The sequence below is a fragment of the Patella vulgata genome, chromosome 3 (assembly GCF_932274485.2).
Source record: "Patella vulgata chromosome 3, xgPatVulg1.2, whole genome shotgun sequence".
Taxonomy (NCBI): Eukaryota; Metazoa; Mollusca; class Gastropoda; family Patellidae; genus Patella; species Patella vulgata.
Genome location: NC_065881.2, coordinates 6,297,626 through 6,441,804, shown reverse-complemented (window position 1 = coordinate 6,441,804; position 144,179 = coordinate 6,297,626). Strand labels below are relative to the sequence as shown.

General features: G+C 37.1%; 6 protein-coding genes across 7 annotated transcripts; 3 read left to right on the top strand and 3 right to left on the bottom strand.

Annotated features, from left to right (window-relative positions):
* Nucleotides 1–31,459: 31,459 nt before the first annotated feature.
* On the top strand, nucleotides 31,460–44,894 carry LOC126815919 (threonine synthase-like 2). Its single transcript, XM_050542021.1, has 10 exons — nucleotides 31,460–31,524; nucleotides 35,108–35,353; nucleotides 36,233–36,427; nucleotides 38,159–38,311; nucleotides 38,944–39,095; nucleotides 40,144–40,210; nucleotides 41,169–41,314; nucleotides 42,609–42,734; nucleotides 43,793–43,929; nucleotides 44,456–44,894. The coding sequence occupies exons 2-10, from the start codon at nucleotides 35,131–35,133 to the stop codon at nucleotides 44,682–44,684; spliced, it is 1,428 nt and encodes a 475-aa protein (XP_050397978.1). The 5' UTR covers nucleotides 31,460–31,524; nucleotides 35,108–35,130; the 3' UTR covers nucleotides 44,685–44,894.
* Nucleotides 44,895–48,585: 3,691 nt separating this feature from the next.
* On the bottom strand, nucleotides 48,586–63,570 carry LOC126815910 (telomeric repeat-binding factor 2). Its single transcript, XM_050542008.2, has 11 exons — nucleotides 63,446–63,570; nucleotides 61,910–62,175; nucleotides 60,569–60,661; nucleotides 59,833–59,982; nucleotides 59,016–59,068; nucleotides 58,328–58,415; nucleotides 56,533–56,611; nucleotides 55,057–55,165; nucleotides 54,101–54,163; nucleotides 52,983–53,086; nucleotides 48,586–52,460 (listed from the first exon to the last, which is right to left on the bottom strand). Exons 1-11 carry the CDS (start codon nucleotides 63,567–63,569, stop codon nucleotides 52,144–52,146), a joined length of 1,446 nt encoding a protein of 481 aa, XP_050397965.1. The 5' UTR covers nucleotide 63,570; the 3' UTR covers nucleotides 48,586–52,143.
* Nucleotides 63,571–65,561: 1,991 nt separating this feature from the next.
* Nucleotides 65,562–93,210, bottom strand: LOC126815891 (NEDD8-activating enzyme E1 regulatory subunit). Of its 2 annotated transcripts, XM_050541926.1 has the most exons (20): nucleotides 93,084–93,210; nucleotides 91,690–91,793; nucleotides 90,561–90,621; nucleotides 89,865–89,895; nucleotides 89,089–89,160; nucleotides 87,677–87,756; nucleotides 86,476–86,585; nucleotides 85,371–85,480; nucleotides 85,132–85,194; nucleotides 83,473–83,536; nucleotides 82,039–82,130; nucleotides 79,143–79,202; nucleotides 78,109–78,169; nucleotides 76,925–77,073; nucleotides 74,598–74,651; nucleotides 68,847–68,886; nucleotides 67,975–68,061; nucleotides 67,155–67,294; nucleotides 66,480–66,550; nucleotides 65,562–65,771 (listed from the first exon to the last, which is right to left on the bottom strand). In XM_050541926.1, exons 1-20 carry the CDS (start codon nucleotides 93,140–93,142, stop codon nucleotides 65,612–65,614), a joined length of 1,668 nt encoding a protein of 555 aa, XP_050397883.1. In that variant the 5' UTR covers nucleotides 93,143–93,210; the 3' UTR covers nucleotides 65,562–65,611. The 2 variants fall into 2 exon arrangements, with proteins under 2 accessions (XP_050397883.1, XP_050397884.1); XM_050541927.2 differs by lacking the exon at nucleotides 74,598–74,651.
* Nucleotides 93,211–94,115: 905 nt separating this feature from the next.
* On the bottom strand, nucleotides 94,116–99,656 carry LOC126815941 (uncharacterized). Its single transcript, XM_050542064.2, has 6 exons — nucleotides 99,541–99,656; nucleotides 98,718–98,904; nucleotides 98,096–98,267; nucleotides 97,590–97,713; nucleotides 96,675–96,806; nucleotides 94,116–96,202 (listed from the first exon to the last, which is right to left on the bottom strand). The coding sequence occupies exons 1-6, from the start codon at nucleotides 99,567–99,569 to the stop codon at nucleotides 95,860–95,862; spliced, it is 987 nt and encodes a 328-aa protein (XP_050398021.1). The 5' UTR covers nucleotides 99,570–99,656; the 3' UTR covers nucleotides 94,116–95,859.
* A 929-nt stretch (nucleotides 99,657–100,585) lies between these two features.
* On the top strand, nucleotides 100,586–124,665 carry LOC126815879 (mRNA (2'-O-methyladenosine-N(6)-)-methyltransferase). The gene is made up of 14 exons (XM_050541890.1): nucleotides 100,586–100,702; nucleotides 101,730–102,080; nucleotides 102,913–103,103; nucleotides 104,590–104,744; nucleotides 105,718–105,949; nucleotides 106,810–106,909; nucleotides 107,466–107,628; nucleotides 108,415–108,590; nucleotides 109,233–109,319; nucleotides 111,564–111,748; nucleotides 112,616–112,709; nucleotides 114,080–114,180; nucleotides 115,235–115,309; nucleotides 117,294–124,665. Exons 2-14 carry the CDS (start codon nucleotides 101,751–101,753, stop codon nucleotides 117,433–117,435), a joined length of 2,031 nt encoding a protein of 676 aa, XP_050397847.1. The 5' UTR covers nucleotides 100,586–100,702; nucleotides 101,730–101,750; the 3' UTR covers nucleotides 117,436–124,665.
* A 2,075-nt stretch (nucleotides 124,666–126,740) lies between these two features.
* Nucleotides 126,741–142,165, top strand: LOC126815933 (abnormal cell migration protein 13). Its single transcript, XM_050542055.1, has 5 exons — nucleotides 126,741–127,072; nucleotides 129,867–130,115; nucleotides 132,200–132,337; nucleotides 134,542–134,771; nucleotides 135,228–142,165. Exons 1-5 carry the CDS (start codon nucleotides 126,979–126,981, stop codon nucleotides 135,534–135,536), a joined length of 1,020 nt encoding a protein of 339 aa, XP_050398012.1. The 5' UTR covers nucleotides 126,741–126,978; the 3' UTR covers nucleotides 135,537–142,165.
* The last annotated feature ends 2,014 nt before the right edge of the window (nucleotides 142,166–144,179 follow it).

The window sequence follows — 144,179 nt, the reverse complement described above, 5'->3', positions numbered from 1 at the left end:
TGTCCTACACCACTGACAAGGGGGAACCACCCCGGAAAATCCAAAGAAATTGGAAGCACGATTTAAAAAGTTGCTCACGAAGAACGAGGGGTTGGATGGCCGAATGGTTAGCACGTGCGCGCTGTATCATAAGGTATGTCATTGAGTCAACTGGCGTGGCTTTGATTCCCCGGTTGTACGTGACAAGGAGTAGGGTCGCCTGTCCAACATAGTGGGTTTTCTCCGGGTCACTCGGTTTCCGCCTCCTACTAAAGACCCCTACGCGCTATCGAATTATTGAAATAAAATTGAACTGTATTTTAGTCCCGAAATGGCCTAGTTTGTGTCGAGTGGACGTTAACCTTCCCCTCCCCCTCTCCCTCTCTTTCTCTCTCTCTCCTCTCTCCTCTCTCTCTCTCTCTCTTTCTCTCTCTCTCTCTCTCCTCTCTTCCCTACGCCTCTACAATCACTGACAGGAATGACATCGGTGCGGGTAAATGAGCCCCCAATATGTCTCTTTTGATTAAATTTCCTATCTTGTACTATAATAAAGGCTTTTTAACTCTCAGACCGTCTTTATCAGCTCAGTCCGGGCCGACGTTAAACCCCAATCTTTTCATTTTAACACACTGTCGTAAAGGACGAATAAATCTAGTGTCAAGCGTCTGTGAGCGATTTCCAAACTTTCTGCAATCAGTTCGAAGAAAATCTGATCAAAGCATATTTCATAGCGGAGGATGGGGCCGACCGTGAAAGAAAAAATCAATTTAACTCCCACTATAAACTAGGTCATTTAGGGACTAAACATTCGGTACAATTTTATTTCAATAATTCGTAGGTGTCTTTAACACATGCAGGTAACCGGACGACCCGGATATTTTAAAAGGATATAAGGATTTTTTTCCCGGTGACTTTTTGGCCCTTATTAGCGAATATAATTACCCGGATATGTCTTTATTCGATGTCTATATCCCACGTATTATGAAACATTACACAAGATTGCAGTTACAACGATTTGTCCCTCAATTAAAAACTTTACACAATGTATATAAAATAAAAACAGGATTTGAATTTAACTTAAAACGCCTGCACGTAGTTTCGTATTTAATTGACTGAAGCGATCCATTCATTCATATTTCACTTGCGTAGTTTCGTATGTAATTGACAGAAACGATCCATGCATATCTGTTATTTCACTTTATAAACCTATAAAGGTAAATCTCTTTGATCTTTGGGGTACATTCTATGCCCGGGATGTACTTGCGATCTGAAAGTTGGGGGCGGCTTTGAATACATACAAGGGAATTTGGGGTTATTGTTCTGAAAGTTTTTCTTTAAACCTGTAACGGGTTATTCTTCCAGGATAGGTTTTTGTTTCCACAAGAGAGAGAGAGAGAGAGAGAGAGAGAGAGAGAAAGAGGGGTCATTTCGGACTAGGAATCTTACCACGTGATTCAATGAGAGACATGTTTTAAATCGCACGTGTCAGACAATTGAACCCCAGCCCACAATGTCATGAGGATATTTTGTGTACTTTCACGAACGTTCTTGGTGTCTTTAAATATACTTTTGAGTGGAGATTTTTTATTGCTTCAAATAACATGAAAATAATTCAAAATAATTAGGGTTAATCTGTAGAAATAATCATAATTTAGTTAACTATATTTCATCAAATGATGCAATTGTCGTGTAATAATGACGTCATTACTATCATTTTTCTTAAAGGTCATATGGAACAATATTAAACAGGGCTATTCAATATACTGCCCAAAGCGGCAAATAATACATTATGTCTCGTATTAATGATATTTTTTCTCAACCAGAACGTCTGAGGCGGTAAATTAAAAATCAGCTCTAAATATAAAGTTTACATGATTTACCTCCCTTGAAAAATGAAATGGGATGTGACGTCTTAACTTTTTGCACCGACTGGGAGAGAGAGAGAGAGAGAGAGAGAGAGAGAGAGAGAGAGAGAGAAAGGGGGTTTAAAGATCCCTTGACAGTTGCAATTCGATATAAGAGTAGGCCTGTCGGAGCAGAACAGTACGACGTTAAACCCCATTTCATTTCATTCATCTAAATCTTACATAGGGCTTCTTTAATTCAAAGGGCGTGTAGTCGTTGGATGGGACATGAAATGAGAGCGAGAGAGAGAGAGAGAGAGAGAGAGAGATTAACGTTCGCTCGACACATACTAGGTCATTTCGGGACTAACATATGGTTCAATTTTATTTCAATAATTCGTTTGCGCGTAGGGGTATTTAGCAGTGGGAGAAAACCGGAGGAACAGGAGAAAACCAACGAGGTTGGAGAGGCGACCCTACTCCTTGTCAGGTACAACCGGTGAATCGAAACTACGCCACTTGACTCAATGACTCAACTATACAACGCGCACGCGCTAATAATTCGATCAACCAACCCCTCCGCACCGATTGGGCATGTCATAGCTATGAGTATGGCGGAAATGAGGGAAAAAATCATTCGATATAGACTACACTAATATGAGGCAACTAGGATTCACACGTATACAACATGTCAATGATATCAGTCGCCTATGTGTGTTATACGGATGTACACCCATGCATGACGGGCAAAAAACGCATTCCTTGAAATATGAATGAGGAAGAGGTATCCACATTATTCGGAAAGGTCACTTCCTGTAACGTTCCATTAAGATGATCAGATAAACTACAACTCGGTCTAGGGGAGGGGGAGAGGGCGGGGGGCTAAATCTATTTGTTAAGGCCAGCTTAATTTTTGTCAAGGAAGCTGCTGAGATGTAAAATAAGGTTAGGGCACGTGATTGTTGGTGAAATTGTAGATTAGGGTAAGCATTGGGGCTAGGTCCAGAGTTAGGTTTAGGGTTGGGATTATCGCTGGCCCTGTTTAAATCTCGTACGGGGCCCGATTCGCCCTGTGTCTAAATTCGCCAGGGGCCCAATTCGCCGATTACCCAAATTCAACCTTGACCCAAATTTGCATGGGGCTCAAATTTGATGGGATAAAACATTCGAGGGGTGATGCTGGTTAATTTGATACCACGTGTGTGGGAATGGAGCGCAGCGACGAAGCGCTATTCGCCCGGGGCCCAAATTCCATGACCTGAAACAGTCACGATGTCATGATGGTGGGGGTGGAGCGCGGCGACGAAGCGTGATGGACGAACATACGCACACATACATTTCTGATTTAATTTATATACATTCCATTTTATTTATCTAACTTAATCTTTCATAATATATATATCTTTTATCAAATCAAAATATTGGAGGCGTAATGGCATGTTATTGTTATATGAATCGCGTCTAAAAATAGATTCAAGGCTATAAGCATAGCATTTCAGCAGATAAAGAAGATGGCGATTTAGGTCAAAGCAATTTAATATTTAGTTCTTTGGCGCATTGATAAAAAATGCCACTCCAGTCCCGTGAATGTTGTTTTGTTTAAAATTAAAAAAAAACTTTGAAATTTGATACTGAAACCTTTTAAGAAACCTTTTTGGGGCCTTTATGTTTTTTAATTATTGTTTCCGCAAAGAAAGATGAAATGAAATGAAATGGGGTTTAAAATTCTATTCTTCTGCTCCTTAACTGGGATAATGAAGACAGGCATACGACATACAGTGTGCAATGAGGGAGATTTTGCCCGGACAGCGGCGCTAATTTCTACTTTTATATCGAATTCCAACTGACAGGGGTTCTTTTACGTGCACGGCAATGTGTACACGGGACCTCAATTTTTCATCCCATCCGAACGACTAGACGTTGTCCCTTGCCAAACGTTTTGTCCTACACCACTGACAAGGGGGAACCACCCCGGAAAATCCAAAGAAATTGGAAGCACGATTTCAAGAGGTGCTCACGAAGAACGGGCTTTTGGATGGCTGAAATGTTAGCGCGTGCGCGTTGTATCATACGGCCTGTCATTGAGTCAACTGGCGTGGTTTCGATTCCCCGGTTGTACGTGACAAGGAGTAGGGTCACCTGTCCAACCTCCAGGGTTTTCTCCCGGTGACCCGATTTCCCCCCGCTGATAAAGACCCCTCAACACAAACGAATTATAGTCCCGAAATGGCCTAGTTTGTATCGAGTGGACGTTAATTTAAACTCTCTCTCTCTCGCTCTCTCTCTCTCTCTCTCTCTCTCAAAACAAACAAATTACATGTACACTGATGTGGCCTTACCGATAAATAAGAGAAGTTTACCTTCAATTCGAGATTTAATCCTACATAGGGATTAACATTCACTTTCATTTAGTTTTATGGCCAAACAAATTTGACAAATGAGTCCCCTGGGTAATCGAGTAGCTCAGCATGTCTCCCTATGGAACGCGAAAGTGACCATCTAATGAATGGCCACATTTTTACTACGGTCCATTATAGGATGGCGAGCGACTATGAATACTAAAACTACTAATGAAAAACACTATATAGTAATCCTTCCTTTTATAAACATATTTTATTAATATAATAAGCCGTTATATTGTGTTATAAATACAGAATATTAATAAACAAATTCCAAGTAAAGGGTTAATTACTATTTTACCCATTAAAGATACATTATGAGAGATTAGATAAAGAGCTGACAGTTCTCACTATAATAGTTAAAAACAAGATAATGTAAAGGGAATATGCTGAAAATTTCAGTCAAATTGATTCACACTGAACCGATAATTTAGCAGTACGATAAAAAACATAGTCTCGATTATCCATTTTTTTTTATTTAATCATCAATCAACGTTGAGCAGCAGATAGGATTCCAATCCAGTAAATATCGCAGACTAGCGATGCCATCGAGAGTTGATTATGGTCTGAATAAGTTAATTAATGTCTAGTTAATAATTTAGATAACATTTAAGGCCTAAAGAAAGACCTGCAATAGGCAGATTTAGCTCTTGCATAATGTATGTTTAATAAACAAATTCTTTTCTACTGCACATGGCCCCTAAAAAACTCGCACCTGTGGTGCGCGGCTCCTGACTGCGTCACTCGAACGGGGGGGTATGTGCATCAGTCGGTCGCATTTTGGCTACCCCCCCCCCCCCAACAGAATCGTTATGTACGCCCCTGCTAACATGTAGGTTTTTTTTTCTAAACAATATTTATTCACAGAAACTGGATTGGAGAACAGGCAGAAGCCTATAGACCTATATTTGAACCCACGAGGTAGGATAAGCGACATCACTCCTTGTCACGTACAAGTGGGGAATAGAATGGGGAATGGCAAACCTCATGATCTCAAGCGACCGCCCACCCCCTAAAGCCGTGGTTCTCAACCTTTTTTTGCAAACGGCACACCTTGGAACACGTGAAAAAATAGCGGCACACTTGTTAAATATATATGAAGAATATTTGAATTTTGCAAAATAAAAACATGGTAATTCAGATGGCATACAACCGTACATAGACTAGTCATAGAAACATAGAATGACTCAAACTAAATAAAGAAAAACACATCTATGAAGTTACCATCAGTAGACACCAGTGAATACTCATTTGGGATCACGTGGTTTTTCGCATTTTCTTAGTGTGCCGTTCAAAATTTCGCGGCACACTTAGGGAGATCGCGTTGCACACATGTGTGCCGCGGCACACTGGTTGAGAATTAGTGCCCTAAAGCAATGTGGTAAATAACCACGCCATGAATATTTTATACGAGCAAATATAGCATACCCTAAATAAGATGTGTGCTTGGATTTTTAATTATTAGTGGAGAGAGATAGAGAGAGAGAGAGAGAGAGAGATAGAGAGAGAGAGAGGGAGAGAGAGAGAGAGAGATGGGTTTAACGTCCACTCGACACAAACTAGGTCATTTCGAGACTAACATATGGTTTAATTTTATTTCAATAATTCGCTTGCGCATAGCAGTGGGAGGAAACCGGAGGACCACGAGGTTGGACAGGCGACCCTTCTCCTTGTCACGTACAACCGGGGATTTGAAACCACGCCAGTCGACTCAATGGCAGACTTTATGATAGAGCGCGCGCACGCTAACCATTCAACCCCCCTTAGTGGAATGGGAAGTGGTACCAGGTGTTTCTGGATCAGTAAGCATGCCCTGTCTCATCCTCGGTTACCCAGTGTACTCATTCCGTTCTGCTCCACTATACCCTGGTTTAATCTATGAGTACACTGGGTAACCAAGCATGGCCCTGTCTCTCTCTCTCACATCTTTTGAGGCCTGGATGTAAATAGTCGGGGCTACTTGGTTGGATGGTAAGTAATCTCAGGGTCAACTGCCACCAGCAGAATCACTAGTACAGCAGTTTACATTGCGGGAGCCACAGTTACTACGGAAACGAAATGAAATGAAATGGGGTTTAACGTCCAACTGTTTTGCTCTGACTGGGCTAATGAAGACGGGCATACGCCATACAGTGTGCTATGAGGGATCTTTTACGTGTACACCAATGTGAATGCGGGACCTCGGCTTTGTCCGGGCAGCGGCACTATGGCCTACTCTTATATCGAATTCAAACTGCCAGGATCTTTTACATGCACGCCAATGTGAATACGGGACCTCGGTTTTTCGTCCCATTCGAACGACTAGACAGCTGTCCTGCCGGTGACTACGGCGTTGGTGGTTCAGTGAATACGATATTGGCCGAGAAACCCCCTTCCATAGTAAGACATAAACCCCCATTTTATTTCATTTATAAAAGTACTGATACAAATAATAATGATTTCCTTAAACGACTATAGTAGGACTCACGTGGCAATTTACATCAACTGTCACGTATCTTGACACGTTTCGTGTGATCAAGTGTTAAATTCAACCCATGCTATGATGCCATTTAATAAAACATTTTTTGTTTCAAGTAGCAAGAAACAGCAAACTTTTAAAATCTCTGTCAACTGTCAGAGATTCTAGTACTTTCCGACTTTATTATTTTACTGTCGATATAAAAACTTCATAATAAATATATTAAGTGTTTGAGAGAGAGAGAGAGAGAGAGAGAGAGAGAGAGAGATGGGGTTTAACGTCCACTCGACATAAACTAGGTCATTTCGGGACTAACACACGGTTCAATTTTATTTCAATAATTCGCTTGCGCGTAGGGGTCTTTAGCAGTGGGAGGAAACCGGAGGACCCGGAGACAACCCATGAGGTTGGACAGGCGACCAAACTCCTTGTCGCGTACAACCGGGGAATCAAAACCACACCAGTTGACTCAATGACAGACCTTATGATACAGCGCGCACGTACTAACCATTCGGCCATCCAACCCACCTAAAATGATTACTCAATTCATTAAGTCATTACATTCAAATTAACAGAGCTTATCTCTGACTCGATTGAGAAATCGCCTAAAAGCTCCGCCTACTTATACAGTAAATTGAATTTCCACAGTCCAAACGTTAATACGAATTGAATGAAGGAACGGAATTCCATTAGTAGAGGGTAATGGTGATATGAGATATAACTAATTCCTGTCGTCACACTAGGAGATGCAATAGATGTGTTCTTGTTAAAAACATGGTACCGTTACTCGATCTTCTCCTGATCAGCATCCAATGAGTGGAATCACGCAGGATTTTTTTTTATATCCGCGGTGTTTATTCGCTTGTCAGACTCCACTGATTAATGACGTAACAATGTAGAAAATGATTTTAAGATGATTTAGTAGAATTGGATTCATTTATAATAACTTAGTTTTTTGATGGGGTTAAAAATAACAATATCTATGACAATAACACGTTTTTTGGGGTTTTGTTTTTGTGGGGGTTAAAAATAACAATATCTATGACAATAACACGTTTTTTTTTTTTGTTGGTTTTTTTTTTTGGGGGGGGGGGGGGGGTAAAAATAACAATATCTATGACATTAACACGTTTTTGGGGTTTTTTTTTTTGGGGGGGGGGGGGGGGGTAAATAACAATATCTATGTCAATAACACGTTTTTGGGTTTTTTTTTGTTTTTGTGGGGGTTAAAAATAACAATATTTATTTTATGATCAGTAGTGGAATACCGCGTTTTATCAGTGAAATAAAAGTGTTATTCCACTGGCTAAAGTAGTCCGTGTTGTTTTTACCTAAAATGATTGTAAAATCATAAAATAAATAGAACATTTGTCGGCATGAGTGAAAATATAAACGTTTTCTTGCTTCTCGATGAAATAAAATATGTTATTCACGACAAAACGACAAATATCCTCTATCTATGACAATAACACGGTTTTTGTTTTTTTTTCTTTTTGTTGGGTGTTAAAAATAACAATATCTATGACAATAACACGGTTTAGGTTTTTATTTTTGGTGGGGGTTAAATATCTATGACAATAACACGTTTGTTTTGTTTTTTGGGTTTTTTTTGCTTTTTTGTGGGGGTGGGGGGGTTAATAACAATATCTATGTTAATAACACGTTTTTGGGGGGTTTGTTTGTGGTGGGGATTAAAAAAACCCAATATCTATGACAATAACATGTTTTTAAAACTGATTAAGAACGTGTTTGTGAGAAAAGCATGCAAAATGTGACAAGGCCCTAAATCATGAATCCGGACCATACCACCACTGTTGGTTCCTTGCGGGCATATTGCGATCCAAATCCAACCAGTACCCACAGAAATTATTTTTCGTTATTTTCTTAAAAATAATGGCTAATTTTAATACATTTCTTAACTAAATTTTAAGTCTCACTCACGCAACGGATACTCACCTGAACGAAATTCTTTTTAGGATTTTGTAGGACTACTGTCCCTTGAAATTTTCCACAAAATTATTTTCACTTGAATCCAGCCATAGAGCCTGGGTTAGAGTTTCGATACATGAAGTCCATGGCATCAAATAAAATAGGCTATGTTTCGACACGTTTCTCTTCACTGCGGCGGGGGTGGGAGCGAGGGTGAATACATGTGCTTTTAGTACTTTATCTCCACTATATATATCAACAATAATATTGGATGCAGCTCGCCCCAGTTTTTCGGAGCGAGTGTTGAAAGTAGGCACACTCGGCAGATATTACGACACATTCGGATACGATGTAAGTTAAGTTATTGTCAACTTTTCTGCCATACATCAGGATGAAATTTCGAATGTAGCTTCCCACGGTAATACAAAGCCCAGAAGGGCACTTCCGGTATCAGTGACGTCACTTCCGGTTTCTTGGACTTGACACTAATATACCCATGTGACATATCGCTGAAAAGGTCATCACATGTACATTACGATTCTGTCATTACCACACATTACAGAGACGTCAAGGGAATATGGCCAAAAACATCGCCGCAAACTTGATCTGAGTATATGAGACGATGATAAAAAGAAATATACGAAATGTAAAGATATCATTAATTTGAATAGTATTCCATATATATTATGTACATATCATACATATACAGTTACTAGCAATATTATAACTCGTAATACATACAGGCCTGTATCTCATATCACCGATTTCACACCGTTTCGCTTTATACAGTGTACTCGTGAAAAAGGACGCTGGATTCAACACACTAAATGAAAATACATAGTATAATACGTTACAAATCGTGAATGCAAAAAGTGGCACAGCATACTGACAGTTCTCTTTTCACATCATTTTAAAAGAGACTGGATGTCAAAGAAATGAAGAGAGTCAGGATCATGAATGCTTAATTCAGAGTTGATGTCCTCAATATATGGTCATAAATGAATATACGGCACACACTGCAATGAATATGATGATATGATCCATAATAATAGTGAAGAGAATCGAATGAAGTATGAAACGAATGGACCGAGTGAATGTGATCTACGAGTATCTAATATAAAACATGCGCAATTTGTTGAATTTATGAGATGAGAGCGAGTAAATACCCAAAGTTCCCAGGGTTCCTGTGATTTGCATAGATCCGAGGGGATCACGTGGCTAAGTGGGTAAGACGCTAGCTCGCTAGCCTGGAGGTCGGGTGTTCGATCCCTGCATTGGCCGAGAAAGTTCATCCAGATTTTCCGGCGTGGTTCTCCCTTGTCAGTGATGCAGGACGGAGGGGCTGACAAGGAAAGCTGTCTAGTCGTTCGGATGGGACGAAAAACCGAGGTCCCGTGTACACATTGGCGTGCACGTAAAAGATCCCTTGGCAGTTGGAATTCGATATAAGAGTAGGCCGTAGTGCCGCTGTCCGGGCAAAATTTCCCTCATAGCACACTGTATGGCGTATGCCCGTCTTCATTAGCCCAGGTTAGGAGCAGAACAGTAGGACGTTAAACTCCATTTCATTTCATTTCATTGCATAGATCCGATGCAGTGAAACTTTTTTCAGATAAATTATGTGTCACTAATATACTTCAGCCCTCAAGGTCCATGTCGACCATGCACCCCGCCGCAGTCGAGAAAAACGCGTTTTAAAATGGGTCTAATTTCAGTGTTTTGGATACCTAGGTTTTTCAAACTAGTCTCATTTCTACACTCCAACTTGAACTTCGTTGATATTGGGCATATATTGAGGGGAACCCAAGGTGGTTCATACTTCATTATGAACAGTCTCGAAAAATAAAATGTGTACCGGAGCCGCAGTTGCCGTCAAAAGTATGGTATTTTTCTCACTGAAAATAGCGTCGTTTAAACCCAAAAAATCGGGGCAACCAAGCTCCGCAATCAGGCGGAGCAGAGACCTACTTTATTTTCTGTGGGGTCTGGGGGCCCCCGGGGTACCAACCGCCAAGTTTGATCAAAATCGGTTTCCTGCTGCCTTATCACTTTTTGCAGAATTTGCATGGTCTTCTCACGGACTCATTCTTAAACATTGTTGGGGGGTTGGATGGCCGAATGGTTAGCACGTTCGTGCTGTATCATACAGCCGGTCATTGAGTCAACTGGCGTGGTTTCGAATCCCCGGCTGTACGTGACAAGGAGTAGGGTCGCCTGTCCAACCTCGTGGGTTTTCTCCGGGTCCTCCGGTTTCCTCCCACTGCTAAAGACCCATACGCGCATGCGAATTATTGAAATAAAATTAAACCATATGTTAGTCCCGAAATGACCTAGTTTGTGTCGAGTGGACGTTCAACCCTTGGGGTATAAGGGATATTTTGCCCGAACAGCGGCCCACTGTAGTATTGAATTCCAGCTGTCATGGGCTGTGTTACGTGTCTGCTAACGCGTGTACGGGACCTCGGATTTTCGTACCACCCGAACGACTAGGCGCTGTCTTTGCCAGGGATCCAGTCATGCAACACTGACAAGGGGAAAGCAGGGAACTTTCTCGGCCAACACCGGGATCGAACCCTGGACCTCTTGGTTAGTGAGCCAGCGTCTTACTTACTGAGTCACCACAGGTCATTTCGGGACTAACATATGGTTCAATTTTATTTCAATAATTTGCTTGCACGTAGGGGTCTTTTAGCAGTGGGAGGAAACCGGAGGAACCGGAGAAAACACACGAAATTCTATACTCTAATTTAGTTATTCATCGAACAACCCATTCTCAATACAATGCCGGCGTCAATGTTTTCTCCGGGTCCTCCGGTTTTCCACAACTACTTGCGTATTTTTGAAATAAAATTGAACCATATGTTAGTCCCAAGACGACCTAGTTTGTGCCGAGTGGACGTTAAACCCCATTTCTCTCCCAACCTAGAATTATTTTGCTTGTATCTTAATCAGTTTATACATCGAACTAAATACCGGTACTGGAGCAGAACAGTAGGACGTTAAACCACATTTCATTTCAAATACTGGTACATGCAGATTATGCTTGAATTAAAGGAGCTAAATCGCTAAAATTTTGGACCTAGAAATTGACACAAATGGGTCGCAACGCATATGATAATGTAATATGAATGTATATAAACTGATTTACATTCAATCATTTCTATTTTTATTGTAATTTCTAATCAGTTATGTTCGGCGAATACGATAGAAGTCTCAATCGAATGGCAATCTCTATAGCGTCTGGTTATTCGAGTCTACGCTGATAGTATTTATTACGCATGCTCTCCAGATAAGAATATAGCTTCACCGTTTGACATGGAATATGTCTAGCCTCGTTCTTCGAGTCCCTTGTTACAAATGGCGTTGAAACGCAGTATGGTACAGATTTTGGCTGATATTGAGTAAGAGACTTAGCTACTTTAAATTTATCCCTCAAAATTTGTAAAAAATATATTGTGATTAAATGTCTTTCCTCGGTAATTTGTAAAAAAACCGTGGTTATTTTTAAATTAAGTGTCTTTCCTTCATAGTTTGCCAAATTTTAATTATGCTTGAATTAAATTTCTTTCCTTGCAAATTTAACAAATTTATTGACTTTCCTATACCAAGCTTTGACTTTAAACCATATTCATGATCATTTCATATGTAAATCTTAATTACAGGCCTGACAAGGAAAGCTGTCTAGTCGTTCGGATGGGACGAAAAACTGGGATCCCCTGTACACATTGGCGTGTACGTAAAATATCCATTGGCAGTTGGAATTCGATATAAGAGTGGGCCTAAGCTCCGCTGTCCGGGCAAAATTTCTCCCATAGCTAATAAAAACGGGCATACGCCATACAGTGTGCTATGAGGGAAATTTACCTGGGAAGTGGTGCTATCGCCTACTCTTATATCGAATTCCATCCGAACGACTAGACAGCTGTCCTTGTCAGACCCTCCGTCCTGTATCACTGACAAGAGGAAACCACGTCGGAAAATCCTGATACTGCAGGGATCGAACACGCGACCTCCAGGCAAGTGAGCCAGCGTCTTACCCACTTAGCCACCTTGGCTCCCCATATAAATGGTCTTTGTGTATGATTGCATTCCATATAAATGGTCTTTGTGTGTGATTGTATTCCATATAATGGTCGTTGTGTTCCCCATGTGGGTTTGACAATGACTCGAGAGTACTTGTTTGAATCTACTGTGTTATTACAATGTTTAATATGAACCCGGGATATCGTCTGTGACATCATGTTAATTGAATAGACAATTGATAATTCTATAATCTAAAACTATTCTGTCAATATCATTTAAAGGCTCATTATGGAAGATTAGATAAAGAGCTGACAGTTCCCACTATAATAGTTAAAAAAATCGATAACGTAAAAAGAATATGCTTAAAATTTCAGTCAAATTGCTTCACTCTGAAGCGAGATATTAGCGATTGAATTTTAGGTCTAGCATCGATCATCATTACTATAGTCGGTACGATAAAAAATTAAATGAAATGAAATGGGGTTTAACGTCCTACTCTTCTGCACCTAACCTGGGCTAATTGAAGACGGGCATACGCCATACAGTGTGCTATGAGGGAAATTTTGCCCGGGCAGCGGCGCTACGGCCTACTCTTATATCGAATTCCAACTGCCAAAGGTTCTTTTACGTGCACGCCAAAGTGTACACGGGTCCTCGGTTTTTCGTCCCATCCGAACGACTAGGCAGCTGTCCTTGTCAGGCCCTCTGTTCTGCATCACTGACAAGGGGAAACCACGCCGGAAAATCGAGATGAACTTTCTCGGCCAATGCAAGGATCGAACACCCGACCCCCAGGCTAGCGAGCCAGCGCCTTACCCACTTAGCCACGTGATCCCCGGTACGATAAAAAACAAAGTCTCTATTATCCATTTTGACGTTAAATCATCCATCACAAAATGATTGTATTCAAATCCAGTAAATATGGCACCGAGAGTTGATTATGGTCTGGATAACTTAATAAATGTTTAATTAAAAATTTATATAACATTTCAGGCCTAAAGAAAGACCTGCAATAGGCAGATTTAGCCTATAATACTAGATTTTGTCGTGAATATCTGTACACTGTTGTTGTTGTCTGGGCTTGTGTTGTAGTATGCGTTTCTGTTGTCTGGGATTGTGTTGTAGTATGAGTTTCTGTTGTTGTTAGTTGTCTGGGATTGTGTTGTGGTATGAATTTCTGTTGTTGTTGTCTGGGATTGTGTTGTAGAATGTATTTATGTTGTTGTTGTCAGGGATTGTGTTGTAGCATGAGTTTATATTCAATTTTATTTCAATAATTCGCTTGCGCGTAGAGGTCTTTAGCAGTAGGAGGAAACCGGAGGACCCGGAGAAAACCCACGAGGTTGGACAGGCGATCCTACTCCTTGTCACGTAGAACCGCGGAATCGAAACCCCGCCAGTTGACTCAATGACAGACCGTATGATAGAGCGCGCACGTGCTAACCATTCGACCATCCTACCCCGCCTGTACTAATAAGAGCCCAGTGTTATTGGCAAGTTTCTGCAACAACTTAGTCTGGGTTTTGTGAAATCTGCACTTTTTTAGCTGTGGTGTTTACTATGTAAAATTAGAAATCTGATTAAAATATAGATCTATATTTCGTTTCGTTTTTTTTTATACTTTCGATGGTCTACACTACCTAAAGATCTGACCAGTTGTAGTGGAAGGTCGAGTCAGAGGTCATACGAACGACTTTTGAACCTATGACGTCAGACATTTGGTTAACCAATCAGCGTTGATGTTTCTAGTGGGTTACCCACAGTTCCGTGCAACTTACGCCAAAACTTCGTGGTAACAGACCGTTTCATTGGCTAATCCCTCACATCACCCAGAACGCGGGTTATATAACAACTCTTCCAGATCATAGTATAGTAAAGACAAGTAAAACGAAATTTTGAACTATATAAAACGAAACGAAATAGGATCTGTGTTTTAATCAGATTGAATTAAAAGCTGGTCTTATAATGTTCTTGTAGCTACACTGGGTATCCACAGGTCTTCTGAATGGAATAAGACAACCACGCATGACGTCAAGTACGCGATGGTACCCATATCAATATAAATGATTCTATCCTGTCTTGTAGATTAGGTCTTCTCCCCAGCGGATACCACTGTTTAACAAATCCTGTTTAGTATGTCTGATGCACGTCATATTGTATTTAATATACTTATAGTGTTGTTGTACGGATAATAGATTTAGATGCATCTGACATAATATCTTTATTAATACTCTGTAAACTCCTTAACTCTTAATGCTAGTTTAGTATACATGTTTTAGGTTACAACATACATGAAATGTACGGGGTTTAGCAGAGAGAGAGAGAGAGGCAGAGAGAGAGAGAGAGAGAGAGAGAGAGAGAGAGAGAGAGGAGGGGGGTTATTAACGTCCACTCGACACCAACTAGGTATTTCGGGACTAACATATGGTTCAATTTTATTTCAATAATTAGCTTGCGCATAGGGGTCTTTAGTGGTGGGAGGAATCCGGAGGACCCGGTGAAAACTCACGAGGTTGAACAAGAGATCCTGCTCCTTGTCACGTCAACCGGGGATCGAAACCACGCCAGTTGACTCAATGACAGACCTCCCGAAATAAGAGTAGGACATGGCGTCGTTCTCCGGGCAAAGTTTCATCAGGTTACGTGAATGAAATGGAGTTTACCGTTCCATGGTTCTGCATAAACCGGGCTAAGAAAGATGCGCATACGCCCGAACCGCAGACCTTCGGTCTGTTGCATGTTACCGCGCTATCCAAATTTAGGGAAAGCATCATACGAAACGCTTCGTCAACGTCTAACTTATCCTCCGATTTCACACGTGCAACCTCGGTGGGTTTTCTCCGGGTCCACCCCCTCTACTTAAAAACCATACGCACAAGAGAATTATTGAAAGATATGTTAATTTCGAAATGACCTATTTTGGTCCTGAGTGGACACCTCCTCCAATTTTTTTTACAGTAGTTAATATCTTTTAAAAATACAACTGTTTGCGTATTCTTTGACGTACTGGGAGATCACGTGGCTAAGTGGGTAAGACGCTGGCTCGCTAGCCTGGAGGTCGGGTGTTCGATCCCTGCATTGGCCGAGAAAATTCATCAAGATTTTCCGGCGTGGTTTCCCCTTGTCAGTGATGCAGTACGGAGGGCCTGACAAGGACAGCTGTCTAGTCGTTCGGATCGCACAAAAAACCGAGGTCCCGTGTACATATTGGCGTGCACGTAAAAGATCCCTTGGCAGTTGTAATTCGATTTAAGAGTAGGCCGTAGCGCCGCTGCCCGGGCAAAATTTCCCTCATAGCACACTGTATGCCAGTTTAGGAGCAGAACAGTAGCACGTTAAACCCCATTTCATTTCATTACTTTGACTTACTTTTGGATTAGGGAATTAGGGAAATTGACACCGACAATCAACCCTGACACACTAGTCTACTATGATGTCGTTTAGGCGCTTATATTTAAGCTTGTTTAAAAATGTAGACGTTCGTAAAGCAAGCAGCATGCAAAGGTAAAACCTACTATAAGTCAAGTCAGCTTAATGGACAATATTGGTAATCTTTTAGAGGCATTTAGTAACTGGATAGAGCAATACACAAAAACACATACTTATGGAATAACAGCTACTTAATTTATTTGGGCGAAGTACTCTTCGAAACCTCGAACAAATAAATAAGTAGCTGGTATTCCATAGTATGTGTTTTTGTGTATTGACATTATTGGTGTCAGTCATTATCACATGTTATAGAACTGGTTAATAGAAATATCCCGTATATTACTTTTTTGAATTAACAGATATCCTCGGAAATAACCACTTTTAGTCTTGGAATGAATTATTAGTGAGCAGAAATTCGCCCGTGTATCTGTTATCAAAATGAAATGAAATGAAATGGGGTTTAACGTCCTACTGTTCTGCTCCTATACTGGGCTAATGAAGACGGGCATACGCCATACAGTGTGTTATGAGGGAAGTTTTGCCCGGGCAGCGGCACTATCGCCTTATATCGAATTCCAACTGCCAAGGGATCTTTTACGTGCATTCCAATGTATACACGGGACCTTGGTTTTTCGTCTCATCCGAAGGACTAGAGAGCTGTCCTTGTCAGGCCCTCCGTTCTGCACCACTGACAAGGGGAAACCACGTCTGAAAACCCGATGAACTTTCTCGGCCAATGCAGGGATCGAACACCCGACCTCCAGGCTAGCGAGCCAGCGTCTTAACCACCTAGCCATTGTAGCTCAAGTATCTGTTATCACTCGTCACTTCAGTCAGTTATATAGAGGGATAACTCGTGTTTTCCTTTTGCTTTCGTCACTTCCCTTTCTTGAAAACTTCATAATGCATCTATCGTAGCAATGATCTCTAAAATTATATTTGGAGCGTGTTTAACCAGTTCTATTACATATGTGATAATGACTGACACCAATATTGTCATTTAATCAGTTTAGCCTCGTTAGTTATGGGAGTCATGGTGACTAAGTGCGTTAGACGCAGGCTCGCTAGCCTGGAAGTCGCGGGATCGATTCCGGTGTTGGCCGAGAAAGTTCATTGGGATTTTCTGGCGTGGTTTCTCCTTGTCAGTTGTTCAGAACGGAGGGCCTGACAAGGACAGCTGTCTAGTCTTTCGGGTGGCACGAAAAACCGACGATCCGTGTATACATTGGCGTGCTAGTAAAAGATCCATTGACAGTTGGGATTCGATATAAGAGTAGGTCATGGTGCCGCTGCCCGGGCAAAATTTACCTCATAGCACACTGTATGACGTATGTTCGTCTTCATTATCCCAGTAGGAGCAGAACAGTAGGACGTTAAACCCCATTTCATTTTACACCCCATCAAGTGACGTTCAGCCACTTGTATTTAACGTCTCGGTGAGTTTTGTTATACTTATGAATCCCGTGCCACGGATGATTAACCAAGCCCGGCAAAAAATCTTTAAAATTCATACTATACATAGTTTAATATTCTCTGTTCCATTATCAGGGGCGGATCCAGGAATTGTTACAGGAGGGGGTTTGCCAGGAAATTTGACAGTTGACAATGCATGATGCTATCATCGTCTCCAAATTGCGTAGGCATACATACACACTGAACTTTTTAAAGAGAGAAATCCAACATCCCGTTTGATGTCAATTTTTATAATGAATTTATAGGATCACATTGTGATTCAATTTCATTGATGCAAAACATTAATTGTGATATCACATATGTCTATATCATTATCTCGCGCTTTGAATGCCCATCCCATCCCACCATCTGATGATAATGGATACAGCACACGATCGTTACACTAGTCTCATAAAATAGCTGAGCAGGGGGAACCCCCCTCCCCCAATCCGCCCCTGATTACCTTATTTGTAAATGTATTTATCTTGTCAGGTGCATATTTGATCTTCTTTCATGTCAAGTGATGGCCACCACGCTTTACTTGTGATGAAATTCTGCTTATTGGTTCGGCTTGTGTGTTTAACCCCCACGTTTTCTTGTTAAACACTTCCCACATAATCTGTTTACCCCTTTCTGCGATGTTGTTGATAATTTATTTTGGGAAGAGAAGAATGCGGTTGTTGATTACCAGGTAGATTGGACTTATGAAAGAGGGGCGCAGTGTTCTGGTTGGTGTACATAGCTAATAATTGCATTTCCCCCTATTCAACGAATAAGAGTAGGTCGTAGTGTCATTTTCCTGGCAAAATTGCCCTCATAGCACACTGTATGGCGTATGCCCGTCTACATTAGCCCAGTATAGGAGCAGAACAGTAGGACGTTAAACCCCATTTCATTTCATTTCGGGGGGGGGGGGGGGCGAATGGTTAGCACGTGCGCGCTGTATCATAAAGTCTGTCATTGAGTCAACTGGCGTGGTTTCGATTCCCCGGTTGTACGTGACAAGGAGTAGGGTCGCCTGTCCAACCGGTTTCCTCCCACTGCTAAAGCGAATTATTGAAATAAAATTGAACCATATGTTAGTCCCGAAATGACCTAGTTTGTGTCGAGCGAACGTTAATCTCTCTCTTTCTCTCTCTCTCTCTCTCATTTCATGTCCCATCCAACGACTACACGCCCTTTGAATTAAAGAAGCCCTATGTAAGATTTAGATGAATGAAATGAAATGAAATGGGGTTTAACGTCGTACTGTTCTGCTCCGACAGGCCTACTCTTATATCGAATTGCAACTGTCAAGGGATCTTTTACGTACACGCCAATGTGTACACGAGACCTCGGGTTTTCGTTCCATCCGAACGACTATGCAACTGTCCTTGTCAGGCCCTCCGTCCTGCATCACTGACAAGGAGGAATCACGCCGGAAAATCTGGATGAACTTTCTCGGCCAATGCAGGGGTCAAACACCCGACCTCCAGGCTAGCGAGCCAGTGTCTTACCCACTTAGCCACCGTGACTCCCGATAAAGGAAATGAAATGGGGTTTAACGTCTTACTGTTTTGTTCTGACTGGGCTAATGTAGACGAAATATTTAGATAAGAGCTTCTTGCTATAATACATGCAGTTCAAAAATAGATAATGCAAAATGAATACATTTGTTATGTATATTGAAAATTGCATTCAAATCGCTTTAATAATAGATATAAGATATAAAATGAAAATGAAATAAAATGGGGTTTAACGTCCTACTGTTCTGCTCCTAACCTGGGCTAATGAAGACGGGCATACGCCATACAGTGTGCTATGAGGGAAATTTTGTCCGGGCAGCGGCTCTACGGCCTACTCTTATATCGATTCCAACTGTCAAGGGATCTTTTACGTGCACGCAAATGTGTACACGGGACCTAGGTTTTTCGTCCCATCCGAACAATTAGAAAGCTGTCCTTGTCAGGCCCTTCTCGGCCAATGCAGAGATCGAACACCTGACCTCCAGGCTAGCGAGCCAGCGTCATATAAGATATAAAGCCTAAAGAAAGATCCGCAATAGGCAGATTTAGCTCTTGCATAATTCCTGTTTAAGTTGACGTTCCTGGCAAAAGATCAGTGCTGTTGGGTGATATCTGCAGAAACTGTAGAAACCGTAATCTTGTCCGTAGCCTAATAAATGTTGACGTGCCTTTTCAAAACAAAAATTCATGTTAATTTTCAATATCAATAATTATTGCTTTATTAATAAATGTTTATGTCAGTTCGTGCACCTTTATTATAACATATTAGTCATTGATAAAGAATGTGTAACTGTATTTTAACTTGTCATCACATCAATTACTGCCTTAATTACTTCTATAAGTACATGCTTTTAACATTCATCAAAATATAAATGAAACGAAATGGGGTTTAACGTCCAACTGTTCTGCTCCTAACCTGGGCTAATGAAGACGGGCATACGCCAAACAGTGTGGTATGGGGGAAATCTTGCCCGGGCAGCAGTGCTACGGTCTACTCTTATATCGAATTCCAACTGCCAAGGGATGTTTTACGTGCACGCCAATTTGTACACGGGACCTCGGTTTTTCGTCCCATCCGAACGACTAGACAGATGTCCTTGAGGCCCTCCGTCCTGCATCACTGACAAGGGGAAACCACGCCGGAAAATCTGGATGAACAGGGAAATTTAGAATAAGAATTGATTGATTTTACACGAATCGGAATTGACATGTTTTAGGGTTATAATTATTTGATTTTACGCGATTATTTTATATATGAAATTTAAACCAGGATTTCAAAGTACACTCTTTTTTAAAAAAATATTTTTCAGTTGCACTATATCAATGTTTTTATATCCATTCTAGGATAAATGATACCCTCAAGAATATGATATGACCGTGTAACATCCTCTTCTTTTGTGTCAGATCACTCAGTCATAATATCAGGTTTACCACCGAAATAACCACAACATTTGGGGGGATTTTTTTTTATTCTACGCCAAAATTAAAAAAAAAAATATATATATATACTTGTGTTTACCGATCCTAATTTTTTTTTAGGCCGGTTGCAAGGTTCGGGTGTTTCCGGATCCAAAATGGCTGCTTTATATAAATGAGAATTTTGGGGAACACTTAGGCCCAACCCTAACCCTTTTTAGAAGACTGAACTTTGATTAAATTTACCTTTTACCCATCTTAAAAGGATAAGGGTTAGGGTTAGTATGAGGTATTACTTTTCAGAACCTTACTCAGTAATTTAGCTAGAAATGTAAGGATAATAGAAACTCGACGAAAAAAGGTTATAAAAATCACAGTCTGATTAAAGGAGCTAAATCGCTAATATTTGGGACCTAGAAATTGATAAAAATAGGTCGCAACGCATATAATAATGTAATATGAATGTACATGTATATAAACTGATTGACATTCAATCGTTTCTGTTTTTACTCTACGCCAGAAGGCTCATGTGAATGGCAATCTTTAGCGTCTGGTTTTTCCAGTCTACACCGATGGTATTTATTGCGCATGCTCTCCAGATAAGAATATAGCGTCACCATTTGACATGACTTGTGGAATATGTCTAGCCTCGTTCTTTGTGTACCTTATTCCAAATGGCGCTGAAACGCATTATGGTACACGATTCGTGTACCAATGGTAAAATGTTTATTTTGTCTTGAATATTGGATATCAGAAGCCCATCTTTTCCCTGTAAGATCACAAGACCAATGTTGATTTGAATTGACAAATAATTCGTGTTTTCAATGTCGTAGATTTTTGATGATATTGAGTTAGAGACTTAGCTACTTTAAAATACAGATCTATATTTCCTTTCGTTTATTTTTTATACTTTCGACGGTCCCAACTGCATGAAGATCTGACCGGTTGTAGTGGAAGGTTGCGTCAGAGGTCATATGAGCGGCGTTTGACCCTTTGAGTCGGACATTTGATTAACAAATCAACATTGATGTTTCTAGTGGGTTATCCACAGTTCCGTGCACCTTAAGCCAAAAACTCGCCGTAACAGACCGTTTCATTGGTTAACCCCTCACATCATTCAAAACACGGGTTATATAACAACTCTTCCAGATCCTAGTGTAGTAAAGACGAGCAAGACGAAATTTTGAACTATAAGAAACGAAACGAAATAGGATCTTTGTTTTAATCAGATTGGATAATCGAAAAAAAAAAAAAAAAAAAAATCCGAGCGACCGACTCTATTTTCATACAGGTGACAATTCTATTTTTGTGGGGTTAAGTAACCGTAAACGCATTTTCTTTGTGGTCTTACCTCATAAAAATATTTTTTAAGATCTGTTAACGGACACCTGGAAGGTAATCAATCTACCGGATACACAAACTGGTAATTATTTTCTGTGAAGATGGTGTACATTTCATAAATATCTTAAGAACAAGATAAAGTGACAAAAATTATCTAAAGACATTGACAACAGCTTTAGTGGATTATTTTGGTATCTAACCGTGTTTGAGATGATACCAAACAATACAAAATTGATTAAATTAAAAAAAAATGATTAAATTAAAATTCTTTTTTAGAATTTGTAAATTTAGAAAATATCAAGCAAATATACCATTCAGCACTGCGCAGCTACCGTGAGCTTAGTGAGAGGAACGCAATGACGGGCTTTGCGTCATGGTTTTTGCTCCCCCTTGAGTTTTTGTGCCCCCTCGCAAACGCCAAAAACTCGCCCGGTTTTAATGCGGTTTTGAACATTATAATCATAATCATTAATGCTTAACCAGTGTCAAACATATACCGTGGGTCAAATAGGCTACAAATCGACTCTAGAATGTTCCACTGTAGTCCCTCCCACGCACCCCCCTCCACGCACACACATATAAATATTGTTTTTTTCCGGGCGGACAGGATCTTGTTCCTCCTGCAAATCATGGGTCACCACGCCCATGGCAGCTACGGGGTAAATAGCACAACATGGGAAATCACAAAGTCTCACACGGATGCCTGAATATATACACTACAACCAACAATACTTCAAATTTTGAAAACTATCGTTGTTTTAGCACACCAAGTCTATATAATAAAACAATTTCTTTTTTCTACTTTTAAATATTAGTTTAGTTTAAATAATATTTTATTAATTTGAAAAGGATTGAACAACAGGCAAAGCCTATATAAGTTCTTTCCCAGGGATACAGAAAATGATAAACGATAAATATAAACATATACATAAAAATAAGATTAAATATAACTGGACTTGCTTGCAAGACTGAAGGCTTTCACCATACCCATGACGCCACACGGATGCCGGATGGAAGACAAAGCCTATCCCCACACATCGCCCAAAACACACACTTGCATAACTCACATATTGACATGTTCTTTGCATGCGCATTACAATAGAAGGGAATTGAAAAATAAAGTTGAACGTATTAAATATTGAGAGAATGTATGGAAAATAGTAAATACAGCATCAATATTTCGTGAAACTGATTTTGTATTGATCTATTTTTTAATATTTTTTTTGCATTGAATACACATTGTTAACATTTTATAACTTCATAATTCACCCTTCGAAACCTTGTCTCTGAAAACATAAGTATATCTGTGCATATTAACTAAGTTTTACAGTAAAATGATTTGTAATAATGTTTATTCAATATTTATTGATCTATGTTCGATTTTACACCAGCTCAACCATGGATTGGCTACAATCTAATTAAAATACAGATCTATATTAAGTTTTTTGTTCGATCCCTGCATTGGCCGAGAAAGTTCATCCAGATTTTCCGGCGTGGTTCTACCTTGTCAGTGATGCAGGACGGAGGGGCTGACAAGGAAAGCTGTCAAGTCGTTCGGATGGGACGAAAAACCGAGGTCTCGTGTACACATTGGCGTCAACGTAAAAGATCCCTTGACAGTTGGAATTCGATATAAGAGTAGGCCGTAGTGCCGCTGTCCGGGCAAAATTTCCCTCATAGCACATTGTATGGCTTTTGCCCGTCTTCATTAGCCCAGTTCGGAGCAAAACAGTCGGACGTTAAACCCCATTTTATTTCATTTCATATATTTAGTTTTGTTTTTTTTATACTTTCGATGGATTCTACTACATGCATATCTAACCAGTGAAGTGGGAGGTCGCGTCAGGGGTGATATCACCGGCTTTTGACCCTATGACGTCAGACATTTGATTAACCAATCAGCATTGATGTTTCTAGTAGGTCACTCACAGTTCCGTGCATCGCATGCCAAGAACTCGCTGCAACTGACCCTTTCATTGGCTAATCCGTCACATCAACCAGAACGCAGGTTATATAACAACTCTACCAGATCCTAGTGTAGTAAAGACAAGTAAAACGAAAGTTTGAACTATAAAAAACGAAACGAAATATGCAAATGGTACTCCATATAAAAGTGTTTTTTTTCCACAAAAATTATATTTGGATAACAAATTCTATATCAAACCCCCAAAATAGTTTTTATTCTAGCATAAATGAATATATCCAAAATTTAGAAACAAGACTTTATGGTAACATTTGTTTTGGTTGACAGTTCTGCTTTCATCAATTGGTAGCACGCTCCATATGAAAAATGTTGAAATTAAAAGAAGTGACAGTTCTTGCAAATGAAGGTCAATGATATATAACATTAAAGATACATATTGCAGGTCTTTCTTTAGGTCTGAAATGTTATTTATAAACTATTAATTAGATATTAATAAACACGAAAAAACCTTGATCAACTCTCGATGCCACATTATGTGTCGGATTTTCACTGGATTTGAATCCGATTTGCTACTCAACGCTCATCGATGATTTAATCTAAAAATGGATAATTGAGACTATGTTTTTTTTTATCGTACCGACTTTAGTAATGATGATCGGGTCTAGGCCTAAAAGTCAATCGCTAAATTCTCGCTTCAAAGTAGAGTAAGTTGACTAAAATTTTCAGCATATTCCCTTTACATTATCTAGTTTTTAACTATTATAGTGAGAACTGCCAGCTTTTTATCTAATCTCCCATAATGTAACTTTAATATTATCAAATCACGTAAATGACAAATCGTTTGTATTCGGATATGAATTAATCTTACTATGTAGTTGTTTAAATTAAATATCTAGAAATTTGTTTATTAAAATTGACACATTGCTCATTGATAAAAGTTTAAATGTTTACGTTTATAAAATAATGAAGTGTTTTATTACGAAATACGGTAAACTAGAAACGCCAACGCTGATTGCAACAAGATGGTGTCACTTTACCATGCCCTTATATGACAGTATGTGACTAGTATTACGGTCAGGTCTAAAGGGGCTACATCTATATTCTTTGGTGGGGGTTGGATGGCCGAATGGTTAGCACGCGCGCGCTGTATCATACGGTCTGTCATTGAGTCAACTGGTGGGGTTTCGATTCCTCGGTTGTACGTGACAAGGAGTAGGGTCGCTTGTCCAACCTCGTGGGTTTTCTCCGGGTCCTCCGGTTTCCTCCCACTGCTACGCGCATGCGAATTTTTGGAATAAAATTGAACATTGTGTTAGTCCCGAAATGACCTAGTTTGTGTCGAGTGGACGTTAAACCCAATTTCTCTCTCTCTATGTATATATTCTTTGGAAGCTAAAATGTTTGCGCCTGGTTACACGAGTAGTCAGTCGCCTTACGGTTTGACATTTTGCTTCCGAAATGAGAGAGAGAGAGAGATATGGGTAATTTCGGGACTAGCATATGGTTAAATTTTATTTCAATAATTCGCTTGCGCGTAGGGGTCTTTAACAGTGGGAGTACAACCGGGGAATCGAAATAAAATGAAATAGGGTATAACGTCCTATCTCCTGCTCCGAACTGGGTTAATGAAGACGGACATACCAGTTGACTCAATGACAGACTTTATGATACAGCACGCACACGCTAACGATTCGGCCATCCAACTCCCCGTCATGTGAAAGACTATGGAAAATAGCTTTACACCCCTTAAAATAAGTTTCGCAATATACCTCGGCTCACCTATAATTACCCAACCCTAACAGATCGAATTAGGTCAGTAAGTGGGCATATAGACTAGCCTGGGGTCCATGATAAAAAAAAGGTATGCTTTTATAAACACAGGTGTTAAGTCCACAACTGTGACCATCTTTATAAATATATAAATATTTTATACATTCCAGTTGTCAAGATGAACAGATAGGCTAATTAATGTTTATATCAAGATGTTTGATGTTTCGTCAATCCCTATCGTAACGCGGGGGTGGAGAGCGGTGGGATGTCGAGGGTTGGATGGTCGAATGGTTAGCGTGTGTGGGTTGTATCATAAGGTCTGTCATTGAGTCAAGTGGCGTGGTTTCAATTCTGCGGATGTAGGTGACAAGGAGTAGCGTCGCCTGTACAACCTCGTGGGTTTTCTCCCTGTCTTCCGGTTTCCTCCCACTGCTAAAGACCCCTACGCGCAAGAGAATTATGAAATAAAATTGAACCATGTCAGTCCCGAAATGGCCTAATCACTAATTTTCAGAAACATTACGATAATTAAAATAGAAAAGTAACCTCGATGTGGCCCAGTAGATGCATAGGTTGAGAAAATCTGCTCAGAATTTCGTAAAATCGGAGAAAATATTAAAAAGGAAATGCAGAAAACTGGTGAAGAGAACGAATCCAAATTCAGGAAATTAATGGGGGACATTGAAAGACTAACAGAAGATTTAAAATCTAGTGTTAAATATTCAGTGAATGTTTTAGAAGATTTGTCGATTGTTCAAGTTTTACAAGGAGTACCCAAAGTTCGACAGGAAAAAGATGAAAGTTGTTGTAGAAAATTGGATATACCTGATGTAAGATATTCAACATTTCAAGTAGCAGAGATAGATAAAACTTTGTTAAACATACATTATGCAAGAGCTAAATTTGCCAGTTGCAAGGCCTTTCTTTAGGCTGAAATGTTATCTAAATTATTAACTTAACATTAATTAACTTATCCAGACCATAATCAACTCTCGATGACATCGCTATCCTGCGATATTTACTGGATTAGAACCCGATCTGCTGCTTCTGATTAAATCACAAAATGGATAATCGAGACTATGTTTTTTTTTATTACTTTAGTAATGATGATCGGGGCTAGGCCCAAAATTCAATCGCTAAAAACTCAATTCAGGGTGGATCAATTTGACTGACATTTTCAGCAAATTCCCTTTACATTATCTAGTTTTTAACTATTAAAATAAGAACCGACAGCTCTTTGTATAATCTCCCATAATGTATCTTTAACAATTAAAGATCCCGTAACTAATTTTAAATGGATAATAGAGACTATGCTGTTTATCGTACTGACTTTAGTAATGATGATCGAGGCTAGGCAGAAATTTCAACCGCTTAGCTCTCGGTTCATAGTGGAGCAATTTGACTGAAATTTTCAAGAAATTCCCTTTACATTATCTATGTTTTAACTATTATAGTGAGAATAACCAACTCTTTATCTAATCTCCCATAATGTATCTTGAACTAATCGACTTGACAAATCGGCCCCGTTTGTCGCGACGCAGGAGCGCCATCACGTAGTGATCTCTAAAACTATTATGGCCACTTCCGCCTTCATTTCTATCGGGTTTGGAGCTCAAAGGACGGCAATAAACTCGCTCTAACTTGACTGAATGAAAAATCTAACATACCTTTTGACTTTGTGGAATAACAATCTATAATTCTAGTGATCTTTTTTTTGAAAATCTTATCGGATTCCTGAGAACAGATGTATTTTCTTCATGATCACCATCAAAACATTGAAGAATCGATTATGTCGTAAATTTTATGTTAATTAGATTGCCATTACTTAGATTTTCCTTTTTCTCACTGTTTTATCGTCGATTTGGGATGATACGAATATTTAGTATATATTAAAGACGTCTCTATTCATTTGACCTCATTTGACGTTTAAACCTATATAATGTACATGAATTTTAGGTACTATTTTTTTTTGCGGATGAATACAGCTGTTCTGTATTGTATTCTGTTGTAGACTGTGAAAATTTTGGATCCATGTGTCGACGCTTTAAATCACATGGATCCATTAAACCTTCTAACTGTTTAATTCCATTTCTTTCATTGAAGATTCTTATATTACAAATCTTTCCTTACACTAGAAACGTAATCACTGGGTAAAATTGTAAGTTGTCATCAGAATATGGTATTGATGGGCGTTCTGGTAAACAACATGCAGTTTCAGGTTTTACATCATGTCTCTATGTGTGTAATCCGGTTTCCTCCCACTGCTAAAGACCCCTACGCTCACGCGAATTATTGAAATAAAATTGAACCATACGTTAGTCTCTCTCTCTCTCTCTCTCTCTCTCTCTCTCTTAATGTAACAAATAGATCAATAAGAAACTATGTTGTGCAAACGTTTTGTGTTTCTGAATCAAAGATATTTTTCATAACACAATGATTAAAAGTTGAGTAAATTTCTTAAGTAAAGTCTGAGAATGCTTTGTGAAATTGGGGTCATGTCTAACAGTCCCATTACATTGTTTCACAAAGCATTCTCAGACTTAAGTGAGGAGAGTACTCAACTTTCAATTACTGTTTATGAGAAATATCTTTGATCCAGAAGCACAAAAATTTGCACATAGTTTTTTTTTATTGATGTAATTGACATTAAAACAACAAAAGTTTTATAAAGGGCTATATTGTAGTTAAAATAAGGTGAACAATTTTGAGTAAATTCTTCACTTAAAGGAGCTAAATCGCTAATATTTGGGACCTACAAATTGACACAAATGGGTCGCAGCGTATATAATAATGTAATATGAATGTATATAAACTGATTTACATTCAATCGTTTCCGTTTTTACTCTAATTTCAAAGCAGTTATGTTCGGCGAAATACGCCAGAAGTCTCAATCGAATGGCAATCTCTAGCGTCTGGTTATTCCAGTCTACACCGATAGTATTTGTTGCGCATGCTCTCCAGATAAGAACATGGGGTCACCATTTGACATGACTTGTGGAATACGTCTAACCTCGTTCTTCGAGTCGTTTGCTACAAATTGTGCTGAAACGCATTATGGTACACGATTCGTGTACCAATTGTAAAATGTTTATTTTGTCTTAAATATTGGATATCAGAAGCCCATATTTTCCCGGTAAGATCACAACATCAATGTTGATTTCAATTGACAAATAATTCGTGTTTTCAATGTCGAAGGCTTTTGATGATATTGAGTTAGAGACTTAGCTACTTTAAACAATACTGATGTCGAAGACTTTGGATGATATTGAGTCAGAAACTTTGCTACTTTAAACAATACTGATGCTGATATTGCAAAACAAACAAGAGGAAACGTTTCTTCACTTCCCTAAAAACGTTAGCTTAACGATAATCGGAAGCACAGTCTCCATAAAAAAACTAAACTGTAAGACACTTTCATCATCACATGTGGAAAAAAAACCTCTCTACTAACATTAAACCTCATTTACTGGTAATTGTCCTGTCAACCTCTTCAAGCAAACAAATATTGAAAAACCTGAGAATGCTTCGTGAAAGAGAGAGAGAGAGAGAAATGGGGTTTAACGTCCACTCGACACATAATTCGCTTGCGCGTAGGGGTCTTTAGCAGTGGGAGGAAACCGGAGGACCCGGAGAAAACCCACGAGGTTGGACAGGCGAGAGAATGCTTCTTGAACTAGGAGCCTGGTTGGTTACATTCGTATACTGATCTTATTGACTGAATAGATTTATTGATGATGATAGAAACTTTACAATTCAAGCAACAATTAATAATATAACTGACATTAAAAGACGTTAATAATTAGAATACTGTTATTCTGATTAACACCAATAATTGAATTGATGGCTGAATTATTGTTAAGTGGGTAAGATGCGGGCTACCTAGTCTGGAGGTCGCGTGTTCGATCCCTGCATTGGCCGAGAAAGTTCATTGGGATTGTCAGTGGTGCATGACGGAGGAACTGGCAAGGACAACAACTGTCTAGTCGTTCGGATGGGACGAAAATCCGAGGTTCCGTGTATACATTGTCGTGCACATAAAAGATTTCTTGGCAGTTGGAATTCAATATAAGATTAGGCAATAGTGCCGCTGCCCGGACAAAATTTCCGTCATAGGAAGCCTGTATGGCGTATGCCCGTCTTCATTAGCACAGTCCGAGCAGAACAGTAGGACGTTAAACCTCATTTCATTTCATTTCTGAATTAAATGTAGCGTCAAATAACGTGTTCTTTACGATGTAAGGGAGATAACTTTATTTCTAGTCGTTGTTTTGACGAAAAAGTTATTGTACGTGTCAAGGAGTAGAGTTGCCTGTCCAGCATCGTTGGTTTTCTCCCGGTCCTCCGGTTTCCCCCAACTGCTAAAGACCCCTACGCGCAAGCGAATTATTGAATAAAATTGAACAAAATGTTAGTCTGGACGTTAACACACACACACTCTCTCTCTCTCTCTCTCTCTTCCACAATACGTCTATCCTATCCGATTCCCGACGGTGGAACCTAATTTGACACTCCACACACAGAGATCCATCTACTCATACTTTGTTTTTTATAGTTCAAAATTTTGTTTTACTCGTCTTAACTACATTAGGATCTGGAAGAGTGTTATATAAGCTGCGTTCTGGATGGCGTGAGGAATTAGCCAATGAAGCGGTTTGATACGGCGAATCTTTGGCGTGAGGTGCACGGAACTCTGGGTTTACCACTAGAAACGTCAACGCTGATTGATTAATCAATGTCTGACGCCATAGGGTCAAAAGCCGCTCGTATGACACCTGACACGACCTTCCACTACAACTGGTCAGATCTTCGTGTAGTGTAGGCCATCGAAAGTATAAAATCAAGGAAACGAATTATAGATCTGTATGTTAATCAGATTGCTTGTTAACAAGCTGTTAATCCTACTGCGTATATAACTGACATTTTCACAATATCATTGTACCTGAAAAGGACAAGATAATGGAATCATTGTAGAAACGTAGCACCGATTAAAATACAGTAATTATTTTCCTATTTAACTCTTGCGTTTAATTTTACTCAATATCATACACAGTTGTCGACATTGCCAACATGACTTATTGGTCAATTTAAATCAACATTGATGATGTTATCTTACCATGAAAAGACGGGCTTCTGATATCCAATATTTTAGACATAATGAAAACTTTAATATCGGCCACGAATTGCGTGCCATAATGCTTTCGAACGCCAGTTATAATGAAGCTACTCGATAAACGAGGAGGCTAAATATATCACATGGGTGTAGTATGGAATAACCAGACTACCGTTCAATTTGAACTCTTCGCGTATTTCGTCGAACATAACTGATTGAATGTAAGTCAATTTATAAACATTCACATTACATTATTAAATGCGTTGCGACCTATTTGTGTCAATTTCTAGTTGTCAAAGATTTAGCTAATGTGTTCAATTAACAGAGAGAGAGAGAGAGAGAGAGAGAGAGAGAGAGAGAGAGAGAATGAGAGAGTGGGGGGGGGGTAACGTCCACTCGACACAAACTAGGTCATTTCAGGACTAACATATGGTTTAATTGTATTTCAATAATTCGCTTGCGCTTAGGGGTCTTTAGCAGTGGGAGGAAACCGGAGGACCTGGAGAAAACCCACGAGGTTGGACAGGCGACCTAATCCATGTCACTTCATTTCATTGCTTGTGACATAAATAATTCATCAATGACAATGAATAAACAGGTCACAATTTTATGGAATACAAATGTTGCTTATTACTGAGCGAGATTCCGATTGCTTGATAATGACTAGAGAAGCCTAGTCGAAACGTCGCTCAGTAATTACTAAATGCCATTCAAACTATTTATGAGCGCCGTGGAGCAGCTGTTAGCTGGAGCACTCAGCGCTATTAAAATTGATTATTATTATTATTATTATTATTGACATTAAACCGGTTTCAGTTACAATCCTTATTGATTTTTATTTTCAACTTATAGTATGTTGTTAGTGGGCTTCCATAAATAAAATATGGCGGCCGATCACTAAAGATTACGGCAAATAGATCAAATCATTGCATAGCGGATAAGTTGGTAATTCATTATAATGGTATAGAAAATCATAAATTGTCAGTGAGTGGGGAGTTGTTAGAAACATTTTCTCGAAATTCGTGGAAATTTTTTTATCGTATTTCGATAAGTTCAGGGTATCGTAGGCCGAATACATCAGGGTCGATTGGTGGTGGCCTGATTAACCCCCATATTAACCCCCATATTATTATTATATAAATATAGGGAGGTCCATTAGTGCCACAATATGCGAAGCAAACTTACTACGGGTTTAAAAATGATACAGTTTGATAATTCGTTTTAAAGGTTTGGAAATTTGATATCTGGAATATCACAATCTGTTTAGCTAATTCCATAACACCACAATTAGCCTTCCTTTGTTTTTGGCTTGTTTTCCACTGGACTTAGACTTGGTTCAGAAAAATTGGACGTTACATCCCATTTTATTTCATTTCATTTGGGAGGTATCCATTCCTTAATAGTTCACACGGACCCTTCGTAATTAATTGACCAAAGAACATGGCGTGTATTCAAATAACACACTATTTATGGATAACAATTACTGTGGTTTATTTCACTGCGACGTTTCAACAAGATTTCACAAGTCGTTATCAAGCATATAACACAAATAAATAAAATGAAAACAAAATAGCTATATATATATACACGAGCAGTGCGAACCCTCCAATGGGATGCAAAATCAGCAAGCATGAACAACTGTCCCAAGCCGTTAAATAAACAATGTACATAGATGGTTATAAACTGTAATTGGTATAGATAAGTGCAAGAATGAAGCCAAAGGATCAAACAATTATTAGCAGGTATAATGAGTCACGAGCAACTGGTCCTGACTGTAAAAACATATTAAATAAATCTATATATATACAGTAATTAGTTATAGATGAAAGTAATAATAAAAGATGAAAGGACAAGTATTATGGGGGGGGTGAAACTGAAGCCATAAGCAGTTAATCCTAACAGTGAAGGCAGTATGCAGTAAAGCAAATTGTAATTGATTTGAGGAGATGTACAAAGTTAAAAGCAATACAAATATTAAAATTAAAGGATAGTTCAGAGACGATGTAAACTACATTTTAATGATGCGATCATACGCTCTTGGAATGTAAATTCCTGGGTCCCTGTTTAGTTTTGGTTCATGCCTGCGTATATTAATAGCTTCATGGGTTCTTCGGTTTCGTTTGTTGTGGCAATTAACAGCTAACTTTTTGACGTTAGTCCAGTTCACTTGGTGGCGCGGGTTTTCAAATAGGTGTTCGGCAATGGCAGATTGGTTGGTGGGTGTTTTCGACATGTGTTCTTTGATTCTGATGTCTAAGGGCCTCTTCGATTCTCCAATGTATGATTCTCCACAGCTGCAGATGACTTGGTAAACACACCCTTTTGGGGAGATGGGTTTGGTGGGGGTTATCTTACCATTTGCTTTTATTAAATCCTTGGTTGTCTTGCCTTTGAGATATGTGGTTTCTATCTGCGCTTCTTGTTTTAATAATCTTCTAATTTGGTGGGAGATGTTTCCGTGGAAGGGTATAAACACTCGTATAGGGGCTTTATCAGGTTTTAGTTTATCTGGTTTTGGTAGGTCGGATAGTGTGGAATTAATAATCTTTTTAACCATCTGTAGCGGATACCCATCGTGTTTGGTGAAAACGTCTGTAAGGTGTTGTACTTCGTGGGGGAGTGTTTCAGGGTCACAAATGTTTTTGGCTCTTTTTGTTAGGGTGGCGACGACGGCTGCCTTAGTGCTGTTAGGGTGGTTTGATTTATAATGAATATACTGGTCCGTGTGGGTTGGCTTTCTGTATACTGAGGTAATTATTTTAGAGTCCTTTCTTTTAACTAGTATGTCTAGGAAAGGAAAACTGTTGCTGGTTTCATTCTCCATGGTGAAGACAAATACGTCGTCGTCAACCTTACGAGACCAGAATAAGGGTTGGAATGGTGCGGTTTCAATGGCTATTTCTTCCAGTGACGTCATGAAAATTTCTGCTATCAGGGGGGATAAGGGACTGCCCATTGGTAACCCATGGATCTGTTGGTAATAGTTGTCTCCCCATGTGAAGTATGTAGATTCGAGGCATTGCTTGATTAGACAGATGATGGTATCGACTTGTAAAGATGTTTCCAGTGGCGTAGAGAGTTGGCGGATGCGGGTTTCTAGGACTTTAAGGGCATCTTCTCTTGGCACATTGGTAAATAGATCAATAACATCGTACGAGAGCATTTTCCCTGGGTTTCTTATCTCTTTGAGTTGGGCGCAAAATTCAGTGGAGTCTTTAATGAACGAATCTGCCATTTTCCCTAGTGGTGAGAGTAATTTTGAAAGATACTTGGCAGTATTGTAATAAACTGAGTCTATGGAGCATATCAGGAGTCTGGCTTTAATTGGGTCTTTGTGGATCTTTATTGATGCTCTAGCGTATGGTGAGCAGGGGTGGTCTGGTTTCAGTCTGTTATGGATGTTGTCGGTGATCTTCTCCTCTTCACAGAGTGATTTCAAAAGCTTAGCATAATCTTTAACATGGTTATTGGTAGGGTCTTTCCTAAGGCGTCGGTAGGTTGAAGTATCATTGAGTAGGTCTTCCAGAAGGGTCTGGTATTCATCTGTGTTCATCACTACTGTTGCCTTACCCTTGTCAGCAGCTACAATGGTTATCTTCGGATCACTGCGAAGGTCTTTTATAGCCTTTTTCTGTTGCAGAGTTATGTTGCTTGCTTGTGGTTTGGCTTTTAGGAGTAGGCCCAGTGATGAAGACGCTGGCTGCCTAACCTGGGGGTGCCATGTTCGATCCCGGTGTTGGCCGAGAACATTTATCGAGATTTTACGGCATAGTTTCCCCGTTTCAGTGGTGCAGGGCCTAGGTCCTGGCAAGGAACAATGCATACGAACCCAATACTCAATAATGAAATGGGGTTTAACGTCCTACTGTTCTGCTCCTAAACTGACAAGGAGTAGGGTCGCCTGTCCAACCTCGTGGGCTTTCTCCGAGTCCTCCGGTTTCCTCCCACTGCTAGAGACCCCTACGCGCAAGCGAATTATTGAAATAAAATTAAACCATAATATGTTAGTTCCGAAATGACCTAGTTTGTGTCGAGTGGACGTTAAACCCCATTTCTCTCTCTCTCTCCAACTGTCAAGGGAACTTTTACGTGCACGCCAATGTGTACACGGGACCTCGGATTTTCGTCCCATCCGAACGACTAGACAGCTGTCCTTGTCAGGCCCTCCGTCCTGCATCACTGACAAGGGGAAACCACGCTGGAAAATCTGGATGAACTTTCTCGGCCAATGCAGCGATCGAACACCAGACCTCAAGGCTAGCGAGCCAGCGTCTTACCCACTTAGTCATGTGACCCCCTCAATACTCAATACTACCAAACTCAACCTCATTTTTGTGAAAAACACGGACAAAATACTTTAATTATATATTTAAAAAATGATTATCAATTTGAAGGTCAATGTCTGGCCATTTCATTACCTCTCTTGATCTCCCAATAGTAACAAATATTTACCCATACTACCAAAAATCAATCCATTTATTTAAAATAATGGGTTGTATCAATTGATCATTAATCTCATGTCTTTCAGATAACCCCAGCTCCACCTCCACAATGAAGTATAATAGTACACGTGGCAGTATAAAGGGCCTAAGTTTTGAGGAAGCTGTGTGCACAGGTTTTGCAAGTGATGGAGGAATGTTGTTGCCCGAGTCATACCCAACTATAACCAAAGATCAGTTAAAGGAGTGGGCTAAGACGCCATCTTATAGATCCTTAGTTAGTCGTATAGTGCCATTATATATAGGTGATGAAATACCTGCACAGCATTTGGAAGGTAGGTTCCAAAATTCTTAACGAACCCAGTCTGATAAAAACACAGATCCTATTTCATTTCGTATTTTTATAATTCAAAATTTCGTTTTATTTGTCTTTACTACACTAGGATTTGGAAAAGTTGTTATATAACCCACGTTCTGGTTGATGTGAGGGAATTAGCCAACTAAACGGTCTGTTGCAGCGAGTTCTAGGCGTGCGATGCACGGAACTGTAGGTATCCTATAGAAGCCTCATCGCTGATTGGTTAATCAAATGTCTGACGTCATAGGTCAAAAGCCGCTGGCAGGACCCCATGACGCGACCACCCGATACAAATTGTCAGATCTTCATGTAGTGTAGGCCATCGAAAGTATAAAAAAACGAAACGAAATATAGATCTGTATTATAATCAGATTGTAACGAACCTAACCGTCCACGGACCAAACTGGGTCACTAGAGGTCGTTTCCATCTTCATGATTCATAACGTTTTAAAGATGCATTATGTAAGAGGTAAATCATCATATTGCAGGTCTTTTATTTTGGCTTCAAATATTATACAAATTGTCATATAGACATTTATTCACATGCCAGGTCTATAATCAACTCTCTAGACTATCTGATGGCCATAATTTTCAACGGATTAATACACAATCGCAATTTCATATTTTAATTTTAAAGTGGATAATCGAAACCTTGTTTAATACCGTAGTAATGGTACTTGACAATCGAGACTATATCGTTAAACCTTCAAAGTCTCATAACTGCACTAAGAATAAAGTAATAAGACTGAAATATTCAATGTAATCATTATCTATTTTTGAACTATTAGTATTATCGCAAGAAAGGTCAACTCTTTATCTAAGAAATAAATCCATAAGCTGTGTTTTATTTTATTAGATTTGTTAGACAAGGCGTTTTCAACATTTACATCACCAGAATTGATTCCTCTACAACGTCTAAAGAATGGTTTGGTTATTGCTGAAATGTTTCATGGTCAGACGTGGTCGTTTAAAGACTACGCCATGTCATGTGTTGGACAATTTCTGGAATATTTCTTGTCCAGATCCAAGAACCACCTGACGTTATTGATTGGTATGTATGCATTTATATCTCATTGCAATTCCTGTACTTTAATAACTGGTTTCGAAGGTACTTTAATAATTGGTTTGGTAGGTACTTTAATAACTGGTTTGTTTTAGTTGGTTCTTTAATAATTGGTTTGGTAGGTACTTTAATAACTGGTTTGTTTAAGTAGGTACTTTAATAACTGGTTTGTTTTAGTTAGTACTTTAATAACTGGTTTGTTTTAGTTGGTACTTTAATAACTGGTTTGTTTTAGTTGGTACTTTAATAACTGGTTTGTTTTAGTTGGTACTTTAATAACTGGTTTGTTGTAGTTGGTACTTTAAGAACTGGTTTGTTTTAGTTGGTACTTTAAGAACTGGTTTGTTTTAGTTGGTACTTTAATAACTGGTTTGTTTTAGTTGGTACTTTAATAATTGGTTTGTTTTAGTTGGTACTTTAATAATTGGTTTGTTTTAGTAGGTACTTTAATAACTGGTTTCTTTTAGTAGGTACTTTAATAACTGGTTTGTTTTAGTTGGTACTTTAATAATTGGTTTGTTTTAGTTGGTAATTTAATAACTGGTGAGTTTGGTACTTTAATAACTGGTTTGTTTTAGTTGGTACTTTAATAACTCGTTTGTTTTAGTAGGTACTTTAATAACTGGTTTCTTTTAGTTGGTACTTTAATAATTGGTTTGTTTTAGTTGGTAATTTAATAACTGGTTTGTTTGGTACTTTAATAACTGGTTTGTTTTAGTTGGTACTTTAATAACTCGTTTGTTTTAGTAGGTACTTTAATAACTGGTTTCTTTTAGTTGGTACTTTAATAATTGGTTTGTTTTAGTTGGTAATTTAATAACTGGTTTGTTTGGTACTTTAATAACTGGTTTGTTTTAGTTGGTAATTTAATAACTCGTTTGTTTTAGTAGGTACTTTAATAACTGGTTTCTTTTAGTTGGTACTTTAATAATTGGTTTGTTTTAGTTGGTAATTTAATAACTGGTTTGTTTGGTACTTTAATAACTGGTTTGTTTTAGTTGGTACTTTAATAACTCGTTTGTTGTAGTTGGTACTTTAATAACTCGTTTGTTTTAGTAGGTACTTTAATAACTCGTTTGTTTTAGTAGGTACTTTAAGAACTGGTTTGTTTTTAGTTGGTACTTTAATAACTGGTTTGTTTTAGTTGGTACTTTAATATCTGGTTTCTTTTAGTTGGTACTTTAATAATTGGTTTGTTTTAGTTGGTAATTTAATAACTGGTTTGTTTGGTACTTTAATAACTGGTTTGTTTTAGTTGGTACTTTAATAACTCGTTTGTTTTAGTAGGTACTTTAATAACTGGTTTCTTTTAGTTGGTACTTTAATAACTCGTTTGTTTTAGTAGGTACTTTAATAACTGGTTTGTTTTAGTTGGTACTTTAATAACTGATTTGTTTTAGTTGGTACTTTAATAACTGGTTTGTTTTTAGTAGGTACTTTAATAACTGGTTTGTTTTAGTAGGTACTTTAATAACTGGTTTGTTTTTAGTAGGTACTTTAATAACTGGTTTGTTTTAGTTGGTACTTTAATAACTGATTTGTTAGTTACTTTACCTGGACGTTAGTGAGAAAAATAACCCAATTAGAACGCAAGAAACCATGGCTACTCGCGATAAGCCAGTAAATATTAATATTTGAAAGAAAACTTCATGATGGCAATTGTTGGCGTAAATGTCTGTCATTTGCTTTACAATAAAGACCTATTAAAAATTATTTCAGCTACTTCTGGTGATACAGGAAGTGCGGCAATTTCAGCCGTACGTGGAATGAAATGGGTGGATGTAGTTGTGTTCCTACCAAGAGATCGATGTTCTAAATTACAAGAATTACAGATGACCACAGTTCTGGAAGATAATGTCCACGTTTACAGAGGTCAGTGTGGAAGACGTTTAGTACACATATCTCCTCTTGCTTTCGTGTAAACTAACGGGGAATGCGAAGCCAAGAAGTTCCATCGTGGCTACGCTTCGCGGTGAGTTTACAGCACGAAGGCAAGAAGGCAAAGTTGGTGGTTGGATGGCCGAATGGTTAGCACTGTATTATAAGGTCTGTCATTGAGTCAACTGGCGTGGTTTCGATTCCCCGGTTGTACGTGACAAGGAGTAGGGTCGCTTGTCTAGCCTCGTGGGTTTTCTCCGGGTCCTCAGGTTTCCTCCCACTGCTAAAGACCCCTACGCGCAAGCGATATATTCAAATAAAATGAAACCATTTTGAGTATCTGTGTTGTTTGTTTCATTTCGTTTTTTTTAAATTTGAATGTTTTTATATGTTTTATTTTATTTCAATTGAAATGGTCCCATCTCTAAATTATAATTAGATCTACGTTGCTCATTTGACAATCTGATTAAAATACAGATCTATATTTCGTTTCGTTTTTTTATACTTTCGATGGCCTAGTAAAGACAAGTAAAACGAAATTTTGAACTATAAAAAACGAAACGAAATAGAATCTGTGTTTTATTCAGATAGACCATTTGATTAAAAGCTTATACCTTTGATTTCAGCGGACGGATGTTGTGATGACATGGATGACGTCTTTAGTAAAATCCACGCGGATACCGAGTTTGTGAAACGATATAATATTGGTTCCTTGAATTCGGTTAATTGGGCAAGAATTATGGTTCAAATTGTTCATTATTTCTATATCTATCTAAAGGTAGGCCAGGTATATCCTGAATTCTATATAATTATATTTAATTAATAGAAATAGTTAGTAATTGTCTTAAGGTATATGCTGCTACAGGTAAGAATGTAATGATGCTACAGGTATGGATGTAATTATGAAATGAAATGAAATGGGGTTTAACGTCGTACTGTTCTGCTCCGAACTGGGCTGATGAAGACGGGCATACGCCCCATATACAGTGTGCTATGAGTGAAATTTTACCCGGACAGCGGCACTACGGCCTACTCTTATATCGAATTTCAACTGTCAAGGGATCTTTTACGTGCACGCCAGTGTGTATACGGGACCTCGGTTGTTCGTCCCATCCGAACGGCTAGACAGCTGTCCTTGTCAAGCCCTCCATCACGCCGGAAAATCTGGATGGAATTTTTCGGCCAATGCAGGGATCGAACACACGACGTCCAGGCTAGTGAGCCAGCGACTTACCCACTTAGCCACCGTGATCCCCCGGATGTAATTATGCTACAGGTATGGATATAGATATGCTATGTTTAACAGAGGGTTTAGGTGGACGAGTGCGTTTTAGATCGTAAGTTCTGTCATTAAGGGGGGGGGGGGATGGGATGGCCGAGTGGTTAGCGCGTGTGTGTTGTATCATAAGGTCTGTCATTAAGTCAACTGGTATGGTTTTCGATTCCCCGGTTGTATGTGACAAGGAGTTTGGTCACCTGTCCAACCTCGTGGGTCTTCTCCGGGTTCCCCCTACTGCTAAAGATCCCTACGCGCAAGCGAATTATTGAAATAAAATTGAACAATATGTTAGTCCCGAAATGACCTAGTTTGTGTCGAGTGGACGTTAAACCCCATTTTTTTCTCTCTCTAAAGATCCCAGACTTGTACGTTACACGGAGGAGGGTCGCCTGCCTAACCTCGTGGGTTTCTTCCCACAGCTAAGGACCCTTACGCTCAAGCGAATTATTGAAATAAAATTGAACCATATGTTAGTCCCGGAATGATCTAGCTTGTGTTGATTGGACGTTAAACCCTATTTATATGTTTACCTTGTGTTTAATTTTAGATGGAACCAGATTGTGAGAAGGAAGTTGAGATAGTGGTTCCTACTGGTGGATGTGGAAACATCACGGGTAAGACACGTGATTTTATCACCCAATAAGGTAAGGTATCGCATAGATCGTCTGATTCAGTGGTGTGCGGAGGTTGGAGAACGCTAGATCGGCGACGGTTCTAAACATTTTAGCACGTATGACGTCATATGTGGGTTAGGGCCTGCAGATCTGTCAAAGTCTCGAGATGTAAACCAACAATCCACATATGACGTCATATGACGTAGGGCCGTCTTCGACCTAGCGTTCTCCGCTGAGGTTTTGTGATGCCCGAAGCTAAATCCTGGATTGATTAAATGTCCCCGTAGGTCTCAATTAAAGGGACCATGATAAACTCAATTCATCATATTGTATCTATGTAAATATACTGCAAGGGATTAGGAATATCCAAATGGCGATCATCCTCATCTACGTGTTCAACGATATAATTATAATGGCTGGCTTCGCCTTCGGGATTTTTCGGCGTGGTTTCCGGCAAACCTAGCTCGCTAGCCTGGAGGTCGCTGGTTCGATCCCGGAGTTGGCCAAGAAAGTTCATTGTGATTTTTCGGCGTGGTGCAGGGACCGACTAACAAGGACAGCTGTCTAGTCGTTCGGATGGGACGAAAAACCAAGGTCCCGGGAGCTGGAATTCGATATAAGAGTAGGCCGTAGTTCCCCTGTCCGGACAAAATTTCCCTCATAGTACACTGTAGGCGTATGCCAGTCTTCATTAGCCCAGTCCGAGCAGAACAGTAGGACTGTAGGACATCAAACCCGGTTTCATTTCATTTTTCAATTCTGCACTGACCAGTTTGTGTTACTACTTTCGATGTAAAGAAGGTACGCGCTATCGATGACGTATGATGTGACGTCACACACAGGTCTATACTGCACGCGACCTTATAGGCCAAGCGTTCGCAAAGCCGCTATGAAGCAATTGCCTGAAGTTCTGAACAGTAAAATCCTGGGTAATTGTGTCCCCCTTTTGTATTTACAGCTGGTTGTATAGCAAGAAAAATGGGCTTACCTATTAAATTAGTTTGTGCTGTAAATGAAAACGATTGCGTCGACAAGATTGTAAAAGAGGGTAGCTTCGTGACGAAACCAACAATAAGTACCATAGCACCTTCCATGGACATACAGGTGATCCTTTATATTACTCATAAGATCCGGGTTTGGTTTCTGGGCATACGTAACTTACGCCGTCTGTCAACAGTTAGCTCCGCTTGAAAACAGAAAGTAAGGAAGTTGACAGACATTTTAATTCCTATTTCGACCATTTTATTCGAAAATACTAAGCATACTTCGAGAATTTTTAGAAGTATTTATTCCGCTTCAATTTTTATATGAAATGAAACTGCATACTAAACGAATACTGTCTACAGTTAGCTCCGCTTGAGAACAGACACTTAGTTAGTTGACGGACATTTTAATTCCAATTTCGACGATTTTATTCGAAAATACTAAGCATACTACGAGAATTTTGAGAAGTATTTATTCTGCTTTCATTTTAATATTTAATGTTTTTATATTATTCCGATCAGGGTACGATGGGACATTATGACAATAATTTATGCAATTAAGGCCGTGGTGGAGCGTGGAGCTTAAAGTATCTAAGTCGCTAACTCAATATCATTTCTAAGTCCCAAAATATTAGCGATTTAGCTCCTTTAATGAGAATCGCATGTTCTTAGGCCACTGGAAAGGGGAGGCATTAAATTGGATGGGGTTAGGTATGGTAAGGGCGGAAAGGATGTTAAGGAAAACCCTACACAGTTACATTGTGAAATAAGTAATATATTACTCCGATTAGACAAATTATTTATACAATGTAGATCGTAGCGAGACTTTAAGAGTATCGTCTCCTCTTAGGCCGTTACATTGACAAATAAGTAAAATGTTATTCCGATTGAGCAAGACGACAATAATAATTATAAAATTTAAATTTTGAGACTTCAAGCTATCATGTTTTCTTATAAGCCTACGTTATTATGTACCTCGCTAAATCCCCCCTCCCCCCTCTCTCTCTCTCTTCCGACATTTACTATATGTTGGGTTACCAGACGATTAATTGCCACCATGTTTAAGATGTTCAGTAGTAGACGTGCTCATTATCATTGTTCCGACGTGGTTTCCCCTTGTCAGTTACTCAGTGGTGCAGGACGGAGGGCTTGACAAGGTCAGGTTTCTTGTCTTTCGGATAGGACGAAAAACCGAGGACCCGTGTACACATTGTCATGCATGTAAAAGATCCCTTGGAAGTTGGAAATCGATATAAGAGTAGGCCGTAGTGCCGCTGTCCGGGCAATATTTCCCTCATAGCACACTGTATGGCGTATGCCCTTCTTCATTAGCCCAGTTCGGAGCAGAACAGTAGGACGTTAACCCCATTTTATTTCATTTCATTTCATTTCATTGCTCTGTATGTCTTCCATAGATGCCTTACAACATGGAGAGAATTTGGAGTGTGGCGACAAATGGTAATGGAAATTTAATCAACCAGCTTATGACGGATTTAAACCAAACTTCAAACATTCAACTTCCAGGAACTCTACAGAACCAAGTAATTGAGATTTACTTACCGTAGTGGGCCACGGTGACTCGATGAGTCAGGTGCTCGCTCACCGAGGTTCGATCCCGGTGTTGGCCGAGAAAATTCCCCGGAAGTTTCCAGAGTGGTTTCCCCTTGTTAGTGATGTACATTTGGAAAGGTCCTGGCAAGTGTCTAGTCGTACGGATGGAGCAAAATCCCCCCCCCAATAGCACACCGCATGCAGTATATGCTTAGGACGTTAAACCCCATTTCTATTCATTTCATTTCTTTACCGTTGGACTATGTGTAATGGGTGTAACTGAATAAATTATTAAAGTTCCATGTTAGTCAAGGCACTAGATTATCTGGTAGACAGTTAAAACGGACAGGGTGGGGAGCACAGTGGTCAGTGAAATATTTTTCCCACGCAGGATCATAATTTCACCTCATAGCGTCGCATTGTAATATTAATATACAATAGCAATCTGGTTAATATACAGATCTATATTTCGTTTCGTTTTTTTATACTTTCGATGGCCTATACTGCATGAAGATTTGACCAGTTGTACTGGGGGTCGCGTCAGGGGTTCATACGAGCGGCTTTTGACCCTATGACGTCAGACATTGATGAATCAATCAGTGTTGACGTTTCTATGGGTTTTCCGTGCAGAGGCGTAACAAACCGTTTCATTGGCTAATGCCTCACATCAACTAGAATGCCTGTTATATAACAACTCTTCCAGAAACAAGTGTAGTAAAGACAAGTAAAACGAAATTTTGAACTATAAAAAGAACGAAACGAAATAGGATCTGTGTTTTAATCAGTTTGTAAAAATCCATATTGGTTATTTTATGCCTGTTTTCATTATCCCGGTTGGTGCAGAAATCCAGGTTCATTAATGTATATACAATCACAGGAGTCTGACCTTCTATCCGTATATATATATGCATACACCATGTCCAACCAGACAATATGTGTTTATTATATATTGTCTGGTTGGACATGGTGTATACAGTATGCATATATATACGGATAGAAGGTCAGACTCCTGTGATACAATAGATGTGTTGTAATGTTTATATTACAGGTTCGATCGTATATTGGATCATTCTCAGTTAAAGAAGCTGACATTAAAGCTACTATAAAGAGATGTTATAATGAAAATGATTATATTTTGTGTCCACACACTGCTGTAGCTGTAACTTATCATTACAAACAACAAAGGTATTAGAGGCGTCCATTTTACTTTGAATATGTGGAGGGGTGCATCATAAGGTGTGTCATTGAGTCAAGTGGCGTTTTTTCGATTCCCCGCTTGTACGCATGCGCGTTGTATCGTAAATCTTTCATTGAGTCAACTGGCGTGGTTTCGATTCTCCGCTTGTACGTGACAAGGAGTGGGGTCGCCTGTCTAACTTCGTGGGTTTTCTCCGGGTCCTCTTGTTTTCTACACACAGGCGATTGGTTGAAATACAATAGAACTATATGTTGGTCCCGAAATGCCATAGTTTGTGTTGAGTGGACGTTAAACCCCATTTCTTTCACCCTTACTATTGCACAGCAGTGTTACCATTATACACACATATAACTAACTACTTTCTCGGATTTAGGCCATTATATAAAATGTCCTGTTTTACATATTGTATTTTGGGTACATATCTTCCTTATTTTGTAATTCCCACTGTCCAGATATTGTCAAAATTACTATAACTCAGATTAAACTAAACATCTTTCAATGGATTTTTTCCAGTATTGGTGAAAACAGCAATATGGCTCGAGTTGTCGTAGCAACTGCTTCGCCCAGAAAATTCTCAGAAGCATTACAGGAATCTGGTGTACCATTTAAGTCTGATAAAAGTGTGGCGGAATTACAGGCAGCACCAACAAGGTATACAGATCTAGAGAAGAATGAGGACTGGTTACAGGCCCTGCGAGAAAAAATACTTGAAATAGCAGAAAGACAGAAAACTGTTGACTAAATGTTATATTCAGATATGTGATTAAGTCCATGAATATAACGGCCATTAATTGCCATAGTAAATATACATATTAAAACTGATGAATAAATTGTTAATTTTCTGAATATTAAATATATGACATTAATTGCTTTAGTAACTGTACACATATTAAAACGGATGTATAAATTGTTAATTTTCTGAATATTAAAGATATGACTTTGATTAAATTAATTGAAATTGTTTGTAATTACTCATAAAAATGGTCACATCTGGCAAGAGAATAAAATGATATGTTTGACACTTGACGGACGCTATCTCACAATCGACATATAGGTATATACATGAAATGAAATTGGGTTTAACGTCTTATTGTTCTGTTCCGAACTGGACTAATGTAGACGGGGATACGCCATACAGTGTGCTAGCGGTGGATAGCGGCGCTACGGACTACTCTTATTTCGAATTCAAACTGTCAAGGGTTTTTTTTTACGTGCACGCCAATGTGTTTTCGTACCATCCGTTCTGCACAACTGACAAGGGGAAATCGTGGACCTTTCTCCGAGACCTGTCATGGGTATATATATACAGTAGTAATAACATGATAATATAAATATACATACAAATGACGGAGTAATAGCATAATCTATTGTCCTCCTGTGGTGGCACCATTATTCTTCAGTAGGGATGGAAATGAAATGGTGTTTAACGTCCTAATGTTCTGCTCCGAAGTGGGCTAATGAAGACGAGCATACGCCATACAGTGTGCTATGAGGAAAAGTTTGCCCGGCAACGGCAGTATTCTAATGTCCTCCCGTGGTGGCACCATGAATCTCCAGTAGGGATGGAAGGCGAATGCTAGCGCCAAACGAAAGGTACATGTAATCGGCATTTACACTTTTATATAAATATTTGTATAAACTGATGCTTTGACTTTTGAGTAGTATGAACCCGTCATCTTTGTATCGACCATTTATCGTAGTATTTTAGAGGTGTAAATTCTCTCTTCGGATATAACAGACTTCGAATGATTCTTCAATTTTTAATATACCGAAACATAAATATACATATATATCGTCATACAGTACTGACAGGCAAGTTACTGCACTTAGTAAGGGAACCTAACTAGTGACTGCCTTCAATGTACAAATTTTGTAATATTTAAGGAAAATCAGATAAAAAGATAAAAGTAAATGTAATTAAAACTGACATGTCGATAGATGAACAATGTATAAAAGATTAAACAATATAATAAATCAACAAAAACAATAGATGGGATTAACGTCGTTACCAATGACGGCTTGAAAAGTGGTGACAGGTTAACTACTTATTAGGAAGTTGGCCTTAAAGTGGTTAATTTAAGAAGCATTAATTATATTAGCGATAGCAGATTATCACACCATTATAGTATCAACTGGTCTAATACGTAAGCTTTGAATCATAAAGTCTGGGATTGAGTCAAATGGCGTAGTTTAGATGACACTGTTAAAGACCACAACGCACCGGTCGACTTGTACCCACCTCCCTACAAATAGACGTCGTTCTTTGGCACGCCTAGGGGATGGGTGGGGGGGGAGTCGTTGGCCGAATGGTTAGCACATCTTTGAGTCAGGTGGCTTGATTTCAATTTACCAGTTGTATGTGACAAGAAGTGGGGACGCCTTTCCAACCTCGTGGGTTTTCTGCTAACTAAAGACCCCTACGCGCAAAAAATTGAATAAAATTGAACCATGTTAGTCCATCCTATACGACTGACTGGCAAACCACGCTGGGCGATCTTGAATAACTTTCTCGGCTTTCACCTGGATCGAACCCCGAACATCCGGGCATGCTTGTTCTACTACTTATTCGATAAAATTATCAAATTTATTTTATCATTGCCCCTTTCTTCCATTATTAGGGACAATTTATTTGTCCCATCAATTTGACTCTTGAATCATGTTGAGTGGAACCACGGTTCTTGGGTAGCCATTCTGAATTGTGACAGGAAGGATGAGTGAAATTCAAAATGGCGTCCAAGATGGCCACTATTCCAAATAACGGGGCGGGGGCAGGTTAATTATTGGTGTCTATAGCTAGGTTTTGGGGGTCAAGCCTCCAGATGGAAAACACACGACGTCATCTTGAAATCTAAGATGGTGGCTAAAAATCAACCAAACATTATAAACCGTCTTTAATTTTCAAATGGGCATGCTAGAAAAGTGATTATCCTTTAAAACCATTCGCCATATAAAAAACATAACGTCATCGTCAAATTCAAGATGGCCATCATTATGGCCGTTATTAATGACACTGTATGGCGTATGTCCGTCTTCATTAGCCCAGTCGGAGCAGAACAGTAAGAGAGAGGGAGAGAGAGAGAGAGAGAGAGAGAGAGAGAGAGAGAGAAATGGGGTTTAACGCCCACTCGACACAAATTAGGTCATTTCGGGATAAACATATGGTTCAGTTTTATTTCAATAATTCGCTTGCGCGTAGGGTTCTTTAGCAAGAGGAAGCCGGAGGACCCGAAGAAAACCCACGAGGTTGGACAAGTGACAGAACATAATATATTACGTTGCGCGTAGGGGCTTTAGCAGTAGGGGGAAACCGAAGAACTCGGAGGAAACCCACAAGGTTGGACAGGTAACAGAACATATGACGTTAAACCCCATTTTATTTGATTCCAAACATTATTCAGGAGCTGCCCAATACATGTAAATTAATTATAATGATGTAGATGAGATTACAGACACTTTGGTGTTTATATATTTTATTTCGTCAAAGCTTTGCGAATATGATACAACCAACTGCTCTTACTATACGATCAATAAAATTCGATTCATAATAAACACAGTGAACAATTATATAAATCCCTATTCACTACCAGGTACACTTAAAGTCTCATTACGTCATCTTAGCACAAATAAATATCTTCCAAACTAAAATATTGTGATACACAATCTCTAATTCAGTAATTCTCAACCAGTGTGCTGCGAGATTTTCCTAAGTGTGCCGCGAAATTTTGAACAGCACACTAAAAAAATGCGAAAAACCATGTGATTCCAATTGAGTATTCACTGGTGTCTACTGGGAAGTTGATAGCCGTGTTTTTCTTTATTTAGTTTGAGTCATTCTATGTGTCTATGACTAGTCTCTGTCTACGGATGCATGTCATCTATGACTTATGTTTTTATTTTGCAAAATTCAAATATTTTTCATATATATTTAGCCAGATGTGCCGCTCTTTTTTTCATGTGTTCCAAGGTGTCCCGTTGGCAAAAAAAAAAGAAAGTTGAGAATCATTGCTCTAATAGGAATATCGACTTTAAAATGGTTCAATTCGGTTCAGTACTTACAAAATTATGTTGAATTAAAATTTCATCGATCTATGCTGATCACCATGTAATTAAACCTGCCTCCATTTTGTTGTGGGTCAACTGAAATAGGCCTATTTTAATCTGATTGAAGCAAAGCCTGGAGGTTATCTAGCACTGGTATTTTGATTTTGTTTTCTTAATTAAAGGGACCATCCCGATTTTAACAGTGTCTCAAAAATAAAATTTTAGGTCCCAAATTATAGAGAAATGGTGTATTTACATTGTCTGAAAATTTCAGCTCAAAATATTGAGTCGTTTGGACCTGAACTTTAAAACCACTTATCCGGACACGTAACCCTTTTAAGATTTCGGGTCAGTTGTTACTTAGGTGACCTGATAATCGATTACTGTTCCTTTAGAGATCAAAACAGTGCGTGATGCATCTGCTGTACTTGATAACGAACCGTAAATTTCACCTACACAATATTTTTATGACAGTTTAAGTTGTTTGAAAACATATCATGTATATTGAGCTAGTTGCTCGGCCCTAAGGTAAAGGATTTTAAGGGTTTTTCACGCAAAATTAAACAGTTTTAGTCTCCAAAATATAATCGAGATTTGCCCTTTAAATGTTACATATTAGCATGGATTAAGCCGTGAAAAATTTGATATTTTAGTGAAAAATGCAAATGACACATTGTTACTTTAACGATTATACATAATGATTTAGTTGTATGTACAGTTAACTGATCTTTAAAATATATATCCAATACTATTTTACAATTATAACACAGAAATTTTAAAAATAACCCACAGTATAATTACAATTCTAGTAGTCCTTTAAGGTCACTGGTTGGACCTCAAATCGTTAAAAGGGTATTATGACAGATTAGATAAAGAGCTGGCAGTTTTCACTATAATAGTTAAACACTAGATAATGTAAAGGGAATATGTTGAAAATTTCAGTTCAATTGCTCCACTCTGAACCGAGATATTAGCCATTGAATTTTAGGCCTAGCCTTGATCATCTTTACTAAAGTCGGTGCTATAAAAAAAACATAGTCTTGATTATCTATTTTTGGATTCAATCATCAGTCATCAAATCCAGTGAAAATCTGATGTACAGGGTGGCATTGAGAGTTGATTATGGTCTTTTCATGTTAATAAATGTCTAACTACCGTAATAGTTTATATAACAATTCAGGCCTAAAGAAAGACCTGCAATAGGCAAGATTTAGCTCTTGCATAATGTATGTTTAAAAATACAAGAACTAAATCTGTCTATTGATGGACATTTTTCTGGCTTCAAACGCTATTTAAATTATTATTTAGACCTTCACGACAAGTCCATAATCAACTCTCTAGAGCTTTGGATGGTTTAGATATTGAATGGATTAGACACCAATATTTGCCAGAGACTGCTGTATAAAAGAACTGTCACTGACAATCAAGACTTTGTTTATTATAATGGCTGTCATAAATATGGACTGTCGGCAGAGTTTCCATTCATGACTATTATAGCAAGAATGGCTCTTTTTTTTATCTAAATCTTACATTTTTAACTATCAAAGAGAGAGAGAGAGATGGCTTTTAACGTCCATTCGACACAAACTAGGTCATTTCGGGACTAACAAATGTTTTTTTTTATTTCAATAATCTGCTTGCGCGTAGGGGTCTTTAGCAGTGGGAGGAAACCGGAGGACCCGGAAAAAAACCCACGAGGTTGGACAGGCGACCCTACTCCTTGTCACGTACAACCAGGGATTCGAAACCCCGCCAGTTGACTCAATGACAGACCGTATGATACAACGCGCGCGTGCTAATCAAAGTTTTTCTTGTCGACAAAATATTGTAATACAAAAAATTGATGTCACATGCACATAATATACCATGAAGTTCGAATTAAATTTACAGTATTAATTAAAGATGCATTATGTATTAGCTAAATCTGCCTATTGCAGGTCTTTATTTTGGTTTCAAATGTTATACAAAATGAAATGAAATGGGGTTTAATGTCCTACTGTTCTCCTCGGACTGGGTCACTGAAGATGGGCATACACTATACAGTGTGCTACGAGGGAAATTTTGCCCTGGCAGCGCCACTATGTATACATGGGACCTCATATTTTTGTCCTACCTGAACAACTACACAGCTGTCATTATCAGGCCCTCCGTCCTGCACCACTGACAAGGGGAAACCACGTCAAAAAATCAAGATGAGTTTCTTCACCAATGCAGGGATCGAACACACGACCTCCAGGTTAGCGAGCCAGCGTCTTACCCACTTATATTTAGCTCTTACATAATGCATCGTTAGAAACCAAAGGTACTTTGTTGTGCTGTTCAAAAGTCTTTAGATCCAAATTTTTAAGTTTTTGAAATTTAAAAAAAAAAAACCCATCTTTCACATGTATGTTTATTTATGAAACCACTAAAAAACAACAAATCAAATTGGTGAGGCCTCAGGGTATAAACACAAGGGGAGATAATTAGTGTTTTTTTTTTGTTTTTATACAGTAAAAACTAATCTCAGATCTATAATAATTTCAACAGATACATAAATAACTGCAAGCCAGGAAATAAGGCACCTGTCACAGACAATGTCAGGCACAGATTCAGGCTTTGTCAGGCAATAAACCTCTGGTGCTTGTCATTTTTTCTGGCACTGATTTGTCTTTTTTATTGATATTATTAATACATGTCAGAAACAAAGTTGAAAATGTTAGGTACTATTTCATTAGTGCCTGACATTTCGTCAGGTTATTTCTAGGCCTGTAAATAACAATAATACAAAACAATACAGTATATTTTAGGTTTGTTTGGAACGTTTTGACGAGACACAATGTTAAGGGGGAGGCTACCCGAAATTTTTTATTCTGAAATGTTAAAGCTATTGAATTGAAAATAGTACAAATAGTCAGGAAATATAATAAACAAGGGAAAACTAGCATTAAAATAAAGTTGTTGCCAGGGTAACACATTTTTGGGGAAATTTTTTTGAAAAACGTAGGTACACTATATCTCTGTAGAGAGAATAAGCAGTCCGAAAAATGAGACATTTGTCTTTATTAGTGAAAGAGATTTGGTGTACCTACTTTTTTCATACCCCCCCCTCCCAAAAAAGGGTTACCCTGGCAACAACTTTTTTTTCTTTTTTTATAATGCTAGTTTTCTTTTGTTTATTACATTTCCCAACTACTTATGCCATCTTCAATTCAATAGCTTTAGAATTTCAGAAAGCATTTTTCGGGTAGCCTCACCCCTCAACAATTTTTCAAGGAAACATGACATTCTGACTCACAGACGTGAAAGTTAATAATAATTTACAATTTTGTACAGCTTTACCTTTAACTGCTTAAATGCCATAAGATATGAACAATAATATGAACAACAGATACTAAGCTAATAATAAAACAATATTGGCTACTTTCAGTTTGATAGTAAGCTTTGACAAGACACAATGTTAATATATATTTTCCCCCGAAAACATGACATTCTGACTCCCCACAGGCATGAAAGTTGGTAAATTTATAATTTTATACAGTAATGGCGTATCTCAGAAATAGATTACTTCAATACCCAAGATATCAACAATAATTTCTATGACATCCGGACAAAAAAGTTAATAAATTACAATTTTTAACAGCAAAGACGGATCTTGGTAAATAGATTCATCTTCAACTGCTCGAAATAATTTCAACTGATACCAACAAACCATGAAACAAGATTATCTACTTTCGGTTTTTTTCTGAATCTCATCATGCTATATATTATGAACATTAATAAACAAATAACAACAAATGATAAAATGTGAAATCAATCATCAACCTATTGGACAATAATCCTTAACTGATGTCTCTATTAATTTAATCATAGTTCTCCAACGATAATTTCAGCTATTACACAATAAACTATAAAACAATATTGTCTACTTTTGTTTTTTATTCTGACTTTCAATGTGCGATATATTATGAATATTGTCTACTTTCGTTTATGTTTTCTAACTGGCAATGTGCGATATATTATGAATAACAAAGAATGATAAAACATGAAACCAATCATCAACCTATTGGACAATAATCCTTAACTTATGAATATTTTCTACTTTCATTTTGTTTGTTTTCTGACTCTCAATGTTCGATATATTATGAATAACAATGAATGATAAAACACGAAACCGATCATCAACCTATTGGACCATAATCCTTAACAAATGTCTCTACTAATTTAGATTTAACCATTGTTCTCCAGCGATCTTTTAAATTAACTGACGAACGTGTAGTATTTATTATCTCTTTGCATTGCGCCCATCTGCCGACACCCACTTCTTTGACTGCCTTGAATAGTTGAAAAGATTCTGCATGCGTCCATTTGGAGCGTTTAGCTGTTGATGACACGTAAGAGACACTGTTTCTATTTCTGTAGATTCCGTCTCTAGGGGGTGCCAAGCTATTGCGTGATTGAGGACTCTTTAGATTCCTGTGAGGTATTTTACTTGGAACTGTAAAAAGACCAAAAGATAAAGATGGGTTGCCAAACAACAAAACATACGCTCACAGAGGCTAATTAGCCTCTACAAAGGTTGTCATATATTTATTTTATTATAGATAATGGGAACATTTATAAGACACCAAATACTGATAAAAAAAACAAATAAAATAGGGTTTTACATCGATAAAATATGGTTTAACATCGTAAATACTGACCCAATGAGTGAATGTCCATTCGACACAAACTAGGTCATTTCGGGACTAACATTTGATTCAATTTTACTTCAATGATTTGCTTCCCATAGGGATCTTTAGCAGTGGGAGAAAAATGGAGGAAGCAGAAAAAAGCAGGTGGCACAGATGACCCTACTCCGTGTCACGTACAACCAGGGAATCAAAACCATGCCAGTTGACTCAATGACAGACCTTATGATACAGCACGTACGAGCTAACCATTCGGCCATCAAACCTCCCAGAGATGCATATTAAAAAAAGATACAAGGGAGATAATATTTGAACAATCTAAAACTTACTTTCTTCATCAGAACTATCACCTAAATCTGATACAGAATCAGAACTAAATACTTGATGACGATTTTCACGGTTTTCATTCTTCCTGTATACAAAATCATTTTTCCTAAAATTATATGTTACACCATTACGAAATATTTCCCCTTTTTCTTATTGCCTTACTGTTAGTTTGTTTAAACATACATTATGCAAGAGCTAAATCTGCCTATTTCAGGTCTTTCTTTAGGCCTGAAATGTTATCTAAATTATTAATTAGACATTAAATAACCTATCCAGGCCATAATCAACTCTAGATGGCAGCACTAGCTTGCGATCTTTAGTGGATTGTAAGCCGATTTACTGCATAACTTTCCTTCTCGATTAAACAATTAAATGGATAATCGAGACTATGCTGTTTATCGTACTGACTTTAGTAATGATGACCGAGGATTATGGGAAGTTCAGTCGCTTAGTTCTCGGTTCATAGTGGATCAATTTGAATGAAATTTTCACCAAATTGCCTTTACATTATCTAGTTTTTAACTATTATAGTGAGAACTGCCAACTCGTTACCGAATCTCACATAATGTATCTTTAAGTGAACGTTTATAGTTGTCAAAAATGGACACAAAAAGGGAAGGGGTCATAAAAATGAAAGGGAAGGGGTCATAAAAATGAAAGAGATGTTGCCAGGCAATAAAACATACACCCACAGCAGCTAAATTGTCAAAACAGTCAACAAAGGTTGTCGCATATTTATTATTTTGTAGGTGATGGGAGAATTTTCAAGACACTGATATCAATTTCATACAGATCAGATGATAACATTGTTATAGAGTTCACAAGGTTCAACAAGGGCCACAACTCTAGAAGTTGTATATAATTGTCTAGGCTTCTAAGTTTTATTAATTAAAATTATGCATATAAATTTCATACACATTGGATAATAACTTTTGTTGTTTTAGCGGTCATAAGGTTCTACAAAGTGAAACAAGGGCCAGAACTCTGGAAGTAACAGAAATTGTGTATGATGGACTGAGAGCTGACAATATACGTCCACATTCTCCATCCACCTATATTTGTAAATCATTTTGTAATTAATGAGTTTTCTAGTTTTCTACTCCCAACTACAGGTACTTACTTGATTGATTTGGTATGAGCTCGTTTCTGTGCTTCTCGTTCAGCAATTCTTTCTTCAATAGGCCTACAATATGTTTATTAAAAATTGATTGCAATTAAATGAAATGGGGTTTAACGTCCTACTGTTCTACTCCGAACTGAGCTAATGAAGACAGGTATACACCATGCAATGTGCTATGAGGGAAATTTTGCCCAGATGGCGGCACTATGGCCTACTCTTATATCGAATTCCAACTGCCAAGGGATCTTTTACGTGCATGCCAATATTGCCAATTGTCAACTCTTTATCTAAACGAACATAAGGCCCTTTATCTAATCATCATAGCTCACAATTCTGTTCACTCTAAATGTGTTTTTAGGACTTCGTTGACTGAATTCCATGTCACAAGATTGCAATAATGTCACGTTTTGGACTTACTGTTAGGCATCAATCAGATTAAAATACAGATCTATATTTTGTTTAGTCTTTTTATACCTTCGATGGCCTACATTACACGAAGATCTGACAAGTTATAGCGATAGGTCACGTCAGGGGTCATACGAGTGGCTTTGATCCTATGACGTCAGACATTGATTATCAATCAGCATTGACATTTCTAGTGGTTTACCCACAGTTTTGTGCACAGCACGCCAAGACCGTTTCATTGGCTAATTCCTCACATCATACAGAACGTGGGTTATATAACAACTCTTCCAGATCCTAATGTAGTAAAGACAAGTAAAACCCACAGTTCCGTGCACCTCACACCAAGAACTCGTCATAACAAACCGTTTCATTGGCTAATTCCTCACACCATCCAGAACGTGTGTTATATAACAACTCTTCCAGATCCTAGTGTTGTGAAAACGAGTAAAATGAAATTTTGAACTATAAAAAACGAAAACTATAAAAAAAATAGGATCTGTGTTTGAATCAGATTGTGTTAGACACCTGTAAATGAGACATATGTTATTTACCTGTGGGGTGATTTTGAAGGTGATTGTTGAGGTGATTTGGGGGGAGACATTGGAGGTGAGGAATGTGAAGACTTCTGTGGTGATGTGTGATTCCGTTTGGACGGAGACGCTGCAAAACAAAAATTACATTTGAACTAAAATCCAACTACAAGGCAAACTTTGAATCATTATTTCATGGAAGAGAGAGAGAGAGAGAGAGAGAGAGAGAGAGATTTAACATCCACTTGACACAAACCAGAACATATCGGGACTAACATATGGTTCAATTTTATTTCATTAAATCGCTTGCGCGTAGGGGTCTTTAGCAGTGGGAGGAAACCGAAGAAAACCCACAAGGTTGGACAGGTGACCCTACTCCTAGTCACATACAACCAAGGAAGCAAAACCATGCCAGTTGACTCAATGACCGACCATATAATACAACGTGCACACATTAACCATTCGGCCTACTACCTGTTATTGTGAGAAATATGGCCTACTACCTGTTATTGTGAGAAATATGGAATACTACCTGTTATTGTGAGAAATATGACCCACTACCTGTTATTGTGAGAAATATGACCCACTACCTGTTATTGTGAGAAATATGGCCCACTACCTGTTATTGTGAGAAATATGGCCTACTACCTGTTATTGTGAGAAATATGGCCTACTACCTGTTATTGTGAGAAATATGACCCACTACCTGTTATTGTGAGAAATATGACCCACTACCTGTTATTGTGAGAAATATGGCCCACTACCTGTTATTGTGAGAAATATGGCCCACTACCTGTTATTGTGAGAAATATGGCCTACTACCTGTTATTGTGAGAAATATGGAATACTACCTGTTATTGTGAGAAATATGACCCACTACCTGTTATTGTGAGAAATATGACCCACTACCTGTTATTGTGAGAAATATGGCCCACTACCTGTTATTGTGAGAAATATGGCCTACTACCTGTTATTGTGAGAAATATGGAATACTACCTGTAATTGTGAGAAATATGACCCACTACCTGTTATTGTGAGAAATATGGCCCATTACTTGTTATTGTGAGAAATATGGCCTACTACCTGTTATTGTGAGAAATATGGCCTACTACCTGTTATTGTGAGAAATATGACCCACTACCTGTTATTGTGAGAAATATGACCCACTACCTGTTATTGTGAGAAATATGGCCCACTACCTGTTATTGTGAGAAATATGGCCTACTACCTGTTATTGTGAGAAATATGGCCTACTACCTGTTATTGTGAGAAATATGGCCTACTACCTGTTATTGTGAGAAATATGACCCAATACCTGTTATTGTGAGAAATATGACCCACTACCTTTTATTGTGAGAAATATGACCCACTACCTGTTATTGTGAGAAATATAGCCCACTACCTGTTATTGTGACAGATATGGCCCACTACCTGTTATTGTGAGAAATATGACCCACTACCCCACTACCTGTAATTATGAGAAATATGACCTACTACCTGCTGAATTTTGTGTTGTGTGTACATGGTTGTTGTTACTGTTATCTCTCTCAATATCACGAACTGTTTCTTCTCTTCTCTTAAAATAATTAAAATATATTTTATTATAATAAATATTAATCATACACAATATACCTCTATATATAACAAAGCATTTCTTTCTTAAACATACATTATACAAGAGCTAAATATGCCTATTGCAGTTATGACAAAAAGTAGCGTAGATTGTTTATCTACCGGAGAAAACTCATGAGGTTGGACAGGCGACCCTACAACCGGGGAATCGAAACCCCCCAGTTGACTCAATGACAGAACATATGATACAGCGTGCACGTGCTAACCATTCGGCCATCCAACCGAATAGTAATTACACAAGACAAACATAAGGACACAACACAATACGCAGAAATAATCACAAATAAACGTACAGATTAAACATACATTATGCAAGAGCTAAATCTGCCTATTGCAGCTCTTTCTTTAGGCCTAAAATGTTATCTAAATTATTAATTAGACATTGATTATAACCTATCCAGACCATAATCAACTCTCAATGTCATCTCTAGCCTGTGATATTTACTGGATTAGGATCCGATTTGCTGTTCAACTTTCATTCATGAAATGGATAGTTGAGACTATATTTTTTATTGTCCCGACTTTAGTAATGATGATCGAGGCTAGGCCGAAAATTCAATCGCTAAATTCTCGGTTCAGAATGGGTCAAATTGACAGAAATTTTCAGTCTAGTTTTTAACTATTACAGTGAGATCTGCCACCTCTTTATCTAATCTCCCATAATGAAGACGGGCATACGCCATACAGTGTGCCATGAGGGAAATTTTGCTCGGACCATGACGCTACGGCCTACTCTTATATCGAATTCCAACTGCCAAAGGATCTTTTACATGCACGCCAATGTGTACACAGGACCTCGGTTTTTCGTCCCATCCGAACGACTAGACAGCTGTCCTTGTCAGGCCCTCCGTCCTGCATCACTGACAAGGGGGAACCATGCCGGAAAATCTGGACGCACTTTGTCGGCCAATGCAGGGATTGAACACCCGACATCCAGGCTAGCAGTCTGGCCATGTGTCACAACAATATTGTAATGCCAAATTGTATGGAATATTGTAGTCAATAGTTGTGGTCAATTTCAATGGTTATAACAGGGTGTGCACAACTCAGAACATTTAAAATTCTAGGAGTTTTCCAGGAGTTATTTATCAGATTCCAGGAGTCACTGTATAGAATTCTACCTCACAACAAATTTCTTTTTACGCTTGAAGAACATTGTTCGACTGACTCAAGAACATTTACAGCGACAAACTTTTGAGGAAACATTTGATGACCGTTCAGTTTTATATCTTAAAATATATAGTTAAACCACAAATGTTAATTTTCCAGGTGTTTCCAAGGAGTGATCTTGTTTTTCCAGGATTTTCCAGCATTGGAAATCATATTTTCATTTTTAAAGGATTTTCAAGGAGTGTGCAAACCTTGTAGTCAATATTTGTGGTCAATTTTAATGGCTATAACTATTAACTATAAGCACTGTAACCCAGGTATCATTTAATCTTGTGTATCTTTAGAAAGTGAAAGAAATAAGCGCTAGATACACAGGATTAAATGATACCTGGGTTACAGTGAAGTGTAATACTAGGATTTTGGACGATTGTTTTCAATTTTTGAAGATTCTGTCTAACCCACAAACCAAAGATTTGAATCAAGTACCCACACCTAACAACCGACTTGATTGACCTTGAACTTAAACACTAATAGAATAAATGTAACCAACCTTTTGTTGAGCGAGTTTTATTTGGGTGGATGTGACAGCTTTATCTTGAATAGCACCGTTCCTAGCTAAACTTGAAGCTTGAATTATTCTATTAATATAAAAATATTATAAATATGTATTAACATACAACTATCTTTTCTATTAGAATAGTAGCAGTCAGAATTATTTGGAAGGAATCCATTATCTAATCACAATTATGCATTATGCAAGAGCTAAATCTGCCTATTGCATGTTTTTCTTTAGGCCTGAAATGTTATATAAACTATTAATTAGACATTTATCAACATAAGACCATAATGAACTCTTGATGCCATCTGATGAGTCTGTTTTTTAACAGATTTGAATCTTTCTGCAGTTCAATGGCTGGATAATTGAGACTTTGTTTATTATCGTAACAACGGTAACAATAACAATCGAGGCTACAGTGTTATTGAAATGGGGTTTTCTTGGCTCAGAATAAATTAATTTGACTGGATTTTTCAGCATATTCCCTTTATATTATCTAGTTTTTAACTATTATAGTGAGAACTGCCAGCTCTTTATCTAATCTTACATAATGCTACTTTAAACATTTCTGTACTGTTTTGTTACCAGATTTGTTTTTTTTTAAATTTATTTTCCAACTCATGCCATAACCCTATTAGCTATTAGCCATAACCCTATTAGTGTTTAGTTTCAGTATACAGACCTTGTTTCCGTGGATTTCATTTTCGTTACCATATCACAGTATGAATCTTCTACCTGGAATCAAATAATGACAGTCAACAATGCATAGAAATAAAATGGGGTTTAATGTAGCTAAGACCTTTTGAATTGATTCCTTGTTTCTCCTGCCATCACTCTGGCAATCATGTGCGGTAGTGTGGTAAACACAACACAAAGTGGTCTAGCATAATATCTATAGTCTGAGGGTTGTGTACCATTTTTTAATATTATAAATAATCTACTTATATTATTGGTTAGCTGAATAAAAACACATATGATAATATTTAATTGAATAAATTAATAAAACAAACTAAAATTTTAATTTTCAATTAAATGGTTCAATTTTATTTCAATAATTTGCTAGTGCGCAGGGGTCTTTAACAGTGGGAGGAAACCGGAGGACCCACAGAAAACCAATGAGGTTTGGACAGACGACGACCATACTCCTTGTCACGTACAAGCGGGGAATCGAAACCATGCCACTTGACTCAATGACAGACCTTATGATCAAACACACACACATTACCATTTGGTCACCCACACACTAGCAAATCATTGAAATAAAATTGAACCGTATGTTAGTCCCGAAATGACCTAGTTTGTGTTGAGTGGACGTTAAACCCCTTCTCTCTCTCTCTTTATTTATCCAATTTAACTCATTTTCAAATTCAGCGAATCGGGGTGAAAAAAATTACTCAAATCGTTTCCTTATTTCTCTCTCCCTTGTCTGAGATCTCTCTCTCCCTCTCCCCCCCCCCCCTCCCCTCTGTCTCTCTCTGTTCAAAGGTTAAAACTATTACCTTTAACAGATATGGTCGTTCCCTCATTTCAACTAGAGGTTTTAAATATTCCACCATTATTTCTAAGAACTTGCTATAAGAATTCTCTTTGATTAATCTATGGTTTTTATTTCTTGATCTTAGCAAGGTTTTTAATCTTGATGACCAGTCCTGAAAAATAGATTTAAAATCGAAATGAAATGGGGTTTAACGTCCTACTGTTCTACTCCAGTTGGGCTAATGAAGACGGGCATACACCATACAGTGTGCTATGAGAGAAATTTTGCCCAGACAATGGCACTAAGATCTACTCTTATATCAAACTCCAACTGCCAAGGGATCTTTTACGTGCATGCCAATGTGTACACGAGAACTCAGTTTGTTGTCCCATCCAAGCTGTCCTTGTCAGACCCTCCATCCTGCACTATTCACAAAGGGAAACCACTCCAGCACTGGAAGTGAACCCACTACCTCCAGGCTAGCGAACGTCTGCCTTAGCCACGTGTGTATATTTTATTAGATGCCAGGGTTAGGTCTAACTTTGATATCTACCTTATCATTAGAACTAGGGTGTATATTTTTTTAGACATCAGGGTTAGGTCTAACCATGATATACCAACCTTATCATTAGAACTAATGTGTATATTTTATTAGATACCAGGGTTAGGTCTAACCGTGATATATCTACCTACCTTATCATTAGAAGTGTGTATATTTTATTAGATGCCAGGGTTAGGTCTAACCATGATATACCTACCTTATCATGAGAAGTGTGTATATTTGAATATTGTCTATCATACACAAGCTGTGCTGTATCAAAATCATCAGCTCTACCACATGTTATAACAGACTGAAATAAACATAATAAACATTTGTACCACACTTTAAAATAAATAATAATATAAAACGTGATTTGAGAACATGTTCATCTGCATGTCTTATTTGGTATAAACATCGATAAATAATGTAGGGATCCATAAAATAAATTACAATAAGTCTTAGTCATTCAACACCTGCTAAAAGATATATACCTGTATGTAAGGATACTCCACAAAATATAATTGTAGAGTTATCTAATTTAAAAATAAATACCCAAAAATACCTAGTACACTGATTTTGATGTTTGTTGTTTGTGCACTAGTCAAGATATGTCTCAATCTGATTAAAACACAGGTCCTATTTTGTTTCGTTTTTATACTTCAAAATTTTGATTTTACTTGTCTTTACTACACTAGGATCTGAAAACGTTGTTATTTAACTATTGTTCTGCTTGAAATGAGGGGTCAGCCAATCAAATTGTCTGTCGAATCGAGCGTTTGACCTTTTTTGCGCGGAACTGTGGGTAGACATTAGCGGCAATAGAAATCAAAACAAAGCAAAAGTAGATAAAAAAATAAATGGCGGTCGCTAATTGGTTAATCGAATGACTGACGTAATCGGGTCAAATGTCGCTTGCATGGAACCTGACGTCATAGAACGTGAACTCCCACTATAACTTGTTAGATCTAAATGTAGTGTAGGCCATCGAAAGTATAAAAAACGAAACGAAATATAGATCTATAATTTAATTAGATTGGATACAATGTATGTCTAGGTATCCTGGACTTTATTATCATTCATTAAAAAATTGTGATATAATAAATACTAATATTCCTTTTAGAGGTTCAACTTCCACAACATTATGGTTTACAAGGCAATCTGATTGAAACATAGATCTATATTTCGTTTTGTTTTTTTTATACTTTCGATGGCCTGCTACACTACGTCAAGATCTGAACGGTTGTAGTGGAACGTCGCATCAGAGGTCATACTTGTCTTTTGACCCTATGACATCAGACATTTGATTAACCAATCAGTGTTGGTGTTTCTAGTGGATTACCCACATTTCCAAGCACCTTACACCAAAAACTTGCCGTAACAGACCGCTTCATTGGCTAATCCCTCACATCACCCAGAAAACTCATTATATAACAACTCTGCCAGATCCTTGTGTAGTGAAGGCAAGTAAAACGAAATTTTGAACTATAAAAAACAAATTGAAACTTGAGATTTATTCAGAACATATAATATATATATATACTAGATCAAGTTTTAGTACCTGTGCCTTGATTAAACTACGATACCGAGATGCTTGTTTCACAGCCTTGATATTTTCAGGCCCACTCGTTCCTTCAAGATAAGGGGCTAAATATTTGTCAAAAAACTGTAAGACTGATTCCAATACTGTTTTTGTCTCTGAGGAATCGGTGGATTTTTCATAGGACGTCTGATAATCTTCTCCGTCTGACAGACGGCATATCAATACTAAGAAATAAATATCCGATAACAATTTACTTGTTCTAGCATGTGGCAGTGAGATGGTACCTAGAAGATAAAAATGATTAAATTACACTGTGACACAAGAGAGAGAGAGAGAGAGAGAAAGAGAGAGAGAGAGAAGAGAGAGAGATAGAGAGAGAGAGAGAGAGAGAGAGAGAGAGAGGGGGGTAATGTCCACTTGACACAAACTAACATATGGACTAACATATGGTTTAATTTTATTTCAATAATTCGCTTGCTCGTAGGGGTCTTTAACAGTGGGAGGAAACCAAAGGACCCGGAGAAAATCCTCGAGGTTGGACAGTCGACTCTACTCCTTGCTATGTACAACCACGCAAGTTGACTCAATGCCAGACCTTATGATACAACGCGCAAGTGCTAACCATTCGGCAAACCAACACCCTGTGATAGAACAAGAATTACCTGTTAACCTGTAATTCTCAACCATCGTGTTGATCTTCTCCATCTGATTCTCAAACATTTGTATCAAGGGACGCGAAGAACGAGGCTAGACATATTCCACAAGTCATGTCAAACATACAATCTGTGTATGTTCGAGTCTTGTAAAGGCTGATCAGCTCAAACATATTTTGTGTATGTTTTTTAATCGCAAAATTCTACTTGAAAATAGCGTTGAATTATTAAATTTGTGTCGCATGTGACGAGAAATAATTTTTTATAGCGAACATTTAGAAGAATGACAGTGAAAAATAGTTGGTAAGGATTCCAAATTAGCCTTAGAAGAGAGGTGGGGAAGAGCGGTATTTTCATATTGCAGCTGTATAGGGATGGGTAGGAGCGGTCAGGCGTCCGATCAGAGAATGTTTCTAATGAACTAATATAATATAACTATCAGATTTACACTGTATTTACAGAAATGATCCTATTTCTACTATCTAGCTTGACGTCCATTTAATGAATGGACTATTCGGACATGAATGGGATTACAAGAGAGTAGAATTAGGCATGACCCAGATTAATTTATCATTATTTTGTGGACTTGATATTCGAGTCTAAAAGTAAACAGAATATAGCGTCCTTCTCTATTTCAAAAGTAAGCGGATCTCTAAAATAAAAACTTATCGATAAAATCGCTTGAAATTTGGTGTGCACCCAGCTGTAGGCCCTATTCGTCGATGCTCCCCACCTTTAATACAATATCTACGGCCGCGGGTAATGGTTACTATATTAATAATATTAATAAAGAGGTGAAAAAATAACTTCCTTTCCTACTCCTAGCTAGACCTAGTTCTAGTTTTAGTTTTTCACTGCGATTGGCGTTACCAAAACGCTTCATTTTAGATTTTATGCTAACCTTGAACAAAGTCTCTAATAGACTCAACAACCATAGTTGTTGAAAATTCCTTCCACGCTGCATGACAAGCATATTCTATTATCCAACTGTTCAAATGTTTTTCAGTTGATGAGGAACCCGCCATTTTTGTTTTACCGGTTGTAGCTATATTTTGGACCGGAACCGCACTCCTCACCACGCAGTTTTTGGACCTGGAATTGTTAAAACTTCAGATGCATATTATATTCCAAATTATCAAAACTAAAGTGGGGATATAAATTCAATAGCAAATTAGATGCATTAATCACACAATATGTCGAAAAATTTGACTCTCTGGCTCCAGAAAGCTTGTTCAATGGTTAGAACTAAGACCATGTTTGGTCAAAGGTCACGAGGTGTAAACACTGAAACAGTAATTGGGCTAACGCTAATCCCAACCCTAGCCCTAACGCTTACCCTAACCCTAACCTACAATCTCGCCAACAATCGTGTGCCCTAACCTTATTTACATCCCGGCAATCTTGACGAAATCTTGAGTTGGCCTTGAGAATTAGATCTAGCCCGATAATAGATGCCACCGACATTGCCCCCTCCCCCCGCGCACGCGCATACTTAAGTATTTACTCAATATTGTTTGCCTTATTTTAACTAAATTATAATAGCCCTTTATAAAACTTTTAATTTGTTTTAATATATCAATAATACATTAATAAGACACTATAATGTCTATCAAAGATATTTCTCATAAACAGTGATTGAAAGTTGAGTAAATTCCTAATGTAATTCTGGGAATGTTTTGTGATGGGAGGAAACCGGAGGACCCAGGGAAAACCCACGAATGGTTGGACAGGCGACACCTACTACTTGTCACGTACAAGCGGGGAATCGAAACCATGCTACTTGACTTAATGATAGACAGCAGTGCCGGATTAACCTTGTGGGGGGCCCGGGACATACCAACTGTGCGGGGGCCCCATTGTTGTTTGTTCAAATTTTTCATACTGACCGCGGGTCGTACTAGTATGTACCCCACCCCCTTGAGTGCCTGAGGTACGTGTTTTCATCCAGGATTAATTTCAGTGCATCTGAGACAATTTAGGCAGCGATTTCCTGGGCCCCCGAAAATCTGTTGGTACCTACCAGTAGGCTACCGGGGGCCCCTAATATCCCTTACTGCCCTAGATCTGGTACAATTAAAGTGTAGCCTTGAGTGTCATTGCTACCTTTGTTATGATAATAAACAAAGTCTTGATTATCCATTTTTAGGGTAAATCATCAACCGCAATTGTATGGTGAATTTTTCCTTGAGTATGCCCATATTGTACCTCTTGACGCATTATGGTCGAAAGTTCCGGAAGTGTAAATCCAAAATGACTTCTGACTGTTGATGCGGTCCAAGCCCTTGATTCTGGTTCTACTATTATATTACTTTACCTTAAAGTAGCTAAGTCTCTAACTCAATATCATCCAAAGTCTTTGACATTGAAAACACAAATTATTTGTCAATTTAAATCAACATTGATAATGGGATCTTACCAGTAAAAGATGGGCTTCTGATATCCAATATTTAAGACAAAATTAATTTCCACGACACAAATTAGGTCATTTTGGGACTAACATATGGTTCAATATTATTTAAAAAATTCAGTTGCGCGTAGGAGTCTTTAGCAGTGGGAAGAAACCGGTGGACCCGAAGAAAACCCATGAGGTTGGACAGACGACCTTACTCCTTGTAAGGGAATCGAAACCATGCCAGTTGACTCAATGACAGACCTTATGATACAGCACACATGCTAACCATTCGGCCATCCAACACCCCCCCTGTAAATAAAAGAAAGCAACAGAATGTCTCAACAAGACAATACTTTATTTTGAGACTATCCTATAGTGATCGTGTTTCTATGGTTACATTTCAGTTTACTCTCCATCTAGTGTTCTGTTATGTACACGGTGGTCCTTAGTTTTTTTTGTTCCATCTGACCAACTAGGCATCACTCAACTTGCCAAATCTGCATATGGCTTGAAATATTCCAATGCAGGGATCAATCACGCGACCTCCAGACTAGTGAGTCAGTGTCTTACCAACATAGCCACCGTGGCTCCCACTGCAGAAAAGTAAAACAAACGCCAGGTAATATACTATGAAAACCAAGAGCTATATTTTATTGTACAATATTTATATATAATTTATAAATCTAATGTTGTTGATGATTGTTTCATGGCGTTATAGATGTAAGTATTATTGATGGGTAGAAATTGACTTGTGACCATTTTAATAGCTTCTTGAGCGGCTACACCACCTATATAAGCTGATATTGTGTGAAGTTCCGAGGCACCATATCTACACCTGTATAAAATACAAATAATCACGTTTCAATTTTATAGAATGTTGAAGGAATTACCACAAATAAAGTCACCTTTTCGGCCTCTCATAGTATAAATACAAGCCAACAGTGAGGCTGATCTCCCCCGCTGAAATCCCAAAATAAATAGATGACACATATTATAATTAATAGGAAATTAATTTTTTTTCAAAGGTTACAAGGAATCGAACAAATTATCAACTATACACTAAGTTACATCACTCTCTATCAGATAGAATCAAAGTTATCTTGTCCTAAAGCATCGACCCATGAAATTGCTTAGCTCTGTTTAGCTTTAGCTTGAAATGTTAATCATTGAACTCAATCAATTTTATAAACATGAGGGTCTGCATTGACAGACAGGTTAAGGACCATCGTGCCCAAACTGGGTTGAGCGACAACGCAGATAGAAAATGATAAATTAAATGTTGAATCATGAACTTAAATATGTCAACATATTCTGTCAGCGTGGATGGGTGAGTGGGTAAAGATCTATCTGTAGGTTATTCATTTGGACGCAAGTGTTGATATTTTGTGACTGTCCCTTAGAAATCATAATCTACATTAACACCTTGGACCGTATAATCCAACTTTTCAAACTATGTTTAAGAATATTAGTCTTCAGGTTGGATATACAATGGATTTGAAGGAAGTGTGTTTTTTGGCCTTGATGTTGTAACTTTAAAACTTACATTTCATGAATATAATCATCTTTAACTGTAGAAGATATAGACCAATCTTGTAATAACTTTGATAAACATGCCTGAAAAATATATACCGGTACATAATATTGTAAGGTCACTGCAACACTGGATAAATATATTGTAATTCCTTTAAACCCTAGGAGCCAAGAGGTTGTGGGTTCAATAAGTGTGTTGGCAGAGAGAGAGAGAGAGAGAGAGAGAGAGAGAGTTTATGTGCACTGGACTCAAACAAGGTCATTTGGGGACTAACATATGGTTCAATTTTATTCACTTGCGCGTAGGGGTCTATAGCAGTGGGAGGAAACCAGAGGACCCGGAGAAAACCCACAGGGATGGACAGGCGACCTTACTCCTTGTCACATACACCCGGGGATTTGAAACCATACCAGTTGACTCAATGACAGACCTTATGATACAACGTGCTCATTTTAACCATTCCGCCACCGAACCCCTCCTGCTGACACAAAAAGATCATGTTCTTGAGTATTTCATGTACCTTTAATTCTGTTATATCTGATAAGATTATGCTCTAGAGTATTTCAAACAAATTTACAAAGAACCTTTAATTCTGTTATATCTGATTCTACCTGTTGTGTATAATAGCCCGGGTAGTGGTTATATTTCTGACACAATAAGATTATGCTCTAGAGTATATACAAGTACCTTTAATTCTGTTATATCTGATTCGACCTGTTGTGTATAATAGCCAGGGTAGTGGTTATATTTCTCGTAGAATTTATCTACAGATCGTAGTAACGTATAAAATACCACGTCATCACCATCTTCATCCTCTAAATGTTGACCTACAATAATATATTTAATATTTTAATATTTATCTTCAAAGCCCTTTTAAAAATCGAGAGAGAGAGATCGAGAGAGAGAGATTTTAATGTCCACTCAACACAAACTAGGTAATTTCGGGACTAACACATGGTTCAAATTTTATTTCAAATGGCTTGCGCATATTGGTCTTTAGCCGTGGGAGGGAATTGGAGGACCTGGAGAAAACCCACGAGGTTGGGGTTTTAACGTCCACTGGACACAAACTAGGTCACAAACATATGGTTCAATTTTATTTCAATAATTCGCTTGTGCGTAGGGGTCTTTAGCAATGGGAGGAAACCGGAGGACCCGGAGAAACCCCACGAGGTTGGATAGTCCACCCTACTCCTTGTTACGTACAACCAGGGAATCAAAACCATGCCAGTTCACTCTATGACAGGAGGCCTTATAGTACAACGCACACACGCTAACCATTCAGCCATAAAACCCCCACTTAGACGAGGATAATTCGTCCCAACAGACAATTCGTCCCCGGACAATTCATCCCCAATATTCCGGGGTCGAATAGCCATAGGGGTCGAAGATTTCTAAGGGACTAATAGTTCTGATACGAATTGTCCGTAGACGAATTGTCCTCAGGGAGGAGTTGTCTGGGGACAAATTGTTCACAGACTTATTGTCCTAGAGTCCTATATCCTACCTATTAAAGTTAAATTTGCAGTTTCTGGATTATATTCTTCCTTTAAACTTCTACATCTTATTACACGAAGAAAGGCAGAATTACGACCTGAAATAAATTATCGGCAATTGTTAAAAATATCATTAAAGGGGCATTATGTAAGATTACATAAAATGAAATGGGGTTTAATGTCCTACTGTTCTGCTCCTAAACTGGGCTAATGAAGACGGGCATATGCCATACAGTGTGCTATGAGTGAAATTTTACCCAGGCAGAGACGCTACGGCCTACTTTTATATCGAATTCCAACTGCCAAGGGATCTTTTACGTGCACGCCAATTTGTACACGGGACCTCGGTTTTTCATCCCATCCGAATGACTAGACAGCTGTCCTTGTCAGGCCCTCCGTCCTGCATCACTGACAAGGGGAAACAACGCCAGAAAATCTGGATGAACTTTTTCGGCCAATGCAGGGATCGAACACCCAACCTCCAGGCTAGCGAGCTAGTGTCTTACCCACTTAGCCACATGATCCCCCTATCATTAAAGGGACATTAGGTAAGATTAGATAAAGAGCTGTCAGTACTAGCTCTAATAGTTAAAAAATAGATAATGAAAAGAGAACATGTTGAAAATTTCAGTCAAATGGCTTCACTCGGAGTTGAAATTTACCTGTTGCAGGTAATACGGACATTCGGGTTTCTGTTATCGAAAGGATATGTTGACTTAATTTCAAGTTTCGTCAAAATCGGAAAAAAATAGTGACCAGTAGTGTCCACGAACAAAGTGTGGACAGACGGGTGGACGGACAAGGGCATTATACATCCACGTGAATATGTGACCGTATAAAAACATATTTTACACTTAGAGATGGTATTAAACTTATTACTTACAAAATGTTTTGATATCTTTTTCACTAATACTACAAGGGTTCTGAAAATAATAGAATTTATACAACAATTAACATCAGTTAAAATTATTCCATTCTAGAATAGATAGAGAAATACATGTATAAAAAATGCTGTGTGTCAGATTAAGATATTTATTGAAAAATACAAAATAATCACATAAAAAAAATATGTATTAGAAATTTTATCTCATTTAAAGACCAGGAAAACGGGTGAAATTTTTATTTATGGTAGATTAGAATTAAAGATACATTATGGGAGATTAGATAAAGAACTGGCAGTTATCATTGTAATAGTTAAAAACTAGATAATGTAAATGGATTATGCTGAAAATTTTCAGTCAAATTGCTTCACTCTAAGCCGAAAAATCCTTAATTTAAAATCTTTGTAGCCTCCGATTGTTATTGTTAGCGCTGTCACGATAAGTAACAAAGTCTTGATTATCCATTTTTGTGTTTAATCATCAACAGATGTTGAACAGCAGATCGGATTCAAATCCAATGAAAATCTGACAGATAAGATGGCATTGAGAGTTGATTACGGTCTTTTCATGTTAATAAATGTATAATTTAGATGAACATTTAAGGCCTAAAGAAAGACCTTCAATAGGCAAATTATCTCTTGCATAATGCCTGTTTACAGTTGTTTTAATCTGTGCAGTTTCCAACTCAGTCTAAGAAAGTTTCTTTATATCCATCATAAGGCTCACAACGGACACCTTCTTAATTAAAGATGGATTATGTACGAGCTAAAGCTGCCCATCAATAGGCAGAAACATACATTATGCAAGAGTTAAATCTGTCTACTGCAGGTCTTTCTTTGGGCCTTAAATGTTATATAAATTATCAATTAAACATTTATTAACATGACAATACCATAATCAACTTTCAATTAGAATGGTTCGGCCATTTAATGATTTAATTTAAAAATGGAGAAGTGAGGCTAAGACTCAAATAACCAGCACCGTTGTTACCACAATAAACAATCAATGCACACATCTTGTCAAAACTATAAACATTGATAACTTCGACCAGAATAAAGTAATTTGAATGAAATTTTCAATATATTTTTTTTCTAAATCTTACACAATGTATCTTGAAAGTCACTGATTGTCACTTTTATTTTTGGGACATTTCCAATTTTTCACGAATCAATTCACTCGAAAATGTCCTCAAATTGATTATTCAACATTTTAAGAAAACAAATGAAAAGCCCCGGTCGGGGAAGAACGATCTAAGTCACTTTTTCAACGAACCCCACATCAAACCAAGGCCCTTCTGAGCCAGTGGGAAACAGACTCTCTTCCAAAATACAATTATCCATACCGTAGGACAACTGCATAGTAGTTGTATTAAGGCAAATCCTATAGGCACTGGGTTTGTAACGGAGGGAGTGGTAAATCATATGTAATAATATGTCGCGTTTCTATTGAACCGATGAATCTGATATGAAGAGCCCCGGGGAAGAACAATCTAAGTCACTTTTTCAAAGAACCCCAGTTAATGGCGCCATCTGGTAGCAAATTGCATAAACTTTCTGTGGAACAATCAATTTCAGGTAAAAACGATCGAACCAAGGCCCTTCTGAAATGGCCTCCCGGACAAATACAAGTCCATCGTACCCTTTATTTAACCTTAATTTGCCTGAAAAGTTGAAGTCAGTTGTACTGGTAATTATGATTCGTATTAAACATCATTTTGAAGTTGTAATTAAACCCACTCGTTGTTCTGTTCGCGTCAAGCATTCTCGTCCAAAAGTCTATTTTGCCTTTTATGCGAAAAGACAAAAATGTGACTTGGATCGTTCTTCCCCTGGACTCTTCAAAATCAAACTATCAACGATACATAATCTCCCAGCTTAGACATGGATTAAAATTAGCTCAAACTATCAACGATAGATAATCTCTCGTCTAAGACATGGATTAAAATTAGCTCATCTAAAATAAGCCCCATATACATTGAATGAAATAAAGCGAGGTAAATAAATCTTCACTTGTCTATCAGCGGCAATACTATATACCGGAAAACACTGGAAAACTACCGGAAAACACCATTTTATACTGAATACCAGAAAACACTGGAAAAACACTAAATACCGGAAAACACACTAAATACCGGGAAATACCCTAAATAGGTAACCCGGAGCCTGGTCCTCTGTGTGCCTGGGTTAGGGTTAGGGTTAGTTTCCGGTTTATAGTATAGCCCTTCTCCGGATTACCTATTTAGAGTGTTTTCCGTTATTTAGTGTGTTTTCCGGTATTTAAGGTTTTTTACGGTATTCAGTATAACATGGATTACCTATTTAGGGTGTTTTCCGGTATTAAGTGTGTTTTCCCGGTCTTTTACGGTATTCAGTATAACATGGTGTTTTCCGGTATATAGTATAGCCCTCTATCAGGATTATATGGAATAATGTTGTCTATCAGGATTATATGGAATAATGTTGTCTATCAGGATTATATGGAATAATGTGCAATAATTGCAGGAAAATGCTGAATACCATGCACACAGCATGCAGGTTGATTATCTTGATATAACCAGTTCATTAATTAATTTTCTTGAAACCTGAAAACATTCAGAAATTACAAAGGCCAGAATAAAATTCACAGTCTCTTGAGTAGAACCCATTCATAGGTTCAGTAGTCACTACAGTTTCATCACTACATTATCGTGTTTGACCGAATAAAATGAAATGAAATGGGGTTTAACGTCCTACTATTCTGCTCCGAGTGGGCTAATGAAGACAGGCATACACCATACAGTGTGCTATGAGGGAAATTTTGCCTGCACAGTGGCCCTACAGCCTACTCTTATATCAAATTCCAACTGCCAAGGGATCTTTTACATGCATTCCAATGTATACACGGGACCTCGGTCATCCGAAGGACTAGACAGCTGTCCTTGTCAGGCCCTCCGTTCTGCACCACTGACAAGGGGAAATCCTGATGAACTTTCTTAGCCAACACCGGGATCAAACCCGCAACCTTCAGACTAGCAAGCCAGCATCTTTCTCACTTAGCCTGATGAACAAATATCACTGACTGTCCCCTTTTACAGTTTCGTACATTATACTACCGGACTTGGACTTATTGATACTACCCACTCACCCTCCATTTCATCATTGCTATAACCAAGTTTTATTTCGTCTGAAAAATACAGTAACGATTTACCTTTGTCATTATCAAGAGATCGGGCACTAATTTAATTAAACACGATAATTTAAACAGTTCTAAAGTATTATTGCAGGTTGATTTACCTGTAAGTTTCTGGTTATTGTTATAGCTTTCAAGATAACAGATTTTCAAATCTCAAGATCAAAGAGCTGGTTTTGCCAAGATGAGGAATTATATGAAATGATTATGAGTATATGATTATTTGTGTATTCTGAATTATTATCTTAATTCATTTTTTAAACTTATTTCATGATTTTAGGATATTCTCTCATATTCAAACTTATTTCATGGTTTTTAGGATATCGTCTCATACAGAAAGTGAAATATTCATGATAAAATACAAGACCAACTGTTAAAACTCAGATACAGGTACTCCATAAGTCAATCTGATTAAAACACAGATCCTATTTCGTTTCGTTTCTTATGTTTCCAAATTAGCCAATGAAACGGTCTGTTACGGCGAGTTCTTGGCGTGAGGTGCACGGAACTCGGGGTAACCCAGTAGAAACATCACGCTGATTGCTTATTCAAATGTCTGACGTCATAGTGTCAAAAGCCACTCGTATGACCTCTGACGCGACCTTACACTACAACTGGTCAGATCTTTATGAAGTAGAGGCCATCATAAGTATAAAAAAACGAAATGAAACATAGATTTCTAGAATCAACATGAGTCCACACATGAAGAACTACCAATACTATTTTTATCGTCATCCAGCACATGAATTTCTTTGCTTAGAGTTTTCCTGAATTAAGATAATATCGTTTCAGTAAATGTCTGTGAATTTGTTTGATTTTAATCTGGGATTAGTCATAAATAATTATGCAACAAAATTCAAATCATATTCAAAATTTATAAAATTAAAACCAAATCTTGAAATGTTTAGTAACTGATTTAAAATAAGTGGCGAATTAGAACTAGAACATTCGAAAAAATCAACAAACAAATATTGATAGATTTCATTTTTAAAAAAAGTTAAATATATTGTAATTATAGTTTTTAAAAACTCTGCCATTCCCATCGCTGAATAATAAGTTAAACTGAAATTGCATGAATGGATGGATTATAAAACTGATTCTATATCATATGAAGGATATACAACGCAGGACAGAAGCATGCACAGTGCAAGAATTATAAAACTTCTACACTCAATATGAATTAAAAACTCATTTTTGAATTTATAAAGACAAATTTCTGCAATATTTTGAAAATTTAATAATCAACTTAAGGGACAATAACACTCTTGTTGGCTTGACAGCTCCAGAAAATAAATAATAGCTTTATTCTAAGTACTAGATGTTTAAGGGCCCTACCTGTTGTGTAAATTATCCATTACATCCTATTTTACTTGTCCAGATGGTTCGAAAATATTTTAAAATCCAAGTCACATTTGAAAAGGTTTACGTTAGGCTTTTCAAATCATTTAGTTGAATTTTTCCAATTTTTTAAATTAGATGTGTTAAGATGAAATTTGTATCATCAATTAATTGGAATATTGTAAAATAGTACAATTTGTTGACCAGAATAAAGATTGGGATATATTATTCAGTTACAACAAGAGTGGTATTGAGCCTTTAATTAGATTTGGGAAAGATTAATTTGTATGTTATGTGCATCATTGGTATCCAGTGTGATCTCATTCTGTTTCACTCAACTAACACCAGGGTTCACCAATGAGGGAGACACATATTCAAATTATCTGCCCTTGATGACTGTGCTATTTTTATCAACCAATCAAAAGAATTGTTAAATACAAAGGAAGTTGGCAAAGGGAATTAACTCTTCTCTTGTTGCAACAAACAATCCAGCATATTGTTGTGAACGTAAGTAATGAGGCCAAAACTGGTTGGTAAACTGTTTTTTGATTGGTTCATAGAATCAAGCTACAATCAAGGGCAGATAATTTGAATATGTGAAAACCCCATGGATGAACCTAGGGTATATTGAAGTAGAACGGAATGAGACCACTGGGGATACCAAGGATGTGTTATGTCACGACGAAGTTGAGAATAGAATGTTTTATAATTCAATTAAACTCCAATTGGCTAGACATCTTTGATGTGGGTCAAAAATAAAATTCTTGTTTTCATTGGATTTATTTTGTGGTGCGACAATGTGCTTTTTAAAAAAAGAATATTACATCGATAGATAAAGCCAGAGTTGAAATACCACCATGTTGACACAGTAAACCAAAACTAAACTAAAATCAGTAAACAAGCCAACTTGATCTTAATCTTACAAAGCCTGCCCCCTCACTAATCGAGAGAGAAACAGGGTTTAACGTCCACTCGACACAAACTAGGTCATTTCAGGACTAACATATAGTTCAATTTTCTTTCAATAATTCGCTTGCGCGTAGGGGTCTTTATCAGTGGGAAGAAACCGGAGGACCCGGAGAAAACCCACGAGGTTGGACAGGCAACCTATTCCCTAATCGAAATACCACGCACGATCAATCCAATTGATTTTACTTTATTTTGCCGTAAATCAAAGAAGTTTAGCTCCTTTAAACGATGAGAAATCTAACTTTAAAGTTACGATAAAGTAGAATAAAAATAATAACTGAATGTAGAAGACTGGATGTTTTAAACTGGTTGCAACCTAGCAGAGGTTCATCCTACAATATAAATATAAATAAATTGTCACCAATATGGTATCACATTTTCTTTTTGTTTGTAAGAGAAATTCAGCAACTCTTGACGTGATGTGCATGGTAGTAGAAATGTTTCCTGAAATCTGTGGTGACAAATGGAAATCCAGCCATGTGCCTACCAATCTGATAAAAACACAGATCTTATTTCGTTTCGTTTTTTATAGTTCAAAATTTCGTTTTACTTGTCTTTACTTCACTAGGATCTAGAAGAGTTGTTACAGAACCCACGTTCTGGATGATATGACGGATTAGCCAATGAAACAGTCTGTTACGGCCAGTTTTTGGCATGAGGTGCTTGGAACTGTGGGTAACCCACTAAAAACCACAACACTGATTGGTTAATAAAATGTCTGACATCATAAGGTCAAAAGCCACTTGTATGACCTCTGACGCAACCTCCAAGTACAACTGGTCAGATCTTCATGTAGTGTAGGCCATCGAAAGTATAAAAAACCGAAATATAGATCAGTATTTTATTCAGATTGTGTGCATACAACTCTTTTTCAAACCTAACTGAATCTTTTTCCTTATAAATTTGTAAGAGCATTAATGCTATGTACTTACGAGCTATATAAAACTTAATAAATTCAAACATTATTTTCAAAATGAAATCATAGAAGTTACCTGACACACAGCATAAAAAAAATTATAAAGTTTATAATTAAAATCCCATTTTCATTGAGGCTGTATTCTCACGGAGCATAGCTAAGATAGTATTGTTAATCTTTTAGAGGCATTTAATAACTGGATAGAGTAATAAACTATAACACATACTTATGGATAAACAATTTTCAAGTACAGTAACAAATGAAATGAAATGGGTTTAATATCCTACCTTTTTGCATCGACTGGACTAGAGAAGACAGACGTACAGTCACTCTAATAAATCAGTAATTTTTCTTCCATAAGTATATGTTATAGTTTACTGCCAGTATTGCTAATGATAAATATTGAAGTCAGAGATATGCCGCTGTGGAATGCGACTTCAATGAAGATAACTTTGGAGGCGAATCCACGCCGCCCTCTTCTGGATCCGCCCCTGAACTTTAAGATGTACAACTGGAATATTTCTGCATCATGAAAATAATTCAAAGGGCCATAGAGAAAGAACAGATCATATTATTACTGCTTTAAATAAATGACAACCTGTGAAAATTTGAGTCAATATTTCAAAATATTAATTGAAAGCCATAGGAGACATAATGTCTTCTGTAGCCTATATGTGTCCAAGTGTTGGCCAAGAAAGTTCATCAGACTTTTCTAGCGTGGTTCCCCCTTGTCAGTGATGTAGGGCAGGGGCGTGGCACGGACAATGTACAGTCATTTGTATGGGACAAAAAACTGATGTCCTGTGTATACTTTGGCGTACACTTAAAGATCCCTTGGTAGTTGGAATTCGATATAAAAGTAAGCTGTAGCACCGACATCAGGTCTAAATTTCCCTCATAGCACACAGTATGGCGTATACCCATCTTCATTAGCCCAGTCTGAGCAGAACAGTAGGACAATAAACCCCATTTCATTTTATTTCATTTCATATAAATGTGCATGTTAAAGATCCTTTGGCAGTTGGAATTCGATATAATAGTAGGCCGTAGCACCGCTGCCCGGGCAAAATTTCCCTCATAGCACACTGCATTAGCCCTGGCTGGGACCACGAAAACGGGCATACGATATACAGTGTGTTATGGCTGTCTTCATTCGTCTAATTAAAGCAGAAAAGTAGGAAGTGATTTCAAAGGTTCCTTTAAGCTCTCTCATCAACTCCAGCTGTACAGTATGTTTAATGTCACAATCTGATTAAAACACAGATCCTATTTCATTTCGTTTTTTATAGTTCAAAATTTTGTTTACTTGTTTTTACTACACTAGGATCTAGAAGAGTGTTATATTAGCCAATGAATCAGTTTTTTATGGGATTAGCCAATGAAACAGTTTGTTACGGCAAGTTTTTGGCGTGAGGTTCCCAGAGCTGTGGGTAACCCATTAGAAACATCAATCCTGATTGGTTAATCAAATGTCCGACGTCATAGAGCCAAAAGCCGTTCGTATGATCTCTTGACACGACCTTCCACAACAACCGGTCAGAACTTCATGTAGTAGAGGCCATCAAAGTATAAAAAAAAACGAAACGAAATATAGACCTGTATTTTAATCAGATTGGTGTAACGTCACATTCTATATTAAAATAAACCAAGCAGTATCATTAAGAAGACAAATAAAAAGGTTTCACATACTTGACCTAGTTCCTGTAGTAACGTATGAACTCGACGTGTTACAGCAGCTATATCTCTAGCGGCCTGATCACGATATACTGATTGTAACCTGATGTAACGTTCAGAATCTGATGTCATATCTGGTATAGTTCCTCGAACAGGCAGCGCACCTTTAACAGGAAAAATCATACATTGCCAGGCAACACAACATACAACAAATCTAATTTTTTTATTTCTGACTAGTCTAAGCAAAAAATGAAATGAAATGTGGTTTAACGACCTACTGTTCTGCTCCCACTGGGTTAATGAAGACGGGCAAACAGTGTTCTATGAGGGAAATTTTGCTCGGGCATCGGCGCTATGGCCTACTCTTATATCGAATTCAAAATGCCAAGTGATGTTTTACGTGCACGCCAATATGTACACGGGACCTCGTTTTCTTGTCATATCCGAACAACTAGACAGCTGTCCTTGTCAGGCCCTCCACCCTGCACCACTGACAAGGGGAAACCAAGTCAGAAAATCCCAATGAACTTTTCTTGGCCAATGAAGGGATGGAACACGTGATCTCCAGGTTAACGAACTAGCGTCTTACCCACTTCCCCAGATATGATATTCACCTAATGAACATCTATGTCAATGAACATTCCACTTCAATCTTTGCCAAGTTTAACATCCTAATTTTATTAGAAGCAAGATAATTGTGTCCTCAAGTCTAGACAACCCAAATTGCTTATCTCGTAATGATTTTTACTAATTTTTAAACAAAGGTTTGGTATAAAACGAATGTGGAAGAAATTAGTGCTAGATACACAAGATTAAATGATACTTGGGTTACAGTGTATAAAAAGTATTAATTTTTAAACAAAGATTTGATATTGAATTGATGTGAAAGAAATTAATGCTAAATACACAAGATTAAATGATACCCAGGTGAATGAATGAAATGGAGTTGTATGGCATGTCAACAATAAAAGATACACCTCAGGTGTTGTTGGAGATACTAAGCTGTGCTGCTGCTTGTTTAAGATTTTCCATAAAAAAACATACATGCTATAAATTTCTAAAAGAAAATAAAAACCCTACCCCCAATACATTCACAAATAAACTACAACAATATCCACCTATTAAAAATAAAAACACACAGAAACAAAACTTGACGTGTGTTATAGCGTGTTATTTCACTTAATTTTGGATGACCTTACCTTGACCTTCATGTTCAACAAAATCTTTTACAGCTCGTGTTAAAATCCAAAATGGTCTACTCTGAAAACACAAAGAAAGTAAATTAAAGAGAGAAAGAGAGAGATGGGGTTTAATGTCCACTCGACACAAACTAGGTCATTTCGAGACTAACATAGGGTTTCATTTTATTTCTATAATTCGCTGGAGAGTAGGGGTCTTTAGCAGTGGGAGGAAACCGGAGGACCCGAAGAAAACCCACGAGGTTGGACAGGCGACCCTACTTCTTGTCAGGTACAACCGGGGATTCGAAACCACGCCAGTTGACTCAATGACAGACCTCATGATACAGCACGCGCGTGCTAACCATTCGGCCGTCCATCCCCCTAAAAGCAAATTAAAGTTTACAACAAACAGTGTATATGGTTCGCAATAAGTGCAAAATTTGAAAGGAAATTATTATATTTTAGAAACAAGCCGTTTGCCAACATTTTGCAATAGATGGACGGAGAACGGAGAAAATCAATATGTCTCATCCTTTCATTGTCCCAATGTTTCACATCGAATTTTAAAAAAAAAAATGTTTGAAATGTGGCCGTGTATAAAATAAAAACTCTTCATATATCCATCCAGTCTTTATCAATTGAAGAGCCCTGGGAAAGAACGTTCTAAGTCACTTTTTCAACGAACCCCAGTTAATGGCGCCATCTGGTAGCAAATTGTATAAGCTTTCTGTGGAACAATCAATTTCAGATAAAAACGATTGAGTCACATCGAACCAAGCCCCTTCTGAAATGGCCTCCCAGACAAATACAAGTCCATCGTAATTATTTGACCTTAATTTGGCTGAAAATTGGAAAGTCAGTTGTTGTACTGGTAATTATGATTCGTATTAAACATCATTTTGAAGTTGTAATTAAATCCACTTGTTGTTCTGTTCGCGTCAAGCCTTCTCGTCCAAAAGTCTGTTTTGCCTTTTATGCGAAAAGACAATATTGTGACTTAGATCGTTGTTTCCCTGTGTAAAATATTTTTAAGAGGAAGATATTTATCATACCTCTGATGTTAAATTAAGACATAAAGGATCTTGAAATAATTTCTGAACATCTGATGGTACCTAAAAGTATAAATTAAAATTTATCATAAATTCTAATATAACTATAATTACAATAAACAAGAACCATCGTACTATGGATCAAGGACTCACTATGATGTCATTGCAGCCATCTTGGAATTGTGACCTCATACCAAAAGAAAGAGAGAGAGAGAGAGAGATCAACATCCACTCCACAGAAACCAGGTCAATAATTTGTTTGCATGTAGGGGTCTTTAGCAGTGGGAGGAAACCAGAGGGCTCGGAGAAAATCCATGAGTTTGGACAAGTGATCCTACTCCTTGACACGTACAAGCAGGGAGTCAATGACAGACCTTATGATTTCACACACATGCGTTAAACCTCTAGACCATGCAACCCACCTCAATAACACTTGGGGACCAGTTCTTGGTCTAAACAAGCCAACAGTGAGGCTGATGTCCCCCGCCGAAATCCAAAAATAAATAGATGACACATATTTATTAATCGCACATTTATTTTTTTCAAAAGTATCGAGCAATCAAACTATACACTAAGTTTCAGCACTCTCCATCAGATAGAATCAAAGTTATCTTGTCCAAAAGCATCGACTAATGTAAATCATTGAACTCAGCCATGACATGACAGCAGAGAATATTCATTATCGAACTAAGTCAAGGTATTGATGTAATAAAGCTATACACCAAGTGTCCTCACTCTCACTTAATTCGAACTAAAGTTATCGTGTCCCAAAGCATCAACCAATCAAATTGCTTATCCCTGCTTACCCTAAGCAGAAAATTCTCATCTTCAATCTCCATCAAGGCATTCACCTATCAGACACCTACGCCAAGTGTGAACATTCTAACTCAACTAGAATGAGAGTTATTGTGTTCCAAAATCTTGACCAATCAAATTGCTTATCTCTGCTTAACCTAAGCACAAAATGCTCATGTTCGAACTCCATCAAGACATTGACCTAATTAACACCTACACCAAGTTTGAACATTCTACCTCAATTAGAAGGGGAGTTATTGTGTTCCAAAGTCTCGGCCAATCAAATTGCTTATCGCTCTGCTTACCCTAAGCAGAAAATGCTCATTATCGAACTTAGTCAAGGTATTGATGTAATGAAGCTATACACCAAGTTTCATCACTCTCACTTAATTAGAACCAAAGTTATCGTGTCCCAAAGCATCAACCAATCAAATTGCTTATCTCTGCTTACACTAAGCAGAAAATGCTCATCTTTGAACTCCATCAAGGCATTGACCTAATAAACACCTACACCAAGTTTGAACATTCTGGCTCAGTTAGAGAGAGTTATTGTGTCCCAAAAAGTGTGACGGACGGACAGACACACCGATTTTAATAGTCCCCTGCTTTCTTCGAAAGACAGGGGACAAAAATACAAATATTATATAATAAAGAAGTTAAATAACATTTGCAGGAAAACGGAATATGAAAATCGATTCCCTCCTTCCACTACTTATTTATGAGGGCTATCCAGTTATATATCAGCTAAATTGCGATAAAATAATATTTTATATCAATAATTATTATAGCTTGTGCCATCGTGTATTCTATGCCGTTGATTGTGTGTCAACCGAATAATTATTATCTAGTTTATATGCTAAAAACTGTATCACCAAAGGGGGATAATTTAGATAACAAGGTATTACTGTAATGAAACTATACACCAAGTTTCATCAATCTCACTTAATTAGAACTAAAGTTAGGGTGTCCCAAAGCATCAACCAATCAAATTGCTTATCTCTGCTTACCATAAGCGGAAAATGCTCATCTTCGAACTCCATCAAGGCATTGACCTAATCAACACATACACCAAGTTTGAACATTCTAGCTCAATTAGGAAGAGAGTTATCGTGCCCCAAAGTATCAACCAATCAAATTGCTTATCTCTGCTTACCCTAAGCGGAAAATGCTCATCTTCGAACTCCATCAAGGCATTGACCTAATAAACACATACACCAAGTTTGAACATTCTAGCTCAATTAAAAGTTATCGTGTCCCAAAGCATCAACCAATCAAATTGCTTATCTCTGCTTACCCTAAGCGGAAAATGCTCATCTTCGAACTCCATCAAGGCATTGACCTAATCAACACATACACCAAGTTTGAACATTCTAGCCCAATTAGGAAGAGAGTTATCGTGTCCCAAAGCATCAACCAATCAAATTGCTTATCTCTGCTTACCCTAAGCGGAAAATGCTCATCTTCGAACTCCATCAAGGCATTGACCTAATAAACACATACACCAAGTTTGAACATTCTAGCTCAATTAGGAAGAGAGTTATTGTGTCCCAAAAAGTGTGACGGACAGACAGACGGACAGACAGACGGACAGACGGACAGACAGACAGACAGACAGACAGACAGACAGACAGACAGACAGACAGACAGACAGACAGACAGACAGACAGACAGACAGACAGACAGACAGACGGACAGACAGACGGACGAACCCATTTTAATAGTCCCCTGCTTTCTTCGAAAGGCGGGGGACAAAAAGGTTTAAAGAGTGTCATCTTCCTTTCAAGTCAACCCTGGAGCTACTCATAAAAAGTGGGAAGAAACTGGAGGACCTGGAGAAAACCCACGAGGTTGGACAGGTGACACTACTCCTTGACACGTACAACCGGGGAATCGAAACCAAGCCAGTTGACTCAATGACAGACCTTATGATACAACGCGCACCCACTAACCATTCGGCCATATTTATGAAATTATCTTTCTTCTTTTGACAAAATCTGATCTCATGAACGCTAATTTGTTTAAATTTATAAATTCTTTCCTACTAATGTATATCTTTATGTTTTTAATCTCTGTAACCTAGAAACGCCTTTCTAGAAAAACTTACTGAAGTAGGATGTAACGCTGTATTAACATTTCTAACAGCTTCATCAAAGTTTTCTTCATCTTCTGGAACACCATCTTTATTTTTTAACACACCTGTTAATTAAATGATATAATATAGTCGTATAAATTATTGATTAAGCTGATAATCAATGAAATCAATACCTGTTGATTAGATGATATAATATAGTAGTATAAATAATTGACTAAGGTGATAATCAATGACATCAATAAGTATTGTAATGGGGATATAATTTGTGCATTTATTCATTTATTAATTCATTCATTCATTTAATGTCCAATGTGTTGTTTTAATAACTTATTTAAATTTCAATAAATTTCTTTTAATACCGATTATACCTGAAGCCATTGTAACTTGGTAACCGATGGTGGACAGCCAACTCATTAATAGTTTAGACTGTATGATAAGGCTTCATCCTTATTATTTCTATTATATGTAATTAGTATCTTAAATGTTTTATTAACTGTGTATATTTAATTTAATCCTTAGATACGAGCTTCTTTAAATACCGAATTGTAAATTCATTCAAAATTCTAGGTTTTATCCCGTTTCCAGGACAGTCACTCTGCCTGTCGGACTTGCTGTTCTGTGTTTGATTCAAGATTCTAGGTTTTATCCCGTTTTCAGGACAGTCACTCTACCTGTCGTACATGCTGTTCTGTGTATATGATATTTTATGTTTTCCGTTATTAAACAGTTTAAAGGATAATTCCAGTGTGTATTTATTACCAAAGATTTACACTGTTACAATATATCAATCCTATTTCATTTCATCTTTTATAGTTCAAAATTTCGTTTTACTTGTCTTTACTACACTAGAATCTGGAAGATTTGTTATATAACCTGTGTTATGGATGATATGAGTGATTAGCCAATGAAACGGTCTGTTATGACAAGTTTTTGGGGATGAGGTGCACGGAACTTTGGGTTAACCACTAGAAACGTCAACGCTGATTGATTAATCAATGTCTGACGCATCCTTCCACTATAACGGGTCAGATCTTCATGTAGTGTAGGCCATCGAAAAGTTTAAAAAAACAAAACGAAATATAGATCTGTATTTTAATCAGATTGATTTCATTTTAACTACGCAACTGATCGTTTAGGCAACCATTCAAATAGTGTGCAATAATGTAAGAAAACAGCAATGACAAGAACATTCCAATATACCGCTTCTTTATTCTGGAACTCACTACCTCAAACTGTGAAACATGCGTCTTCAAGCTTTATCTTCAAAGTGGAGTTAGTAAAACATGTTAAATCTTTTAACCCCCATGTTAATTACTGTTGTCCTCTGAATGTATGATTATTTTTTATTTTTTTATTTCTTGTTTGTTTGATATTTCTCCATTATATAAATGATATATATGCATTTCATTATTATTAAATCTTGTTAAATAAATTTAGGATACTTACCATTTCTAATAAGTTCTTTAAGCTGTGATTTTTCTTTATAGATTTTAGGAAGTTGTCCACCATGCTGGAATACATAATAACATAACACACTTAACAATTTAAAATTTGGAAATAAAATGATCTGGGGTTTAACGTCCCACTGTTCTGCTCCGACTGGGCTAATGAAAAAATGTGGTCTAAATGCATATTACATTCAGGAAACTTTTTTTTTTGATAAGTCTCCACATTTGTTAAAACTTCAGTAAAACAGGACATTAAACATACATTATGCAAGAGCTAAATCTGTCTATTGCAGGTCTTTCTTTAGGCCTGAAATGTTATATAAACTATTAATTAGACATTAACTAACTTATCCAGACCATAATCAACTCTTGATGTCATCGCTAGAACCCGATCTGCTGCTCAACGCTCATTGATGATTAAATCAAAATATGGATAATCGAGACTATGTTTTTTATCGTACTGACTTTACTAATGATGATTGAGGCTAGGCCCAAAATTCAATCACTATATTCTCTGTTCAGGGTGGATCAATTTGACTGAAATTTTCAGCATATTCCCTTTACATCATCTAGTTTTTAACTATTATAATGAGAACTGCCAGCTCTTTATCTAATCTCCCATAACGTGTCTTTAATTAATCCCCATTTGTTTCATTTTTCTGTTCAAACCTTCACCAACATTTTACATAAATTCCTATTCAGATGAACCATACTTCACTTCATATTCACCAATTGAAACACTGACCTTCTTAAAGGACAATATTAGTGTCAGCCATATCACATATGTGATAGAGCTGGTTAAACACGTTCCAAATATAATTTTAACACAGAGATCATTGCTACGATAGATGCCTAACGAAGATTTAAAGAAACGGATGTGACGAAAGCAAAAGGAAAACACGAGGTATCCTTCTATATAACTGACTGAAGTGACAAGTGATAACAGATACATTGGTGAATATAATTTTAACACAGAGATCATTGCTACGATATATGCCTAACGAAGATTTAAAGAAACGGATGTGATGAAAGCAAAAGGAAAACACGAGGTATCCTTCTATATAACTGACTGATATGACAAGTGATAACAGATACATTAGTGAATTTCTGCTCACTAATAATTCCTTCGAAGACCAAAAGTTGTTATGTGAGGCTGTGAGAGGATATCTAATAATTCAAAGAAGTAATTGAATGTTACTAGATAAGAGAACATGAGAAAAATAGAAATAGCCCCTACATTCCCTTGTTTTTATTCATTTTATACTTAATAAGAATATGGTGTTGCAAGGACTTTTTCTATTTTTCTCGTTTTTTCTATTTGGAACATGTTTAATGGGTTCTATCACATATATGATAATGACTGACACCTATATTGTCCTTTAAAGCAACAGGCTTGGTTTGAACTTCTTCATTCATTAATCTAAACTAAAAAATACATGTATCGAAATGATGGAATTTCGAGTTCTTTCATGCCTGATTTCACAGTTTACTATCTACTATATCCCTGAAAGGACAATTTAGGACATTTGGAAAATAGCGTCGGACATGTCCGGAATATACGGGCGAAATCCCATCACTGCCGTCCAGCTATATCACGATAATTCAACAATAATAAGCTTGTTTGTAAATATTAATAATAACAAAATAATATACTAACCGAATCTTTCCACTGTTGTAAATATTTATATAAAACTATTAACCAGGGAGTGTGGGAATGATCCTGAAATGAAATAAAATGAAATGAAATGGGGTTTAATGTCTGATTGTTCTGCACCGACTGGGCTAATTTGATTTAGATGGATGTTAAAGATGAAAATTTGATTTAATGCAAATCAGGGGTCAATAAAAAAAAGCCTTTAGATAAGATATTTGTTGTAACTATTCAATGTTTACTACCTTTTTATTCATACTAGACATATCTAACGAATCACATAATGTAACAAAGGCTGGGATTGGTCGATCTAATCGTAAATCTTCATGTGTACTGTCGGGATGAGATTCAATAACTGAAACAAATAAAAAATAATCGTAGAGAGAGAGGGAGAGAGTTTAACATTCACTGGGGGGACTCAAACTAGATCAATTCGGGACTAACATATACTTCAATTCTATTATTTCAATAATTTGCTTGCATGTAGGGGTCTTTAGCAGTGGGAGAAAACCGGAGGACCCAGAGAAAATCCATGAAGTTGGACATGTTACCCTACTCCTTGTCATGTACAAGTGGGACTAACATATCGTTGAATTGTATTTCAATAATTCGCTTGAGCGCAGGGGTCTTTAGCAGTGGGAGGAAGACCCACAAGATAGGACAGGCGGCTCTACTCCTTGCCAAGTACAAGTATGGAATCGAAACCATGCTACACATTAACCATTCGGCCACAAAGTTTCATCACTCTGGAAGAATCAAAGTTATCTTGTCCCAAAGTATCGAATAATGAAATTGCTTAGCTCAGTCAAGACATTCACCTAATGAACCTCAACATCAAGTTTAAACATTCTACCTCAATTAAAAGAAAGTGTTATTATGTTCGTAAGTCTTGACCAATTAAATTTCTTATATGCTCAAAATATGCTCATTATCAAACTTAGTCAAGGTATTGATGTAATGAAACTATACACCAAGTTTCATCACTCCCACTTTATTGCAACTAAAGTTATTGTGCCCCAAAGCATCAAAGTGTGACAGACGGACAGACAGACAGACAGATCCATTTTAATAGTTCCCTGATGATTCAAATAGTAGCTGATCAGAATATCGTTATGTTCCCACGGTTACATGAGAAAATTAACGATAGTTTCTACTACATAGATTTATCAAATGTCCGAATAAGTAATATAAATTTTTGTTATTTATTTTGCCTGGCATTTGTTATTATTCAATGACTGGTTTATGTAATTTATGAGGCAAATAAATGACCATTTTAATTCAAATAAATGGTTTTTCGTATGTGCAAAACATAGCCATTCCAGAGCACGGAGGATACAAAAGTAAGTATACCATTATGTTCTTTAACAACCAGACGTATATAACCAATAAAACCATAGCAACGACATATCAACAACGGTACATGTAGATTCCATAATAGTTCTCCCAGCAGTAGTAATGACCTAGAAAAAAGAACATGTTTTAATATTCTCAATATTAACAAGGAAAATGTTTTGATTTCTTTACGCAATATACATAATTATCACAAACACTGAACATTAAAATGCAAAGAATCTTATTCTACAATGAAGTAATAGTAATAAATGGAATAAAATAAAATGGGGTTTAACGTCCTACTGTTCCGCCCCTGGCTGAGCTAATGAAGACGGGCATACGCCATACAGTGCTATGAGGGAAATTTGGCCGGGCAGCGGCACTATGGCCTACTCTTATATCGAATTTCAACTGCCAAGGGATCTTTTACATGCACACCAATGTATACACGGGACCTCGTTTTTTTGTCTCATCCAAATGCCTAGACAGCTGTCCTTGTCAGGCCCTCAGTCCTGCGCCACTGACAAAGGCAAACTATGTTGGAAAATCCCAATGAACTTTGTCGGCCAAGGCAGGGATTGAACATGGGACCTTCAGGCTAGCAAACCAGCGTCTTACCCACTTAGCCACCGTGGCTCCCTAGTAATAAATGACATGTAGGAACAATTTCTGACTCTGGCAACAGGATCTAAATCTTCATAAAAAGTAAAAGCATTTGTTCAACGACTAATTTCAAAGGGAGCACTGGCATTTTCATTGCTGTCGAGATGTACTGTCAAGACCAGATATTGCAAGCCATATGAATGAGATAGAGAGAAAAGGGGTTTAACGTCCACCCGACACAAACTAGGTCATTTCGAGACTAACACCTGGTTTAATTTTATTTCAATAATTAGCATGCGCGTAGGGGTCTTTAGCAGTGGGAGGAAACCGGAGGACTCGGAGAAAACCAACAAGATTGGACACGAGACCCTACTCCTTGTCACGTACACTTGGAGAATCGAAACCCCGACTGTTGACTCAATGACAGACCTTATGATGCAGCGCGCACATGCTAACCATTCGACCATCCAAACCTCATAAGAATGTTTTAAATATTACATTTAAAAAACGAGACAGAGTTTGCATCCTTTGATTGGCAGTTTATTCTACTAGAGTGCTTAACATAAAGTAGAAGTATCTGTAAATTATTATAAAAGAAAGATTTGCTCATTCTTACTTTTCATGCATATTGGTAGCTATCACAATTGTAAATGATGCAAAGAAGTCCAGATTATTTTCTATAAGATTTGATGGAGACTGAAAATATATAGAAATAAAATTACATTAAACACATTGTCTGATCTTAACATCCAACAATTTGTATGGATATATAATTAATGAATTCATATCAATCAAAGAAACCATAATTCAAATTCTGAGTACTAATAATGTTTACTGTAAAGGTGCACAGGAATAATAGAAATGAAATGAAATGGGGTTTAACGTCCTACTGTTCTGCTCCGAACTGGGCCAATGAGGACGGGCATACGCCATACATTGTGCTATGAGGGAAATTTTGCCTGGGTAGCGCCACTACGGCCTACTCTTATATTGAATTCCAACTGTCAAGGGATCTTTTACGAGCATGTCAATGTGTACACGGGACCTCAGTATTTCGTCCCATCCGAACGACCAGACAGCTGTCCTTGTTAGGCCCCCTGTCCTGCATCACTGACATGGGGGAATCATGTCGGAAAATCTGGATGAACTTTCTTGGCCAATGCAGGGATCGAACACGCGACCTCCAGGCTAGCGAGCCAGCATCTTACCCACTTGTCCACCGCACAAATAATAAACAAGAACATTTATACGCATGAAGTATTTGCAAAAAATAAACCAGTGGATACCATGGAAGATACGTCCATATTTTGCAATCAGGGGTTAGAATCCAGTAAATTATGGTGTGAAATGTGCGAATATCGACAGGAACTGAGATCTTTGGGATATAAAAATATATCTAAAGTTTCATCTCTAGAGTATCCACAACTTTCGTAATACATACTTTTACAATATTTGTTTGGGCAGTTTCGCTGTTCCCAAAATTCAACCTCAACCTTCATTAGGCGGTAACAGTGATATATTTAAACGTTTTTAAAATCTGATTAAAACTATGATCTCTAGAGGGTCCACAAGCTAAAAATGTGATTTATCGTACAATCAGGGGCCATAATCCATGAAGTCACAGTCCGATACATGCCAATTTCGAAAGGACCCAAGATCTTTGGGAGATAAACCTATATTTCAAGTTTCGTCAAAATCCAATAGAATTTGTGACCTGTAGAGTGTCCCTAAACAGATTGTGAATGGATGTCCAGATTGAGAGAGAGGGCGAAATGTTGTTTAAAGTCCACTCAACACAAACTTGGTCATTTTGGGACAAACATATGGTTTAATTTTATTTTAATAATTCACTTACGCGTAGGGGTCTTTAGCAGTTGGAGGAAACCGGAGGACATGGAGAAAACCCACGAGGTTGGACAGGCGACCCTACTCCTTGTCATGTACAACCAGGGATTTGAAACCATGCCAGCTGACTCAATGACAGACCGTATGGACATGGGAGATATGTCCATATGAAAAACAACTAACCTCTTCTATAAAATCTCCTGATACATCTTCGTTTAATTCTGATAAAAGTTCTGTAGCTGTTCTTGCCCTTGACTAATAAATAATAAATAAAACCTTGGTACAATCCATTTCAAAAATAAAATAGGGAATAATGTCTTACTGTTTGCACGAAATGGGCTAATAAAGACATCATGTGCAATGCAGTGTGTTATGAGGGAAATTTTGCCAGGGCAGTAGCGTTACATTCTATTCTTATTTTGATTTGTAAGGATATCATTAAAGATACATTATGGAAGATTAGATAAAGAGCTGAGAGTTCTCACTATAATAGATAATGTAAAGGGAATATTCTGAAAATTTCCGTCAAATTGCTTCACTCTAAGCCGAGAAATACTTGATTGTCATTGTCAAGTCTCGATTAACCGTTTTTGTGTTTAATCATCAATGGCTGTTGAACGGTAGATCAGATTCAAATCCAATGCAAAGTATTTCCGTCATTTTGGCTTCACTCCACTGTAATCTTACGCATGTATGGACATAAAAATTGGGCAGAAATATTGTCCTATAAAATTCATGGGTAATTCCCCAGGACCTCACGTCAACCTTGACACTGTCTCTTCCCTGGGTCCCACACTGCTCAAATTCCTGAACATGCCCCTGCCATATTCTTCCAGCCCTAGTGACATCTATTTCAATGAATGCTAATGGTTCGTTCGTTCCTAGAGTTTAACATCCGCTTCCACCAAAGGTGATATCGCCGACTTATTATGGTTATTATATACTATATGTTTACTTACACTTCCAATGCTCTCTTTTGACAAAAAGAAACTGAAAAAAAAAACCCAAATTGTGTATAAATTGAGGAATAAGCCTTCATAAATGAATAAATTGAGACAACAAGTGGTTGCCAGGCAAGATGAAGATACACCCACATTTTGCAGGGGTGGACAGACAAGGGGCAATAATCCATGAAGTTACAGTACAATACATTTCAATATCGATAAGAACCGAGATCTTTGGAATATAAACCTATATTCCAACTTTAGTAAAAATTGTAGAGTGCCCTCAAACAAAATGTGAACAGACACACGGACGGAAAGAGGAGACGACAATATACGTCTACAGCACACTGCTTGCAATATATGCACATCTTGATTAATCCAGTTGGTACAGAAAGTAATATCTAAACCATACCATTTCAATTGATGTCAACCAAAGTTGAACCCATACCGAACAGGAATGATGGTCTATGCCACATGATGAAGTTGAACCCATCACTTATAGGAATCGGACTATGCCATATGATGAAGTTCAACCCATCCTGTATAGGAATTGGTCTATGCTACCCATCCAGTATTGGAACTGGTCTCTGCTACATGATGAAGTTGAACCCATCCCTTATAGGATTTGGGCTATGCTACATGATGAAGTTGAACTCATCCCTTATAGGATTTGGTCTATGCTACAAGATGAAGTACTAGAATTTAACTTACTTATTACCCACATCTTCTCCTTGTACCTTATGTTCATCTACTATCGTGAATGATCCAATACCTGTAATACAATTAAAAGAGAGTGATAAATGGGGTTTAACGTCCACTCAACACAAACCAGGTCATTTCAGGACTAACGTATGGTTCAATTTCATTTCAATAATTCACTTGCACATAGGGGTCTTTAGCAGTTGAAAATTTCAGTCAAATTATTTTATTCGGAGCGAAATTATGAATGTTTGAAGTAGAGTAAATAATCTTTATTGTCAAGTAGGCCTAACATTGATTTGATAATGAAAGAAGTTTCTAGTTTCAATTATAAAGTTAAACGAAGATATGACAGACAATTCCAATTCATTTAATATCTAAGCCATTCGTTGACTAGAGGGTTGATCTATGGGCTTTGTCTAAATAATAATTTATATAAAATTCAAATAGGACGATTTAGCTCTTACATAATGTATTTATAAATGTAGGGTAGACAGGCCTGGAAATAACAGTTTTACATGTACCGGACAAAATGTCAGGCACTAATGAAATAGTACCTGACATTTTCAACTAAGAGCCGGACATGTATTAATAATATCAATAACAAAAGACAAATCAGTGCCTGACAAAGCCTGAATCTGTGCCTGACATTGTCAGTGACAGGTGCCTTATTTCCAGGCTTGAGGGTAGATCTAATACAGTCCGCAAAATAAAATTGATGTGCAATAAATATTATATGACAAAATATGTCAATCTGATTAAAACACCGATAGTATTTCGTTTCGCTTTTTATAGCCTACTTGTCTTTACTACACTAGGATCTGGAAGAGTTGTTATATAACATGCGTTCTGGATGATGTGAGGGATTAGCCAATGAAACGGTCTGTTATGACAAAGTTTTGGCGTAAGTTGCACGGAACTGTGGGTAAACCACTAGAAATGTCAACCCTGATTGATTAATCAATATCTGGCGTCATAAGGCCAAATGCCGCTCGTACGACCCCTGACACGATCTTTCAGTACAACCAGTCAGATCTTCATGTAGTGTAGGCCATCGAAAGTATAAAAAAACGAAACGAAATATAGATCTGTATTTTAATCAGATTGAAAATACGTTTAAATATAAAGAATTTTCTTTTACCTGGTAAAATGAGATTTTTTAGTATCTCTGTTCCTGTGGCTGTAGCATTTATCAAACACACTCGAGCAGATTCTAAAGCTGATTGGCCATGATCCCCCCATAATCTGGTGGTAATAAAAGAAGAATTATGGTACGGTGCATAATGATGTTCAATTTCAAAATAACAGCAGACAATAAATGCCCCTAGTCCTTGCTTAAAATTAGAATAGAAAACAAAAAACGCTTGATTAACTCTACTGTAAGAGAGGGAGAGAGAGAGGATTATGTCCACTCAACACAAAACTAGGTCATTACGGGACTAACACATGGTTCAATCTCTATTTCAATAATTCACTTGTGTGCAGGGTTCTTTACCAGTGGGAAGAAACCGGAGGACCCGACGAAAACCCACGAGGTTGGACAGACGACACTGCTCCTTTTCACGTGCAAGCAGGGTTTAGAAATCACACCATTTGACTTAAAGAAAGGCCGCATGATCAAAGAGCAATTCCCCCGTCCCCCCCCCCATTAATATGAGTCGATTATCAAAGTTATTTCGACAGTGGCAATGTGGTCTCTCTCTCAATGATATACATGTATGTCATGAATTAGGCCTTTTCACTGATCTGTATAACTATTATTTTCCACCCGAATATGCCTATATGACATCACAGAGTATTAAAGGGTTAATTCATTTCTATTAACATGTTAATCTCATTCATACATTAACCAGTCAAATTGTTAACTGATCTTTGCCCTGAAGGCATCCAATCGTAGCTGAAAACAAACACATCAGTATATCTCGACGTTTTTAGCTACATATACGTTCTCGTAGCTTTGGCATGAGATGAGCAGTAACAGTGTGGTAATACGATTTACCTAAAACTAAAACTACCATTTCATTTATATCGATAAAACTAAAAGACAAGAGAAAATAAGGTTGGGGGGATGGCCTAGTGGTCTAGAGTGTCACGCTTCAAACTCTAGCTGGCCGCTTACGTCTGGCTTGCGGTTGTGGTTTTGATCCCTGGTGTGTGCGTATGTGACTTAGAGATTCAGATAGGGGCGCCTCCTCAACCTTTTTCTTGTCGGTTTACTCTGGGTACTCCGGTTTCCTCCCACAAGACCCCTGCGTGTGAGCCAAGATATCACCTACGGTGGAAGCGGACGTTAAAAACACCAAGATCAACAAGAAGAGAAAATACCACTTAGGTAGGCTACTGGTATTGGCACAATGCCTGACAGCCCAGAGATTTAGAGAACTGCAGAAAGAAGGTACCGGTAGTTGATATATATTTGTTTGGAACTTATTCATAAACAGCTATCTTTAATTTAATAAATCACAACCTAATCGATGTCTCATAATTCAAGACTTTATAGTCTGGTATATTTTGTTTATAATTCATTTAATTTACCTCAGTTGTCGATCATATTTGTTGTTCTTGTCAAGACCACTTTTAGTGACAGCAGCCATCTTGAGGGCAGATAACTCTAGTAGGGCAATTCAGGAAAGCAACCCCAGTTTTATGATGTTTAAAAAACTTTTTGTCACTGAACTGACAAGTTTATAAAATCTGACATCTAGTTTTACATAGCTTTAAAGTTATCATTTACATGAAATGCTTGCACTTAAAGATGTATTACGAGTACATGTATTATTAAATAGGCTTCCAGCCTATGTGTATAAATTGAATGACAGAATTCTAAAGTTTATTCCAATTAACCCGAGGACAAAACTATTACAACACAATGTTATGTCCTCTCACAATGACATTGTGACAACCACAAGTTAACTGACCTCTTTCACTGGAGTGTATGCTCTCTCACACCTTACAACGCATATGGTATAATTATTAGGCCTACTATATGACAGTAGGCCTATGTATTATTTTGATAAAGAGCTTGCCATTATTGCTACATAATTACAGTTTAAAAATAGATAGGGCCTATATATATACCGAATAATGAAAAATGAATATATATACTTTATTCTGGGCAAAATCATGAATGTTTGAATTTCTGCTAGAAAAATAATACGAAAAGAATTTCATATTTTTTACCATCTATAGCCTAGCATAATACGAATATAGAGCATGAATCAGACTGACATGCTTGCAAACCAGTCTAATATTTAAGGTCGTATAAACAGGCACATGGTCACACCAAATAAATATTTTAACCTTTTTTTTAATTTTTATCAAAGAATCGACCCTCTGTCACCGCGGCCATTAAATTCCCTTTAACCCCCCCCCCCCTCCCAAAAATTTAACAAAATATCACAAAAATTTAAACAGTGATTTTTACTTTTTTTTTATTTGATCTTAAAATACAAGTAAACATAATATATCATCAAAATATAGATAGATATAAAAATAGTTCACTACTTATATGGCATTATCTTATATTATTATATGGTATATAAAAAAAAAACTATAAAAGTTAAGGCACTATTAAATTATGCTTTCTTTCTATGAATTATAATAATTTAATATGTATATATATATAACAATACACGGCAACATGTATAAATACATAAACGTTAAATATATCACTGCAACATGTATAAATACACAAATGTTAAATAAATCACTGTAACATGTATAAATATTAACAATTATAATAATCTAATATTAAAATATATATATATACATATACAACACACTGTAATATGTATACATACATAAACATTAAATAAATAATTATCACAGCAAAAATATTAACAATTAATAACAATGACAATAAATTACTGGCTAAAAATATTCCTATATATAAATATGTCTGGTGATGATGTGAGCTGGTTATCCCCTTGCTGTCAATGACACAGAGAAGAATAGGGTCTGGGGGTAATCTTTATTAGGAATTTTTCAGATACATGTACTGACCAGTAAACCACGCTGTGAAAACTCGCAGATAATGCTTTGCGTATTGACTAAGGGAGAGAGAGAGAGAGAGAGAAATAGGGTTTAACATCGATCCACTCGACACAAACCAGGTCATTTCGGTACTAACACATGGTTCAATTTTATTTCAATAATTCGCTTGCGAGTAGGGGTCTTTAGCAGTGGGAGGAAACCGGTGGACCCGGAGAAAACCCACGAGGTTGGACAGACGACCCTACTCCTTGTCACGTACAACCTGGGAATATAAACCCTGCCAGTTGACTCAATGACAGACTGTATGATACAGCGCAGCGCGCACGTGCTAACCATTCGGCCACCCAACCCCCCAAGGGAGATAGAGACAGAGAAATTGGGTTTAACGTCCACTTAACACAAACTAGGTCATTTCGTACTAACACATTCAATTTTAAATCAATAATTTGCTTGCGTGAGCAGTGGGAGGAAACCGGAGGATCTGAAGAAAATTCATGAGGTTGGACAGACGACCTTACTCCTTGTCACGTACAACCGGGGAATCGAAACCACGCCAGTTGACTCAATGACAGACCTTGTGATACAGCGTGCATGTGGTAACCATTCGGCCATCCAACCTTGCCATATTGACTAAGGATGTAATCTATTACTAGGTTGACAGGTCAGAATTCGGTCAGATGGTTGAACAGGTTGTGCGAGGTTCCCACTATCACGATTCGTGCTGCGATTGAAATCGTGCTTTTTTAGGTGGAGTAATCGTCAATATATCAGGTCTTATCACATATCGTGTTGATCGTATCGAAACGTATCTGCATGTACCAGATCCTGGCCTATCATAACGCATGCACGACAGTGGGAACCTAGCATTAAAGGTCTTTCTTTAGGCCTGAAATGTTAAATAAACTATTAATTAGACATTTATTAACATGAAAAGACCATAATCAACTCACGATGCCATCTTATGTGTCCGATTTTCATTAAATTTGAATCCGCTCTGCTGTTCAATGTCCTTTGATGATTAAACACAAAAATGGATAATCAAGACTTTGTCGATTATTGTGACAGTGCCAACAATGACCATCAAGCCTAAAAAGATTTTCAAATAAGGTTTTCTCGGCTGGGAGTAAAGCAATTTGACTTAAATTTTCAACATATTCCCTTTACATTATCTAGTTTTTTAACTATTATAGTGAGAACTGCCAGCTCTTAATCTAATCTCCCATAATGTATCTTTAATTGAAACACCTCAACATTATCTAGTTTTTAACTATTATAGTGAAAACTGCCAGCTCTTTATCTAATCTTCCATAATGTATCTTTAAACTTCAAGTTTTTGACCAAAGTAATGATCACACATTAACAGGGGACAATTAACAAATTCCACTGTATAATCATAGTAAAGCGTTATCTCTTGCGGATTTTCTCTGCTGCTGCCAAAATATCCACAATCTTCAAGCGTTGATTCGACGGGTAGTAATGCTTCAAGACTGCGGGATTTATCGGAGAAAATGGCTAATTTCGTTGATAAGACGCTGGTTTGATTGATAATAATCTCAATAAGACCATAAATAGACAGATGAGAATGAACGAGAACAGAGAAATGTCCAAGATGATCTTTATAACCATCAAACGTAACTAGTCTCAGTTCTATTGACAGGTACCTACAAATAAATAAAAACAGTAAATATTAATACATTAGATAGACCCGGAGAAAACCCACGAGGTTGGACAGGTGACCCTACTCCTTGTCACGTATAACCGGGGAATAAACCATGCCAGTTGACTCAATGACAGACCTTATAAAGCAGCGCGCACACGCTAACCATTCGTCCATCCAACCACTCTTTAATACATTATAAATTTTACCGGATCAATGACGGGCAGTGTGCTATGAGGGACATTTTGCCCAGACAGTGGCGCTACTCTTATATTGAATTCCAACTGTCATGTGTTCTTTTAAATGCACACCAATGTGTACACAAGACCTCCAATTTTTGTCCCATCCGAAAGCCTAGACACCGTCCTTGTCAGGCCCTTTGTCCTGCACCATAAAGACAGTGCCCGGTCGCCTGACCACAGTGACCACTTAGTGTTCAGTAAAAAGGCCTTGTAATATTAGCTAAATTAGTATACCTTGGATTTTTTTCTCTGTATGGCTGCCAAACCCCCATTTTACAACAGGAACATGGCACTGGTTTTCTTTCTGATAATATTAAACTAGTTTTATGGCTGATGTCAGTATCAGAATAGGTCTCATCCACAGGTCTGAAATATGGTACAAGAGAATTTATATAGAATACAATGGGGTTTAACGCCCTAAATACTGATCAAGAATAACATTCCATAAATTAATTATCAGAAATTCATGTCACATTCATTTGAAATACAATCTGATTAAAACACAAATCCTATTTCGTTTTGTTTTTTATAGTTCAAAATTTTGTTTTACTTGTCTTTACTACACTAGGATCTGGAAGAGTTGTTATATAACCTGCGTTCTGGATGATGTGAGGGATTAGCCAATGAAACGGTCTGTTACAGCTAGTTACAGTGCACAGAAATATGAGTAACCCAGTAGAAACATCAATGCCGATTGGTTAATCAAATGTCTGACGTGTCACGTAATAGAGTCAAAAGCCGCTAGTATGACCTCTGATGGACCTTGAATAAATGAGAGCGAGAGAGAGAGAGAGAAATGGGGTTTACATCCACTCAACACAAACTAGGTCATTTCCGGACTAACACACGGTTCAACTTTATTTCAATAATTTGCTTGCGCGTAGAGGTCTTTAGCAGTGAGAGGAAACCGGAGGACCCGGAGAAAACCCACGAGGTTGGACAGGCGACACTACTCCTTGTCATGTACAACCGGGGAATCGAAACCACGCCAGTTGACTCAATGACAGACCTTATGATACAGCACACACGTGCAAACCATTCGGCCATCCAACCCCCCGAATAAATGAGAGCTATTTTACATTTTTGTTGTTGAACTACTTTATACTGAATAAAATAAATAAACTAGAATAAAATAAAAGTCCAGCATACTTGACATATGTAATTCCTTTAGAGAATTCTGTGTAATCTATATCTCCATTGTCATCAGTATCCAGTAATCTAGCCATTAAGTGAAGTTCAGTCCTATTCAGAGGGACATTTAAATCAAACATTCCTTTTAGAGACAAAAAAAATCATTAGGAAATTAATCTTTTTACAGTAATCAAATTAAAAGTCATTACATTTTAGGTCATATTGATTCCTTTAATTAGGGCTTAAGAGAGAGAGGGAGAGAGAGAGAGAGAGAGAGGGGGAGGGAGGGTTTAACGTCCACTCGACACGAACTAGATCATTTTGGGACTAACATATGGTTCAATTTTATTTCCATAATTTGCTTGCATGTAGGGGTCTTTAGCAGTGGGAGGAAACCGGAGGACCTGGAGAAAACCCCTGAGGTTGGACAGGCAACCCTACTCCTTGTCCGAGGAATCGAAACTTGACCACCTATCCTTGAAATATGGAAAATGATGCCTTAAAATTAATCTATAAACTCTTACCTGACTTAAACTCATCATAAGACAGAATACCATCACCGCTAGTATCTATCATTTTAAATAATTTAATAGCTCTTGGTGCTATCGATCGTAACCACTGATCCATCCTATCTACTAAATGATAAAAAGATTCTTCATCATCTTTTATTTTTTGCGTAGCTTTCTCCAGTTTTTCCTGAAATCAGATTATAGATGACCTAAATCAAACACAAACAGGCATTATGCAAGAGGTAAACCTGCCTATTGCAGGTATTTCTTTAGGCCTGAATTGTTATATAAATTATTAATTAGACACTATGGCCTACTCTTATATCGAATTCAAACTGCCAAGGGCTCTTTTACGTGCATGCCAATGTATACACAAGACCTCAGTTTTTTGTCCTATCTGAATGACTAGACAGCTGTCCTTGTCAGGCCCTCTGTCCTACACCACTGACAAGGGGAAACCATGGCCAATGCAGGGATTGAACACGCGATATTCTACAAGTAATAGGAGTGTACCATAATATTAGATATACTAATAGTAAGTGCAGGGGGACTGCACCACACAAGATTTACACAAAAACAAATACACGGACAAGACATCATATACTCAGGAAAACACAAACAGACAGAAAATACTAACCAGAGCTTTTTCCGCTTTGGTCAATTTTTTCTTCTTTCCTTTCTTTTTCTTAGATTTTTTTCCATTTGATGCTAAAAGTGGGTCCGTTTGAGTTCCAGAGATAAGTGATCCAGGCTCCATATTTTCAGCTTTTACATCTTCTTTTTCTGCTGGAGCTGACTTCAGTCGTTTCTTCTTTCCAGATTTCCTGGAATAATTATTATTACATGACAGACTCTATTAAGAAATTTATTGAACTCTAAATAAAATACCGGTACCTTAAAAAGTTATTATCAATGTGCTGCATCTCGTCAGGGGTTGTTAAAAAATGAAATTTCAATTTGCAATAATAATCGACAAAAGGGTATATGGCATTAACATTTTAGAGAATTTTCTAGTCGATTAAAAAATACTATTCCATCTGACATGATTTAATTGTTTGTCTACAGTTACTTGTACATCGAGGATAATCAAATTAGCCATCAGTTTGTCAAACCTGAGACAAATTGCCTATCAGTATTCCTCGCAAAAACTAGGTTACTAGGCATGTAATGATGTAGCTTATAATATTATAAGGCTTTCTTTATTCTAGTTAGGTCAGTGTTTCCATTTATTCTAAATATGATATATCTGCCATCTGGTATTATGTAACATTAATTATATTCTGCATTCACAATTTTTTCTTAATCATTAATTTTAATGATGCCTATCTATAGCCTTATAAGTTACACTTATACTATAGTATTTTAAGCCCTCTCAGTCTCCTTAAAAAAAAGTTGAAAACAAAATCCTACGGATACAAAACACATTTTCTTGCAATAAATTAAATTAGAAAATTATATACTTTTTCTTCGATCCCTTCTTTACAGGCATGTTTAGATTATTTGCCAGTTAATTTTAGAAAGATCAATAACTACAGCTTCGCAAACGAGGGGATTGTTTACTGTAACCCAGGACCAGTAAAGTCGGAAGTCCCAAAGGGCAATAACTCCCAATTAACCGTCATTTTTGATTCGAATTAATGTCTGAAAGTAATGGCCCATTATTAGAAGCCCCTCATGCAGGTTTATTAAAGTTGTTGATTCCTATTCCAACTAAAATTCATTTTATTTTATTTTACAGTTGAGTCTTTTCTGTTTTTAGTAGGCGTGATACTACTACTTGTTTTTTCCTACTGCTGCCAGCAATTGTACTAAATTTTAATTGTAGGCCTAACTAGTTAACTATAAATTTCGAAACATTTTTTTGAGATATGACTTGAAGTTTACATCAATTTGCCATTGCACAGGCCGACGAATAGAACGAACGAATTGCAGCATCGCTCACAGTGCAATGCCACTGAAAGTGAAAATAATTAATTTATGATACTAGCTAGTAGATAAGTAGATTCTAATTATTTCCACTTTCCAGGCGTCCAATCACGGAACGTGTTTCCACAAAAAGGTCAAACTGCCCATACGTTTCTCATTGTTTTGTTCAGTAACTCCAACTATTTTTTCGAAGATATATCGGTATTTTAAAAATTGTGGAACGCTGATTTTATTCATCATATTGCATTTTTAAAACAATATAACTTCCCGCCAAATTATCACGTGTATTTTTTGCCACGCCTCCACGTGAATCGTTTGTCAGAACATCCGGGTATTCCATAATGAGGTCATCGTTAGGTAATAAAATTTAAGATCATGTTTATACGAAACGTAATTAGGTGATGGAATTGATAAATCTATGACATGTTATATTATTATATATATAAAATTTATTGATATCAATAATTTCAATAATTTTTAATCCAATTTGATGAATACAATAACGGAATAATCGATTTATTAACATTTTTAGTGTTTCGTTTTCTGAATTCAAATAATGAAAATTCTTAATTTGTAGGCAACTGCGTCTGCAAATGGCGAATTTTCTTGGAGGGTTATCGCAAATTGCTCCTCGAATTTTGATGACTGTAGCTTATAACTTGGTGTAGTCTGACGTGACACAGCATAAAATTATCCGTAAGGGCTTAGTGCATCAAAATTACTACAAAGATGTTTAGATTACCTTAATCCAGGACGTATTTTGAACGGCAAAGTTGGGTCCCATAATTGCAATTGTCAAATTGACACTTCGCTTCCCAAACCAGGCATTGCACATTTATTTTTTTAGGCACACTTATTTCCATACATATACAGGCATACAATTTTGCAAATCATGACATCAATTCGGTATTTAATGCATTATTAAAAATAGATCCTACATTATTCAAACATAATACAGATAAAGCTCAAATAAAATACGTAAACTCTTATAAAGTTATTGCAATATTGAATGGATGGGGCTACCGAATGGATGAACACAATTTTTTCTCTCTGATTTTCTTTTACAGAGATTAGAAAAACTGATGATGTAGCTCACATTTCTTGACAACATTTTTAAAATTAAATAAGTTAATTAGAGAAACATTACATATCCCAATTTGTCTTTGTGCCTGTACTATAAGATTTGCCAGAAATTTAAATCTGTAAAAAAAAGATAGGCCTATCTTCCTGGCAGTTATCAGCTTTATCACTAAACTCCATGACATAAAGATATATGTATTTGTTGCAACAAAAATTGTTTCCACCTGTTGAATGCATTCTTACTGGCAGTTAAGCCACGTCATTATTTATTCCCGAATTAGCTTATTTAATTTAATGAAGGGCTGTAATATACCGGTGTGTTGAGTTTACCCTAAATGCAGACACACTGTACTCCCAAATTCAGCCGAATGAATAGATTTCTGCAGTTTTGCACTGTGTATATCCTATTATTACCAACACACAAGATTTTAAAACCACAATTATTATTAAAAAATAGTAGGCCGAAGTGTATTCATCTTATTGCTGAAAATGATAATTGTTCATGTATATTTTGGAGCTATGTTTGCACAGTTGAACTGTGCATTTATTACCAACACGCAAGATTTAAAAACCACAATAATTTTTTTTAAAAAGTAGTAAGCGTATTTATGTTAATTGTCCATTCTGATTTATGTATTTTTAGGAGCCATGTAAGTGGTGAGAGATGTCTGCAGTTACTACTAAACCATCTGATCAGTCTGGACAAATTGCAATAGTTCCACCAATCATCATGGGTGGACAAAGGGGGGATAATTCTGATAAAACTACAGATCAGAAACCAGGTTCTGTGGAACGACGAGACTCTGTGACATCAATACCCTCCCCAACACCAAGTGGTAGTTCCCCTGATCCAGTACATGATTTGCCACCAGAGCTTTTGCAAGCTGGGTGGAGAAAGTTTTGGAGTAAAAGGGAAGGGCGACCTTATTTCTTTAATAAACTCAATAATGAATCTCTTTGGGAAATGCCTCAACTTGGCTTTCATGGTTCTGTGGTTAGTATTTATGAATTATAATAATAATATTTGATTTAAACGAATCATCCTACATTATTGACATTGTTGAAAAGTCAAATACCGGTACCTTCATGAGCTTATTCTTATTCAACTTGGTTTTCATGGTTCTGTGGTTAGTATTTATGAATTATAATAATACAATCTGATTTAAGAGAATCATTCTACATAAATGACATTATTGAAAAGTCAAATAACTTTGTCAGCTATTCTTTAACGAATTAATTTGTCTGTTACTCGATAAATCTTTTATCAAATTTTAAGATTTTTTAAGCCATAAATTGATATCCCAAGTCCCAATCTGATTAAAATACAGATCTGTATTTCGTTTCGTTTTTTTATACTTTTAATGGCCTCTACTACATGAAGATCTGACCAGTTGTAGTGGGAAGTCGTGTCATGGGTCATACAAGCATCTTTTGACCCTATGATGTGAGACATTGATTAATCAATCAGCGTTGACGTTTCTAGTGGTTTATCCACAGATCTAATCCCTCACATCATCCAGAAATCCTTCCAGATCCTAGTGTAGTAAAGACAAAACAAAATTTTGAACTATAAAACAAGAAACGAAATAGGATCTGTGTTTTAATCAGATTGCTTGAGTCCATGAACATTTCAATAATATGCCATATGTATTAACTGTCAACAAATTAGGAATATCAAGTCAACTTTAAATTTACCCATTTAATGATCATAATCTGTTTTATCTGTTACAGCATGACCCTAAGACTGATCCTTTAGGTATTCACTTTCCTGAAGGAACTCCTACACCAGCGTCTAATTATGATCATAATCTGTTTATCTGTTACAGCATGACCCTATGACTGATCCTTTAGGTATTAACACTCCTGAAGGAACTCCTACACCAGCGACTAATGATGTCAGATTATCGCGACAAAGTGTAGAAATGATTCCTCAAAATCTGATCGGTGATAAAAGAAGGCCTAGTGGTGAGATGACTTTAGGAAGTCCGTGTAAACGAATTGCAGCATTTAACTACAGGTAAATTGTACTGTGTTTCAAGTTTTGACAAGCAAGCTTGGAAATAAGGCACCTGTCACTGACGATGTCAGACACAGATTCAGGCTTTGTCAGGCACAAAACCTCTGGTGCCTGTCATTTTGTCAGGCACTGATTTGTCTTTTTTAATGATATTATTAATACATGTCCGACACTAAGTTGAAAATGTCAGGTACTATTTCATTAGTGCCTGACATTTTGTCAGCTACATCTAAAACTGTTATTTCCAGGCCTGTTGACAAGACTGCCCAGATGTCATCTACCATTGCTATGATTATAAACAATGTCTTGAATATTCATTTAACGTTAATTAAATGGCATGGGTGTCCAAATCCAATCAGTATCTCTAAATGAAATGGAAAATCGAAATAACTTATTGTTGGGCTTATTAAACTCTTAACAGGTGTTACTCTCTGCATGTAGGATCAATAATCTTTGTAAGTCTATTTACAGCTTGCAGTACACTCAATGACCTTGTTGCCTAATTGATGTCACTTGACTTGGGCCTACTTTCATTTTACGTTATTGTTTAATTTGTTGACATGCTTTGATTTTTCTCTGAATATAACTATCTAACCGAACAAAAAGCATAAAAAAGTGCTTTGTTCCGTATTACTTTATTAAATATAATGACATGTTATAATCCTTGTTTGGCCTACACTTTGTTTCAAAACTTTGTGTTTGGCCTTTCACCTAATTAAACAGTTTTATATGACAAGGAGTAGGGTCGCGAGTCCAACCTCGTGAGTTTTCTCTGAGTCCCCCGGTTTCCTCCAACTGCTAAAGACCTCTACGCGTAAGCGAATTATTGAAATAAAAAATGAACCATACGTTAGTTCAAAAATGACCTAGTTTGAGTCGAGTGGATGTTAAACCTCATTTCCCTCTCTTTCCCCAAACAATTTGCCCACTACTGGTCTAGGGAGTTGATTCTAGGCTTGTCATGTGAATAAATGTCTTAATAATATTTTATATAATTGGAGTCAGAAACAAATACACCTGCAAAAGGCAGATTTAGCTTTCACATAATGCATCCAAGCCTGGAAATAAGGCACCTGTCACAGACAATGTCAGGCACAGATTCAGGCTTGGTCAGGCACAAAACCTCTGTTGCCTGTCATTTTGTCCGGCACTGATTTATGTTCGGCACTAGGTTGAAAATGTCAGGTACTATTTCATTAGTGCCTGACATTTTGTCAGTTACATTTACATTTGTAAAACCATTATTTCCAGGGCCCTTATTCACGAAAACTTAAACTAAGATACAATCGAAATTTTAAGAAATACTGCAATTCGATTGGCTGACCAGTAAAATCAATTTGCATATATCCAATGAAGTTGCAGTATTTCTTAAAATTTCGGTTGTAACTTAGTTTAAGTTTTCGTGAATAAGGGCCCAGGCCTGAATGCATCATTAAAAATAGTATATTATTGATCATTATTATACATATCCATATTTTTTTGACAGTCCTTTCTGGAATTTTGACGTACCTACAAATTGTGTTATTCATGAACGAGCCCCATTAATCATACCAGCTCCTCATCCTGATATTGAACAGATGCGTGCTCAGTTAACAGCGAAGTTAAGGCAAAACTATCAGGAACTTTGCAACTCACGAGAAGGTAAGTTCAGATGTTTATAACCAAAACAAAGTTACAGCAAAACTATCAAGAACTTTGCTACTCACGAGAAGGTAAGTTCAGATGTTTACAACCCCAAAAAAGTTAAGAAACAGTGAGCTACATTTAGTTTCTGACCACAATAAAAAAAAATACACAACACAATTTATATGGAAAACTGTTACTGGTTAGTTCTCAATATAGCACAACGTTTCAACAAATGTTTGCTTATCGTTATTAAGCTCAAATGTTTCGACATTTGTTCACTTAACGATAAGACAACATTTGTCTTTTTTAATGTGCTCAATCACTAAATGTACCTTAAGGATTATATTCGAAACAAAGATTTTTTTTTATCTGAACATTTTATAATCTTTTGGGGATCAGTTTGTAGAATTAGTATTGTGTTGTAATTTGCTGGGTATTATGGATTAGGTTATTACTAATCCCCGGATGTCTGAAAGGTTAGCGTGTGTATGTTGCATCATAAGGTCTGTCATTGAGTCAAGTGGCGTGGTTTCGATTCACCGCTTGCATGTGACAAGAAGTAGGGTTGCCTGTCCAAACTCGTGGGTTTTCTCCAGGCCCTTTGATTTCCTCCCACTGCTAAAGACCCCTACGCACAAGTGAATTATTGAAATAAAATTGAACCATATGTAAGTCCTCAAATGACCTAGTTTGTTTCAAGTGGACAATAAACCCTCTCTCTCTCTCTCTCTCTCTCTCTCTCTCTCTCTCTCATTGACCAAAAACACATTCCAGGAAGACCAGTCATTAGACTACTACTACCATTAGTTAGCATTCAGCTGTTTATATTTAGTTATATTGATTACAAAAAAAAGACCTCTCTCTCTCCCTCTCTCTCTCTCTCTCACTCTCTCTCTCTCTCTCACTCTCTCTCACTCTCTCTCTCTCTCTCTCACTCTCTCTCTCTCTCCATTACTTAAGAAGTTCATATTATATTGGTTTGTTACAGGTATAGAAGCACCAGTAGAATCATTTAATCGTTGGCTACTAGAAAGAAAGGTAGTGGATAAAGGACCTGATATGATGCTACCATCACAATGTATTCCTGAAGTCTCTCAGTCTATGTATAGAGAGATAATGAACGATATACCAGTTAAATTAGTTAAACCGAAATATATCGGAGATGCAAGAAAACAATTATTCAAATATGCAGAAGCAGCGAAAAAAATGATAGAGACTAGGTATGTATATGGTCAAGTCTAAAACTAAAAATTAGAGCCAACTGCAGATTTCGTCAAGGTCATGAGTTGTAAACACGGTTAGGCATGTCATTGATGACGAAATTGTGGTTTTGGGTTAACGGGAGGTGAGAGTTCTTTACAGATCCCCCCACAGAAAGCAGAGGCCATAGGGTCTAACGCTTCCTGACCATTACAGGTTTACATCTTGTAACCTTTGACGAAATCTGCAGTTGGCCTTAATTTTTGGACCTAACTGTATGTAGATAAAATGATATGGACATTTTCAAATGGTTACTAACAGACTATATTGACTAGGAAATATGTCAGATTGTCAAGTTAAACATACAATATGCAAGAGCTAAATCTGCCTATTGCAGGTCTTTCTTTAGGCCTGAAATGTTATCTAAATTATTAATTAGACATTAATTAACCTATCCAGACCATAATCAACTCTCGATGGCATCGGATTTCTCCGATATTAAATAGATTAGAACAGTGGTTGAAATTATTGCACACGTCTTGTCAAACCTTCAAAGGCTAATATCTTCGCTTGCAATCGAGTAATTTGAATGAAATTTTCAAATTATTCATTTTACATTATCTATTTTCGAACTATTATAGCAAGAATGGCTAGCTCTTTATCTAAATCTTACACAATGTATCTTTAAGGCATTTTGACGATACAAGACACTCAAAAAAATTTAAAGTGACAAACTGGCCAATATTTCTAAAAATGCAATTATGAAGGATATACCTTCAGGAAATCCAAAATTTACTATAAATTTTACTACAGTTGTGACTAATATTCAACATATAATTTGATTATTAAAATAATATTTTATTTATTTCTTATATTTTAGGGGTAGTACGTCTGAAAGTCGCAAAGTGGTGAAATGGAATACAGAAGATACGTTTACGTGGTTACGAAGACAACAAAATGCTTCGTATGAAGATTTTCTTGTAAGTTTATTTGCAGTCCAGAGATGCTCTATTTACACGACCATACAAACAACTTATTTCATACTTGTATTCAATTTCAAAACTAGTTTCTACTCTCCGGTTGTACATGATGACAAGGAGTAGGGTCGCCTGTCCAACCTCTTAGGTTTTCTCTGGGTCCTCCAGTTTCTTCCCACTGCTAAAGGCCCCTATGCACAAGCGAATTATTGAAATAAAATTAAACCATATGTTAGTCCCGAAATGACCTAGTTTGTGTCGAGTGGACGTTAAACCCCATTTCTCTCTCTCTATATATATATTTTTGGGAAGCCATAGTGGCTAATATATTCTCCTTGTCAGTGTAGCAGGACAGAGGGCCTGGCAAGGAACAGTGTCTTGTAGTTTGGATAGGACAAAAAACCAGAGGTCCATCGTAGTTGTGCATGTGAAAGAACCCTTGACAATTGGAATTCAGTTTCTGTCCAGACAAAATTTCTCTCATAGCATTAGTCTGAATGGTGCATAAAAGTAAGACGTTCAACCCATGTTTCATTTCATTCATTATATTTTATTGCAGGAAAGACTGGCACATTTAAAACGACAATGTCAACCACATTTAACTGAAGCTGCGAAAAGTTCTGTTGAGGGAATCTGTAAAAAAATATACAACCAGTCGTGTGAAGCAGTAAAAAGAATAGTAGAAAAACACTGGGAAATGTTAAAAGAAAATAACATACATAGTAAGTAAACATTTTTAATCATCCGTCCAAAGTATTTGGGAATAACGTGGTGTTAAATGTGTCCTACTATTCCTCAAAATTTTGTTCTAATCCCCAAATAACCAATCTGATTATAATTCAGATGTATATATTTCGTTTCATTTTACTTAACATGGCCTTGTTTTTGGTGAGCTGTGCACGGAACAATGGGTAAACCACTAGAAACATCAACGCTGATTGATTAATCAATGTCCGACATCATAGGGTCAAAAGCCGATGGAACGACCCCTGATGCGACCTTCAGATCTTCCTGTATTAGAGGCCACTGAACGTATAAAAAAACGAAACAAAATATAGATCTGTATTTTAATCAAATTGTTTCTTATTGAATGTTTTTTCCTTTTCTGGGAACCACGGTGGCTAAGTGGGTAAGATGCTGGCTCGCTAGCCTGGAGGTCGGGTGTTCGATCCCTGCATTGGTTGAGAAAGTTCATCCTGATTTTCCGACGTGGTTTCCCCTTGTCAGTGGTGCAGAACTGAGGGCCTGACAAGGACAGCTATCTAGTCCTTCTGATGACACGAAAAAACGAGGTCCCATGTATACATTGGAATGCACGTAAAAGATCCCTTGGCAGTTGGAATTCGATATAAGAGTAGGCGATAGTGCTGCTGCCCGGGCAAAATTTCCCTCAGAGCACACTGTATGGCGTATGCCCGTCTTCATTAGCCCAGTATAGGAGCAGAACAGTAGGTTGTTAAACCCCATTTCATTTTATTTCTTATTGAATGCTTTTTCCTTTTTTATAGGAATGGATCCATTACCCGAACCACCTATCCCAAGAAAAGTTTTATGTTATTCAATTCAAACAGCCATCCCTTCTCCCCGCCCTCCAATAATAGAACGGGCAGCAGACAATGATATCATATCACTACGCTTTAAAAATGAAACAGTCAAAATCAACAATTCACATTTTCACAAGTTGGTAAGTAATTTAAAACTTAAAGATACATATTAGGAGATTAGATAAAGAGCTGACCATTCTTGCTATAATAGTTCAAAAAAAGGTAATGAAAAATGAACATTTTGGATTATTTAAAATAAAAACGGATCATATGGTTCTATTTAAAGATACATTCTGTAAGATTTAGTTAAAGAGCTGACAGTTCTTACTATAATAGTTCAAAAACAGGTAATGCAAAATGAATATATTAAAAATTTCATTCAAATTACTTTATTCTGAGTGTGTGCATTGATTTTGACCACCGTACTCGTTGTTCAAGGCTTAGCCTCGCTTCGCCATTTTAAAATTCATTAAATGGATGACCCGTTCTAATCTACTTAAATCGGATGGCATCGAGAGTTGATTATGGTCTTTCCATGTTAATAAATGTCTAATTAATAGTAATTGAATTAATGTGCAAGAAATTAGTGCTAGATACACAAGATTAAATGATACCTGGGTTACAGTGAGAAGATGTTAACAATTATGAATCAATTACAGGATTCAATCTACAGGAATATGTCCCGATTTAAATAAAAAATATCTTATAGATCAAAGACAGCAACCCACTTCCAGCTGGAGATTACCAAACGTTTACCAACCAAATTTTTTATTTTATTTCAGGAACAATTATATAAATTAAATTGTCGAGATGATCCCCGGTTTGAACAGTTCTTGTTACGTGTTTGGTGTTTATTAAGGAGATATCAAGTAAGTACACATATACCACCGTGGACTAATTCATATTCCTAATTGTCCTCTATCCTCTTACTATCCTGGTTCATCCAGATTTTCTGGCGTGGTTCCCTCTTGTCAGTGATGCAGGACGTAGGGCCTGACAAAGACAGCTGTCTAGTTGTTCGGATGGGACGAAAAACCGAGGTCCTGTGTACACATTGGCGTGCACGTAAATGATCCCTTGACAGTTGGAATTCAATATAAGAGTAGGCTGTAGTGCTGCTGTCTGGGCAAAATTTCCCTCATAGCACAGTGTATGGCGTATGGTAAGGGCAATGTGCCATTATTATTTATACTAGTTGAAATTTTGGACCCGTGTGACGTATTTAATTGCAAAGCATGTGCAAGTGTCTGTAAGTTGTTTAATGTCTCACTCTCGACCATTAAACCATGCATAGTTATTCACTGTGTTAAGAATTACAGGCTTGTTTTTAGTGAATGACTACAGTTCTGTAGAATTGGGTCATCAATTTTTATAGGCCAACATTTTCATGTGGACGTATATTGTCGTCGCCCCAGGTCACAATTTTTATCCAATTTCAATGAAACCTGAAATATAGGTTTATCACCCTAAGATCTCGGTTCCTTTCGATATTGGCGTCTATCGGACCGTAACTTCATGGATTATGGCCCCTGATTGTACGAAAAATCACGTTTTTGGCTTGTGAACACAGTAGAGGTCACAATTTTTATCCGATTTTGTTGAAACTTGAAATGTAAGTTTATAACCCAAAGATCTCGGTTCCTTTCGATATTCGCACATATCGGACCGTAACTTCCTGAAATATGGCCCCTGATTGTACGTAAAAACACGTTTTTTGGCTTGTGGACCCTATAGAGGTCATAATTTTTATCCGATTTAAAAAACCGTATTATTATATCACCGTTAAACCCTAAGGACGGTTGAGTTCGAATTTCGTGAAAATCGGCCCAAAACTGACAGACAAAATGGCCGCCCTTCGTTCTCAAATAGCATAAAATATGGTATATCAAGGTTGTGGACCCTATAGAGGTCACAATTTTTATCCGATTTTGTTGAAACTTGAAATGTAAGTTTATAACACAAAGATCTCGGTTCCTTTCGATATTTGCGCATATCGGACCATAACTTCATGAATTATGGCCCCTTATTGTATGACAAATCGCGTTTTTAGCTTGTGGACCCTATAGAGGTCATAATTTTTATCCGATTTAAAAAAAACTTTTTATTATATCACCGTTAAACCCTAAGGACGGTTGAGTTCAAATTTCGTGAAAATCGGCCCAAAACTGACAGACAAAATGGCCGCCGTTTGTTCTCAAATAGCGTAAAAATATGGTATATCAAGGTTGTGGACCCTATATAGGTCACAATTTTTATCCGATTTTGTTGAAACTTGAAATGTGAGTTTATAACCCAAAGATCTTGGTTCCTTTCGATATTCGCGCATATCGGACCGTAACTTCCTGTATTATGGCCTCTGATTGTACGAAAAATCACGTTTTTAGCTTGTGGACCCTATAGAGGTCATAATTATTATCCGATTTAAAAAATCATATTATTATATCCCCGTTACACCCTAAGGATGACTGAGTTCGAATTTCGTGAAAATCGGCCAAAAACTGACAGATAAAATGGCACCCCTTCGTTCTCAAATAGCGTAAAAATATGGTATATCAAGGTTGTGGACCCTATAGATGTTACAATTTTTATCCGCTTTTGTTGAAACTTGAAATGTAAGTTTATAACCCAAAGATCTTGGTTCCTTTCGATATTCGCGCATATCGGATTGTAACTTACTGATTGTACGAAAAATCACTTTCGTTTTAGCTTGTTTTCTATCCATCTCTCGAAAATGTGGGTGTATCCTGCCTGGCAGCCGCTGGTTCAAGTTAATTGGAATTATTTGGTGCTACTTGACTCATGATAAAAAATGAGAATGAAGTAATTTTGATAGTGTTATAGGATTACTGCTGCCTATACTATAGTCATTTGAATTTTTCGCACTTACAATTTTTCACAGCTAAATCAAATCTCGGCTCCCATATGTCACTTGATGTATCCTTCCGTCAGTCGCTTCACAAAGATTCCAGATGGCGGCTCAAACTCGCGACCTTCAGGCTAGCGAGCCAGCGTCTTACCCACTTAGCCACCGAAGCTCCCTCTCTCTTAAAAAGTGTCCCCTTTAATAAAAGAACTTGACGTATAAATGTGTATTTTAACCTTTTTTTTTTCAGACATATTTTGGTATCCATACAAATGAAGGATTTGGTCTCCAAGGGGCATTACCTGTTCCTGTTTTTGAGTGTCTTCATCGTGTATTTGGTGTTACGTTTGAATGTTTTGCTTCACCGTTAAATTGTTATTTTAGACAGTTCTGTTCAGCTTTTGGTGATACTGATGGCTATTTTGGTTCTCGAGGGTAAGATTTTATAATGGATGATTTAATATTTGCGGTGTGTAACAATGTCCTCAAAATTTTAATATGTTACTTTGAGATGACTTTTCACAGATGTTTTCCCAGATTTTCCGGCGCGCTGTATGGCGTATGCTCGTCTTTATTAGTCAAAAGTTTGATATGTTACTTTGAGATGACTTTTCCCAGATGTTGGGTATTTCCATCAATAACAGATGTTAAAACTTGAATATAAATGATGAATTTTATTTTATAAAAATGGGAGCCATGGTGGCTAAGTGTGGGTAAGACGCTTGCTTGGTAGTCTGGTGGTACCATGTTCGATCCCTGCATTGGTTGAGAAAGTTCATTGAAATTTTCCGAGGTTGTTTCCCCTTGTCAGTGCTGCAGAACAGAAGGCCTGACAAGAACAGCTGTCTGGTCGTTCGAATGGAAGAAAAAAGCGATCTCTTGGCAGTTGGAATTTGATATTCGAGTAAGCCATAGTGCCGCTGCCCGGGTAAAATTTCCCTCATAGCACACTGTATGGCCTATGCCTGTCTTCATTATCCCAGTTGGAGTAGAACGTTAAACCCGATTCCATTGTTAGCCTGAAGGTCGCATGTTCGATCTCTCCATTGGACCGAGAAAGTTCATCCCCTTATCGTCAGTGGTACAGAACAGAGGTCCTGGCAGGGGACAATAAAGTATAGTCGGTCGGATGGGATGATAAACCGAGGTCCTGTGTACATAAGCCGTAGCGCCGCTGTCCAGGCAAAATTTCCCCTCAAAGCACACTGTACGGCGTATGCCCGTCTTCATTAGCCTGGTCAGGAGCAGAACAGTAGGATGTTACGTCCACTCTTGTTATCATTTATTGAAATTTATTTTCAGGACTATTTTAAATTTTTTCCCTAAAAGTGGTTCATTTGAAGCAAATCCTCCATTTTGTGAGGAGTTAATGGAAGCAATGGTAGATCATTTTGAGGTTTGTTATTTACTCCTTTAATAATTGAAGAGTCCAGGGGAAGAACGATTTAAGTCACATTTTTGTCTTCGCATAAAAGGTAAAACAGACTTTTGGTCGAGAATGCTTGACGCGAACAGAACAACGAGTGGGTTTAATTACAACTGAAAATGATGTTTAATACGAATCATAATTATCAGTACAACAAGTGACTTCAACTTTTCAGCCAAATTAAGGTCAAATATAGGGTAAGATGGACTTGTCTTTGTCCGGGAGGCCATTTCAGAAGGGCCTTGGTTCGATGTGACTCTGATCGTTTTTAGCTGAAATAAATTGTTCCATAGAAAGCTTATACAATTTGCTACCAGGTGGCACCATTAGATCGTTCTTCCCCGGATCTCTACAATTCTTAGTTAATACTGATCTGTGGCAGTACTGATCTAAGGTTGTAGTGCAAAAAATAAAAACATAATTGTTTACTACATTTTCATAAGTCCAACCTCGCAGGTTTTCTCCGGGTCCTCCATTTTTTCTCACACTGCTAAAGAACCCCACGCGCAAACATTGGAATAAAATTGAACCATATGTTAGTCCATGAAATGACCTAGTTTGTGTCGAATGGACGTTAAACCCCATTTCTTCCTCTCTCACTATCATAAGGTCGAATGGTAAAGGGAAATAACTCTATTAAATGTATCCATTTGAATTAGGAAGTATACTATAAGTGGGTATTGGACAATTGTAAACTGCCTCATTGTTATCAAGAATTCTTGATATTCAATTGAATGGTTTATGTTTTTGTTTGTAAGATCTTATATTATCAATCTGATTAGAATACACATCTATATTTCTTTTTGGTTTTTTTATTCTTTCGATAGCCTCCACTACATAAAGATCTGACTGGTAGTAGTGGAAGGTCACATCAGGGTTCGTACAAGCGACTTTTGACCCTATGACGTCAGACATTGATTAATCAATCAGCATTGACTTTTCTAGTGGTTTACCCATAGTTCTGATTAAAATACAGATCTATATTTAGGTTTTTTTTTATTCTCTCGATGGCCTCCACTACATGAAGATCTGACTGATAGTAGTGGAAGGTCGCATCAGGGTTCGTACAAGCGACTTTTGACCCTATGACATCAGACATTGATTAATCAATCATCGTTGACTTTTTCTAGTGGTTTACGCACAGTTCCATGCATCTCATGCCAAGAACTCGCCATAACAGACCGTTTCATTGGCTAAACCCTCACATCATCCAGAATATATAATAACTCTTCCAGATCCTAGTGTAGTAAAGACATGTAAAACGAAATTTTGAACTATAAAAAACGAAACGGAACAGGATCTGTGTTTTAATCAGATTGTTATATTTTATTATTTTGTAGAGTTTATTACATGAGTCACAGGATCCGTTGTCTTTTATTGTATTTGTACCTGAATGGAGAGATCCACCTACTGAAGCCCTCATGAGATTAGAATCCAGTCCGTAAGTTAATATTTACTTTTACTCAAGGTTCACACACAGGCTCTTAAAAAGCAAAGAAATATGATATGTTAATATTAATAAAAGGTAATATATAAAAAAGGTTTTATGAAGCAACTGTAAGGGTGAGCAATCCATTGACTTCTTCGTGAGGCTTTCAGATATTGAACATAAATTTGGTAATATAATGCACGTTTGTGGCTACAGGTAACACAGTCGTCTTGTCACGGTTGACTTCTTTTCAACTAAACACACTCGGCTATAGTGAGGCCGTTTATGTTTTGACGCCTGTCTTGTTTAGGAGTGTCTATTTTTACAAAGAGGTTACAAGGGTCAGGTTTCAGAATTTAGGGAATGGGTTAAAGATACATTCCTGCATACAAACTTTGTGATCTGAAGATATATTTGGACTAAAAACATATTCAAAGTAACCAATCTATCAGAAATTTGCTTCAATTCCCTCTCAAAAATTTGTATTCGCTGGGGTTACCTATAGCTATAAGTAAGCTGTTGTTAGACGCAATGTCTGTCAACTTAGCTTCATTGTTGGAGGGTCCATTTTTCAGAATGTATTATTACTTACTGTACATTTACCATACATATTGAGGCCTAAGTAAATTCTTAATTATTTCTGTCAACTTCATATTAAGCCGTTTATTTGCAGTCTTTTGTATGTTAACACCCATCAATGTTCCCAAAACTGCCTAACCATTTTATCAAGAAATAACAACTGCTCCCTCACTTAAACTGGTACACAATAAGCTGATAGATAACAGTCGGGTTGCCATTTAGTGATGCCCTGACAATTTTGCCCAGTGCTTGCCCCATGGGTGTTTTTCGGGTAATCCAGTATTTTTGTAGTAAGGTTGGGTGTCTATACTTTTCATATATACCAAATTTGACATACTTTTATTGGAAATTACCACCCGATAAATACTTTTCTGGGAAAGTATCTTAAACTCTTCACTACACACTACACGTACATGTAAGGCAATGGCCTGAAAACGGGCAAATCTTGTTTGTGACTAAAACAGATTGGATTATTGATATTTTTCAGATTTAAGCGAAAACAGATAACTTTTCCAGCTTATGAACATGAATATAGAAATGGTTTTCAACATATTTGTCCAAAGTAAGTTAGTAGTGTGTGAAAGGGTTGTAGATTTCAGCACAAGAATGTAATCAATCTTGGTTCAGATCTTTTAAATACTCTGCATGATATTAATTAATATTTGAAGATATTTACCCTATTTCTTACCCGGGGAAGGGGGTTGGATGGCCGAATGGTTAGTGTGTGCGCTTTGCATTATAAGTTCTGTCATTGAGTCAACTGGCGGGGTTTTGATTCCTTGGTTGTACGTGACAAGGAGTAGGCTCGCCTCTCCAACCTCGTGGGTTTTCTCTGGTTTCCTCCCACTGCTAAAGACCCCTACGTGCAACCACATGTTAGTCCCGAAATGACCTAGTTTGTGTCAAGTGGAAGTTAAACCCATTTCTCTCTCTCTCTCTTACCCAGGGCATAACAAATATACTGACATTATAACCATGAATAATAACCCTGGTGCTTGATCTTTTTGTAAATCAGGGTGTTGGGTGACCACATGGTTCAATGCATGTGTGTTAGATCATAAGGTCTGCAATGAGTCAAGTGTCGTAGTTTCAATTCCCAGCTTGTACGTGACACAGAGTTAGGTCGCCAGTCCAACCTTGTGGATTTTACTGTCATTGGCGTGGTTTCGATTCCATGCTTGCCTGTCCAACCCAGTGGGTTTTCTGCGGGTCCTCCCACTAATACTAATCAGGGACATATGCTGTATTCATGTAAAAATAACTTCATCATTTTCGATTTTCGGAAGCAAGTGCCTTATTATTGTAATGTAGTCATCGAAATTGTAAAAGTTGATATAATTCGTAGAGTAAATATGCAGTCTTGAACTTTTTTATTTTGAATTTTAATAGTTTTGGATTTTGGAAGGATATACCTACCAAACTATTTCTCAACTGTTGAGTGCCTTTTAATTCAGGTATCCTGGGTAACTTTGTCTGGTTAAAAACCTTGTTAATAAAAGCTAGTTCTCACCTGTTCTTTCTATCTGTCCTCTCCTGATATCTGTGGCTACAGTCCTTCTGTGCCCCCCTCCCCCACCACACACCTCTGTCACTGGATTATTTGATGGCTTTTTTTTACCAAAGTATTATGTAACTAGAGGGGGGTTTGATGGCTGAATGGTTAGCGTGTGCACGCCATATCATAAAGTCTGTCATTGAGTCAACTGGCGGGGGTTTCGATTCATCGGTTGTACATGACAAGGAGCCGGAACCTCGTGGGTTTTCTCCATGTCCTCCAGTTTCCTCCCACTGCTAAAGATCCCTACGCGCAAGCGAATTATGGAAATAAAATTGAACCATATGTTAGTCCCGAAATGACCTAGTTTGTGTTGAGTGGACGTTAAACCCCATTTCTCTCTCTCTCTCTATATATATATATAACTAGAAATGAAATGAAATGTGGTTTAACGTTTTACTTTACTGGGTTGACTGATAATGAAGATGGTCATACGCCATACAGAGTGTAAAATGATAGAAATTTTGCCTGGACAGCGATGCTATGGCCTTCTCTTATAATATCGAATTCCAACTGCCAAGGGATCTTTTATTTGCACGCCAATGTGTACACCGGACTTCAGTTTTTCATCCCATCCGAACGACAAGACGGCTGTCCTTGTCTGGCTCGCTGTCCTGCACCACTGACAAGGGGGAACCAAGCCAAAAAAACATTAGGATCAAAGCTGTGACCCCCTTGCTAGCGAGACAGCATCTTACTCACTTAGCCACCGTGGCTCCCTATGTAACTAGAAGAACCAGAATTTAACACTTTCACCTAAGCTGCAAGTCATGTGTCTTTGTTTATTTCCCACCCAACAAATTTCTCCAAATTGTTATCTGTAAGTGTTCTTGTGTTTACACACAACAATCTTTGTCAACCATGTCTGGAAATTCTTTTGATAACATGAAAGCAATTCATCTTTTAAAATTCATCTTTCAATACAAATGATTAATGTATATATTTTTTTGGGACGAGCCCATTAATAATTTATTTTCTTCTTTTAACACAGAACTGATGTGAATGTGAAGTCTTTACATGGTACTCTAGCCATATTTCTACAGAATGATGCCGGTTATGCCAAGTGGGGACCATCATCTGAAAGAGTAAAAGAACTTTTATTAGCTGCTAAAGCAAGAGACCCACTACCCTAAAGATACATTATGTAAGATTTAGATAAAGAGCTGACCATTCTTGCTATAATAGCTCAAAAATAGATAAATGTGAAATGAAAAAATAGAAAATTTCATTCAAATTACTTCATTCTGAGCCAAGTTATCACTGTTCGTAGTGCAGTTTGGTAACCAGGGCACTGGTATATATTCGAGACTTAGACTCACTTTCCCATTTTTAAATTAAATTTATAAATGGTGAACTGTTCTAATGTAGTTAAAATCTCGAGTATCCGATGCTATCGAGAGTTGATTATTGTCTGGATAAGTTAAATAATGTCTAATAAAGAATTTAGATAACATTTGAGGCCTAAAGAAAGACCTGCAATAGGCAGATTTAGCTCTTGTATAATATATGTTTAATCTAGCCAAAACTCAGTTTCACATATTTCACGGCAACACTAAAACAAAAAAAGGTTAGTGCAAGGAGAACAATGTATAAATAATGCGTCCACCTTCCTTTTTAAACGACCATTTTAAAGGTAGAAAAGGGATTAAAAAAAAAAAAAATAGAGTCTGCTGCCTGGATCGTTAGAACAAAAGATATGATATGCAAATGAAATATAATTCTTTAAACAAATTTACGAAACTGTAACCAATCAACTTAGTAATTATTTTATTTTATTGTTACCCAACAGAAATATGGATTATGATTAACATGTCAGGCAATAGTTCGCATTCAGCACATTATTTTCTTGTTCACTAGCAATCTGATTAAAACACAGATCCTATTTCGTTTTCTGGTTTCGCGTTGTATCATAAGGTCTGTCATTGAGTCAACTGGCGTGGTTTTGATTGCCCGGTTGTATGTGACAAGGAGTAGGATAGTCTGTCCAACCTCGTGGGTTTTCTACGGGTCCTCAGGTTTCCTCCCACTGCTAAAGACCCCTACGCGCAAGCGAATTATTGAAATAAAATTAAACCATATGTTAGTCCCGAAATGACCTAGTTTGTGTCGAGTGGACGTTAAACCCCATTTCTCTCTCTCTCTCCTATTTCGTTTCGTTTTTTATAGTTCAAAATTTCATTTTACTTGTCTTCACAACACTAGGATCTGGAAGAGTTGTTATATAACCCACATTCTGGATGATGTGAGCAATTAGCCAATGAAACAGTATGTTACTGCAATTTCTTGGCATAAGGTACACGGAACTGTGGGTATCCCACTAGAAACATCAATGCTGATTAGTTAATCAAATTTCTGACGTCATAGGATCAAAAGCCGCTCATCTGACCTCTGACACGACCTTAAACTACAACCGGTCAGAACAGATCTTCGTGTAGAAGAGGCCATCGAAAGTATAAAAAAACAAAACGAAATATAGATCTGTATTTTTATCAGATTGGTATATTAAGTTACAGAAATTTGATAAACATAGAGTAATAGTAGAAAAATTTAATTACGCAAGTTGGCAAATGAAAGTGCACTTATGTTTAAATATTTTATAAATTATGTCGAATTAAGAAATGTAGTAGACAACTTATCGTCATTGATAACAACTTTATTTTAATTTTGCTGTAAGAATTTATACCCACAACAAGAGTGCAATATTACATAAATAACACCACTTTCATCTGGCCCCGAGTTCTCAAAGCATTCTCAAACTTTAAGTTAAGAATTTACTCAAAATTATTTACCTTATTTTAACTAAAATATAGCCCTTTATAAAACTTTTGCTGTTTTAATGTATCAAATACACCAATAAGAAACTATGTGCAAAGTTTTGTGTTTCTGGATGAAAGATATTCCTTATAAACAGTGATTGAAAATTGAGTAATTTCTCAACTTAAGTCTGAGAATGCTTTGTGAACTCGTTGCCTGGTTTAACTATTAGAGATAAAACTGCCGAATTGTCTATCTACCAGACATAATCATCGTATTATATCAGTTCGCAAAAATCACACATTTGATTTGTATTACATGAAATCAAATTTCATGTAAATTTACCACTTATTTATATATTTTGAATTCGATTCTTTATCAAACTTTTTATCTATCACATATTTTCGATTATTTCATTCACAGGAATGATAATTCAGGTTTGTTATTAAACCACTGTGTTCAAGGTTATGTTAATGATATAATGAATTACGATATAACAAGAAATTTATGTGACATAAAGATTGACTCTTTTAATACAGGGGGGTTTGGATGGCCAAATGGTTGGCGCATGCGCGTTGTATCATAAGGTCTGTCATTGAGTCAACTGGCATGGTTTCGATTCCCCGGTTGTACGTGACAAGGAGTAGGGTCGATTATCCAACCTCCTGGTCCTCTAGTTTGCTCCCACTGCTAAAGCCCCTACGCGTAAGCGAATTATTGAAATAAAATTAAACCATATGTTAGTCCCGAAACGACCTAGTTTGTGTCAAGTGGACGTTAAACCCCATTTTTCTCTCTCTTTTAATACATACTGAAATTAATGCAACCCAACAGTATCACACCATTAAAAATCCTTGAAGTATTGTGAAAGTTAAATAAGTAAAAGAAAGGATTATAAATCAATAATTGGTTCAGTTCCAATCAATAGTTACATTCAGCATTCCTCTCCAGAGGATATAAACAATCTGCAGATGATATAAACAATCTGCAGATGATATAAACAATCTGCAGAGGATATAAACAATCCAGCGCAACCTACAAGTATTAGGTGTAAAAAAAAAAAAAAAATTCATGGACCTCTTTTCAAGCCAAATGAATCCAAACTCATAAAAATTTGTGGCCAGGAAATTAAATTCTTGTAAATAAGACACTCATTATCAAAAATAATCAGTCAGCTTTAAACAGGATACAAGTATTAGTAAAAAATTAGTTGATTTTTGATGACTTTAAATGATTTTTAAGAATTTTTAAAAAAAAGAAATTAGTGCTAAATACACAAGATTAAATGATACCTGTGTTACTGGGACGTCTCATATAAATTTCTTGTTTTATCAGTAGTTAATTATTTGTTATATTGTTTACGAAGATTTTAATTAAATTGTTAATTTCATGTGTAAATAACCATCAATTATTTTGTCCAACCAGTTGAAATTACATTACCGGTATATATATATGTTTACCTCTCATTATAAAAGATATAGAACTGTGCCCTTATTCACGAAAACTTACAACTAAGATTCAATCGAAATTTTAAGAAATACTGCAATTCGATTGGCTGACCAGTAAAATCAATTTGCATATATCCAATGAAGTTGCAGTATTTCTTAAAATTTCGGTTGTAACTTAGTTTAAGTTTTCGTGAATAAGGGCCCAGGTCTATGTATGGTCTATCACTAGAGAAGAGCTTTGCTTCTGCCTCATATAATTATTCGCTGCGTTTTCTGTGGTAGACGAAAACCCCTTCTGAAATTGGAAGAGGTTGTAACAGATTGTTTTTCAAGTGGCACGCAATCTGATTAAAACACAGATCCTGTTTTGTTTCGTTTCGTTTTTATAAAGTTCAAAATTTTGTTTTACTTGTCTTTACTACACTAGGATCTGGAAGAGTTGTTATATAACCTGCAATCTGGATGATGTGAGGGATTAGCCAATGACACGGTCTGTTATGGCGAGTTTTGGGCGTGAGTTGCACGGAACTTTGGGAAAACCACTAGAAAACATCAACGATGATTGGTTAATCAAATGTCTGACGTCATAGGGTCAAAAGCCGCTCATATTACCCCTGACGTGACTTTCCAACAAAAACCAGTCAGATCTTCATGTAGTAGAGATCATCAAAAGTATAAAAAAACGAAACGAAATATAGATCTGTATTTTAATCAGATCGAGTTTCACCATGTTGACTATTTTTCAATTTAAACCGGTTAAGATATTTTGTGTTCACTGTACACAAACAAGGGTTGTTTTAATGTAATGTTATTGTATTCAAATCTGACGTACGACCTACAGTATCTAATCTTATGTCTTATAGATAATTGAAATATACTGTCAAAATTTGCTGACAAATAATCATGGCCACAGCTCCCATATAAGTAGTGGTTAGATATGTTGGAATACTCAGTGTTGTATGTGCATGCATGGAAAATTTGGATTAGGTTGTATTTGATATTTTTGGAAGTCCTGTATTATATATTCATTGCCACGATCACTGCTCCTCGAATTGAGTTCAATGTTATCAGATTTATATTCATGTCCTGTAAGGCCAGGGTGTTGGGTGGCCGAATGGTTAGCGTGTGCACGTTGTATCATAAGGTCTTGTCATTGAGTCATCTGGCGGGATTTCCATTCCCAGGTTGTACGTGACGAGGAGTAGAGTCGCCTGTCCAACCTCGTAGGTTTTATCTGGGTCCTTCGGTTTCCTCCCACTGCTATTGAAATAAAATTGAACCATGTTAGTCCCGAAATGACCTAGTATGTGTTGAGTGGATGTTAAACCCCATTTCTCTTTCCCTATAAGGCCATACTAAAAAAAACTTTCTGGTTCTTAGCAAAAATCTATTTCTTTTTATTTTGTCAAATGATCACTTTATTTATCTTATCAAATTGTTTACAGAAAATGTATGATTATCCAGTACCATTGATCATTGTCTATAACATTTATAAGGTTGCATACTTGATAAATGAGTCTACACAACATTCATGAATTCATTCAAATTTTTTTTTTCTTATGGAGTCACTTCCTGTAACCTGGGTAAAACTGTTTTGATTTTGGATTATTTGAAATAAAGAAGTATCATGTTGTCCTATTGGAGTTAAACAGAATTATCCAAGAACAAGAATATTTTTTTTATATGACCTAAAGTGGCAATTGTTAATTTTTTTAATAAACCTTCTATTTCCTATGACAGAAAAAAAGGAAAATGTATCTGCAGTGTTTATTATATGTGTTTGTGAGAAAAGAAAATGAAAAAAGAAAAAATTGTTACGGACACGGGGCAAAAATATGTATACATGTATATGACTTTGTGTGAAAAATAAATGAAAAAAGAAAATTGTTATGGACAGGGGGAAAAATATGAAAAAATTTCTTATTATTTGTTAGAGGATTATCATAGAAATTTAAAGAATTGGTTCTGTGAGAATGTTGTTAGTATTGTTTTCTGAGCAACAAAGGAAAAAATAATGTTAAGGACAAAGGGAAAAATATGAAATTTTTTCTTTGTTAGATAATTATCCTAGAAATTTAAAGAATTAGTTCTGTGAAAGTGTGGTTAGTATTGTTTTGTTTTTTTAGTAACAAAGGAAAAAAAAAATGTTAAGGATGAGTGTTATATTTGAAATAATAGTAATATTTGTGTGGCTATTTCCTGTATATAGATGTTAAAGTATATATGGTGTTATTGTTCTGTTTTATCACATGTATATCATAGTTTTTATATATTAGTAGATTTCTATTCATCCTTCATTCATTCATCTGTATATAGTTCATCATCATTATATATTCATTCATGTAACATTCTGTAAATAATGGCTTTAGTAGTTTCGCTTTAGTTTTAATAAATCATGGTAGTTTAAACTTGTAAATAATAAACCTATTTATTTTAGGATATTAGATTAATTTTACATTAAGTTCATTTTATTTTTAAGTATGTAAAAAGAAATTTAAAATTTTCTTCAATAATTTTGTTGGTTTTTTTTTACTTTTTAAATAAAAAATTATACTGAATCATGTATTGTTTATAGAGTATGTCCGTTTTAAGTATCATGGAAATTTGATTAATATTGGAAATATATATAAAAATATTAATGTTGATTTAGAGATTTGTTTGTAGATAAAAATGAATTTAATATAGTTTTTATAATGAATAGGAATAGCTAATGTTTGTCTTTGTACTGTGTACAGGGGCGGATCCTGGAATTTTTGCAGGAGGGGGTTTGCCAGGCTCCTGTTAAAAAAATTTGACAGCTGACAATGCATGATGCCATCATCGTCTCTAAATTACGTAGGCATACATACAAATTGAGCTTTTAAAGAGAGAAATCCAACACCGCGTTCGACGTCAATTTTTATAGTGAATAAATAGGATCACATTGTGATTCAATTTCATTGATATAAAGCATTCAATTTTATTTTTTTTAGCCGAGAAGGGGACCCCCCCACCCCCCCTCCTCTGGATCCGCCCCTGGTGTATATTGGTTTTATTGTCTGGTGGATCTGAATGTTATATGTAACAAAATCTATTGCAGGGTTTACAAAAAATTTATTAATTCCATCAATTGTAAATTAGCTAAAACAATCATGTCTTATTTTTAGAATCGTCTGGGAGTTACGAGACATTTGTGTTCAACTAATATAAAACTAGCAGGTGCTTGTTTTCACTGTGTCACAGACAGTAGTGTAACGTGTATATGCATTGATCCATCGATCATATTTCTATTGTTTAATTGTTTCACCTTCTGAATGGAATTTTTATTAAATGGTTTTTTTTTTAACCTTGAAATTATGGACAAAAAAAAAGATAGTAAAATATAAAACGCATTGTTTTCTGTTTATATATTTATTACATAGACTATGAAAAGAAAGTGTTCATTTATGACTGGCATGGGTTATGGTCTACTCTTTGTAGTAATATGAAGAGCCCCGGTAGGGGAAGAATGATCTAAGTCACTTTTTCAACAAACCCCAGTTAATGTTGCCATCTGGTAGCAAATTGTATAAGCTTTCTGTGGAACAATCAATTTCAGGTAAAAACGATCAGTCACATCGAACCAATTTAAGGCCCTTCTGAAATGGCCTCCCAGACAAATACAAGTCCATCGTACCCTTGATTTGTCCTTAATTTGGCTGAAAATTGGAAGTCAGTTGTTGTACTGGTAATTATGGTTTGTATTAAACATCATTTTAAAGTTGTAATTAAACCCATTTGTTGTTCTGTTCGCGTCAAGCATTCTCGTCCCAAAGTCTGTTTTGCATTTTATGCGTAAAGACAAAAATGTGACTTAAATCGTTCTCCCCCTGACTTTTCATATATTTTACAATTTCACTATTCTAATTAGAGGGACAACACAAAGAATTAAAAAAAATATGTATTTTAGATTTAAAATATGATTGTTAACGAAATGTTTAAACCAATGAAGAGTGTTGTAAAAATAGAAATATGATAATTTGACATTAATTTTACTGTAGAGTGAGTATTATATATTCCATGTAGATTAATGTGAATAATTTTATCATGTATTGGATTAAATTCATTGTTACAAAATTAAATATATGGTCCAGGATATTAAAAACATATACATAAAATAAACATATTTCTTGGGGGTTTTTATTTTGATTTTCGATTTTTGAAATTGACATTTGATTTTAGCCATATGTACCATTAAAGGCCCAATACCACTCTTGTTGTAACTGAATAATATGTCCCAATCTTTATTTGGGTCAACAAATTGTTCTATTTTACAATATTCCAATTAATTGATGATACAAATTTCATCTTAACACACCTAATTTAAAAAATTGGAAAAATTCAACGTAAAGCTTTTCAAATGTGACTTGGATTTAAAAATATTTTCGAACCCTCTGGACAAGTAAAATAGGATTTAATGGATAATTTACACACCAGGTAGGATACTTAAACATCTAATACTTAGAATAAGACTATTATTTATTTTCTGGAGCTGTCAAGCCAGCAAGAGTGTTATTGTCCCTTTAAGAATAGCTCTGTACAGTGATTTAAGACAGTGTCCCCATATAGAAAACCGCCTGTGGTGTTTTCAAAGCTACCGGATTGCGCTTTTTTTAGAGCTAACTGGGACGAGTTCTGTAGATAACAAACCTCATCTTTCAACCGGGTTGTTGGATGGCCGAATGGTTAGCGTGTGCGCTGTATCATAAAGTCTGTCATTGAGTCAACTGGCGTGGTTTCGAATCCCCGGTTGTACGTGACAACCTGGAGGTTGGGTGTTCGATCCCTGCATTGGCCGAGAAAGTTCATTCAGATTTTCCGGCGTGGTTTCCCCTTGTCAGTGATGCAGGATGGAGGGCCTGGCAAGGACAGCTGTCTAGTCGTTCGGATGGGACAAAAAACCGAGGTCCTGTGTACACATTGGCATGCCCGTAAAAGATCCCTTGGCAGTTGGAATTCGATATAAGAGTAGGCCATAGCGCTGCTGCCCGGGCAAAATTTCCCTCATAGCACACTGTATGGCGTATGCCCGTCTTCGTTAGCCCAGGTTAGTAGCAGAACAGGACTTTAAACCCCATTTCATTTTGTACGTGACAAGGAGTAGGGTCGCCTGTCCAACCTCGTACCTTTATGCACAAGTGAATTATTGAAATAAAATTAAACCATATGTTAGTTCCGAAATGACCTAGTTTATGTCGAGTGGACGTTAAACCCATTTCTCTCTCTCTCATCTCTCAACCCTGTTGATATTTTTTTATATCAAAAAAGACTCGAGACCATAGGGGATTCTCTATGTATTTCAGCCATTTTATGAAGTCCACACTGATTGGCAGTGACTAATCGCTATATAGGCCGCTTTCGCAATACCTCTTTGAAGTACATGTAGATAACGTCAAGTCGTGTGCCGTGAATCTATTTTTAGATAGCCTTAATCATCCTTGCCACACTGATCCGCAGTGAATAGTCGCTTGGCCGCTACAATCACTGATAAGGATGACATCGATGCGACTTAATGACTACAAAATATTAACTTTTTTCTTTCGACAAATTAAATTCTGAAACATTTTTTTTTAGTATTAAAAAAATAAATAAAGGTGTTTGAAGTATATCTTGATAAAAAAATATTCCATATTTAGCGTAAATAGGTACAGAAAATAGTACGCGGAGGCGTAAAATGGGTAAAACGATATAATTTTGCCCGTACCAGTTCATATTACTACGTTCAATGTAAACAACGCACGTGTGACCATCAATTTGACGTTTTTTTCTGTTTGTTAACTCTGAATTCTTTCAGAAGTACATTTTTTACCGTCTAATCTGATTGACCTGCTCGTGTTTGTTTTAAAACAACAAAAACAAGCCACAGAAGTAATCTTTTTGGGCGTTATCGATGCCATCTTGCTTTGTTGGTAAACATTGTGATGTGACGTCACCCTTAGACAGCGGTCTGACCTTTTAAAGGTCAGTCATCTTGGACAGAGATAAAAGACGGATGTCGCATTAGGTCTGTGAAACAGATTGCATCCTTGCAGTCGAAGCAATTGACTGAAATGATCGAGACTAAAATTGAGTCAACGATGCGTGATTCTGATAAATACAAAACAACATTATGCGCGAGCACTGAAATATTTACTATTCATACCCTCGTTCTTCCAGGCAAATATTTACTTGATAAAATGGATACGTACAATTTAACTTGGTGATCGAGACTATCTCAGGTGGATGTTGACGTATTTTATTGTTTATTCCGGTACGGCATTATCGAGCGAATTCTTAAACAATTCGCTATAGAGATTTTTTGTATAATAGGTCTCCTTCGAAGGAAGCTGACAATTTTGACATGATTTGTTGACATTCAGTCTATCTTCTAAAGAGAGCTTGTACAAAACTAAGATTTTTTTCTAGGAAGGGTATAGAAAAGTGGACAGGAACCGATTCCTCTGGAATATAATCATAATGGCGGCCATCCATCGAAATGTTTGCCTTTATACCGTTATATTATTTATAACTGTAATATATGATGTGTATGGTAAAGGAACACTCCCAAAATGTAAGCATATTTTATTATTATTATCTGGAAACCCAAATTTCTTTGATTAATGGGCGATTATGTTAGTTTTAAATCTCAAACCATACTCTATCTGTAAATCTATTCCTGACAGTGAGTTACTTAATCCTGAAAAATTGTTCAGACTCCCGGCCTAGGCTGTACTAATGAAGTGGTTTGCCCCTAAAGGGAGTTGGATCAAACATAATCTATGATTGTTGAGAGAAATGAGGTTTAACGTCCACTAGACACAAACTAGGTCATTTAGGGACTAACATTGTTTAACTTTATTTCAATAATTCGCTTGGGTGTAGGGGGTCTTTAGCAGTGGGAGGAAACTGGAGGATCCGGGGAAAACCCACGAGGTTGGAAAGGCAACCCTACTCCTTGTCACATACAACCAGGGAATCGAAACCATGCCAGTTGACTCAATGACGGACCTTATGATCGATACAACACGCATGTGCTAACCATTCGGCCATCCAACCAATCATATAATTTAAAGGCTCAATACCACTCTTGTTGTAACTGAATAATATGTCCCAATCTTTATTCTGGTCAACAAATTGTACTATTTTAGAATATTTCAATTAATTGATATGATACAAATTTCATCTTAACACACCTTATTTAAAAATTTTGAAAAATTCAACATAATGGTTTGAAACGTCTAACGTAAACCTTTTCAAATGAAACTTCGATTTAAGAATATTTTCGAATCCCCTGGACAAGTAAAATAGGATGTAATGGATAATTTACACAACAGGTAGGACACTTAAACATCTAGTGCTTAGATAGAGATATTATTTATTTTCTGGAGCTTTCAAGCCAGTAAGAGTGTTATTGTCCCTTTAACTAAGGGAGCTGGATCAAAATTAATCTATGATTGTTGAGAGTACAGGACACATCATGAATGATGAAATGAAACAGGGTGTAACATCCTGCTTTTCTTAAAGGGACAATAACACTCTTGCAGTGTTGCTGGCTTGACAGCTCCAGAAAATAAAAATAGCCTTATTCTAAGTACTAGATGTGTTAGTGTCCTACCTGTTGTGTAAATTATCCATTAAATCCTATTTTACTTGTCCAGAGGGTTCAAAAATATTTTTAAATCCAAGTCACATTTGAAAAGCTTTATGTCAGGCTTTTCAAATCATTTAGTTGAATTTTTCCAATTTTTTAAATTAGGTGTGTTAAGATGAAATTTGTATCATCAATTAATTGGAATATTGTAAAATAGTACAATTTGTTGACCAGAATAAAGATTGGGACATATTATTCAGTTACAACAAGAGTGATATTGAGCGTTTAACCCAATCGGATTAAAATACAGATCTATATTTCGTTTTTTTTTATACTTTCGATGTCCTACTCAACACAAAGATCTGACCAGTTGTAGTGGAAGGTTGTGTCAGGGATCATACGAGCAACTTTTGACCCTATTACGTCAGACATTGATTAATCAATCGGCGTTGACGTTTCTAGTGGTTTACCCACAGTTCAGTGCTAAGCACACCAAGAACTCGCCGTAACAGACCGTTTCATTGGCTAAATCCTCACATCAACGAGAACGCGGATTATATAACAAATCTTCCAGATCCTAGTGTTGTGAAGACAAGTAAAATGAAATTTTGAACTATAAAAAGCGAAACAAAATAGGATCTGTGTTTTCATCAGATTGTTTTTAACCGACTCGGACTGGGAAAATGAAGATATTTACGGCATATAGTGTTCTATGAGGGAAATTTTGCCAGGACAGTAGTGCAATGGACTTCTCTATTTTAAACTCCAACTGTCAAGGGTTCTATGTGCAATGTGTAGCGGGGGGTGGATGGCTGAATGGTTAGCGTGTACGTGTTGTATCATAAGATCTGTAATTGAGTCAGCTGGCGTGGTTTTTATTCCCTGGTTGTAATGTACGTGACAAGGAGTAGAGTCGTCTGTCCAACGTCCTCTGTATTTCTACCACTGGCTAAGACCCCTACATGCATGCGGATTATTGAACTAAAATTAAACCATATGTTAGTCTCAAAATGACTTAGTTTGTGGCAAGTGGACGTTAAACCCCATTTCTCTCTTGCAATGTGTAGCCTACACATCCAAATAACAACTAGAGACTGTTCAGGTCAGACCCTCCATCCTGCATTGTTCCAATGTTTCGATAAATTGTAATTTGTACAAATCTGGCCATAATCAATTGAAGATCCCTGTATGAATAACATATTCTATATAAGTACTAGAGATAAATCAGGCCTAGAACTAATGACAAAAGGTCAATCACTTAAATCAGGCCTAGAAATGATGACAAGAGGCCAATCACTAATATGAGTTGTAGAACCTGACATTTTGAACATTCGGAAATGAAATGAAATGGGGTTTAATGAAATGTTCTGTTCTGACTGGGCTCATAGAGAGGGACCATACACCATACAGTGTGCTATGAGGGAAACTTTGCCCGGGCAGCGGCACTATGGCCTACTCTTATATCGAATCCCAACCTTGGTTTTTCATCCCATCCAAATGACTGCACCACTGACGAGGGGAAACCATGTAGGGAAATTCTGTTGAACTTCCTCGGCCAGTGCAGGGATCGGACATGCGACCTCCAGGCTATTGAGCCATCATCTTACCCACTTAGCCACCACCGTGGCTCCCATTAAAAACTCTGGCAACTAAAAGACAAATTAATATCGAAACAGAGTGTGGATTGTCTCAGGAGGGTATATTAATTGTTTTTTTTAATATTCATATCACAGATTGTATTTCTGATTTCCTTTCCTTTGATTGTTCTTTGTAGATTATATGAGCGAATTATGTGGTCAAACTCTTGATATGAAAGCTGATTTTAAATGGAGTGCTCGAGTGGAATTGGTACGGTCGGGTGATTATCGAGATAATATGAATTGTCGGTGGACCGTGACTGCCCCACCCAATCATAGACTGATGGTATATTTTAAGGAAATTGATATTGATCGACGTTTTTTCAAGTGTGATGATTACTTATCTATTTATGATAGTAATACAACCAGTGGAGCATATTTAGACGGTAAGAACATTTTGTATAAGCTAGATAATAGGGTCTGTTGGGAACGAGAGAGACACTGGTCGATAAAGTAAAAAAAAAAAAAAGGGTCCTTATCTACCGTAGTCTGAATGTGTTATTGGGTGACACATGTTGATAATACTGATAAGGGCGAGCGCCAGAACTCTTAGCTACGAGGGTTGAGAGATGAGAGAGAGAGAACTGGGATTTAACGTCCACTCGACACAAACTAGGTCATTTCGGGACTAACATATGGTTCAATTTTATTTCAATAATTCTCTTGTGCCTTTTGCACCTATAGATGCATATTTTGAGAGAGAGAGAGAGAGATGTGGGGTCATTTCGGGACTAACATATGGCTTTAATTTTATTTCAATAATTCGATTCCGCTCAGGGGTCTTTAGCAGTGGAAGGAAACCAGAGGTGGTTTCGAATCCCCGGTTGTACGTGACAAGGAGTAGGGTCGCTTGTCCAACCTCGTGGGTTTTCTCCGGGTCCTCCGGTTTCCTCCCACTGCTAAAGACACTATGCGCAAGCGATTTATTGAAAAAAATTAAACAGTTTGTTAGTCCCGAAATGGCCTAGTTTGTGTCGAGTGGACGTTAAACCCCATTTCTCTCTCTCTCTCTCTCAATTCTTGAATATACCTGAACATAAATATACATATATCGTTATACAATACTGACAGGCCAATTACCACACTCAATAAGGTATCCTAACTAGTGACTGTCTTCAATGTACAAATTTTGTTACATTTAAGGAAAGTCAGATAATAGGATAAAAGTAAATGTTGTAATTAAAACTGACATGTCGATAGATGAACAATGCATAAAGGATTAAACAATATAATAAATCAACAAAAACAATAGATGGGATTAACGTCGTTACCCAATGACGGCTTGAAAAGTGATGACAGGTTAACGACTTACTAGCCAGTAGATCTTAAAGTGGTTAATTTAAGAAATTAGTGATTGGCAGATTATAACACTATTAGCTAGATACCCAGTCCCTATTCAAACACAAGTCTGAATAAAAATATTGTTTATAAAACAAATAGTAGGGTCTACCGCTTACAGGTGGGGTTGGGTGGTCTAGTGGTTTAAGTGTCCACATGAGTCAAGTGGTCTTGATTTGATTATCCCCGTGTAAGTGACAAGGAGTAGGGTCAGCTGTCCAACCTTGTGGGTTTTCTCTGGGTTCTCCCACTGCTAAAGACCCCTACATGCCAGCAAATGATTAAAATGAAATTGAACCATATGTTAGTCCCAGAAATGACCTAGTTTGTTCAACCTCGTTTGTCTCTCTCATTTTCATTCGCCCGGTTTGTGCAGAACAATAGGAAATTTCTTTTCATTTGTCATAGCACACTACATCAACTTTTTGTACGACCCAGAGAACAAGCCCTAGTTATATTTTAAAAAGAACATCAATTGGCACAGTAAGCTGGTGAACATATCATTCACTTAGTGAATTGAAAATAGGACCCGGTCAACGGTTCATCACACATTACAATATATAAACTTTTTCATTCTGCAGACAGAGAACTATCTACTCGACATGTACATAGAGAAGACAGAGAACTAACTTCTCTGACTTTGAGAATAGATCTCTACCCTAAATGGTCGCCATATCCAACAATTAGTGTACTCCGGTTAACGGTTCACATCTGTTATACACAAAAAGACCAATAAATACTCAACAAAATTCCTGAAGTATACTTAGTTGATTTAGGACTTAAAATGTCGGTCAACTAGCTTAGTGTCTGTTATCAAACGGAGCTTTTTGTAGACAGACAGAGATAGAGAAATGGGGTTTAACGTCCACTCGACACAAACTAGGTCATTTCGGAACTAACACATGGTTCAATTTTATTTCAATAATTCGCTTGCGCGTAGGGGTCTTTAGCAGTGAGAGGAAACCGGAGGAAACCCACGAGGTTGGACAGTATTTGTAGACAGACAGCCTAAGTTTAGTATGAAATTTTCCCAGGGACCCATTGCAGGAAACTGGTGACCATTAGTGACCAATAACGACCAAAAAATGAAATTTAATTTTCCTGATCAATTATTTATTTTCTTTTTTTGCAGGAGCATCTAAATTATGTGGGGAAACCCGTCCTCGCCATTTCCTCTACACATCTGGTAGATCAATGACGTTATTGTTTGTTAGTGATTACCATGGCGATGATGATGGCTTTGATCTTTATTTCACAGCCTATCACACAGGTACAGTAAAACACTGAAATCCCCGGGGGATCCATTATTGCATGATGTCTGTATACATGTAACTGGTACCATCCCAAGGATTAAAGATACATTATGGGAGATTATTAGATAAAGAGCTGGCAGTTCTCACTATAATAGTTAAAACTTAGATGTAGATAATGTAAAGGGAATTTGCTGAAAATTTCAGTCAAATTGATGAACTCATTCCACTGTGAACCGATAATTTAGCGTTTGATTTTTGGGCCTAGCCTCGATCATCTTTACTAAAGTCGGTACCATAAAAAAACATAGTCTCGATTATCCATTTCATGATTAAATCTTGAATGAAATTTGAGCAGCAAATCGGATCTTAATCCAGTAAATATCGCACGATAAAAAACATAGTCTCGATTATCCATTTCATGATTAAATCATGAATGAAAGTTGAGCAGCAAATTGGATCCTAATCCAGTAAATATCGCACGATAAAAAACATAGTCTCGATTATCCATTTCATGATTAAATCATGAATGAAAGTTGAGTAGCAAATCGGATGACTTGTTGCATATAGCAGATCATCACTCATGCTGGCATTACTCAATGGTTTCTTTGGGTTGTATTCCTGATTGTTTCCAAATATGAGTTAAGTCTGTGTCACTACAACGCAGTGGACGCTTACGGCTAGCCCTCAGATCCATTCACTTTTTTTTTTTGAATTATTTGTTTATTTGTGTTTTTCTGAGTATGATGTCTTGTCCATGTATTTGGTTTTTTTGTGTAAATTATGTGTGGTGCAGTCCCCCTGCACTTACTATTAAGAGTTGATTAATGGGCTGGATAATTTAGTTAAAGCGATAATTTCATATTTTCTAAGAAAGTCAAAACATAATTATTTCTATGTCTTTTGCTCAATAGGTTGTCAACTCACTAGGTATTATTCTCCCACTTAAAAATCCTTTGACCCTGGAAATAATAACACAATTACCTCCTTTGTTTTTCTATTCCCCCCATAGAATAGCTATCTTCAAACATTTGAATTTGAAGTTGAAAATGATATTTTTGCCAATTTCTCAACTGGCAATAGTGAATTATAGGATTAATAGGATTATTCTTTAACAAGGTAGAACTGTTTATAGATACCATCTATTTTAAGGCTTTATTTTAATAAATTTTAAAAATATAACTTAAAAATATGAAATTGTAACTTTAAGGTCTAATTAATAACATTTCAGGCCTAAAGAAAGACCTGCAATAGACAGATTTAGCTCTTGCATAATGTATGTTTAAACCATCCGATTAAATCACAGATCCTATTTCGTTTCATTTTTTATAGTTCAAAAATTGTTTTACTTGTCTTTACTAGTCTAAGATCTCGAAGAGTTGTTATGTAACCCGCGTTCTCAGACTTAAGTTGAGAATTCACTCAAGTTTCAATCACCGTTTATGAAAAATATCTTTGATCCCGAAACACAAAACTTTGCACATAGTTTCTTATTGATGTATTTGATACATTAAAACAACAAAAATTTTATAAATGTCTATACTCAAGTTAAAATAAGGCAAACAATTTTGAGTAAATTCTTAACTTAAGTCTGAGAATGCTTTGTGAACTCGGAGCCTAATTGATATGGCGTGCAGTCCATTGCATGTAACTGTGGATATCCCAGTAGAAACTTCAACGCTGATTAGTTAATCAAAAGTCTTGACGTCGTAGGGTCAAAAGCCACTCTTATGACCCCTGATGCGACCTCCCACTACAACCGGTCAGATCTACATGTAGTGAAGGCCATCAAAAGTATAAAAAAAACGAAACGAAATACAGATCTTTATTTTAATCAGATTGTCATTAGACATTCTTCTTAAACGAACGCTCACAAATAATTATGGTTAAAAACAATGTCTTGGGTCTCACAAAACCATTTTTTATAGCATGTGACAATTAATAAGTGTAAAAACTTATTTTCTCAGAGAATAAAACTACACAAATGAAATTTGTACATACCTTGTTGTCCGTTAATGCCAACACTTGCGCGTCCAGTTTCTCTTGGTGACATTTAATAAGTGTAAAAATTTATTTTCCCACAGAATAAAACTGTACGACTGAAAGTCGTACGTATCTTAATGCCAAAATTTGCGCGTCTAGTTTCGCTTTGTGTTATTCCGTTTATTCAGCCATAGTCCAACATTTACAAAAATCGTTCCTACGAGCATGTTGTTGTTTTCAGGAAACTGTACAGACCACGAGTTTAGGTGTAACAATGGACGCTGTATACACAACAGTTTAAAATGTAACGGCTATCAAAACTGTGGTGATGAGAGTGATATGTGTTATAGTAAAATTGGTTCAATTGTTGGTGCTATCGTAGCCGTCGCATTTGTTGTCCTCATTGTTGTGGGTGTTGTTTTCATATGTCGTAGACGCAGACAAGCAAGAAATGGAAATGTTCACATGAAGGTAAAAACAGATTTTTAACTTACATCAAGCTAGATTACTCATCATATATAGGGGGGTTGGATGGCCGAATGGTTGGCTCATTCGCGTGTATCATGAGGTCTGTCAATAAGTCAATAAGTCAATTTGAACCCGGTTGTACGTGACAAGAGGTAGGATCGTCTGTCCAACCTCATGGGTTTTCTCCGGGTCCTCCGGTTTCCCCCCACTGCTAAAGACCCCTACGTGCAAGCAAATTATTGAAATAAAATTGAACCATATGTTAGTCCCGAAATGTTTGTGTCGAGTGGAGTTAAACCCCATTATCTCAAAATCAAAACTACCTAAAACACCCACCTGTGCAAAGCCAGGTAACTGAGCAGACTAATTAATACAAGCAGAGGTGCATAATACAGTTTCTATGATATTCTATATTGAGTAGAATTGAACCTATAATCAAATAATAACCTTTTTTTACAGACTACTGAAAGTGTACCTATGCAGCAAGCACCACCAGTCTACCCACCACAAGGTCAAGCCCCACCACAAGCTTATCCTGCTTATCCACAGCCAGGACAGTACCCACCTCCTGGGCAGTATCCCCCACCTGGGCAGTATCCCCCGCCTGGGCAGTATCCTCCACCTGGACAGTATCCACCACCTGGACAGTATCCCCCACCTGGTCAATACCCACCAGGCCCCTACCCTCCACAGGGTAACCCCAACATGAATTATGCTCCCCCACCTTATAGCGCGGTCAGTGAAGAACCCAGTAAAGTGGCCCTTTAAATTCAAGCAACTAGTTAATCTGAAATGCAACTAGAATGATGAGCTTGCCTGGTATATATACGCTTAAAATTTCATTTATTAGAAAAACAAGGAATAAATATTTAAGTGTAGTTATCGTCTTTGCATTTTTTAAAAGAAAATTTAATCTTTTTAATAATCATTAATAAAAACCTGGGCCCTGTTTCACGAAATTTTTAACCAAGATAAAATCCAAATTTTAGTAATTTGATTGGATAATATTAGATTGATTTTAGTGCTTAGCCAATCAAAATTGAAGTATCTACTAAAATTTGGATTTTATCTTTATTTAAGATTTCGAGAAACAGGGCCCTGAGTCGCACAATTTTTATAAACTTTTTTTTACAAATTGCACTATACATGTAGATATAACAGGAATATTAATTTAAGTTGCGTATTAATTTGCTTGATGAAGACGAGAGAACCCTTGTCGAAACGTCTTCAGAAATAAATCTTTCAAGTAATTAACTTATATTCCATATAATGGTGTAATGTGTTTTGACGAGCACTATATTAATTAACAAATCGAAACGTCTTCAGAAATAAATCTTTCAAGTAATTAACTTATATTCCATATAATGGTGTAATGTGTTTTGACGAGCACTATATTAATTAACAAATCTTGCATACTAATTTGCTTGATAAAGGGGAGAGAACTCTCATCGAAATGTTGTCAGAACTAAATCTTTCAAGTAATTAACTTGTATTCCATATAATGGTGTAATGTGTTTTGATGAGCACGTGTATATTTATTAACATATTTTCACAAATTGAAATATAGATCTGTAACTGTTTTTATTTTAAATTGTCTACTTTAATTATAATCAGCTCTGGCTAACTGAGACACACAAGTCAGAAAACCAAAACACAATTATGGCTAAATTTGGATTTTTGTATTTCGATATTTTGAATCTTGTACATTATGTAAAATGGGCGGTATAAAGTTAGTGTACACTATGAGATTGTAAAAAGGATTGTAATTAACTAAAACAAAGTTAGACTCCATCGCAACCATAAAAATAGCAAATGCATTTTAGAAGACAAGTATACTGAAAAGACATTTGCCGGAGCTGGTCCAATCTGATTGAAACACAGATCCTATTTCGTTTCGTTTTTTTATAGTTTATAATCCGCGTTCTGGATGATGTGAGAAATTAGCCAATAAAAACAGTCTATTACGGCGAGTTTTTGGCGCGAGTTGCACGGAACCGTGGGTAACCCACTAGAAACATCAACGCTGATTAGTTATTAAAATGTCTGACGTCATAGGGTCAAAAGCCGCTCGTATGACCTCTGATGGTAGAGGCCGTCGAAAGTATAAAAGAAAAAACGAAACGAAATATAGATCTGTATTTTATTTAGATTGGAGCTGGTAAGACATAAATTAAAGAAGATAATTAGTGTACAAATGTATATCTATACCTGGAATGTATATATAGTCTTAAATTGTATATAATCTTAAATTGTATTTAGTTTAAAAATGTATAATTTGTAAGCTTCTCTTCTCAGGTGACAATTTTTTTTGTTTTTTTATAAGTTTGTGTATTACTAGCAGATGACCCGACGCAGCACGGTTTGAAAGTAGTTTAACTCAGAAACCGGAAGTGGTAGGCCTATGCCAACTAGCCTATGTTACTCCCTGGTTCGAGCTACCCCTATGCACGAATTTTCAGCCTCATGACAGCGCTAGTGTAGCCACCAACCCTGAACAGACAGACAGACAAACAAACAGGCAAATTATTCACACATATATTATATAGATAGACGATGACCAACTAGCTTTAGTAAGCACAGTATTACACCTAGTTTGTGTTGAGTGGACCTCAAACCCCATCTCTGCCTCTCTCCCTATATTTAGTTTTATTATTATATCTTGTAATATGTTGATTTGGTTCTTACTGCGAACATAAAACTGGTTCGGAGTTGGGAGTGATAAAACTTTTTAAGAATTTATGCATTAAACTGTTTATACCACTTGTCTTTGCTCGTTGACACACAATTCTGCTAATCTATGCGGCTACCACTACTGTTCATTGTAAGACTTCGATTCCCCAGTTGTACGTGACAAGGAGTAGGGTCGCCTGTCCAATCTCATTGGTTTTCTCTGCGTCCTCCCACTGCTAAAACCCCTACGTGCAAGCGAATTATTAAAATAAAACTGAACCATGTGTTAGTCCCGAAATGACCTAATTTGTGTTTAGTGGACGTTAAACCCCATTTCTCTCTCTCTCTCTCATTGTAAAACTCTACGAGAGCCACAGGAAATATACCCTCTTCTGGTTTAATGTACGTGTATTTGACAATTTGACAATTTGATGGTTGCTTTAAACGACAATATTAGTGTCAGTCATTATCACATATGTGATAGGGGGGGGGGGGGGGGTTGGATGGCCGAATGGTTAGCACGCGCGCGCTGTATCATACAGTCTGTCATTGAGTCAACTGGCGAGGTTTCCATTCCTTGGTTGTACGTGACAAGGAGTAGTGTCGCCTGTCCAACCTCGTGGGTTTTCTCCGGGTCCTCCGGTTTCCTCCCACTGCTAAAGACCCCTACGCGCAAGCGAATAATTGAAATAAAATTAAACCATATGTTAGTCCCGAAATGACCTAGTTTGTGTCGAGTGGACGTTAAACCCCATTTCTCTCTCTCTCTCTCATATGTGATAGAACCTGTTAAACATGTTCCAAATATAATTTTAATACATGTACATTTAATTTGTTTGAAGCTTAGCCTCGCTTCACCAGTTTTAAATGAATCTACTTAAAATCGGACCCATTCGATGGCATCATGTGTTAATTATGGTCATGTTAATAAATGTCTAAACAATAATTTAGATAACATTTAAGGCCTAAAGAAAGACCTGCAATAGGCAGATTTAGCTCTTGTATAATGTCTGTTTAATGACTTAGGTGTTTTTTTTCTGCCATTCTTACAGCCATTCCAATAGTGTATTTCATATCCAGGCTTATCCTCCATCTTTCCAACCTCGTGGGTTTTCTCTGGGTCCTCCGGTTTCCTCCCACTGCTAAAAACCCCTATGCGCAAGCGAATTACTGAAATAAAATTGAACCATATGTTAGTCCCGAAATGACCTAGTTTGTGACGAGTGGACGTTAAACCCTCTCTCTCTCTCTTGAACCATTGAATAACATTTCCAATAATGTACGGGAAACTTGCCAATCGTACATTATCTATACTACAGGAAATATTGGACTCGCGTGACATGCTTTGAAAAGCATGTGCAGGATAGTGTCTGTATTTTATGTTATTTAAGGGTCTCGAGCTAAAGACATTGTGTAATATATTAAAACAACACTCGGCTAACGCCTCGTGCAGTATCAATATATTACTTAATGTCTCGCTCTCGATCATTAAAGGGACAATAACACTCTTGCTGGTTTGACAGCTCCAGAAAATAGAAAATAGCCTTATTCTAAATACTAGATATGTTAGTGTCTTACCTGTTGTGTAAATTATCCATTAAATCCTATTTTACTTGTCAAGAGGGTTCAAAAATATTTTTAAATCCAAGTCACATTTGAAAAGCTTTACGTCAGGCTTTTCAAATCATTTAGTTGAATTTTTCCAATTTTTTTAAATTAGGTGTTCTAAGATGAAATTTGTATCATCAATTAATTGGAATATTGTAAAATAGTACAATTTGTTGACCAGAATAAAGATTGGGACATATTATTCAGTTACAACAAGAGTGGTATTGAGCCTTTAAACTATACATATTTTTGTTTCTGCCAATCTTAATGTATATGCAATGCTGATTATCATATCAGATTAGGCCTATAGTGTATTTCTTATTGTCCCCCGCCTTTCGAAGAAAGCAGGGGACTATTAAAATGGGTTCGTCCGTCTGTCTGTCTGTCTGTCCATCTGTCTGTCCGTCTGTCTGTCCGTCCGTCTGTCTGTCCGTCACACTTTTTGGGACACAATAACTCTCTTCCTAATTGAGCTAGAATGTTCAAACTTGGTGTATGTGTTTATTAGGTCAATGCCTTGATGGAGTTCGAAGATGAGCATTTTCCGCTTAGGGTAAGCAGAGATAAGCAATTTGATTGGTTGATGCTTTGGGACACGATAACTCTCTTCCTAATTGGGCTAGAATGTTCAAACTTGGTGTATGTGTTGATTAGGTCAATGCCTTGATGGAGTTCGAAGATGAGCATTTTCCGCTTAGGGTAAGCAGAGATAAGCAATTTGATTGGTTGATGCTTTGGGACACGATAACTTTTAATTGAGCTAGAATGTTCAAACTTGGTGTATGTGTTTATTAGGTCAATGCCTTGATGGAGTTCGAAGATGAGCATTTTCCGCTTAGGGTAAGCAGAGATAAGCAATTTGATTGGTTGATACTTTGGGGCACGATAACTCTCTTCCTAATTGAGCTAGAATGTTCAAACTTGGTGTATGTGTTGATTAGGTCAATGCCTTGATGGAGTTCGAAGATGAGCATTTTCCGCTTAGGGTAAGCAGAGATAAGCAATTTGATTGGTTGATGCTTTGGGACACGATAACTTTAGTTCTAATTAAGTGAGATTGATGAAACTTGGTGTATAGATTTATTATATGAATACCTTAACTAAGTTCGATAATGAACATTTTTTGCTGAGGGTAAGCAGAGTGATAAGCAATTTGATTGGTAGAAACTTTGGAACACAATAACTCTCCTTCTAATTGAGGTAGAATGTTCAAACTTGGCATAGGTGTCTATTAGGTGAATGTTTAAACTTGATGTATATGTAGATGTTCATTAGGTGAATGTCTTGACTGAGTTCAATAATTAACATTTCGAGCTGAAGCTAAGCAGAGCTAATCGATTTCATTTGTCGATGGTTTGGGACAAGATAATCTTGATTCTATCTGATAGAGAGTGATGAAACTTAGTGAAAAAAATAAATGTGCGATTAATTAATATGTGTCATCTATTTATTTTGCAATTTCGGCGGGGGACATCAGCCTCACTGTTGGCTTGTTCCTGTTTATCCTCCATTTTGAAATCTGATTACCCAAACTACTTACAATATATTTTTATTTTAGAGAATCTTGTATGAATTCTTTCGTTATGGTGTTATGCATTTCTGAGATTTATCTGTATGTTTTTGTATGTTTCCGTCACCCATGTCAACCTTGGTCTGTGGGACGTCTTTAAAAAGGTTTGAGTTTGTTTTTTTTTTACTCAGTGATCATGGCAGACGGGTTAGCTCGATGACTAATATTTTCCTGTCTGTTCTGTTTCACCTTGCTGGTGCGAGACGGAGAATATGACACAGAAAATTGTCTAGTCATTCAGAAGACATGATAAATGGATGTCTTGGCAGCACGTTAAGGTGCCGTAAATATTAATATTTGACGAGCAAACTGCTGGTGGGCATTGCTTTTAAATGTCTTTCATATAGTACCCACTATTAAGTTTAATTCTTGTATCAACGGGTGCACAATAATAATCTGATATTTATTGGTCCTACTCTCATTGGTCTGGTGTTGATTAGTTCCGAGTAACTAGACTTTCCCAGTGACACCGGCTAGATCTATTTTTTAAGGCCAACTCAAGATTTCGTCAAGGTCGCTGAGATGTAAATAAGGTTAGGGCACGTGATTATTGGCATGATTGTAGGTTAGGGTAAGTGTTACAGCTGGGTCCAGGGATAGGGTTAGGGTTGGGATTAGCACTGGCACTATTTACATTTCGTGACCTTTGACCAAACTTGAAGTTGGCCTTATCAATTAGATTTAACCCAGTGACCTGGACACTGACAAAAAGCCTATATTAAAGATGCATTATGTAAAATTGAGATAAAGAGCTGGCAGTTCTTGCTATAATAGTTTAAAAAGATAATGAAAAATAAATATATTAAAAATGTCAGACAAATTACTTCATTCTGATCTTTTTCCGGCGTGGTTTCCCCTTGTTAGTGATGCAGGACAGAGGGCCTGACAAGGACAGCTGTCTAGTCCTTCGGGTGAGACAAAAAAACTGAGGTTCCGTGTATACATTGGAATGCACGTAAAAGATCCCTTGGCAGTTGGAATTTGATATAAGAGTAGACAATAGTGCCGCTGCCCGGGCAAAATTTCCCTCATAGCACACTGTATGGAATATGACCGTCTTCATTAGCCAAGTATAGGAGCAGAACAGTAGGACGTTAAACCCCATTTCATTTCATTCTGATCGAAGTCATGGCTGTTTGGATAATAGCGAAGTCTTGATTGTCATTGCTACTGTTGTTACGATATTAAACAAAGTCTTGATTATCCATTGTTTTATTTAAATTATTAAATTAGGATCTTGTTTCAATCCAATGAAAATCTTGAGCATCCGATGGACTAGAGAGTTGATTATGGTCTTGTCAAGTTAATTTTGAAGCCAAAAGACAGACCTGCAATAGGCAGATTTTGCTCTTACATAATGCATCTTTCATCGGACATGGATAAGTTTTATATCTTAAACATTGTACATGCTTCATCTTTTGATGTTAAATATATGTTTCCATCGAAAAGATGGAGCAGAAAACGTTAATCCAACAAGCAGACCCCAATAAAACTTAGCTTTTTTAATGTTTGAAATATCTTAATTTCCTAATAAAAATATCTTCAGATATTGCTTTTACTTATTGTTCAAGAGGATACTCCTACCTCTGTGTAGTCGATAATTCCACCCATCATTACCTGTCAAATAATTTCTCTGGTAGTTTATTTCTGTCACTTGGTTCCACATGCAGTCAATAGACCTTAAGGCTTGCAATCCTGGAGGTCCCTAGTTTGATCCCTGCATTCGCTGAGAAAGTTCATCAGGACTTTTTGGTGTGGTTCCCCCTTGTCAGTGGTGCAGGATGGAGGGGCTGACAAGGGACAATGTATTGTTGTTAAGATTGTATGAAAAAACGAGGTCCTGTGTACACATAAGCATGTACGTAATAGAGCCCTTGACAGTTGGGATTTGATATAAGAGTAGGCCGTAGTTTCACTGTTTGGGCAAAATTTCCCTCATAGCACACTGTATGGCGTATGCCCGTCGAACCAGTGACGGATCATTTTGTAGAAGAAAATAATGAAGACCATTTTCCCCAAAATAGTGAAACAAAGTGGCCTTTTTTCGATGAGTTTTGAAATTATCGGGTATACTCCACAGACCAACATTTCAGGTCGAAATTTCAAAAATCGGGAGAGAATCTCCGGATCTCCTCAAGACCGGGGGGGGGGGGGGGAGTGAACCCACTTTGACACCCTTCTCCGGCCCTAAGGTGCCACCTTGTCACTGAGGGCCCAGTGACTGCATGATTCGTCACTGAGCAGAACAATAGTGCGTTAAACCTCATTTCATTTCATTTCCTTAAACCAGTACAGACAATTTGATCTGTCAAGAATGAATATTAACATAGGAGTACAACATCAGAATAAAACGAAATGTAATTGGATTCAAGCCATTCAAGGCTAAATCTATTTGTTAAGGCCAGCTCAATTTTTGTCAAGGTGGCTAAGATGTAGATAAGGTTTGGGCACGTGTGGGCGAGATGATAGGTTAGGGTTAGGGTAAGCATTGTGGCTAGATCCAGGGTTAGGATTTAGGGTTGGGATTAGCGCTAGCCCTGTTTACACACGGTGACCTTTGACGAAAAACGGAGCTGGCCTTATCATTTAGCACTAACCAGCCGTTCAAGATGTCAATAAAAGTATTATTGATTTCAGGAAACTGTACAGACGATGAGTTTAGGTGTAAAAATGGACGCTGTATACACCAGAGTTTAAAATGTAATGGCTATCAGAATTGTGGTGATGAGAGCGATATGTGTTTGGATAAAATTGGAACGACTATTGGATCGATCGTGGCTATCGCATTTTTTGCTGTTGCTGTTTATGTGATTTTTATCATATGTCGTAAACGAAGGCAGTCGACAAATGTTCACATGAAGGTATAAATAGATTTTCATATAGAGTAATACAGGTTTCCTGAATCGGAAGTGAGCAAAAATTTGGCCGTGTATCTGTTATCACTCGTGACATCAATCAGTTATATAGAGGTATGACTCGTGTTTTCCTTTGGCGTTCGTCACTTCCGATTCAGGAAACCTGTATTACTCAGCTATCGTAGCAATGATCTCTGTGTTAAAATTATATTTGGAATGTGTTTAACCAGCTCTATCACATATATGATAATGACTGGCACCAATATTGCCCTTTAAGGGAGAGAAAGTCTGTTGTCAGAAGCCCCGTTAACTTTAACATGTCGTTAACTTGCCGTTTTATTTAATGAAGGTGTTGGGCTCCGTTATCGGTTTAACGATGGCATTATTCGGCTGTCAGTCGAAGTATAGGCCTACCCTTAGCCAAAAGTCCTATATATTACCAATGTAGCTTTCTGTAGAATTCTATAGACCATTCTAGAGGTGTGGGTGGCTGTCCCATTTTCTATAGGATGAAATTCTATTTTATTTTACTGAATTTTTGGGGGACCTGTAGGAAATAACGGCCCCAAATATTCTACAGTTTCTCGAGTGCAAATCCTATATATGATAGTATTCTATAGATTTTTATACGCCCACATTTTCATGTGGACGTACTATGCCGTCGCCCCTGTCCGTCTGTCTGTCCGTCCGTCCGTCCGTCCACAATTT

What these genes read in the sequence shown, in the direction of transcription:
- LOC126815919 (XM_050542021.1), top strand. Translation starts at nt 35,131, where the DNA reads ATGAAGTATAATAGTACACGTGGCAGTATAAAGGGCCTAAGTTTTGAG. An exon ending in TGGATGTGGAAACATCACGG is followed by an intron (nt 40,211 to 41,168) that starts GTAAGACACGTG and finishes TTGTATTTACAG; the next exon opens with CTGGTTGTATAGCAAGAAAA. An exon ending in CACCTTCCATGGACATACAG is followed by an intron (nt 41,315 to 42,608) that starts GTGATCCTTTAT and finishes TGTCTTCCATAG; the next exon opens with ATGCCTTACAACATGGAGAG.
- LOC126815933 (XM_050542055.1), top strand. Translation starts at nt 126,979, where the DNA reads ATGGCGGCCATCCATCGAAATGTTTGCCTTTATACCGTTATATTATTT. An exon ending in TAAAGGAACACTCCCAAAAT is followed by an intron (nt 127,073 to 129,866) that starts GTAAGCATATTT and finishes TGTTCTTTGTAG; the next exon opens with ATTATATGAGCGAATTATGT. An exon ending in ATGGAAATGTTCACATGAAG is followed by an intron (nt 134,772 to 135,227) that starts GTAAAAACAGAT and finishes CTTTTTTTACAG; the next exon opens with ACTACTGAAAGTGTACCTAT.
- LOC126815941 (XM_050542064.2), bottom strand. Translation starts at nt 99,569, where the DNA reads ATGCCTGTAAAGAAGGGATCGAAGAAAAA. An exon ending in CCAAAGCGGAAAAAGCTCTG is followed by an intron (nt 98,268 to 98,717) that starts GTTAGTATTTTC and finishes ATCTGATTTCAG; the next exon opens with GAAAAACTGGAGAAAGCTAC. An exon ending in AAAGGAATTACATATGTCAA is followed by an intron (nt 96,807 to 97,589) that starts GTATGCTGGACT and finishes ACCATATTTCAG; the next exon opens with ACCTGTGGATGAGACCTATT.
- LOC126815891 (XM_050541926.1), bottom strand. Translation starts at nt 93,142, where the DNA reads ATGGCTGCTGTCACTAAAAGTGGTCTTGACAAGAACAACAAATATGAT. An exon ending in GTCTTAATTTAACATCAGAG is followed by an intron (nt 78,170 to 79,142) that starts GTATGATAAATA and finishes TTGTGTTTTCAG; the next exon opens with AGTAGACCATTTTGGATTTT. An exon ending in CATCCAGTCTTCTACATTCA is followed by an intron (nt 68,887 to 74,597) that starts GTTATTATTTTT and finishes TATTATTTTCAG; the next exon opens with AACCCTTGTAGTATTAGTGA.
- LOC126815879 (XM_050541890.1), top strand. Translation starts at nt 101,751, where the DNA reads ATGTCTGCAGTTACTACTAAACCATCTGATCAGTCTGGACAAATTGCA. An exon ending in CAATGGTAGATCATTTTGAG is followed by an intron (nt 112,710 to 114,079) that starts GTTTGTTATTTA and finishes ATTATTTTGTAG; the next exon opens with AGTTTATTACATGAGTCACA. An exon ending in ATGAGATTAGAATCCAGTCC is followed by an intron (nt 114,181 to 115,234) that starts GTAAGTTAATAT and finishes GATATTTTTCAG; the next exon opens with ATTTAAGCGAAAACAGATAA.
- LOC126815910 (XM_050542008.2), bottom strand. Translation starts at nt 63,569, where the DNA reads ATGGCGGGTTCCTCATCAACTGAAAAACATTTGAACAGTTGGATAATA. An exon ending in TACACACTTCTCATGATAAG is followed by an intron (nt 59,983 to 60,568) that starts GTAGGTATATCA and finishes TCTATTTTTCAG; the next exon opens with GACTGGTCATCAAGATTAAA. An exon ending in TAAAACTCGCTCAACAAAAG is followed by an intron (nt 56,612 to 58,327) that starts GTTGGTTACATT and finishes AATTATTTTAAG; the next exon opens with AGAAGAGAAGAAACAGTTCG.